The 144,179-nt window shown below is 39.4% G+C and overlaps 4 protein-coding genes and 2 long non-coding RNA genes across 20 annotated transcripts in view; 2 read left to right on the plus strand and 4 right to left on the minus strand.

Moving 5' to 3' along the window:
- Positions 1–11,574: 11,574 nt before the first annotated feature.
- FHL2 (four and a half LIM domains 2) lies at positions 11,575–49,246 on the plus strand. Of its 6 annotated transcripts, none has more exons than XM_086880336.1 (7): positions 11,777–11,807; positions 35,962–36,250; positions 36,350–36,529; positions 42,895–43,069; positions 46,650–46,819; positions 47,459–47,645; positions 48,368–49,246. In XM_086880336.1, the coding sequence occupies exons 2-7, from the start codon at positions 36,170–36,172 to the stop codon at positions 48,517–48,519; spliced, it is 945 nt and encodes a 314-aa protein (XP_086736462.1). In that variant the 5' UTR covers positions 11,777–11,807; positions 35,962–36,169; the 3' UTR covers positions 48,520–49,246. The 6 variants fall into 6 exon arrangements, with proteins under 6 accessions (XP_023773975.1, XP_086736463.1, XP_086736462.1 ...); XM_086880334.1 differs by lacking the exon at positions 11,777–11,807 and adding an exon at positions 25,197–25,371; XM_023918207.2 differs by lacking the exon at positions 35,962–36,250 and having other exon boundaries at positions 11,575–11,807.
- LOC147654036 (uncharacterized) lies at positions 14,733–22,616 on the minus strand. Of its 2 annotated transcripts, none has more exons than XR_015284291.1 (3): positions 22,357–22,616; positions 21,475–21,507; positions 14,733–17,424 (listed from the first exon to the last, which is right to left on the minus strand). It is a non-coding gene; the product is annotated as an uncharacterized LOC147654036 (long non-coding RNA). The 2 variants fall into 2 exon arrangements; XR_015284292.1 differs by having other exon boundaries at positions 21,475–21,560; positions 22,357–22,611.
- Positions 24,818–29,139, minus strand: LOC147654037 (uncharacterized). Its single transcript, XR_015284293.1, has 2 exons — positions 28,650–29,139; positions 24,818–25,914 (listed from the first exon to the last, which is right to left on the minus strand). It is a non-coding gene; the product is annotated as an uncharacterized LOC147654037 (long non-coding RNA).
- Positions 49,247–51,312: 2,066 nt separating the features above from the next.
- TSLIG2 (tRNA splicing ligase complex subunit 2) lies at positions 51,313–60,464 on the minus strand. Its single transcript, XM_023918208.2, has 4 exons — positions 59,764–60,464; positions 57,758–57,924; positions 55,054–55,426; positions 51,313–52,841 (listed from the first exon to the last, which is right to left on the minus strand). The coding sequence occupies exons 1-4, from the start codon at positions 59,902–59,904 to the stop codon at positions 52,785–52,787; spliced, it is 738 nt and encodes a 245-aa protein (XP_023773976.1). The 5' UTR covers positions 59,905–60,464; the 3' UTR covers positions 51,313–52,784.
- A 290-nt stretch (positions 60,465–60,754) lies between these two features.
- TGFBRAP1 (transforming growth factor beta receptor associated protein 1) lies at positions 60,755–100,814 on the plus strand. Of its 6 annotated transcripts, none has more exons than XM_086880340.1 (12): positions 60,755–60,980; positions 66,777–67,478; positions 74,341–74,535; positions 75,515–75,669; positions 81,295–81,377; positions 87,054–87,395; positions 88,816–88,873; positions 90,205–90,348; positions 91,290–91,436; positions 92,781–92,940; positions 94,502–94,935; positions 95,562–100,814. In XM_086880340.1, exons 2-12 carry the CDS (start codon positions 66,794–66,796, stop codon positions 95,748–95,750), a joined length of 2,592 nt encoding a protein of 863 aa, XP_086736466.1. In that variant the 5' UTR covers positions 60,755–60,980; positions 66,777–66,793; the 3' UTR covers positions 95,751–100,814. The 6 variants fall into 6 exon arrangements, with proteins under 6 accessions (XP_086736466.1, XP_086736464.1, XP_086736467.1 ...); XM_086880338.1 differs by lacking the exon at positions 60,755–60,980 and adding an exon at positions 63,929–64,068; XM_086880341.1 differs by lacking the exon at positions 60,755–60,980 and adding an exon at positions 63,990–64,064.
- A 23,933-nt stretch (positions 100,815–124,747) lies between these two features.
- Positions 124,748–144,179, minus strand: part of MRPS9 (mitochondrial ribosomal protein S9) — a 34,715-nt gene continuing 15,283 nt past the window's right edge. For all 4 annotated transcript variants that reach the window (XM_086880342.1, XM_086880343.1, XM_086880344.1 and 1 more), the window contains 9 exons: positions 143,186–143,248; positions 143,066–143,096; positions 140,739–140,818; positions 134,416–134,498; positions 131,660–131,735; positions 128,818–128,986; positions 127,312–127,420; positions 126,327–126,496; positions 124,748–124,955 (listed from right to left, as the gene is read on the minus strand). In XM_086880342.1, the coding sequence (XP_086736468.1) occupies positions 124,864–124,955; positions 126,327–126,496; positions 127,312–127,420; positions 128,818–128,986; positions 131,660–131,735; positions 134,416–134,498; positions 140,739–140,818; positions 143,066–143,096; positions 143,186–143,248 (873 nt within the window). In that variant the 3' untranslated portion in view covers positions 124,748–124,863. The remainder of the gene's footprint in view (positions 124,956–126,326; positions 126,497–127,311; positions 127,421–128,817; positions 128,987–131,659; positions 131,736–134,415; positions 134,499–140,738; positions 140,819–143,065; positions 143,097–143,185; positions 143,249–144,179) is intronic.

A 144,179-nucleotide genomic window follows, 5' to 3' on the forward strand; every position in this document is an offset into this window, starting at 1 on the left:
TAAAGGTTTGATTTGGGATAACGAGAGCTGTGATTTTTTTAGTCTGGGCCTGGTCCAAAGTCAGTCTTTATAATCTGGGTTGTGTTGAGGCTGAACTGAGCTTTGCTTTTCCATTTTTGAGAGAGCCCAAAGAGCAGCCTCCCACCGTGAAAGCCCTCTGAGCCAAGCTGCTGATGGGAAACAAGTCTCACATTTGTTTCCTTTCACATCTTTTGGTTTAGAAGCACACGGATGCATTTAACACGCACCCTAAAAATAATATCCTCAGAAAGGTTGGAAAATCAAGATTTTTACTTCTTAATGATTGCCTTTAGCAGCCTGCTTTATGATCTTGCCTTAGAACTGACAGCACACAATTGATCAGCCTTAAAAACAAGAGTTTTCACACCTTGCTACTTTTAAGATAAAATGCATTTTAATGGCTTTTCTACTAATTAGCTGCCGTAACTTCCCAATCCCTTGGTAGAGGCTCTTTTTAATGTATGCCTAAATAATCAACAAGGATTACAGTCTTTTATTCGAAGTATGTTGATAAGGGATAAGCAAACATAGTGGTGCTGCTTTCTCCCCACTAACAGCCGCCTCCAGCTGTGCCACTTCAAATATCAGATCTGCTGTGTCACCCACCTGCCTGGGCAGGAGCTGCCAGGAGGGGCTGAGGGTGGGGAGACCACTTGGTATGGCTGAAGTGGCCTGGAGGATGGAGCAGAAGTTTATTGCTACATCTGTGTCACAGAATTCTCTGCTGCTAAAGCACAGTGGAAAGCTCAGAGCAAACCACAGAGCGTAGCTCACCACCTGGGATACAGGGGATTGATAAACCTTTCTCAGAGGTGGAGAGTGTTGTGCAAATGCCACGATCTCCCTTACAGCTCTCCTCTTCCTCACAGGATAGATCTTCAGTTTCAGTGAGGTGAAAATAAACAGAATGCCAGTAAAGAAAAAAGCCATCTGAGTATGAATTAAAGGGGCCAAAGCCTCCCTAGCTTTGTCTGTAAGCATCTCTGTGATCTAGGTATTGCCAACAGTAAGCCCAGGTCTTGTGCTCTCCCTCTTACAAATGGCTTTGCTCATGCAGTATCAAGCATTGGCTGGGCTAATATCTATAGTGGTGATTGAGGAAATACACACAACCTCAGTAAGGAGTAACAAATCATCTGGAACACACCCTTGGATGCCCATTTTAAAATAAACATTTACTGCCTCAGCTCTTCAGCCATCCAGAACAGGATCAGCCTAACGCCATAGCCTCAGGATTTGTCAGCTTGGATAACACTTAACATCAGCCTATTCTTAAGCTGCAAGCTGTTTGATTATTCCTAGCTAACACAATTATCTGTGCTCATATTTTCCATGCAGTCTCAATACAACACTCAGACCTTTCAAAGCAAAAATTTAATTAAATATGGCAGTTGGGGTTATTTCAGTTCCAGGAGTACGTGAGGCAAAGATGCTGAGGACAAACACAGCACTTGTGCTTCCTGGGGGAGAGATTCTGTTCTGTGGGAATATGAAGCTTTCAGAGGACTGAATTTCATCAGCATTTGAATGCTCTAGAAATCACACTTCTTTTACGTATTTCACGTTGGACATTCCAAGATGGAATCCATCAAGATCATACATGCGAGAAGAACTGGAGATCCAGCGATTCCTCTGTGCTTAAAAGGTATTTTTACTTTGTTTAGATATCCTCTGTGAAGCCAGGAGTGCCAAGACAGCATGCAGCATGGCTCCCTTTGTGCTGACCCATGTAACTGGCAATGTGCATTTTGTGTGCATGTGTGTATTTGCCTATCAGGAATATATGCTCAGCCTCACCACAGGCTGGACCCATACCCACAGAGCTGGAGCAGCCTCACCTACATCCTAAAGGCTGTGAACTTCAGCCAACCCTAGCACCCTGAACTTGATGGAGTTCCTTGAAATGCCTTGCTGAGGCACTTTTCCAGCTTTCCAGAGATTAAGACTGTGTCCCGAGAAGACCTCCTTTACAATCCTCATTATAAACTTTCACAATGTCTCATGCAACTTGTGGAGAAGCATCTGGCTACCTCTGGCTTTGTATCTTTTCTAGAAGAACAGTCCACCCCTTTACTGAATTGTGGCTTATATGGGAATGGAATGACGGTGGGCTTGCCAGTTATACTTAAATCACTCCTACCACCAGACAGGCATGAAGATAAAGTAAGGAATGAATTTATTCAGGAATCCAAAGATCAGCATTACAATCTCCTTATTTAGAGGCAGCTATGCATAAAGCAAAGAAAACTTTCAGCTGCAGACAGATTATTCTGTTATCTGTTTTATTCTGATGAAATGCTCTCAGCATGCTTACATACCTTTCAGCTTGAAACTTGTCTTTAAGCAAGACCTGGTCCACAGCATGTATTTCATTGAGGGGATGTTTATTAAGGGGTATGCATGTCCTTGCACACCTCTTTTCTCCCCTGGGCTATTTCAATTCCTCATCACACCACTCCCACTCATGCCATTGCCTGAGTTGGGAAGCGTTGGTGCCTGCTGGATAGGTGGGCTCTTCTGCCCAGGCAAAATATCTTGGTGCTTGCCTTAATGCATGCTGACTGTGAAGGAAAGGTTCTCCTGAAAGGCAGAGCAAGATTCAGGCCTCCTTGTATTAATTTTCATATAGTGAAAAAATCAGCTACTGTATATGAATAAGCTGAAAATCATAGTAGATATAAACAGTGATAATACATGTAGTTAATTAGATCTTGGCTGTATTGAGACAAGAATTAATGGCAATCAAATTATTTCAGGGTAAAAATATCATAAACACTCTTGGCATGAACTATGCCTATGCAATACCCCAAGATGGCATCCTCTTCCTTCAAAGGTGTTTCTGGGAAACATTAAAACCAAGAGTAATTTATCAAATTCTATACTCTATTAACACAATTTTATTTTTCATCTGTTCCAAAATCCAGGATTCACATTAGCCAATGGATCAAGTAGTCCCTGTATTTAATTTTCATATGAGACAGTGGTGAAAATCCTCACTTGCAAAGTTTCAAAACTGGTCACTGAAGGCAAAAGTTTTTCACTCCTTCTTTAAGGTCTGTAGATACCCTTGCAATGGTCACATGAACAGTAGGAATAATCTTGGGTTGCTTGACATTAATGTGATTACACCTCTGTGAAAAATGGTTTTGACTTAGAAAATAGCTTGTTTTTAGACAAGCAATGCTGGCTGGACAGTGTTAAACAGAATGGTTGTCCTCAATAAGTATTCTGGCATTCATATCTACAGAGCTACTAAGGAAAAAATTGGGCAATTTCAGCTGCTGACATGTTTGAAAAGCAGCAGAACTTCTGTAATCACATTGAGAGATGATGCAAGTAATTTTTCATCATGGCAGCAAAGGTCCCACTTGTGAAAACTTCTCAATTCAGTCCTTTAACACAAGAAAGGGTACTTGGAGAGCTTTGTTTCTGGGCCTTTCCCTATCACACTTTCTACTCCTTCTCCTCTTTCTCTTTGTCCTCCTTCTCCTCCTCCTCATCATCAATATGATCATCAATATCTGTCAATAGTCAATATCTGTTTTTCTTAAAATTTGATTTCCAGAAGGCAAAATTGTCTCCACAGCCCATCCTGACACAAAAGATCAAGACCAGAGCAGGATCAGAATCAGAGAGTCCACAGGTCTGAGATCCAATCTTGCTTTAGGATTTGTTGAAATGATATGCAGAACTGAATGCTCTAAATGCATTTCAGCATACAAGGCAGAGATAACTTCTCTTTCTTTCTGCTTGTTCATCTCCCTTAGCTCTAGATCCTTTAATGCCAGGAGATCTTTCTTTTAATATTTCTTTAGATTTGGCAACTATTGAATCTGTTCAGGCCCAAGATCAATTTCAAACTACAGGTGATGCCCATGGCTCATGCAAAGACTCAGAAAAACACCTTCTCAATACACTCTAGCAAAAGAGCAGATTCTTCCTAAAAGACAGAAAGAAGCATTGCTGTTTGCTCAGCAGGAGCCAAGTCTAGTATGATCACAGATGAAAGAGAGCTGTGAACCTCTCGTCTCCATCTCGGCAGGGTGCTGTCCAGAATGTTTAATATTTGTGCCCAAAAATTCAGTGGCAGATTTGTTTACAGAAGAGTTTTCCAAGAGGTGTTTGGGTTGCGCTCAGCAGCTGCCCTTATTGCTGTTGCTGGGCATACCTGGCGTGTCTGGGTGATTTATTGATTTCAACTGCTCTCTGCAGCCCTCCTGCTTGAGAGACAGGGGCTGCTCCAGCACGGCAAGGAGCCATGAAACAACAGCTGCAACAGATGGCCACAGCTCCTGCCCTGCTTTGGCACACCCGGCCAAAACCGGGACTGAGGCACACGCTTGTGCGGGGCTGGACAGGTGAGGAACACCACAAGGACGTTTGGCGATGGCAAACGAAGAGAAAAAAAGTGCTGTAGGGAAATAAAGTTAAATGGGGAGGTGAGGGGAATGAGGGGAAGGTGAGAAACGGCAGATGTTTTGTTTTAACATCTGTTAATCCTTGAGGGTAAAGAAGTGGTGGCAAGGACGCTAAGGAGGCAGGAATTCAGAGGATTACCTTGCAGGTTTCCTGGTTTGAGTGGAGAGGGGAGGTTGGAAGACCACACTGCTGACACTGCAGATGTCTGGGGCAGAAAGGAAGCAGGGGAGACATGTGGTGTGCCAGTTATAACAAGTAAGAGGAAAAGAGGTGGTGGAACAGGGAATAAAATGCATAGAAAATTATGGTAATGCTAAAGTGTCTAGAATTACGTTGCGTGATGGTTTTATGAGGTATGCATACAGGTAGCATTAGAAAAAGGTCAGCAAATTCGTAGACAGGATATGTGCAAAAACAGAATGCAGATTTTGCATGATAAAGACTCTAATTTCACTGTCCTTCAGTCACCAAATGTAAATTCATCTTTTCATTGCATAAAAAAGACACTGTGGGGTTTTTTTCCAACAATTTGAAAATCAGAAAATTATTTGTGCATTTTGATCAATGTATAAAAATGTACCTAGTCTTGGCTGAGAAGGCCTATATAGCAGAGACATGTCATGTCTTTGCTCAGCATGCTTTGGTTTTGATTTCTGCGCTCCAACAACTTAATAGCTGAACATGTCTGTCAAATCTTTCAAATTAATGTATGTCCATAGAGCTGATAATCAGTCTTTGAATTGTTTTTGAAAAATCTGAGCAGCCCCAATGATGTCAGAAATAGCTATTGTTTAACTGAGGTGTCATAAAGAGCTGTCCTCCTGGTATAAGTCATGTTCTCCATTAAACTTAACCATGAAATTAATGGCAGTTTTAGTATATGCAATTTTTTCAATCCACCAGTGAAATCACTATGAGCTCTCACAAAAGGCATCACTGAAACAGATGAAGTATTTATTCAATCATCTTCAGGGTTTCTATGTTATGGAGGAGAAAATTAGTGACCCAATGTAAGGAGAAAAGAAGCACTTGAAGTTTACTGTAGTCATGTAGAGGATCTGGGTAAGGGGCAGTGGCAGGTGGCAGGTTGGACATTAATCTGAGCACTTGCATCCAGACTAATCTAGGCTCTACAGTGAAATTCTTCTCATTGTGCTAAATAGCCTAAGAGGTACACAGTAGCCATAGAGTGCACTTCTTTCAGCAAAGCTCTAGCAAAGATTGAGTTACCTGTTGATTATGTCTCCAGGGGAAGGATATATTCTGTAATAACAACAGCTGCTCTTTATAAACACAACTTTCTAATATCACTGGGCTTGTTTCAAATCGCACATGATGGTCTTCAGCAGGCTAACCTGAGCCACCAGGCTTGCATTAGGGCAATATCAAAAAGGGGGATTACTGCCCTACTCCACAATGTTCAGGCACAATACAAGGCTTAAACAGTTTTTTTGCAAGATTTTAGATCTATCACCAGTTCTATTTGCATTATCCTAGTTTTTATTTGCATGCTGCTTTGGGAAGTACCTTTGAAGGTACTAGAATATCCTACAATTTTACATCTGAAGGCCTACTTTATATAGCCTAAGAACAGCTTCTTTGCAATGTGGTAATGGATGCAGACAGGGTGATTTTGAGGTGCTGAAGCACTCTATTCAAGACCCTATACCCCTAGTTCAGATGTGAGTCAGATGTGGGGAAAGAGCTAGCACAGCTAGTCTTGGGACATTTTGTTGGGAAATGGGCTCCTGACAGAAAGATTCTTTTACTGGCTGTGGAGGTGTGGAAAACTCTAAGTCCACTGAGGGCTGGGTTTTATCATCTCAGTATATTTTTCAAATCTTGTTTTTGAGCAATGATCTCTCTCATAGTTTCCCCTACAAGTGTGAACCTGAGCCCTTGGGAGCTTTGTTTGATTTTTTTTCAAAGTGCTTGGCACTTGTACCATCTCTCTCCGTCACTGGGACTTGCATTTACTTGCCAGGTTGGATAACATGGATGTGAGTGTCATATCCAAGGTCACACCATGAATTAATGTCAGAACTGGGATTATGATTACTTATTGTGGGCAGGCTGGTGATTACACCTATGCTTAAGGCAATCTACAGTTTCTGTTACAAAAATCTGCTTTTGTGTTTGTACATGCCAAAATAAAACTGCTTAGTCTAAAATTCCTGATCCATACAAGCAGCCTCATACTTGGAGGCAGGCGAAGCAGACTGGGCTCTTGATTTCTTCATTTTGCTGGCGGCAGCTCCTGACTCCTGCTGCTGGGGTCACAGCACTGTACTTCTCTGAGATAAGAGTTACCTCAGGAGAAAATTCCTCTCTTCTAAAAGGAGTCCTGAAACAATTTTTTGCATGTGTATTCATACTCACTGGTGGAGTTAGGTAGAGTGGGGTAAAGGCATTAGCTCAAACAGGCAGGTAAGTGGGAAAACAGGGCACCAAAATTCAGTGTTACTGGAGTTGCTTATCTCATCTGCTTTGAACTCAGGCAACTACTTAGATCCTTTTGTCACTATAAACCACAAAAGATTTTATTGTTGTTAAGTGAAGCCTGCTTAGCTTTGTAAGGACTTATTTTGGTGGATTATGAGGCTGGATTTAGTTTGGGACTGAAGAAACCTTAGCATGATCCAAAAACAACAGCTAAAGTATACTGAACGACTATTTCAGCCAAAATGGGAAAGGACAGAGATGGGGCCATGAAACAGCTGTTAAGAGCAGTGGCCTTTTATGATCTGTGATATTTGCTGGGCAGATAGGTGGAAGACTGAAGAATAAATGATTTCTGCTTTTCCAATTTTGTTTGTACTCTGAAAATATATCCAGATCTCCCTCAAGGCTCAAGAGTGGTGAAATTCTCTCCTCACTCAGGGCATTTGTCAGTGCTGTCATCAGGTCTGCAGAGTGAACCCTGAGGCATAGGGCTATTAAGTAGGCACAGAAAGGCAGCCTGGGGACTGGATTCATCTCCCTCAGTGTGAGTGGGACACGAGATAGAAAGGGGAGAAATGGAAAATCTCCTTAGGCTTTCCTTGCAAAGCTTGGTTTTAGAGGTTTTGGAGAGTTCTGACAACCACCAGGCCCAAGGGGTACAAGCTGCAGAGACTGGGCATGGGACAGAACAAACACCTCAAGTGTTTGGGATGAGAAGCAGCAGAAAATTCATGGAAAGAAAAGAAAAAGAAATGCTTCAAGGTCATTAAATATAATTTGCTTCTGTCTCAGTGTTCCCAACCCAAAACCTGTGGGAATTTGGACAACTGTCCTGGGATATATATATTCACAAGCACAAACTGCTGCCTAGAGGCAAGAAAATAGGCTAGGTTAACCTACATCTCGTCCAACAGAGCTATTTTTGTGGCACACTACTCAAAGCAAGGGCATCTTGTGCTGAGTGAGGCACAGTTCACATAAATTCAGTGATCAGAAGTTAGCTGATGACAAAATTTATGTGAAGGAAAGTCTGGTGTGAGCCATCTTCTGTCAGCAGGAGGAGATGGGCCCCCATAGAAAGCACACAGATAACTGGCTTACATCAGATGCCAAAACCTGTGAGAGGTGAACTGCTGATGAGAGCATGCATGGAAAACATGCAGGTCACAGGGCTCTGAGTGTTCCAACCTGCTCTCAAGCCTGAGCATATCTTTGCAGCAATGACATCTTCTTGGAGCTTTAGCACAAGACACAGGGCAGGAGGGGAAATCAGGCAGAGATGAGGCCCTTGGAAATCACCGTGCTTTGCTGCTTCATACGAAAGCACCTACATCTCACCTGTGCTCCGTAGTCTGGGCACAACGGTGTCAGTGAGGACAGCTGCCCACCAGCAGGGAGGTGGGGTTGGGATCCTCCAGGTACTCCCCCAGGTGTGGCAGGGGCTGGGTGCAGAGTTTTATGTGCAGGTGTCTAATTTGGAAGGCACTGGTGTGACCTGTGGCTGTGAAGGGCTAGAAGAAGCTGACAGGCTGATGTCTTGCTAACACAGCCGAATCCCCTGTTCATAACAGCGAGTGCTAATCCTGTCTTTTTCACTGTGAGGACCTGAGTGTGAAGCGTTTGCAAAATATTGACTACCAACATAATCCCCACAGGTGCCCTCTTCCCCTCTGGCTCTGCTGCTAAGTTTCTGGCAGTCAATATCATATGTACAGAACCCATGCCTAAATCCCCCAAATTAGATTAAAGGCTCAACAACATCATAACACAGTTTTAATCGCTGTGCTGCCTACCATGAACACAAATGTTTGAACAGCAAGGGCAGATTCCCATGAATATCTGTTAGTAGAGCTCTTCTTCTTTCTTTTACACTACCAGTGCAAGCTGGTTAGATTTTGGTTTGTTAAAACTATCCTGAACATTTAAGTTCTCTTTGGATGCCCATACTCTGGCATCTTCTGTGACTTGTAGAGAATGGCAAGGTAAATCCTGATTGTGAGGGATTAGTGGTTAAACCTCTAACCTCACTGAAGTGGAAGGCTAATGGCACCTTGGTATGGTTTCCAGGGGAGCTGTGCTTTACTACTTGCAGCATTTCATTTCTAAAGCACATTTGGACTCAATGATCTTAAAGATCTTTTCCGGACTAAATGATTGTGTGATTGTAAAGCAGCCCTTCTTGTACATATACATCCTGTTGCCTTGGAGTAGGGAACTGGTTGAAATTCTTGATTTGCTTCCTGCCTGTGCCTCAGTCATGGAAGCAGCAGGGCTATAGCCCCATGGAAACGGCAAGGGGGACTGTGCCAAGCAATGCCATCACTGCTGTGGGATAGAGAGCCTCAGCCTCCGTCCCTTTTCATAAAGCCTAAATTCCAATACCACTGTATAGTTGAGAAACCTGGAGAAGTCTCTGCTTCCAACAATATCCACAGGAATACCTCTCCTCTACTGCTAGCCTGCCACCCTTCTGTACCTTGGAAGTGCTGGTCCCTAGGTGTGGGGGCATTCTCCTGCCTTTCTCAAGGAAGTGGCTCAGCTGTTACCTGCTGCCAGGAGCACAGGATCAAGGCCTGACATGTTGCTGATGATTTAGCTTTCTGGCAACATCCTTTTTCAATAAGTACTTTCCCTGGTGAGAGTCCTCGAGAGTAAAAGCAACACCCAAAATGAAACTGGGACAGTTGAACTAGCAGGACAATGTGGGGTAACCAGTTTTAGAGAACATTGACTCTCATCAGAGACAAAAGCAGTAAAGTTTGCATTAGCAGATCTGTAATCCACCTTCTCTCATTTTTAGATTAAGTATTCTGGAAGGCAACATTTGCCCCAAGCTGGTGCCTGGTTGCTGGACATGTACACCAAATCCAAAAATGTTCTGCAGTTGGGCTGACACCTGGGGATTAAAGATGTCATTAGTGCCCAGAACATCCTGGACTGGGGCAGGGGACAACCATCATTTATCCAGGTCGTTTCTACAACATCAGCCGGACCTTTGAATCATGCAAACAAAAAAATTGGCTAACATAAAAAGGTTGAGGCTTTCCAGAGCTGTCCAAACATATGTCTTAACTACCCCACTTTTGCTGCTTAAACAGCTTTTCATAACTGTTTATTGTTCTGGGAAATGTTCTGGAAAAGGTTGTTTACATGGTGGCTAAAGAAATATGAGGCAAAAGGCCACTAGATCTAGGAAGAACAATACTTTCTCGAGCAATCTGCGGGATATTTCTCTTATCTCCCTAACCAAAGTCTCTAGGCTATGCTCCTCATCCATGGTGCTTGGAAGCTAGGCATTTCTGCAGGGATAAAAGGAGATGTGTGAAAGTCATTTTCTGCCAGAGGCTTGACTCAGGTTGTCTAATCATTTTGCTTGGCAGAGGCTGGGGACATGCTGTTGCGAGCTTTTTGGTGGTAGGATGGATGCCTCAGATGCTAGCTTCTCATTGGTTTGGAGTTAAAACCATAAAACCTGACTGGGCTCCACATCAAGCCATAAATCAATTTGTCATGCCAAAAAGCCTGGCACACAGTTTGTGTTAGTATCCAGCCTCTGCAGCTTGACCTGCACTTGCTGTCCAAACTGCTCAGAGACAAGCTGGGAGGTGACACTCTCTCCTAAGGACTACTGCTCAACTAGAGCTCTGAAGAAGAGAGAGAGAAGGGAGAGATGAAGGGCATGAAGTATTTTTCAGGATCATGGAAGTAATAAAAAAATCAGCAAAGGGGTTTAATCCCTTGTCAAGTACTGCTGATTCAGCCAGGGGGAGGAACAACCGGCAACCTCAGTTCAACAGCACAGTACTTCTTCAGATGAGTATGTTGCTGTGGAGAGTCATTTGCCTGCACACGGAGTCTGCCTGATGTTATTCCTTCACACCCCCTCCCCCCATCTTATAGAGAGGTTTTCCTTTTCCTCCCCTTAAAATAGTTCATCTTTGTACCAAGGACCATGCCTCTGCTGCAGCTTTCTCTGCAGAAGTACATTGAAATGCAGAGATGGACCCAATATTGGCAAGGAGGTAGGCAGGTTGTAACCCCATCTCTACACTGAGCCTTGTTTGGACAGGTTCTCCTCCCCAGCCAGCAAGACTATTCCTATGGGATCTACTAGAAGAGGTTTTTTTCCACTTCAAACATCTTGGTTTATTTTAATGTACAAGTGTCCCCTTCACCCAGCATCACACTTACCTTGCAGCACGAAGGATACAACAAGTCCTGAGCAGAAAGTTCACCCCTGAGTCCTATTGCCAGCACAGACTTTGTGCTAATCTCTAAAGCTAATCTCAGGCTAATCTCTAAAGCTGCTGTTTTTTGTAGTGAGGTGGCACTACAGCTTCCTGCATGAGGAGGTGCAGGGCAAAAACAAGGCAGGACACAAGACACAAACTACTCTGCAACAGGGCTGCACACCTGGCATGGACAGATGGACAGGTTAAGGAGTGTTGGAGTTTGTTACATCCACAGAGCAGTCAGCACTTCTTAAGGTGTTTCTGTCAATCCCAAAGGACAAATAATCTGATTGATAAATTGGAGTTGCTCATATCTCAGACAAAATATTGAGCCCTGAAATATCGTCATCTCCTTGGGGTGCCTTGCCCCTGAAGTGCCCCTGAAGGCACTCCCAAATGCAGCAAAGCGATGGGCTGGCACTACTCAAGAGCACAAAACCCTTTCCATCGGGGCCCTCATGCAGCTCTAGCTGTGATACCTTAAAAGGCTGGTTAGCACAGAGATGCTGCAGTCCTTATCTCCTGCCCATGGCTGCTGCTTTGGAGATATTATATTTATAGCTCCCCCGAAGCACAGATGCCCAACTGTCTAATTATGAAACATATAGTTTGGGCAGTGCAATAGAGGCGAGTCTGTCCTGTCCTCTCTCGTTCACAGACTCATGAGCAGAGGCAGCACTGAGCTGCAGCAAGGTAAGATAGTGTCTTGTTTTAGTTTTCACTGTCTTTTGAACCCTTTTCTCTTTTCCACCTGCCATTTGCCATCAAGACAAATCAACTTCTCAAGGGGAGTGCTTCTTTCTCAGGGCAAGAGTGCACTTTAAGATGTTTATTCTTCTCTTGCTACCAGAGCACACAGAGAGTCTCTCTTTGTATTCCCAGTCTGTTGTTAGGAACCAGGTGCTAACTAACAGCTGCTCTTTTGTTTCTTTACTAAGAATACACTGTCATGTTTTCGTGTTCTCAAGGAACACAACCATATCTAACTATAGACACTTCCTTGAATAACGAACTGAATTACTTAAGGCAGAAAGCTTTTAATTAGTTTTTGGAGGTTTTTTCCCCTCTATCAGCATTTTCTTCTTTATGTTGAATGTTTGGAAAATGAATAGATAGTGGGGGGGAAAAAAAGGTGGACAGACAGAAGGAGTATTTACTTTTCTCCTCTTTCAGACCATTTTCTAGTGGCCGTGAAAGAAAAAAAGGAAAATTACAGGTGATGCTTGCTGATCTCGTGTTTTAAACAATTATTTGTTATGGATTACAGCAGTTGAGGGAAAAAGGAAAAGAAAGCAAAGCACTGAATCATAACTGTGTTTCAAAGCAGGAATTCATCAAAACTAGCCAGTAAAATAGCATTAGCAATAACTGCCAAATGCCAATTATCAGGATATTATTACATTAAATTACTTTTAACCTCATCTCATGAGAGCATTAATTTTAAAATAAAACAAATAAAAGAACACCTTGTAGGGAAAATAATATTATTTGTGCATGTGCTTACATTTGTTTGGATGCATTTAGAGATACATTTTTATTATAAATATTCTTATAACCAAAGGCTTTGAAATTCAAGGATCACAAAACATGACACAAAGGTAAGAAATATTTATTTACTTTTAGTCTAAAAGCTAAAGCTATCACACATTGCACTAGAGTTTGTTTACTATTCCATTATTCAAGAACTTAAATGAAAGAAGGGTTTTTTCAGATGCTGAGTTCTTCATGGGCTTTGACAGGATCTCAGGTCCCTGGTACTCTGAGGAGCAGGACTCCTTAGACCTGACGCAAAGCCAGTGCTTATAGGATAGGAACAGCCCACTTCAAAGTGCTTTGGATGGAGGCCAGATCCTATGTGAGGATTTCAAAGGCAGGAGGCCAGATGATTACTTGGTCTGAAGCTGCTGGAGATGCAGGGACTGGAGATGAGAGGTAGGTGTTTACATGTGCACTTGGTGCAGCACTTTGGTCCGGTCCCAGGGCTGTGTCTTGGGCTCTGACATGGCAACACATGCCTGGCAGCGCTCCTACAGGAGATGCAGCCCTGGGGCTGTGCCCAGGCCATTACACACTCATGGTCTCTGAAATCAAGTGAACACATCCAAAACCCGTCCTAGGGGGATTTGCTCTTAGACCATGCCCAGAGGGGAGAGCCTTACACGTCAGGTCAACAGACCAGCATAGGTGACTGAATCTCAGTGCCTGGGAGCATCCTGCTGTCCTATCTGATTTATGAGTAAAGACATGGCCTCTGAGGTTGCCCCCAGGTATCCAACCTCATCTGTGACAGGCACTCACTACCGTGGTTGATGACCTCAGGTAATATGTCATGTCTGGTTTAGCTTTCCTGGGTTATGCTGGTGTGGGCTGTGACAGTCAGTGTAGATAGTGCTGAGAAAACATGCTTAGGGACAAGTTTGCTCCACCTTTCATGTCAAGAACAGCACATAACTGGAAGAATAAAGTAATGTAAAAGACCACATTATCTACACATACATTTATCTTGTCTTGGGGCTTACTGTCCCCACGTGGATGCTTTGGAAGGCTTAACATCTCCAGACACTGCAGCCAGCACCTCCACACATCTCGCTCCTCTCCAGCCGTAGCTGTCTTGCCACTACACCATGGTCTGCTCAGATCTGCACAGAGCTCCAATCTTCTGCTCCCCAGCACTGGTGAGATGAGTTTCCTGTTACCTGGAGCCCAAAGGTAGCGTGTCCTACCAGAGAATGCACTGTTTTAGAGGGACACCAGTGGGACATGGCAGCTGCCTTCACCCGTCACAAGATCTTGCTATTAATCTAAGCTGATGTGCCTCCACAGTAAATTGTGCAATAAAGAAATCATGTACAAAACCAGAATTTTTTAATAGCCTCACTTCTCACACACTAAGAATTTTCTAATGTCCTCAAATTCTTTGTCTATTTTCCAAGCCTCTGGCTAAAACAATAAAAATGAGAAAATTGTGCTGGTTGGGCACTTAGTGTTAAAATATTGCAGCCACTGGTGTATTGACAGTGTTCCCTTTTAAAAACGAGAAGCAGAAGCAGCATTCCAATCATGTAGAACAAAGCATTAGCTTTTTAAAAAACCTCTGTTGGCCAAAAGTCTTTAGCTGGAACAAAATGCAGGAACATACATAGTAATGCTGTGATTTTTCACGGGATTTGAATTTAAAAGTGAAGTTAAACAAAAAGACCCAAAGCCTGTTTCCAAAGTGAAACCATTCTAAAGGCAATCTCCAACAATAATGCTTTGTTCTTACCTATGATTTAAAAATATGATTAGTGGATGAATAACTTTAGTTTTTCCCTTGAAAAAAGGAAGCCATCAGAACAAGGCAGACCTTTGACTGCAGCTGGCAAGAGGCTGTGAAGGGGAAGCCTCATTCAAACACTTCTTTAACACAGAAAATGTAAAAGGCTATTTTACAAGGAAGAAAACCAGAGAAGGAAGTGGATGTGAATACTGACTTGGGGTGAAATCCTGGTCCCATAGATATCAATAGGAGTTCTCTCAGATGCATCCACAGATTATTTTAACAAAACTCAGATCACTTTCTTTTTCTTCTAATTTTAATAGTGCCATACTTGTGTAGATTTGTACCACAAAAGTGCATTTGCATATTTTTTCTTACCTTTTTCCTTCTTTGTGGCTATGTGCTGTCTAACCAAACCACAGACACTCTGACACAGTTGTTTTTCAGTGAGATGAATTATTACTGACTGCAATATTTTATCTTTGGCTTTATATCACAGTGAGTATAGTTCTACACTGATAAATCTCAGGCTGTTTCAACAATGTTGAAATGCTGATCAGCTTTGAGAAGCATAGGTCATATTGCACTGAGTCCTAGCTTTTCTGAAAGCAGCTGGAGCAATTTTGCCTGGTTTTGCTCACTTGCCTCTGACAAATATGGAAGGAGAACTACCATAGACATTGCAAAGGGATTTATCCACTTCATAAAAGTCAAAATGTTTCTGCTGCAGGTTGATTAACTGGTTACTTTTACCAAGTAAAAGTGCTTTTACACTCTTACCAAGAATTAGTAAAACTGAAAGGAGACTAGAAGGAAAAATATTTTCCCTCAATTTCACTTCATATTTTCATACTTTCAGTAATATTTTTTTATTAAGCCATTTGTACAGGGTGTCTTTTGTAATATTCTTTCCTTTTCCTGCAGTGTCTGTGGAACTCCCATATCACAACAAATTAGAGTAGAGCTCTCCTTTAAAAAGGAAAATAAACACTTTGTCATGAGAAGAAAATAAGTGGGGACAGAAGCTGTCTCACACACCTCATAAACAAAGCTAGTGGGCTTTCAGATGAGCATATTCCCTGTCAAACTGAACAGATTTTCACCAGTCTTCCTAGAAATTTGCATGCTTTCTGTAGAAGGGAAGCATTGACAGCATTGACTAGTGCTTCTTTTTGGTAGTCTGTGGCTTGGGAAGCAAAGCCCAACATGCCTTGAGATTACCATATGAAAACAGAAATACCTGCAAGGCGCAGATGCCATCACACAGAAGCCCATTATCCTGTTATTTATACCATTTTTCCAATGCTTGGTATTCAAATTCCCTATGCATGGTTTCCATTGCAACACATCTCCCAGCCTCCAGCTCTGGGTGTGGAAGGCAGCAGGACACTCAGGGGCCTAGAATACTAATTATAATACAAAGAGAGAGAGACAGCATGGCACTTTTGGTACAAAACAATAATAGAGAGGAAGTTCTCAGGAACTCTGTTTTACTTTTCAACACCACCACATAAGCCCCAGTGAGGAATTTGTGTGAGCACAGGTCAAACATGTTACGTGTTACATGCTCGCATTACCTGCCTTTCACTGTCGAGTATTTCTTCTCTCAACATCCTTTTAGGGGAGAAAAATAGCACTTTTTCCTAATTCAGAAAAAAGAAGTAAGGGTCCTTTAAGGACCAGATCTGAGGCCAGCCATGCCTCCTTTCTGCCTTTTTACCCTGTGTTTACTAATATAAATATAGGGCGGATCTGCAGCTTACTAAAGGAAATAGCAAAGAGTGCTGGCTCCAGAGCATGCTCATGGAGAAAGCTGGCAGGAGAAGCAGTGTGGGCATGGCTGTGAAAGTGCTATAAGCACTCAGGTAGAGCAGTCTGCCTTCCTCACAAGTCTTCCTCTGCTGTCTCCTGCAATGAAGTTCCCATTGCCTACCAGTGCTGTGTCTGCTGCCAGACAAGCCAGTCCCTTCCCCACATTTTTTTCTGGATATCCAAGTGTTAGAAACTCTTTCTTGCAAGTGAGGAGTCTGGGTTCATGGAAATCCTTCTGGATATAAGGAAGAGTCAGCATCATTGTGGAGAGGGTCTTCAGGGGCAGACAGATGGGCAGTGCTCAGTCATGTAAGGCATTTACATTGTAGCAACCCAGCCAGGACTCACTGGTCTTCATGGTTAGACATTAGGGATAAGCAAAAGGACTAGCACTGCTCCATAATGTGAGTTCTGACTCCCCTCTAATGATTCACAGAAATTACTTATCTTCCAGCAAGAGACACTTTATCTTCAAGACAATCCATTGTTACAAGTATTTCCTTCGTTTTACTCACAACATTTGAATTTCATTCACATTAAGACAGCAACTCCACTAGACAGCCATGTGAATATAAACTTGGCAGGCACAAACACAACCCATATGCCTATCAGGCTGAGAATGGATGGTATATTTTTTCAGCTCTATGTGAAGCGGTAGACACGAAATTCACATCAGAAACCAAATGATTACTTTAATCCTATTATTTAAAGGGCCTGAGCACTTATAGGGTTCAAAGTAAGCACAGGCCTAAGAGGATCAACAGCAAGGACTCTACTTCAAAGTGCACATTCTAAGCTCATGCACTCAATCATAATATATGTCTGAGCCTACATCTCAGACCCTCTCAGTTTATCTGTAGTATATACAAACAGTAGCTGGGAAGAAAAATAATTGTTGCCATACAGAAGGATCTTTTTTCAAAGCAGGATGTCCCAAATCATGGCCAGACTGGAGAGAGTGACTGTTTCTACTTACATCAAAATATTGTGAGTCTGAAGTAATTTGGGAAGTGATTTGTAACTGTATGCTTCGTTTGAATATTAGGCAAGTTGAAGGGTTTGGGGAATGATAGGTCCAACAGATAACCAGTCCTTGAAGTCCTTGATGGTTGGAACAGAAGAGGCTAAATGATCTGGGTTTTTTTGCTTCTGTGTTCATTGTGGGGAGCTTGGAGAGCTTCCTGCAGCAGAATGCTTCCTCATGGGTATCGTCAGAGGATCTCTTTCAAGCTGAAGTGTCTGTCAAAGAGGTATGGAGCAAAAAAACAAAATGAATAGGAAGAAAATGTCAGAATTAGATGGTGTTCATACAACAGATTTAAAGGGACTGAGGATGAATTAGCTGAAATATTAGTCCATGGCCTCTTATTTAAAACAGACTTAGAACTGAACACCTGAATGTATCCAATACAGCATCAGCTTTTTTAAATGCTTCCAAGAGAAAGCAGGAGAAATAGAGCCTGGTAATACTGAGAAATTTAGTAGAAATCACCACACAGGGTAGAGAAGATGGGTGAATATGATACACTGGGAGAAATTCAATATAGCTTGGTAAGGAGAAATCATGCTCTACAGATCCCTCAGGTTCTTATAAGATAAACAGCATGGAGATACAGGAGGTCTTTGGTTGACAGCATCTGCCTATTTGTCCTTTTCCATGTATTCACTAAGGGCCCTCACACAAAACCTTAAAAACACAGTGACAGGATAAGAAGGAAGATATTTGCATGTATCACATAAAATCAATTGAAAGATAGACAGGTTTTACAGCTAAGAGATTGATAGGAGATTATTAGTGGAAATTCTTCTAAGACTGAAGAACCAGATGAGAGAAAAGGATCTTAGGCAACAGGATGAGTGGGCACTACAGTAGCCTCTCAAACTGAATGTAGATGTGCATAAAACAGTGAATGGGGTGGGGGGGAAACTTAACTTTAGCTATAAAGTAATGGTTTTGACGTGTCTAGCTGGATGTGAAATTTAGAGGTTGCATAGGTTTACAAAAAAACCCCAAAACAACAGAACACAAGCAGCCAAAATGCAAACTGAATGCTAAAGTTTTGGCTACATCACCTGAAAAACTAAACTGCCATATTGAAAAAGTTTGAGGAGGAATGATAAAACACGAGAAGTAGCATTTGTGCAGACTGAACAGGTAGACTAAGATTCCCTGGCCTAGGAGAGATGTCTGAGGGGAGATATGATAAAGATTGAGAAAGACAGCATAGAATATGTAGCATATGAATAAAGATCATTTTTTCATGAAATCTCCAAAGGTAAGACCTAGGAGGCCTCAGATGAAACTGGTAGGTAATATGTTCAAAATTAACACAAGGAAGATGGTTCTTCAGCAACACAGAGTAGAGCTACCTGTTACTGGAAACTGAATTTCCTTTCAGGCAACCAGGAGGGAACTGCAAGTTCGTGAAAGTGATATTCAGTATGGATACTGCCTCCAGGTTGAGATATCCCCAAGCCAAAAGTTGTTGGAGGCTGGCAGAGTATGAAGAGATATCATTACATTCTCTTCTCCCTATCTTCCCAAGACATTTCCCAAGAGCAGCATAACAAATTGGAGGAACCCAGTTTTCAGTGACTCTCTTACTGCTATGGTGTGATCCAAATAACTAACTACAAATGACAAATTCTGCCTGACACTTCATCCTTTACAGGCACAAATGTTAGACTGAAAACTTCCTTCCTTCCTTCCTTCCGTCCTTCCTTCCTTCCTTCCTTCCTTCCTTCCTTCCTTCCTTCCTTCCTTCCTTCCTTCCTTCCTTCCTTCCTTCCTGCCTTCCTTCCTGCCTTCCTTCCTGCCTTCCTTCCTGCCTTCCTGCCTGCCTTCCTTCCTGCCTTCCTTCCTGCCTGCCTGCCTGCCTGCCTTCCTGCCTTCCTGCCTTCCTGCCTTCCTGCCTTCCTTCCTGCCTTCCTGCCTTCCTTCCTGCCTTCCTGCCTTCCTTCCTTCCTGCCTTCCTTCCTGCCTTCCTTCCTGCCTTCCTGCCTGCCTTCCTGCCTGCCTTCCTGCCTGCCTTCCACACTTCCACACTTCCACACTTCCACACTTCCTTCCTGTCCTAATCTTAACCCTTAAAGGCAAGTTAGACAAAGATCTGCCAGGAATGACTTTGACATTGCCACTCCTGCCTTGGAAATTAGTTAAGTTCTTAACATGTCTGCCAACTGCTCAGTTTTTCAAGCCTGTCTTTACTCAGAAGTTCCTGAGGCCTCTGGATGTCTGATAAAGTGAAATGGTAGTTTCAGATGTTGTTATTTATCTCCAGAGGGTGATAACAGCTATCAGGACTGCAGGCAGAAAAAGTGCTAAGGGGAGCAGAAGCAGGTAATACACACAGGAGTAAGGTTTTGGAGAAGAAGCCATGAACAGTGGGTCAGTGGGAGGGGGAAAGACTATGGAAAGGGGATTTTGCCTAAAAATGCTGAAGTGTGCTGCTGGGAACACCACAGGGAATGGGAGCTATATTTTACATAATAGCAAGTCTCTGGGGCTGTTGGAAACACAGAGTGATTCGTTTCTTGGAACAATCACAATGTGTTTGTTTCATGCATCTGGAACAGGGAATGATAAATCATGATTATACCAAAATTAATGAATCCTAAATTAAGGGGTAGTATTTACCAGCTCAGAAGACCAGCAATTACTGCAACCTCTGTCGTAATTTGACATCCCAGATTCCATCTGCAGGGGTAGGAAACCCAAAAGGTTCTTCACATCTGTCATATTCAGGCCCCACATGGCAGTCAAGTTGAACCCAGAGGAAAGAAGCAAGAGCTCCTCTGCATAGGTCCTTGCACTATTATCATTCAGCCATATGAAGATCCCCCACATGTTGTTGGGGGTTGTCTTTCTATCCCAAAACACTTCCAAAAACATGCCACCAAGATCTCTGCCCTTGGTTACAGATGAGCAAACTATGGAGCTGAGGGGTTTAGCAAACAATTAGAAGCCAAAGAAATGTGAAGATGGCAAAGACTAAAATGTTTCACTCTAGTTTCCTTAAAATGAAAGGCACCACCTGTTCCTTAGTGAGGGGAAAGAATGAGAAATAATGCTAGGGAAAGTAGATGAAAATACTGTATACTGTAAGAATTGTTGTCTTCCACTCTCTTTGTTGTAAATCTTCATTATTTCTTCACGCAGTTCACAGCCTGGTGAGGGCTGTTCAGGATGGCTGCCCCACCTGGTTAACTGCTAACTGCTTGGGGAGTTGTTTGATGGGCTGCCTCTATCCTGCAATGGCCTCTATAGCTTTTTTTTTAATCCATGAGGTCCTGGGATAGATTTTCTGACAATACTGTTTGTCCAGTGAAGGACTTGTCAGTCCTGTAACACAGTGCCTCATCTTTCCAAGCTTTTGGAAACTCATCTGTCAACAAGAGGGATTTTCCTTGGCAGATACCATTCCTTTAAGCCCTGGGTTGATGCTTGAAGCTTCCTCTGGTGTTCTATCTTCTTCTTCGTCAAGCACCACTACACCTCTCCTCTGTGATCAAATTTTGTTCCTCTGCACATCAGTGATAAAAGCTGTTTATCTACTCAGCTGGGAGAGAGGAAAGCAGCAGAAAAAGGGACACAGCTGTCCTTCTGCCTGGGTCATCCACTGCAAGCCCTCTCTTACATCTCAATTGTCCACAGAAAGAGGGGTATGGGAGCAATTACACAGAAAGTGACAGGCCACATCCTGACAGGTGTCTCACTGCCATATCCACTTTGGGACATCTCTTTCAGGAGATAGATTTCTCTGAATGAAACTGGGGCTAAATGGATCGAAAGTCCTTACTTAAAAAAATTAATGAAATCTTTGTCCAAGCTGGCCATAATGGTCTACAATGCTTTCATCTCTATCCCAGACCATGCTATCATAGAGACACACATGTATTTGAGTCTCAATGATCTCTATTATCACATAGCATCATGTTATCCTTCTAAAGATAACTTTTCCTGTGGAAAACTGAAGTTCTTTGATGCTACTGAACCATGGCATCTTTCTCTAAATTCCTGAAGAAATTGTTTAGCACTGCATGTGAAAACTATTTAAACATATTAAGAAAGTAAACATGGAAGTATTTTTTTTTTTTACAGATTAGGTTGGAGTTTCTAAATGACTAATGTTTCCACATTGATTTAGGCTAAACATCAATAATAGAAGTCTTGCATGATCCCAAAGCAGACAGACTTTCTCTATCTGCCTTGGCTGGGGTGGTTTCAATGGATTGTCCAAAGATGTCTGTAATTCCCTCATCAGAATCTGCAAAACTGATATTTCTTACCTGATGTGTCTTTCTACTTGAGGTTCAAGTCTCCTAGGAGGTGAAAGGAAGATCAGAATATTGCAAAAAGCCTTGTGACTTGGAAACTGAATTGGGAAAGAAAATGCATGCTGAAAATATCTTTTTATCCTTTGTAAATTCCTCATAATCTTGGGGAAAATACTTATCTGTGAGCATTTTATAAGAATGAAATTTCAGGGAGATTTCATATTGCCTAGCTGTTATTTTAGGTTTAATGAACTAAAATGCAACATCTGCACTAGTCTGCACTCCTTCCTAAGTAGTAGTGCCAAAAATAGCAGCTCTCCTAAATGCACCCCCTCATATTCAATTGAAGCTTGTGTTACACAGACTCAAGCATCAAAAAGGGAATTAGTTGAATTCTGATAAAGTAACTTAACAGTTTCCATGATAAATTGGCAGAGTAAGGAATCAGCCAGTAGCTTAGCCATTTTCAAACCTAAAAGTGTATTATTTTACCCTCCCCTCCTCTCAGAGACATTCTATTTCTCTGTGTCTCAAACTGGGGGAAATAAAAATATTCCACTTCCAGCTGTCTCTTTCCACTACTTTTCTTTGTTCATTATTTTCAGCCAGAAAAGGAGATAAGTGCTGAAATTACAGTTATTCTAACATCAGTCCAGTAGCTGAAGTGAGACTTATGAGGGCTTAGTAAAATCATTGAGAAGTCCTGCTATGAAAATGGTACTATTCCCATCTTTTTTCCTCATATGGGAGGCACAGCATTCTACACATAAAATTAACCCGTTAAACACACAGACCACTGAAGAACAAGCAATATATGCTGTGTAAATGCCATATACATGAGGAAAAGATAATTATAAACCATAGGATGTTTATAAATCACTTTATGGTACTTGCATTTCCACTCTTGATTTAGGCCCCCTGTTGGAAGCATTGCCTCCGTTTTCATTGCATTCACTCCTCTGAAGCCTTGAAGATGCCTGATCTCTGCTGGGCTCTTTAGAGAACCAATGAAGTAAAAATGAAATAAAAAATACCTATACTGAGAAAGAAGAACTGGGTTACATAATAAATTTGTTAGTGAAAGGTCCTCTGCCCTTTCCTCCCCATCCCTCTGAAAATTAATGGCATTTGTGGCTCTCCCACCCACCCACACCTGTTGGATTTAATTCTGGTGGGAAAGGGGCTGGGAAGGGCTGCCAATCACTGATGAATATTTACTTGCCAGATAAATGTGGGGTGAATGGTCCTGAAGGAGGGTAAGAGGTCTGGCACTCCCTATACCTTCCCTAGAAGTGTTTGATGGAATGCATGCACCTCATTATGGGATGAGGGAAGGTGTGCCTGGTAACCTTCCACATCCCTTTCACAGCTCCAAATAGTCTTGAGGAGGCTGCTGAGGGCCAAGTCCCATAGTGAGCTCACAAATCAGTGGGTTTTAAATTGGCAGAGCTTCTTCTGCCTCCAAGGAGTCAGAGGTGATAAATTTGGCAAAAATTACCTTATCTGACTTAGTCAACCCAGACCTGCAACAAATAAACTAAATCATTTCAGCTGGAGTCAGTATATATTTAAACATATAATTGTGGAAAACACTTGCCTTGTATGACAAGGATCATCAAAAAATCTCTGACAGACTTTCTGCAGTAGCTGTCAATGGACAAATGGGAAAATAAAAATATCAGGAATATTGAAAAATATTTTGATGTTTTTCTGACACATTCAGAATAGTTTGTTTAGAAAAGTTTGGAATCAAATAGCCCAATTCTAATCATCTTCAAGACCTTTCTCCTTTTCAATGTACACTACTAAATTAGAGCTGAGGTAAGAACAGTAACTAAGGTGAAAATAAATAATTATTGTTGCCACTGTGCAATAGTTTAATCTAAAAGAGAGAAACTATTCCTCCTAATACATTCATACTCTAGCTAGCCCTTGGTAAATTTCCTAGCAACTTACATGTGAGTTTGGCTGTCCTGAGCTTTATATTTACAGACAGTGAAGCTAATGAACAGAAAGATGAAATGTTCTGTCCAAGGGCATCCAGGAAGTCATTGATGGGACTGGAAACCCAGCAAGTATAGCTCTCCCAAGATAAAGGTGCAGATCCAAGGTAGTTCATGGGTTTAATGAAATTTTTTCACTCTCTGGTTTAATTCATTTTACAGTGCCACTGCAAATTCAAGGGAAGAATCAGGGACTCCCCATGTGGCTGGGGAGTGCAGCAGCTTTGATTTTAATAAGATTTAATTGCCATGGCATTCTTAATCCTGTATGTCTATTGTCAGTCCTCCAGGGCATGATGCCTGTGTTTTGAGAACTCAACAGCAAAGGCTGGATCAACTGACAAACAGGCCATTGCTGGTCACCAAAATAACTCACATCTGTAAATGAAAGTTGGTTTCTTATAAAAGAACCAGGAATGGTCCCTCCCCACCATTTTATTCTGTGCTTTTCTAGATTTGGAGTAACACTGAGACCAACCAACACATTTTACCCCCATTTCAAATCTGGCTGTATTTGGGTGGATAAGAGGACAGAAAGTACAGGGCAGGGTACTGGCATAAGTTCATCTTGCAGGAGAAACCCTTACCTAGCCCATGTGCACATTTACACCACTGCTGAGGCACACACCAGAACCCAGTATCCAAAACTGGACTACCTGGCATCTTCTGGATGCAAAACAACAGCAAGACTCTCTTGGGATAATGGGCTTTACATATTTATCCTCTGGTATCCCTTGAGGTTGGAAGCGTTCATATTTAAGCACCTCCCTTTGGCAAGCACCAGTCATTACTGAAGAATTACCCTGAATTGCCTTCCCAGCCTAGCCCTCAAGCTGCAGAGAGCAGACATCTCCCATGTGCTTCTCATCCAAATTCTCCCTCTGGGAGGTTTCCCAGGACCCTCACTGTTTTGATTAGCAGAATGTGTTTCTGCTAGAATGGTTGATAAATGAAATTGGATTTTGTAGCAGGAAAAGTAGTTCCTGATTATAGCAGGATTAATAGTTCCCTCTCTTCTTACCATGTGCACACTGGCAAGGCTCTTGACTGGGTACTGAGCATGTGCTGAGACAAGCTGTTCCTTTGGCTTTCTCTTACAAAGAGATGGTTGGTTTTGGTTTCATTGATTTCCCCTGCTTTTGTTCGTTTTCCTCCTGGTTATGGGGAAGCTTGGTAAGAAAGAAGGGTGGAGAGAAACTTGACTGGGGTCTGAATGCTCATAAAGAAACGCCTGCACACTTGGTCCTTGTAAAAATGTGCACCTCTCCACAAAGGAGAGAGACAGGTTGTTTCACTCTTCTTTGGTAAGACACTCAGCAGGCAAAACGACCAAAGCAAATAAAGCCTCATACCAATTTTAACCAAGGACTTTATTCTCTCAGCCAGGTGAAAAGCCTTACAAATATTTGGTCTTGAGCTGCTGTAAAACCTCTCCTTCTGTAAAGAGCGAGCTCTCAGATTTAGCAAAGCCGTGTTATTAATGAGCATCATGGCTTTAGAGAAACAAAGGCTGGAGAAGGGGAGAGGGAGCCTTATTTTAGGAAGGGGGCCAAGAAAGACAAGATGTTTAGCAGGGGGAAGTATCGACACCCTTGCAATAGAGAAAGTGTCGAATGCCAGCTGCAGAGCTCCTCAAAGAACGAGAGTCTCCGATGCTTTTGTGTCCTTATATGGTAAAATGATAGCGAGGGGTTTCACTGGGCTGGGGAAGGCAGCAGCCTCTTTCCACACAGCGCTGACTGCAGAGCTGCGATCGGCAGAGCCGCTCTGGGCAGGCGGCAGAGAGCCCGGCTGGCGGCACAGCTCTGCGCTGCAGGCAGGCCAGCGGGCTCCTGGCACACCTCTTAGTGGATGTGACCCCCTGTCCCCGCTCCAGGAGGTGGCATTAACTGCCCGCTGCTGCTCTGTAAGTAAATATCCCTTTTTCCCCTTCCCTCCCGCTACCCACAGAACATATCTTTGGAGGTGTCGCTTTAAACAAAGGGTGCGGAGAGGAGGAGAGGGCTGCTTAATATCCCAGTGGGTTTTGGGGGAAGGATGCAGAGGAGAGAGATTGCCGGTCCCCCTTTCTCCTGAGTGCGCGGGGAGGGGTGTGAAGAGGACAAAAAGACAAATTCCTTATCGCAGCAATTACTGCTGCGTGTCCGTCAGTAAAGTGACACATCAGCGAGCTGATGAGGAGCTGGGTCTTTTCATGTGTAACTATTTTTAATGACTGCATTGTGCTGAGTGTGTAATCCCCCGGGGAGGTGATAAAAAGTACAGGATGGGGTCTTAGATTCCTTACACCTCCGTGCAGTCCTGCTACCGAGCTCAACAAAGGAGCATTTTTGTACTGTAGCAAGAGCAGATACACATGAAACAAAGGTAGCCTCTCCTTTTTGCTGGCAGTGTGGACAGATTGTGTATGGGAAAAACGGGGAGCCATCAGCATCTGCTTCTTCTTTTTCTGTGGAGAGAATAAATTAGAATACAAATCCCAATTAATAGCGCTGCATTCCTTCTTTTTGTGCTTTTCTCTGTGTGCGTGTGTGTGCAGCTACAATAACCCAGTCCTTACTGTATGCTAACGTGGATTTCCCTGCGTACATAATAAAGGAAATACTTTCATTGTCTGCATTGACAGCTGTTCCAAACTTTTTACTCTCCCCAAGGGATGTGGCTTTTATTTAGTTGACCAAATACCTGCATATTCCAGCTTTGCTGTGTAGAGACACACACAGCTTTGCTGAGTACACGAGACAATAAATGTGATAGAAATATATGTACCAGCAAGTCAGTCAGTCTGTGATTGCCACTCCCCTGACTCCAATCTAGAGGTACATTAACAAAGATTGCTAATTGACATTGAGATTACCAGGGTCAGTAACCGTAACATTTATTGATGGTTATGAGTATTTATACATTGTCTTGAATAGGAATTGTTCTAAAAGGGACCAATATAAGGCTGTGTTATTAGATACACAAATGAACACAAATGTGAAAGAATACTACAATTAAGGTTGTCTCTGTGTTTCTGCTGTGAACCCTATTTTTATCAGTTCATAAATTTATGGGACTCCCAGCTTTCTGGCCAAAATCTTCTGTGCCTTTTATCAGCCAGATGGTAAACTTTGAACATGATTGCTTCAGGCATTTGGATATGGAAGGCAAAAAAAAAAAAGGTTGGTATTTGTTTCTTTTACAAAAATTTATGTCTGTTTTGTGCACCTGTAGACGTAACTGGGAAAGGATGGATTCTAAAGGTTGCTTTTTCAATAGAACCTGACCAATTCTTGGTCACATAGGGAGAAATTTTTTTTAAAAGGATACGCTGTATTGAAAACTCAGCTCCTGACATACCATAGTATTAATATCTAAATCTGACCTGAGTACCAATAAAACTGTCTTTTACCCTAGCCATAGGCTAAAATGATCTCTGGCTTGTGAACCAACATGTGGTTGGGGTGAGTAGGGCAGCTGAAAAGACATAAAATGCTGTTGTTGAGGATTCAACTTTGTAAAAGTTACCTGGTGTTCCCACCTGGCATCTCCATCTAACTAGCACACCTGACACTAGGGGGTGGACCAGTTATGGTGGTCTTTTGAAAAAGCCCAAGATGGCTAAAGTGCTGAGATAAAATATAATTATTTTTGGTTCTCACCATTTTGTCAAATTTGCTCCCACAGAAATCAGCGGTGGTTGACAAATCAGAAAGCACCAAATAGACACTTCCAGGTGGTTTGGATTTACAGGATAATATTACTAATTTTTTGTGAAATCACTTTCATCTCACAGGAGTGGCTATATTGTGTCAGATATTGTTTGTCTATGTGAAGCTTGTACCGTGTAGAGCATGTAATGGTGATTCCCAACTGAAGAACTCAGGTACAAATAATGATCTATTTCCCACTTCTTAGAGAAGTCTAGGGATAGCACTTCCCTGAAATCACATATTTCCTGTCCATGCAGACATCAGCTCTCCCAGATGGCACACCTTGCATTAGAAAAGAGATCAGACAATTCCTTTGATCACATGCAACACAGTCCGCCAGCATTCCATCACGCTTTGAAAGTCAGAAGCCCAAAAAACCCACAACCCCAGAACACTGGTAACAAAATACAACTTCTATAATTGTAAGGGTTAATGACAGTTTCTGCTACACTGGAAATTCAAACATTCATCCCAAAAGAAAGGGATGAGGAGGGCTGCAAAGACCTATATTCAGGAGAGACCTCTGGCTCAGTTCTCCAGAGCATTGAGCTCTGAGTCTCAGAGCCAAGCAATGTGTTACCTGCTGATGTCCTCACCTCCCTGCCTTGCCTCATCCCACAGGGGCCAGGATAATCACAGTTAAGGGAAGGTCAGATGAGTGTTAACACCTTTGGCCACAAGCAATGCCTGTTGCTGCTGGCCAGCATGCTCACAGTCTTTCAAGGTCCCCACAGACCAGGAACATTCAGGTCTAAGTCTCATTCATATTTCTCTGATGGGTTAATCTGTCCTGAGCATCCCTGGACACTCTGAATGGTGTAGTGTTGTAGGCAATCATCTTTCCTCACTTGGATACTGCTTCAGAGAGTGGGGGAATCTCATAATTTGCATTTTTAGACTGATTAATTCTAATGGTGTAGTTTTAATATTTCATTTACATATGCACAGTTATTTGTGATGCAGATTCACCCCACGTGAGAGTGTGAAATGGCAGGGTAATGACAGGTTTCATGAAAATAAATCTTGGATACATTGACAGCCACTGAAGCATTAACATTTCAACAATATTAATTAGCTATATATAGACAGAGTTTGATTATAAACCACTAGAGCCTTCTCCTAAGGATGAACATGAAAATACTTATGCCAGGTGAAAAAGTTAGTTTTGTTCCTTTTCACGTACCCTTCTATATTATATTGGATTATATCAACTAGGATGCTGAATTGTTACTGTACATATAATAATATGCCATAAGAGGAATGCAGGTGAGCATAACACTGACATAAGCATATTCACTTCTCCCTTCTACAGGAAATTTTTGAATTTAAAGTTTCAAATATAACAACCATTGCAGAGAAAGGTCTAAGGTATCACACTGATGGTGTTAGTTCTAGACCCTCAGCAAGCATGAGGGCTCAAAACCCACCACTGTTTCTTCACTTCATCTTGCATAATAAAATCAGTAAATTGTGTAAAGTAATGACATACCTGTAAGCATTTACATAGATATATTTTGTCATTGCTCTGAAGCACCTTGAGATTTAGAGCAGAAATGTCTCCAGAGACCAGGATATTGCCTTTGATGAATTCCACCTCTCCGTACTATGCCATGCAGCTCTCCATGGTGGATTCAACATCTTCCTTCTTCAGTTGGAAATAATCTTGCCCACAAAAAGATTGCCTGTGTCTATGTCACCAGGCTTTCTATGTCTTTGTACCTTCTTCTGTACCTCTCACGCACCATGGGTACTTTGGCTTAAACTCAGCAGATGTCCTCTCTGCTCTCTTGTGCCAGTCTCCAGCCACAAACCTCCCCAAAACTGGGTCTAACTGGTTTCACCCAGGTGCAATCCATCTGGTTTGCTAAGATGTACCCAGCTGAACAGGTGCCCCCAAGGTTTAGGCAGCCTCCTTTGCCAAGTTTTGGAAGGCCAGGGGCATGGCAGCTGAGCAGGGAAGTTTGGATACCTCACAGCCCAGAGGCATCCCCTGCCACAGCAGTTTTATACAGCAGCTGTAAGATGTGCATTAACTGATCCCCCAAACCAGGCGTGCCAATTATCTTGGACACAAGGGGGCTTTGTGGTCTTACCTCAGTAAGCAGAACCAGAGCTGTGATGCTAGAGGCCAGAACAAATAACAAAGCATTCTTCTTCCACAGAATCATCCCGACTTTCCTTCTATCCTTTCTTTAAAGAAAGAAACACAGGCTATTTGGGACACTGTTCTGGTTTTGTGCCCTGGGTAGTAGTATGAAAGATTTCAAAAATACAGAAAAATTTGGAAACATGACACCATGGTAGCACATGGCATTTCTGTGTATTTTTATCTTAAAGACTAATTTCTCTGAGATTAGCAGTGTTCCTGTCAATAAGAGAAAGCAATCCTTTTCTGGGAAAAGAAACCTTTGTTGGAGTTTAATGTCTGCAGACATTTAGCTTAAACACTACTTTTGCAGGATAGTGCCAGAAATAATAACAAGGTTTATTAGTCTTATACTATTTTTCTCCTCTATCACTTTTTGTTATCTGCTTAAATGCTCTTATTAGAAATATAAACTTTCATGCTTATGCAGGATCAAGTACTTGACCTTTCATTTGAGCAAGATTTTTGCTTATTTTGCAAGAGAAAGTAGGAGGACAGCAATTTCAAAAGGCTTTAAAATAGAAAATAAAAGCAAGCCTTTCCACTTGAACTGTGCTCCTCTTTGCTGTGGCAGATTTAAGTCATGGTTCATGTTTTTTAAATACCCTTCTTTTGCAACTGAAATAAATGCAGGAATATGGGTAAGACCATAGACCCTCCAGTAATTTCAGTATCAGCTGGAGAAAACCGTAGAGGAAACCCTGTGGGGTACACTTTCAAAGTGTCATTGCTCAGTTTTTCTGTGGCATTTGCAGATATTACCACTGGTTCTTGCTCTACCTCTGCTGGAGTGGCTCTAGACTGGAGCAGAGCTTTATTGACTGCCAAACACAATAAACCACACAGAAACCACAAGTGGAGTGTTCCTTCTCCACTGCTGTAACTGGGATTACTTTGGCCAGATGCACGAGGAACCTTGCCACACAAGAAACATTTTCTATTTCATTTTTTTATTATTTATGTTCTTCTAAGGAGTACAGTCTTAACGAGCAAGCTATCCACTTTCCAGGTCATGATAGGCTGACTGTGCAATCCAGACAGAAACCAGGTATGCTTTGATTATCTGCATATGTTAATGCAGTCTGTTGGGTCAGAAAATTGCTCTAAAGAGATTTAAAAGAAACTGTAAAAAAGAGATCAGAATGTTATACCATACGCAAAATAAGTCAGCCATTTCCAAGGAAGGTGAGTCCTTGGAAAAATCCAAATGTAATTTTGAAGAATATTATAAGGTAATTTTGTTAAAAATAAAATGCTTTTTCTTAGCTTTTAAAATTTACCATCTAAAGGCATGACTGGGATATTTTACTTGGGGTCAATTTTTTATTTAATTTTTTATTATTATTATTATTACTGTTATTTTCAAATATTAAACCAAATTTTCCTGGCATTTGATGAAGAGCTTTTCTGACATCTGTAAATATCTACTCTGAGCCTAAGAAACAGTAATTAACACTTTTGTAACTAAGTACTTTTTATATCCCAACCTTGATGTGGACACTGGTAAAGCACTGGGTTTGTTAACAGGGCTGTTCTGGGAGAGAGATGATATATCATAAGGGTCTTGTTATCTTGAAGACAGGGTGCCAAATTCTTTTTGTTGTGCTTACTTCAGGATTGCAAGAGAAAAAGTCTTCCGCTTTCTTCTCAGCTTAAAAATTTAAAAGACAAGGAGTGCAGCCACATCTGCCTAAACATCCCTGTCTCATTTACAAGCTAAGCATAAACCCCAGACCACTTGTCCCTCGTAGCCTGGTTAGTCTTTTCATTGGCCATTTTTAGTGTAAGGCAGCAAATGTCCTTCTGTGGCCCATGGAGGGAGAACTGCCTTTTGTGCATCAGCTGGCTTGGCTCCCCCTGGGCAGGAGCTGCTGCTGAAGGGTCACAGCTCCGAGCAACTCAAAGCATCAACACTCGTCCTATGGCCAGCAGCACCTACAAGTACTCAGGTTCCCTTTGCTCCATTGTGACAATGTTTGTGGCACTCAGTGAAGAGGGTAAGATACATCTGGAAAGCCAAACAAAGAGGGCTACCAGCCCTTAATGTGTTTTCATAAATCCAAACACACAGGAGTGCTTTGGGTGTCCGTGGTGTACATCTACCACCGGCTAATTTTCTCACAATGGGGTTCAGGTGAATTCTGACCATACATAACTTTCCCCCACCCCCCCTACCTCTCATCAGTATTACAAGAAAATAGTTATTTCTTATTTTTTTAGGGTAAATTTAAAAGAAATTAAATTAGGTTTCCCTCTTTTCCCCTCGCATGACCTTATGGTCTGCTTTGGAAAGATGCTTACATCTTCCAAGAGTGTTTTCCTGTTGCTGCAACAAGATGATAGATAATGAATGTGGTAAGAGCAGCTAAGTTACAGGAAAAAAAATCACCTTTTGCCACAAAGGCCAGCATAGTTTGAACTGTCAGTTTATGGTTGTAAATAAATCTTTTCATTTTAGCCATTGCAGCATTAACATAAATTGTTTCCAAATGCTCTAGACAGGCATGGCTCACGTCACTGGAGTTGCCAGACACAAATCTTCCTTCCTCAGGGGAAGAGAAATAAACAGATAGAAAATTCTCCATGTGTACTCTCCTTCTGGAAAAACAGTCAGGTGGGAGAAGTGTCTGTACATGTTGAAGGAAGAGTTTTTGTTTGCTGTGCAGGTGGACACCACAACACCCCAACCCAGGGGCACAAGTAGAGAGAGCCCTGGCACTACCCACCTAATTAAGTCAACAGCAAGTCCCACTTTGGCATCTACAGGGGCTTAATTCTGTGTCTCCAGATGCTGTTACAACAGGAGATCAGAACTTCACTGAATAAACTAAACAACTCCTACATGTTTTAGATAGTTTCCCTTGACCTCTTTCTTGTGCGTGTGTGTCTGCACCTCTCAGTGCTCAACACCCCCTAAGAAGAGTTGAAGAGATGGACACAACAGCATTAACTAGGTTTACAGACATAGCTGAAGAAGCAGGCAAAGTCTGCTTTTTCAGTAGTCAATAGTGTCATGGGATGGGGGAACACTGGATAATTTCTTAATGACATGATGAGCACTAATGCAGTAATATAACAAATTTAGGAATTTCTGTCAGTAAAATGAGACTGAGCCAATGGGGAAAGAAGAGGAAAGAGGCATAGATTTTGAGTCAGTCTACTAACTTTTTGGTAATTTTTCTGCCAGTTCTTACTTCCTGTGAGACACAGTGTGGGTAGTACTAACATTTGGCATAAGCTGTAGCTTCTCTGTTGAGCATGCGACAGAAAGCTCTTTTCCTTTTGGAGATGTACTTGTTATGTCTGATGCTGTAGGAGGGAGACTGAATGGCAGAAAAAAATCAGTTTCTCTGTCATGATTATGTTAAGAGCAATCTGAAAAAGCCTAAGTATAGAATGACTAAAGTGATAAAATCTAAAGCACCTTTACCACAAAGAGCTATAATAATGATGAGCCTCTGCCCTGCAACGCTTTATAGTCAACAAGTATCAAACACAAGAGAAAGAAATAGATCAATGGCAAGGAGGTTGAATTGCAATTTGTGTCCATCCACAGCTGTGCAAGTCTCCTGTTTTGTCTTTTTTCCCTTAAAGTTCAAAACAGTGCATAAAGCCTCCACTAAGCTAAACATGAGGGGATTTTATATAACAGGAATTAATGGACTGGCAATGTAGAGGACCATGTGTTCCAAGTGACAGGCAAAAATATTGCTCAGGTATTGAAATATAACAGTGAAATGATTTGTTTGAAATTCCTTCTAGTATTAGTAGATAGGACCCATTATTACCTCACATTTAAATCTCTCTGGAGCAGAAAAAGCCCTGTACAATATGCTCAAAATACCACATAATAGATCATGAGATTCAGTCCAAGGTATGGATTTAAACAACCTGGACATTTTGTGATGCTTCACCCTTACTTCCAGCTTACCAAATGAAACCACATGAACCTGAATTCCTAACTTTAAGAGATATCCAAAACTGGTCCCAGATCCAATAAGAGATTCATATAACTAAAGCCAAAATGCAGGTTTTTTTCTTAAGGTTTCCCAGATCTCTAAAGTTGTTCCTCAGACCTCATCTAGAGCTGCCCCTGCAGTGTCTTCATAGAGCAGAGTTCATCCCTAAATCTGCTTGGGATATAGAAATGAGGACTACCTCTCTGCTCAGGGTGAGGGGAACAATCCCCTGGTGCAATCTTAGAGCACATTTAACAAAACAAGATCTCTTTCAGGATAGGAGGGCAGCCCAGGTATTTTTTGAAATAGTGGCAGCAACAATTAAATAATTGCTGAATTATTTTGAATTGTTATATTATTGCATTATTATATAAATTAATAAATACATGTGTTACATAATGCTTGCCTCTGCTGCTGTGAAATGCACCCAGAAGACAATACAGTACTCAAGAGGGAAAGTCCTGTGACCAAGAGACAGGAATGTCCACCTCTAAGGGAGCAGTCCTTCTTCCAGTCCCAATGCATTTCTATATTTTACATTCGGCAGCTTTGGATGAAATGGTATAAACCTGTAGAGGAATCACACTCTATAGTTTTTGCTTTTACACATGATGACTGCAGAGAAATTTTTCACTCTTCACTATCACACATCTACATTTAAATCAGGGCTAGAAGTAGTTCTGAAGAAGGGTGACAAACTTATCCCAAGTTCATAAGTGGTTTCTGTTCATATTTTAACTTAGCAGTAATGTACATTAAATGGACAACAAAATCCAATAATTTAGAAAAAAAATGCCTAATATAGCTGGTAAAAAGTACAGATTTCTGTCCTAAATACAGACTACTTGAACAAAAGCTACCACTCCACTCAGACTTAGTCATGTGTCTACACATATATAACTCAGTGTACATTGGTCTGACTCCATTCATTTTGCTGAGATTACTCCAGAAGGAAACTAAATCCTGACTAGTCCTTTGCCAGGAAAGTCCAAATCTGTTATGTAGTTTAGGGTGCAAACAGGCTCAAAACAGAGAGGATAATCCATGATAATTTTTTAAATGTTCTGGTAAAGACTGCAGGTGTACTTCAAGAGAAGACTAATTTGCTGGAAGAAATTGTTAAGGAAATCTCCCTTTGTAGTGTCCCTGTTCTCCTGCCTTATGCTCCCTTTGCTGTTGGAAATGGGCTGGAGAGGAGCTCTGGGTAGTCATTGCACTGCTCTCTCCAGCACAGCCTCTTACTTTCTGTCTTCTTATCAGTCCTATGATCCTCTCTACTCCTTAAGGACAAAGAGCACCCTGCATACTCCCAGTTCTCCTCTGGGATAAGAGAGATAATTAGTTCCTAGACCATCTTTAAGCCAAATCAGTTGCACTGCTAGTCCTGGGTTATCATAAGCACAGATGACCAGCTGCCAGGATTTGTGCTTCCTCCAAGCATATTTTGGCGTTTGTTAATTTGTCTCTTCTTAGTAGTTACTTGGAATTCATAAGTCTTTCCAGCAGTTGAGACATCACTTACCTACTTCACACATGTAAAAGCACTCACCCCTCAGTCTGTGCTACAAAATTCAGCAGTGGATTGACCATTAATAAAAAAAGCAAAAAAAAAAAAAAAAAAAAAAAGCAAAAAAAAAAGCTTTTGAGTTATCAAAATAAAGTGTGTCCATTCAGACAGCCCTAAAACCTTAATCACATTCCAGCTAGACAGAATGAAAGATAATAATAAAAACTGAAAGCCTGGAGGAGAACTCAGGATCTCAGAACACCCTATGGGTGGCTCCCACTGCCAGAGGGAGAGGAAAAACTCCAGAAATCAGCAACCTGCGCCAAGAACAGTAAGCAAGTAACATTTTGTTTAAAACTGAGAGCTGAAGTTTGCAAAAGGACTGCAGCTGCTGTAAATGTCACTTGTGCATGAAAGACAGAGGTAGCCACTTAAGCTATCAGTACTCAAAACATTTGAGGATTTATAGATCAGATGTGGCTGAAAGAGGAGATGCAGCCTGGCAGGCAGTGAAGATCATGCAGTCCAGGTGGCACATACTTTCTGCTTGGGAAATTCCCTTTCCTAAACAGGCAGCTATGCCCTACTCCAGCTGTAACCTCCAAACAGATTTCAGATGCAATACATTCTACAAGCCTCAGGTTAAGAAAGAGGGTGATGACTGTAATGAAACCTAAAGTAAATTGTCCCAGGCAATAATAAATATTCATCAATTTTTTGTTGAATAAAGGCATTTGTGTCATCTTTGCTTGTGTGTGTATCCAGAAAATGATAGAGATATAACAAAACCTGAGGAGCAAACATCAATTGTCCCTAATTCAGACAAGCTCAAACATCTCATACAGTTTCTTCTGCTTACTTTTCCCTTCCATAATCATTGTTTGACATTTGTCTGAGCCAGGAAACCTGGAAGTCAGCCCCCATTTGTGTCCCAAAATACTACAGATGTTGGATAACTCCTTCAGTTGCACCAGCGGAGAATTAGATAGACAGTCACTGACCCAACACTTCCCATGCCCATAGTCCCATACAAGAGCAGAGATGTGGGGTTGGTGTCTGCCTGTGGAGGAATGACTGCCAGACAATGGCTTACTTAGAATGCAGAGAAAGGTGTATAACTGTGGTGCCTGATAGGATGTGCTTGACTAAAATCTACTAGCAACATAAACTTTTCTTTTGCCTTATGCAGGAGATGTTGCTTCTGAAGATCAGCTGGATCACCCTCTTAATGGGCTTTACTCCCTCCATCCCTTAGAGAAACACCTTCTTGTTGCAGACCTATAGGTCAAATTCCATTTACAAATCCCAAGACGATTCTTCAGACTCAGGGTTTACTCCTCCCTCTCATCTCTAATACTAGGTCTTGTCAAAGATGGATCACCAGATGGCTAATTTAGATGGGCTTCACTGCAAAATTTATAGCCCAGTTTCTTCTTATTTTGCTCCTTTATTTGACTGAAAGATGGATTAAAACTGAGGTACAATGTGATAAACATTGAGAATTGACAAACCTTTCCTGGGGGATCAGGTCAAGCGTAGCTCAGTCTGACGTGTGCCTGTTCCTGTCTTTGTGGCAGGACAGCTGGGCTCCAGACACCAACATGACTGAACGCTTTGATTGCCACTACTGCAAAGAGTCTCTGTTTGGTAAGAAGTACATCCTGAAGGAGGACAGCCCCTACTGTGTGAAATGTTATGAAAATCTTTATTCCAACACCTGTGAGGAATGCAAAAAACCTATTGGCGCTGACTGTAAGGTAAGTCAGATTTGTGTCTTGTTACAGAAATCTCGACAGAGCAACGTGGATACAGAGCTCTGAGATCTGGAAGGATCCAGCCTAAGAGCTACACAGGGGTTTCCTTTGTTGGGAGAACATGTTCTCTGGACCTCTGTATCTGTTTTGTATTGTTTCACTTGTCAAACCCTTCTTTACCTGGTATGGTAATAGAAATGCTCTCCTGTAAAGCACTGAGTGATCTGATGCTCTGATGTAAGAAATTCTCTTTAATTCATTGGCAGAGCCTTTCCTCAGGGCCAGATGGGATCTGAAAGGGTGACAGAAGCTGGTTGTGCCTAACTTTTGGGTCAGAGGGAGCTAAGCCACCGCTGGCTCTGCAGTGACCACACTTCTGTGGTCATCAAGAGACACTCAAGCCAAGGTGCTAACTTGGAGGTCACAGAAATCTAGCTAGTGCTGACCCGAGCAATAAATCAAATGGAGTTAGAAAAACTAGAATTTTGATTACAGAATGATAATAGTGGAGTCTAATTAAAGAATGGGATGGACAGAACAGAGGCCTTGCTTGCTTGAGTTATGCACTGCTACAACACATAGAAACACCTGCCTGGTAAAGATTAGTTGTGACCACCTGTGTTTCTTTTAAATTAATTAAAACCACTGGAGCTCATGCCAGTTTCAACCTGTCTGAATGGGGACAGAGGAGCCATCCAGTGAAGTGTTTGTTATACAGCTACCAACAGGTTTCATCCTCTTGCATAAAATTGACCTGTTCAAAGCTGGGCAAGATTTTCACTGACAGAGTGAGGTTGCAGTAGAACTGCAATTTGCATTGCATGGTCACAAGATTCTTCACTGACCCAAGGATATCTGATTTTTGATTTCCCACTGCTGATCTGTACTTCTAGAAAGACAAACTAATTCCCATTAGTGATACTATCACTCAATCACTACTTCAGAAATATGAAAATATATGCTTACTCAGATTGGAAAAAATAAATGTCTCATACCTTCCAAAATGATCTACAGCACCCTATTGGCAAATCAGTAGGAAAGTCCCTTTCAGAAGCCTTAAAAAGGTAAATACGTTTCACAACCAAGACAGGGAACTGGCAATAATCTGTAAGAAGGTATAAAATTACCAGCTTTCCTACAGCTCATAAATATTCAGGTTAGAGATGAGATACAGCTGGCCTGGCCTGACCTGAAAAAGCAAAATATTCCTGCCTCATTCCAGAATTTGCTTTTGTTTTAAGGACTCTTTCTAATCCCCCGAGAAGATATTTCCATGTGCTGATAGTCAAGAATTTAAAAACTTGGACCAGCTTCAGCAAATCTCGGTCAAAGTATTCAGGAATTAATCGGGCTGAACTTTTCAACCCAGTTTTATGTATTTAGGGAGTGTGTGGGTGTTATCCGATATACTGCTTTGCTTTACTTTTAAGTGGAACACACTCTAATATCAGATAGGAAAAAAAGAAGAAAAAGCCCCAACTCTCTGCAATCTAAGAATATTTTATCTATGTAAAGAACCAAAACTATATGTGGAAAACACAACTAAGAGACAGTAAATAAAGATTTCTTAAAGAACTATAAATTGTGCCAAAACCAAACGTGTCCTTTTTTGTTTCTGTGCTGTTTGTGCCTGTCCAAGCTAAATGCTGTAGCTTTGGAAGCTGTAGAACACTTTGAAGCAAATTCTGACAGATGGATAAAAGTTGAAAGTTAAATTCCTGTAAGTTTACTGGAAAAATCCCATGTTTGAGTAGAAAAAGAGATCCTATGAATGTTCTCACTGAGAAGAAAACTAGAGTAGTTTTTCAATGACTGTAACAGACACTATAGAACACATTTGAGAGAGCCCTTACAAGTGCCTCAGCCACAAGATAAGTTTCAGATGAAGTGTGTGCACTGTATGACTGAGAATAATTCAGCCATGAAACAGTCACCAAAAAACCAGGCCTCTCCCCATCAAACTGTATGAATACGTAGGTATATAAATACATAAGAAATACATGCACACACACATATATGTATGCATTTTTACATAAATCTTTTTACAAATTGCATTTACTTTTTCACCTGAACAAAGAAAAGAAATTGTACTATGTTTGGGAATGAAACCAGTGTGTTTACTGCATGCACAAAGTGGACTCAAATGTGTTTGTTTGCTCAACATAACCTAAAAATGTAAAATTTGGAATAAAAAACCATATGGAGTGACAGTGTGATGAGAAAAGGCCACATCCAGGCCTTTGCATCTGGCAGTGGCATCCACACTTACATCCACATTACAACCTGGAAAGTCCCTTCTTGGCCACCATTATCTACACAGAGAAAAGCTGCACTCAGAAGCAGATGCTCTTAATTTCCTTCTTCCCCACCCTCCCAATTACAATCAAACCTCCTGTAGCTGACAGGGTGACAGCAAAGTGAAACCACAGGTACTGAGGACACCTGTAACACTCGAATTCTGACAGCACTGCATTCTGAGAGGGTGGCACTGATGCTGGATTTTCACATTGTGTTTTAGCTATAGCACAGAGAGCCTGCAAGATAGCAATGCTGTAGAGAAATTTACCTTGAATTCAAGTCAGGGGAGAATTTTCTTCACTATCTTTCTAGTTTTTTAGGTAGTTTATGGGTAACTGTGAACATAACTGAGTAATAGCTAATTTGTTCTTTACTTTAAAAGAACAAGTCTTTCCCCACCAAAAAATTCCCTGAATGACACCTTGGGGCATAGGCCATTTCATTAACTGTCTACAGTTCTATCTGATGCTTATGAAACTTTCACAGACAAAAACTTCATATACTGAGTGGTAGGAGGCACCAGCAGGCAGTATGAAAACATGATGCCATTTCTCTCACACCTATTACACATTATCAATATACAACAAGATTTAGGAGAAATTTACTGTTTCTAGAAAAAATTGGTATTTTATTGGCTAAGTCCCTGGTGAATGCTCACCATACCTACAGTTTCATACTTATTTCTGGAAATCCTTACATCTTGTACCCATTTGTTTAATCACTGAAGGGTTACTTTTAATCCTGTGTTTAATGCAGTCCACAAGTTTGCCTTGGCAGGCAGAAGGCAGTGAAAACTGTCTCTGTGAAATGTGAAAATTAAATTATGAGTGGATTGTGAGATACAGCTACTGTGTCAGCACGCAGGCCAAAAATGGCTCAAAAGGGTCATTCTAACACATAAACTAAACAAAAAAAAAAAAAAATAAAACCTCCAGTAATGAGGATCAGGAAAGGAAAAATATAATTATTTTACTCATTTTTAGTATTTAAACCCTGCCCCAACATGCAACACTTTTTTTTGGCTCATTACTGAATCTCAGGCTAGTTGTTGTAAAGTGAAATGGTAAAAGAAGTGGATACCTTAATATCTTCTCATACATGTAAGGGGCTGACTACAGCACAATATCACTTATTTCTACTTTTTCTCAACATACTTTTATAGGTATGTGCCAGCCTAACATACTTAAGTGTTTTGCTACAGGGTATGTGCAGCTAAAATCGGCACGGCATCTAGTTGGAGTAGCCCATTTCCTACATACAACCTTCTGAAAAGACCATCGTGGCAGGCAAAAAAGCCATGAACAACATATACAGTTACTGTTCTGGTAATAAGCTCTCTAATCTCCTTTTTCCTACTGGGTGCCCATTGAAACCCCATTGAAGAGACATGGTAGTGCATAATGGCTTCAGTTTGCTTAGACTTCAAAAGCCTGAGGAGAAGACAATATAAATGCAGGGTATGAGGAGCCCAAGTTTAACCCAGGTAACTGGTAACCCCAGTCTAAGGGGTCTTCTGGGTTTTTTTAAAGACACTCTTTTCTAAGTCACATGCAGTCCTGCCCTAGAGGCCAAATAAACCATGCTGGAGCAAAACAATACAGAACTGTGGAGAAGCTGTAAAACTTGTTCTTGCCAATGTTAACAGTTATCTTGTTGAAGTTTCCTTTGTGGGTGTCATAATGAAAATAAGTGAAAATATAACAGGAATTAGTTGTATATCACTTGTACCTTCTGCTGGGATGAATTTATTTGGGTCACAATCAGCTAGCACAAACTAGAACTCACATGCCTGATTTTCTTTCAGCTTAACAGAGGAGCAGCCTGACATTAAGAAAGCTTTAACTCAGTTTTTGCACATGCTTTTCCAGTGTAGAACTTGCTCCAGATCAATATATCTGCAGCTTATAGACAAGCTAAAGTCTCCAGTAATACTTACAACATGCTGAAATAGACCAAACCTCCTTTTTAGTGACATAAGAGGCATAAATGGTTTTGTCAGTACCTTGGACTTTCTTGCTTTCTGATGTGACAGATTCAGAGAGAGAAAGCAATATCCATTTCATCAGTCTAATATTCTACTGACAAAGACAAACATCTAGGACTCTCTCTACATTCAATGACAATAGTTATAGTAATCCAGAGTAACTAAAGATTATTCAATCCACTTTTTATCTTGGGTACTTTTTGTTGTAGCTTTGCTTCATGACTTCATCATGATGAAATACCTGCTGTTGTCACCTACCCAGCTAATGCCTATAAAATCTTGCCATCATCACTGATTCAGGGATCAAATCTTTCATCATTGACACCTAGTCTTTGTCTTCATTACTCCTCTTCTAAAAGACATGCACTTTCTTCAGGGTATAATTTCAGTGGTAAAATAAGAATACATCAGCACATGAATTTTGAATATTAGAAAATAGCTTGCTGAAAATTGCAAAACTAGGAAATGACAGCTAGTGAGGAAAAATAATTGAATACATCATGCTGCAAGAGAAAGAAAATCAGATCTGTTGCTCTACTTCCTAAAAGGCAAATTTCAGTTCTTTTTGAAAGCAGTGTATATTGTGTTTTTTCTGCTGAAAATATAATATGAGACCAGATTTAGGCTATTTGACCTCACCTAAAGAGAGGTCTTCCTAAAGGGAAGAAAAAAACCATAAGTAACTTTCAAAGAAAATTGGTTTGAATTTGAAATCTCAGAGATGAAAGACACATTGGGTATCAATTGTTATTCACAATGATTCAAAAGATTTAGGTGAGTACCACAGATGTCCAAACAGAAATGCTTAATTGCATGGTCAAATTCTGACAGAATTTGAAAGAAGTTTAACAAGCTACCACATATCAGCTGAGCTGAATGAAACTATTTCAGTGTTTCCTGCTAGCTGTTTATGAGAACAAGGCTCCCAAAGACACAATATTGTTTTAGGTTAAGCTAAATCTGTGGTATCTTTTGTTTGTTCTGGGCTGAGATTGCACATTTGAAGTTACCTGTGACTGCTCTGACTGACGTTGTACAGTTTATGCCAGATCAGGTACAAACCCTTTGTGATGCTTCACACAAGTGAAAAATTGGAATTCATTATTCTACCACTCACTCTTTTCCTTCAGTTAACCCAATTAGTTTAGTGCCTGCAATAAATACATAGTAGATCTTGAGCTAGAACCTGAGAACTTATTTTGGCTGATTTTTTACACTCCCTATTCATGACAATTGTGGCCTTTCACACTCCCAACCTAAACCAGAGCCTCTGTATTTTGGGGTAGACACTGTTTCTTGTAATCATCCAAGCTCTATTTTGTTTGAAGTCCAAAGACATAGTTCAAGTGTTACACAAACAGGCCACCTTAATTTAAATGCTAAAAAGCACAATCCACCCTTTTAGTTTCCAATTTTGAGAAGGACTGTTTCTTTTAAATAATAAAAGGAACCACTGTGAAGAATATTTTAAATACTAACACACCCACACTAATCCCTTGGCCAGAACTCTGGATCACTGGATGCAGGTACAATGTGATCTCGTACCTTTCAGTACAATCCACATCTGAAATATAGGTAAAGCAAAACACAAGAGTCAGTAAAAATTTATTGTAGTGAAAAAAACCCAAAGAGATCAGCCTCATTCCACCCTTGGTGCAAATCTGTCAAAAAAATACCAGAATGCAATTGGGAAAAAATATTTCTGTTCAGGAGTAAATATGAAATGAACTAGAAATCAACAATAGTTAAGGCAAGTAGGGGAAGTCTATCATTCCTATCAGGCTAGCAAGTTTTAATCTAATTCAAAAGCGGGGCTTTATTCTCAAAGGAAATACCTAAGTGAAATTAGCTGTTCCTCTGTCACATACAGAAAGGGTTACCTTGAACTGAAAAAGGGTTGATAGTTGTCATGAGCTGCTCTTGGTTATTACAGCAAAATAAGTTCACCTTCACCAGAACATTTTGTGTTCTTCAAATTAGCCCCAGCTCCTGGCTGGAGTTCAGATTTGGATGTGTTTGCATTATCTGAGCTTCCAGTTGTGCGAGCTATTCATTCCACTTACTCTCTGGTTTTGGATTTCCACAGGATCTGTCTTACAAGGACCGCCACTGGCATGAAACCTGCTTCCAGTGCTTCCAGTGCAAGAATTCATTGGTGGACAAACCTTTTGCTGCAAAAGAGGAACATCTACTTTGCACTGACTGTTACTCCAATGAATACTCTTCCAAATGTAATGAGTGCAAGAAGACTATTATGCCAGGTTAGGATGCTCATTTCTGTGGACTAAATATCAACCCCAAACTCATCAACATTTGTGAGAAATGTTTCTCCTTGACTGTTTCTACTAAGTCATGCTGAACTGTGTAAAAAATTGGTGAGGGTGCATTTTAGGCCATTTCCATGACCAGAACATGTCATGTTCAAAATGGCTCATGGAAGAACTTTCATTCACATGAAACTTTTTGTCTAATTATTTTAAATTTAGTTTCTCTCAAACAGATGAAATATTGGTCAAAGTGCCTCTGAGGTCTTTCTTGAGAACAAAGATAAGAAACAGGAAAGAGCTATTTTCTTTCTCACCATGAAACATGAGGTTACAGTAATAGATTGATAAAACCTGGTCTTCTCACATCAATACTATAGTATTCTGTGATGATTTGAGGGCTTTAAAGTTGAAGTGCTATCACTGCAGAAATAAAATGTTAAATGGCAGTTTGAAGAATCCTTGTACACACTCTGTAATGATTAGTAGTTACTTTGTCAGCTTGTTCTGACATTGGTCATCTCAGATAAAAGGCGAAAACAACAATATTTTGCTCCTGAGGTGTAAAAATTAAGGCTTGATGATGAAATAAGAAAACAATATTTAAAAACAGATGACCCTATCTATCTATGACTGGGTTTAGGCATCTCCTACTATTCCATATGCACCCATTTTGCTGACACAGCAATAAAAACTGACATGCTTGGGAATAGCCAGTGCTAGTTTTAAAGCTGGAACTACATGACACAGAAAGTCCACTCACATCTCAGAAAGCCAGCTGTATCCTGGACTGCATCCAAAGCAGTGTGGGCAGCAGGTCAAAGGAGGTGGTTCTGCCCCTTAACTTTGCTCTTGAGAGATCCCACCTGGAGTGCTGCATTCAGCTCTGGGGACCCCAGCACAAGAATAACATGGAACTGTTGGAGGAGGGCTACAAAGAGGGCTGGAGCACTTCACTTACAAAGACAAGTCAAGAGAGTTAGGATTGTTCAGCCAGGAGAAGAGAAGGCTCTGGGGAAACCCAATTGCAGCCTTTCAGTACTGAAAGGGGACCTTTAACAAAGATGGGGACAAACTTTTCAGCGGGGCCTGTTGCAATAGAACAAAGTGTAACAGTTTTAAAGTAAAAGAGGGTTGACTTAGATTACATATAAGGAATAAGTTTTCTATAATGAGGGGGTAAGGTAAAACACTGGAACAGGTTTCCCAGAGAGGTGGTGGATTCCCCATGCCTGGAAAAATTCAAGGTCAGTTTGGATGGGCTTCTGAGCAACCTCATCAAGTGGAAGATGCCCCTGTTTACTGTGAGGGCTTGGACTAGATGATCTTTAAAGGTTCTTTTCAACCAAAACTATTCTACAAGTCTATGATTCTATAATTTTATGTGCATATATATTCTTAGAACTGTTCATTGGATTCATCGCCATTGTCAGTGATTTACTGAAAGGATCTCTTTTGCCTGTGGCAGCTATACATTGATCTATAGTAATGGAGGCTGGATTCAGTGACACAGAATCCCTTCTTCCCTTATAACCCAAAAGAGAAGAAATTAATTTTTGTAAGCTTTACAACTACCCACTGGTCTCTAGCTGCTTACCCAAGAGAGCAGAGATGCCAGCACATTGGAAGAGCAGTACACTCAGCATGGTTTTCCTATTCAGCACACCGTGGTAGTACAGGAGCTACAGCAGAGGAGTATGGTCACCAGTGGAAGCACAATTCATTTTGAAAGAACCAGCAAGTGGTTGGATACCCTTTATGGAGACTGTTAATGCTAAACTTGACCTTTGCTTTGAGCCACTAAACGTAAAACGTTGATTTAATGAAGCTTTATCATGATGTGCCCATATAGGTGATTACAAGCTTGGTCTTTCAGTCCTTCTGCAAACTCAACTCATGCTGGCTTCAGTCTAGTGGCTAACAAAACAGGGCTCTCCCTGCTTTGACAGTGACAACAGCATCCCAAAGAGCAGAGCTGAAAATGTGAAAATAAAATTCTAGACTATTAAAAAAATTATCCACATCTCATTTTTCCAGAATATTATTATTTCAAGGACTGATTTGTTTTCTCCTTGACATGATGTAGGAAGTTACCAGCACAGAGAAGGCAAAATTTGTAGAATGGAACAGATTCAAGTATTCAAGAATGTAAGCACCAGAAAGAAAGATAATTAATACTTCACTTACTAATGATTCAAGTCAATTAAAAACAAAAAATAAACCACCAAATAAATCCTGAAGTATGCCTCTCAGCAGAATTTAATGAGATCATAAAAGAAGACAAACATGCAACTAGTAAACAAAGATGAACTGCTTGAGAAAGGGAAGAATGGTGAAGCTTCACCCTGCAGAAATAGGGTGGGCAGAATTGGCATCAAAGGCATTAGTGTGGTTCTTCATCATTAGCCAACTCGATCAGCTTGTCAGTCTTCCAAGTATTTGACTTCATGTTTGCTGTTACAGGCTCCAAGACTGATGCAGAACTGTAGGAACAACATTTGTTTGTTTATCCTTCTGGCCAGTATCAAGTATTCTGACTCAAACTGGTACATAGTATGGTAGATAGGAAACCATACCTTGTGCAAAGAAATTTATCCATATAATAGTTCATCTCCAATTTCCTGGAATGGCTCAGAGTCCACCTGCCATACCATGGACTGAGTCTACAAAGAACACTCTCTGAACCCTAGAACTTTGTTCTAGAGGAGTGCATTTATTTCCTAACAACCATACCACTTTTCTGCTTTTCAATAAAGGATTGTTTAAATTCCACATTTCAACCATATTTTCAATTCAGCTGAAAACAGAGAGAAAGCTTCTTTCTTACTGAAAGGTTGAAAATCATTTAGGATGGTGTTGCTGAGCTGGAAACCATTGCAATGCAATGTTCTCAATGAGAACAAGAGAAAAAGCCCCTGAGCAGGTAGGAAATAATCCATTGTCTCAAGATAGTGACTATATTTTATTGAAAAGGAGGAAAGATGTTTGCCAAGAATGGAATGCCCCATCTCTGACAGTGTTCAAAGCCAGGTTGGATCAGGCTCTGAGAATCTGGTCTCATGAAAGGTGTCCCTGTCTATGGAAGGGACTTTAAAACTAGATGATCTTTAAGGTGTCTTCCAGCCCAGTTTATTCCTTGAGTCTGTACTTAACCAGGTACCTTGCTGCTATTTGAAAAAGAAACAAAATTGTTGTGGAATGAATGAGGTTAATCTTTAATGAGGAATGGCCTTACCTCCACTCAGCACTAACAGCAGCTTACACTGGTTTCTGTCCCATTCACTTAAATCTTCCTGTGCATTGGAATTCATTATTTGCCACAAAAAACCACAAAAAAGCTGTTTTAGGCTATAGCTATTTGCAATAAACATTTCTCTTCTCTGCAGGAGAAGAACCACTTGCTCTCCAAAAACCTAAAATGGTACCAAATGTCATGCAAAGCTGGTAGGAACATGAAATAACCTCTAGCTCATAGCTGCAATTCTTCTTGACTGGCAGTCAGCTGCCCAGCAATCAAGAGTTATGAACTGAATCTATCTCACCCAGAAGTTCAGCTGATGCTCTGGTCTCATTACAGGTACTCGGAAGATGGAATACAAGGGCAACAGCTGGCACGAGACCTGCTTTATCTGCTACCGCTGCCAGCAGCCTATTGGGACAAAAAGCTTCATCCCTAAGGACAATCAAAACTTTTGTGTACCCTGCTATGAAAAGCAGTTTGCCATGCAATGCGTCCACTGCAAGAAGGTAGAGCTCTTATTTGCTTACGGGAAACCTAAGGGATTGAAGTCCATCCCATTTTATATCCAAGTAGGCAGAATATCTCATTTTGGTATGCCTAAAAAGATTAAGTCTTAACTGGTTTTAAGAGATGATATAATTTCAGTTCCAGTTGTAAGAGAAAACTCACTGACATAGTCTGGAGAAGCAGAAAGTAAATACTTCATCTGAGATACAAAATAAACTAGTGTTTCCCAAAGAAAGTAACAGGGAAGTTGAAGCACATCAGGTAATTCCTTCACCATGAAGAAAGGAACAGGTGAAGGAACAGCAATGAGACAAACTCTAGTATGTGCATACAAAAAGCAACATACAAAGAGTAGCTTGAAGAACAGAGTACAATTGAGAGTGAGATTTTACAATATGTGCAGAATAAAATACTTTAAGCATGGGGCTTCTTTTTATAAATAAGGAAATTACAATAAACCACTTACATTATTTTCTCAAGGTCAACTCCAAGCAAAATTATAATCTTGCTGTTGCTAAGCCTTCTTCTCCTCCTCCTCCCACCCACTAAAATCTCATCACCCTTCCTCTTTACCAAATCAAAATACAAACCTGCCTCTCTTAAGAAAACACTTTTTTGTCTTTTTTCTCCTGAAACAGGCTATCACCACAGGAGGTGTGACCTACCGGGAGCAGCCATGGCATAAGGAGTGCTTTGTGTGTACTGCATGCAAGAAGCAGTTGTCTGGACAGCGCTTTACCTCCAGGGATGAGTTTGCATACTGCTTGAGCTGCTTCTGCAACCTCTACTCCAAAAAGTGTGCTGGATGCACAAACCCAATCAGTGGTAGGTCTCTCATGGCTGGTACCTTTGCATTTTGTGGAAGTTTTATGTATTGAGTTGCTACTAAAGGCAAAACTAAACAAAAAGTCTGAACTATTACAAGAGATGCCCAACTAAACTTTTTCATGGAACTCCAGCTACTCCAGCTACTCCAGCTCCTCATTTTTGAGGTTATGCAAAAGACAATTACTACTAAGAGGCATTTCAATATACCTGATGATGACTGCCATAGCCTCAAACTCTGGAATGCTTTTTTACTAAACTGCTTCTTTTCCTGAGGAATTCATCCTTCAGAGCTTTGAATCAAGTCATGACACATGACAGACTTATTTTTAAATTATCTAAATGCACCTCTAAAAAACATAAATTATGCTCAGGCACCATAATGCATTCTGCAAAAAACTACCAGAATTCTGTTCAGAGGCAGGTGCTTTGCTTTTCTTCTGCTGTGTGTTGCAGGGCCATCCCTTGGAAGTTCATTTCTGCCATTATCACCAGGGATAAGAGCCTTGCTCATTAACTTTGCTGAAAGCAACAGAAGTATTTGAGGAAGAAAATCTTAGTCACTACAGATTAAGGGTGGCAAAATTAGCACTGCAACAAACAGATTTGTCACAATGGCATTTTGTCACTGCTGTATGTCTGATATCCATGTCAGTCTGCATGACCTGATGGCTGACCTGCTATTCTTTTCTTGTAACAGAACAATTTTGTTTTTCGAACAGGACTTGGAGGAACCAAGTACATCTCTTTTGAAGAACGGCAGTGGCATAATGATTGCTTTAACTGTAAGAAGTGCTCCCTTTCACTGGTGGGTCGTGGCTTCCTCACAGAAAGGGATGACATCCTTTGCCCTGAATGTGGAAAGGATATTTAAAGCTCAAACTAAGAGGTGAGGAAGAAGGGAGGAAAGCCGTGCTCGCAATATATAGTCTGAAACACATGGATGTTCAGTTAGTTTTGCCACTCTGTGTCTCACTGTATATTAACATTTCTTAACATTTTTCTTTATACTCTCCAAACCTGGAGGGAAAACAACTTGAAAATCTCTAATAGCAGTGTCGATATTTAAGATTTCTACCAGTAGCAAAAACTAATGCAAAATTCATGATGTAAAACTATTTGGCTGTTTTTGACATAACATACTATTTTTAAGGTTTTTGGTTTTATTTTTCCTAACAAATATTCCCGTTACAAGCAAGTAATACAGTTCAAGGATTACAATGGCCACACACAATACATTCATAGGTGGATATTCAGGGTGAAGCCTTCAGCCCGCTGAAATCAATGGAAAAGGCCATTCAAAAGGCCTTTCATAAGGCTGGTGTAACCCCAGTGTTCTTGAGCTATGTGACTAGTGTGTGCTGTCAAGTCTGTAGAAAGACTGCAAAAGTAGAGTGTGTTTCAATGTACATGGATTTGTGACATGCCACAAAGAGATAATGATGAAACAGTGGGAGTGCTTCATGACAGATACACATTTTATTGCATGTCTAGCTGATCATTGTGTGAAGTACAAGTTCTGATTGACAGTGTCAGTATCACAGTTAGTTTACATTACACTGCACTTTGTATTTTTCAAAATAAAATTATTTAAAACAAAACTTCAATTGTGGCTTAATTGTATTTACATAATATTTACAAAAATGTTTTCACATTCTGAAGAAACACAATGCATACAAACACAACCCTTTTTGCATCCAATTTTGTGGGGTGTGAAGTTCAGACAATTCTCAGAAGAGCCCTGCTGTACAACATAATCTTTTACTAATTGAAGTCAGCGGGAAAACTATCAGCAAAAATGAACAAGTGTGTGAAAACACACACTGAACTGACTGCAGCTGATAAAAATGTGTTCATAGGGTCTAAACTCAAGCCCAAAATATTTTTCTTCTCAGCAAGTAAGGAGGTCAAGACAACTCAAAAGGCAGCTATCTATCTTCCTGAAAGTCAGAAGTTCAACTTCTAGTAGGGCATGCTTTAATTTTGTTCTCTATTGGGATACATAATACCTTTTATTGTAGCATAATTTCTGCTACATGTTTGCCACAGCAGCAACTGTCAGCAACAGCATGCTGGCAGGACAGTAACATCAAAAGGAAACAATACAAAGGAAGAGAAACCTTTTCCCAACTGCAAGAAATATGGCCATTTTACGCAATGTACAATCCCAGTACACCTTCCAGATGGAATTCTTTTGTGTTCAGGAGGAAAGAAATATGTCACACCTCCAACAGGAATCTTCAGATGTGAAATTAAGATTTAGGAATATACTTACTGTGTGCTACTGGGCAAGGAAAGTTTTCTCCTAGCTTCTGCCACCACTCTTGAGTTTGTCTCTTTGTACCAAGTGCAAAGCACTCACAAGTCATTCCCCTTTCATTAATTCAACAATTGAAATAGATGTATCAGATCAGATTTAGTTTATTGCACACCGTGAAGAACTTGGCTGGATGACATTTTTGAAGTGCACACTGTGCTAATCAGAATTCAATGAATGACTAAATTCCATCCCTTGGTGATTTCATTCTATGATGAAAGCTGTAACAAATAGCCACAAAAATCCCTCTTTATCCACACCTCCAAAAGGAGGGCAAAGCCCTCTCTCCTCAGGGGTCTGCCAATCCCCCAGCACATTGCTGCTCTGCTCTAGTATTTTGCTGAGAGAAGAAAGATTCCTTTGAGCTAAAGGGGTAGTGCCCCTGTACTTGGCACTGATGAGAAGCCACATCTTGAGTCATGTGCTCAGTTTGAGGTGCCTCACTAAAATCAGGACAGAGGTGCTGGAGAGCATCCAAAGAACAGCAATGGAGCTGGTGAAGTGGCTGAAGCTGGGAGTTGCTTAGCCTGGAGAAAAGAAGGCTGAGGTGTACAACTGCCTGAAAGGAGATCATAGCAATGTGGGGCTTGGCCTCTTTCTCTCAGGCAGCTTGTGATAAGACAAGGGGAAACAGCCTCAGATTTTGATAAGGGAAGTTCAGGTCAGGTATTAGGAAAATTTTCTTGATTGGATGTGGTAAAACAGGCTCCCAGGGAATGGTGGAGTCACCCACCATCTTTGGAAGTATTCAAAAAACACACAGACCTGGCACTTTGTGATACAACTTAATGTGCATGTGGAATTCAGTTGAAGGTTGGACTTGATGATCTTGGAAGTATTTACCAACCCCGATGATTCTAAGGCAGTAGGAGCAGCACAGCTTGTACCTTGCCTCCAAGTGGTACAGCAGATGGCAAAATGGCCCCAGCTTTGGGGGAAGGTAGGTGAAACATGACAAGGCTGGAAAGCATCCCAGCCTTTCCTCCTGGAAACAGGACTGCTACCATGCAAGAGCAGCATCATGCTATTATTCCAGTGCAATTCTGTATATCCCTCCTTGACACATACCAACACACACATGCTCCCATCAACTGGAACTACAAAAAATACATCCCTGACTCTAGACCACTGACAAGAAGCCAGCCAAAACCAAAATTACCATCAAACTGTTGCACAAATGCAACAGTTTGCAATGCAGAAAACAGCATTTCACATGATACTAACTGCTGCTACAGCTGCAAAGCAGCTGCTGACCATTTTACCCTCTAAGTGCTGATCACTTCAAGCCCACTGAAATATAACTGTATAAAATGAACAGCTTAATTACCTCACAAAAACAAGGCAGCACTGTTTTGTTTGCTTTTAATTTATTTAAATAGGATAAGGCTACTTAAAAGACAAGTCTTTACATACAAAATGTACATTACATTAAAGTACATTTGCTGTACTCAAGTACAAAAACTGCACAAGTGTTTAGTAAAAGGGAAGGAGCACACCATTTCAAAACACACATTTTTACCATTTTACAGCATTCGAGAAGTGCCTTTTACATCATAACAGTGAATGGAGAACTTCTGTAAAGTAAAGAACTAAGCTAGTTTTTGGTTTCAATATAAACCAGTGTTAAAAATGTAAACAAGTTTTCAGATCACTACCGAGCTTCTTTTACTGGGTTAACTAAATGGATTAAGAAGCTGATTCTTTTTTTGTTTAACCAAGTCTGGGAGCATTGTTATTATTCCTATTTACCATCCATATCTAAAACTGATCTAAACTGGCTTCACTCTGAGCCAATGAGTTTTAATAAAAATGTTTCCATCAACTTAATTTGATTTTTGCCCTGTGAGGCACTACCAATAATCCAGATGAAACACCAAATTTCACAGAAAATCAAAATCCATCTTAAATTATCAAACAAAGGGAAAACAGGTTTGTGGGTTTTCTTCTGGAGTGCAATTACATGTGTCAATCTCTCAAGGTACTTCTGTCTTCCTATTTACGTCCCTCTCCAACTGTCTGTAAGCTGACAAAACACTGGTCTGCATTCCACTGGTTTTCCCCATATTTTATAAGCATGATTGTAACCAGGAAAACAATCAAATTTGCTACATTGGCAGATTTTTACACTTATGCATGTATAAAATATGCCTGTGTACTTAAGAGAACATGGCACTAATCCATTCACTACTTCCTCTCGAAGTTTCATGTCTAACAGTCTAGTCACAAATTTCCATCTGTGCATTCCTTGTTTCATATATCAAGAGAAACTTCAATTTGAAGTAATGCTGTTAAAATAGTTCATCTCTTATTACCAACCTAACTTGCACTGCAAATTCTACACTCCTGTGCAACAAAGAGGAAAAAAAATTATCAGTAGAATGGCCAGTTTTCTCACCTAAATTAATTACCCTTTTAAAGCCAAGAAGGCTCTAGAGATCACTCTAAATTTCAATAGCTATTTTAACTATTTAACCAGATGTGGAATAAAACTGAATCTTAGTGAAACAACGTGTGAATCACAGTGACATGGAGGAGATGAACTATAACAATCTTGAAAACTAAGAGTGGGGGGGTTTAGTATAGTGTAATATCATTACCTTTTAAAGAAGTAATTAACTACTTTCAAGAGTGGATACTTTTAAGGTGACTGGTGATAGTGATTCCAGCTTTACAACAGGGAGCTGTTAAACTTATTAAAACTTCACAGCAATCTGAATCTCTGTAAGTTTGTAAATCTTAAAACCATTTTATTTAAACTGTTTAAATATGACCTATCTGAAAATATGGAAGCAATATTTATGTTTCAAGCACCATTAGCTACTTCATGGCCATGTAACATGTTGGATTTTCTTCTTTGCTTCTGAAGGCTTTAGGTCATTCTGGAATACAAGAAAATATATAATTATTCTTAGAGCTATTGTGCAAATAGAAGTCAATCATTAATCTACGTATTTCAATCTGGTATTATTACAGTATTCAGCAACAGGCTACTACAACAGCTTTCTATTGCCATCTTGTGGAGAAAGCTAAATATCACAGAACTTCTCTGGTGAAAATAGAGCCTATGTATTTAACTACCTGCAAATCATACATGGTTTGGTGTTTTGGTTTTCAGCAACCTACAATTAAATATTCTTAAACATTCAAAAATTTCTTTCAGTTATGCAGCTTAGAAACGGGCACATATTGGAGTTTCAAAATATACTTCTGAAGTTATTTCAGGTTGTCTTCTTAAAATACTTGTTGAAGTATATGTTGAAATGGAACTGTGTAAGGAAAAATCCTCAAATACACAACTAGGAAACCAATTTGCTTTTATCAAATAGTAAAAACATTAAAAAAAAGAAAAAGAAAATTTGGTCTTCCTTTGTAATGACTTGGATAAAAAGAAGAGAAATAATTGCCAAAGCCTCAGATGAATTCATCTTTCAAGTCCCTCTCCCCAAAGAAACCTGCAAAAATCAAGAAATCCCAAAGCAAAGCATGGCAGATGAAGTGGTGAAATAATTCCCTTTCACCATCTAAAACAATAATTAAAAAAATCTGAGAAATTACAGCTCTAACAGTTCACATAAACAGAGTAAAGACAGGTTTTCAAGGACATACTGCAACACACTACTTCGAGGAGCACAATCTAGAGATCTCTCTTCTCTTTTAAAAGACTTTCAGTGTTCATTTACTTACAGGAATCCTGTGGACTACAACCACTGAAAGGTTTAAGGGAATTAGACCCAAAGATAACAGGGATAGTTCTGTGCTATTCATTATAGTTTTCTTTAAAGTCAAGGAACAATGACTTGCTTGGAGCCACAACTGTCTTTACTGTCACTACACTAAAAATAGATCAGGTTTACAGCATCTGCCAAGTACACTGATTCTTCCTGACAGCAGCACTTACTATTCAATAGCACATCCTTTAATTTCAGATGGTAGACTAACATCCATAGAACACACCTGCCTAACTTCACATGTCTGACCAGCATCAACCAAGGCATGACTGAACTCACAGGTATTAACTGGAACAACCTAAACTGTTGCTAATGTAGAAAGTCAAATGTCAAAGGCCATAGTTTCTGAGTGTCAGTCATACAGTGGTGCTTCAAAATGTCATCATTTTGCCTACAGAACATTGAAATTAAATACAAAGAAGTTGTGAGGTATATACTAAACAAGTTTCAAAAGCTCTGTAGGTTCAGATCTGACCAATACTTCGAAGAGTTTTAAATACAGAAAGAAGTTAGTAATACTGGTAGTAGGAAGGACACCTCTCAAGCATAAATTCCATTCAGAGCCTCAGCCATGATTCTTTTAAAAGATGTTAAAGCCATCTTTCACAACAGCCATGTATTTTGGTACTCGTGTTTAACAGAAGTCTGATGGAATGTACCAATCCACACAGCAGAATATTATCTGCATTCTTTCCTTAAAGGAAATAATACATTAATATTTTATTTATTAATATTAATAATTTTATTAATTAATATTAATATTAATGTTTTATTGCATTTCATGAGGCAATATTGAGAAAACAAAGTTCAGTGTCATGTCTTGCGAAAATTCTAATCAATGTAACTGTACACTGTATATCTAAAGCTCCCCCTGCAGTTCAACTGAGAACAGATATTCCTATTTCTTCCTTTGAAGCCCACATTTATTCCAAATATTCCCGTATTCGAGTGGAAATGTGAAAACTCCTTCATTTGTATCATGTAGGAATACAACACAAGTGTTAAGACCTATCCCTATATTGTGGCATGTTTTTAAGAGATGGCCCATTGCTCCTTGCTCACTGACAAGCCCTGTAATCACACCATTGTCAAATCTAACCACTATTCTTTGTCTCCATCTGGCAGCTACACCCAGTGCCACTACCTACACAGAAGCCTCTTATTGACAAGAATAAATTTCTTTCATTCTGATATTTCCCAAATTAGCCACATTTTTATCTGTTTCTAAACACTCAACTATTACTCCAAAATAAAATCATCCCAAAAACTCTTGCAAAGCTCTAACTTTGGCTCCTGTAAATCTCATTTAAAAACAAAAAACCAAAAAAAATAAGCTGCAAAACAAGATACTGCACAAACATACCGGCAAATCAGATTCCTCTTTTGGAACAGACCTCTTTAACTTCACCACAGTAGCTCCTGCTATTGGAGATAAAGGGTAAACCTTCAGACCAGTTAACACACCGCTGTCAGTCTTTGAAATATTGTTCTGGTGAGCCTCATTATTCCTTATGCCCAGTTTAGCATCCTCTGACAAACTGGAAGCTGAAATGTATGTTGAGGCATTTGAAGGAACTGATAATCTTCTAACTGTGTTGGTGGTGCTTCCAGCTGGAGGAGGCTTCAGGCGATCGGCAGCTCCATTCTCTGTCTTCTTCACCTTTATGCTTGTACTTGTTGAATTGCCATCAAATACAATTAATGGCCGTTTCCTTAAACCTTCCACTGTTGTAACACTGAAAACACAAATCATAAAATTCACAGAAACATAGGTTAGGTGATCAAAAAATAGTGTATCCATGACATGAGTAGCAAAAATTAATTTTATCCTACTTAAAGTAAATATATATCACAAAATATTAATATTAAACTCTGAGATGCTACAAACTTAAATAAAAATAAATATATTTATATACACTTACATATACATAAATAAAAAGCAGTAAAAGTCACTTCCAAAATATAAAGGCGCAGGGGGCTGTGTGAGGACCAGTGTTCCTCAGCAAGAAGAGTTGTGTGAGGAACTATCTAAGCAGACAATTACAGTTGTACAACCAAAGGCACTAAGCTTCTATCACTGTAGCTGTTCTGGAGATAACTACAGAGATAATAAGTGTTAAGTATTTCAAGTTATGAGTACTTAAGAAAGGATGTCCTGCCTTACCTGCAGGAACAGCATCTCATATTCTGATAAGTCTAAATTTTGCTATTTCCACTCTTAGTCAAAATCAAAATGTTAAGGTAAGTCCAAAAGATTGTTAGCCAAGGAATGAAAAACATTACACAAAAATCCCACACCTTTTTAAAATAAGATTTCTTTGAACAGGAACCCTATGTAGATTTAGTGACATTTTTTTAATATTTTGTGTCTTTAAGCCTATGTGTAGTCAGAGCAGGCCAGTTCAGTCACCACTAGTTAATGAAAAGGAATACTAACAAGCTAGTATCAAAACAGTATTATCAGAAAACATCTTGACTGAGAAGAAATAAAGTACAAAGTTAATATAATTCACACTATATGAATTCAGTTTTAAAAGTGCAATGCTCAATAATGACAAAGTATTTGGAAAGTTCACATTTAACAAATGTAAAACCCAAACCACCATTAAGAGATATAATATTCCTGTTTAAAAACTTCAGTTTGCAGTTTTGATAAAAAGCTCTTTTGCACCTATTTCAGCACACGAACAGTTTCCTACCCAAACACCAACCTCACAGTTCCATCCTCAAGCCTACAGATGTAAACAAACTGAGGTACTATAACCTCTTAAGCACATGGAAAATAAGCCTGACAAAAGATAGTTCAGTGCTGTAGCCACAGCTACAATTTAAGAAAAAAAAACCACTAAAAAAACACCTAAAAAAACCCCAAATCACTTGAAGGAATTTGTTTAGCTCTTCAAAGTTAGAAACCTCAGTAAAGCTACAAAAGACTCAAGACATCAACAAGCTGTAATACTGAAAAACTACAGGAATTTCCTTTCCTTAGGATTTACTATTGAACGTATCAGAACACCACTCATGCATATCTCATGTCAAAGTCTTGGACAGGGGGAAGGTTGACTGAAGAGATTCAATAAAACAAACTTTTGAAGATGATTTTGCTTTCTGAGCAAATACAAACAGAAAGATTTTTAAAACAAGATGGAATACTTCTTTCAGATAACAAATGTTAGTTTTGAAACAGACACACAAAATTGCTGCAGCATGCATCTCTCACTCTAGATAGACTAGCTAACCCCTGTCCAGGAGCAAGAATAGTTAAATATGCTTTTAGTACTTTCCTTACATACTGCAAATAGGATTATTAATTAGTAATTATACAGTGAAACAAAAAATATTTCTGTTCTCCTCATTCTAAAGTACTTTGAAATGTACCAGTAACTCATTATCAACACACGCTGGGGGATGAAGGAACAATACCAATTCCCGGGATCAATACAGACTGGGGGTGAAGGGATTGAGAGTAGCCCTGCTGAGAAGGACTTGGGGATGCTGGTGTATGAGAGGCTGGACATGAGCCAGCAATGTGTGCTTGCAGCCCAGAAAGCCAAACATCTCCAAAGCACAGTGGCTAGCAGGTCAAGGGAAGCGATTCTGCAACCCCCACTCTGCTCTGGAAAGACCACAGCTGCAGTGCTGCATCCAGATCTGGAGCCTCTGGAGGAAGGACATGGAGCAGTTCCAGAGGAGGGTCATAAAAATGATCATGAGGAAAGGCTTGAGATAGCTGAGGCTGCTCATCCTGGAGAAGGTTCCAGGAAGACCTTACTAAGCCTCTCAGTACTTAAAGGGGATGTGTAAAAAATACAGTTCTGTGAAAAGAAGCACTATAAGTTAGATAGCATTGATAACATTTAGATGACAAAAGGAAAAAAAATTATCTTCCCCTTTTTCTATTTTTGCAGTAGTTGAATCTAACACTTCTGACACAGGGAAACTAACATGGCATTCTCTGTAAACTGTAACAATATCCAAAAGCTCTACAAGCTTCATTCACCAGGCAAAGATTTAACTAAATGCATTGCCCTAAATTGTCCAAGTCTGGCCCAATAAAGCTAAATTACCTTTTATTCTCACTTTTCAAGTCATTTTGCTGTCTTTTCTTTTCCATCATTTTCCCCCATCTACTTTTTGGCAAGTCACGCTGAGGCAGGGGAATGGCATGTTGAATGTAGAGATCAGTGAGCCCATCTTTGTCCATCTTTACATCATTTTCGACTAATATATTTTTCTGTGGGAAAAAGACTTGTTATTTTTATGACAAAATATATGTTCAACCATCTGAGTGGCATTATTTCTTATCTCAAAATCCACGGTAAACTATTGCACTAGGCCAGGGTTCCAGCAGTAAAGGGGTGGCTGGGGTGATCAGTTTGGGGAGGCCATGAATTGCTCAGTGCCAACAACAGCCTGGTCTCCTACTTTCCTACTGTCAACTTCCTTCATTTTCTGTGTGGATTACACTCAGCCTGCCCCTTCAGTGAGGCAATGGGAAACACTGGATGATTTGGTCAGTGCATAGTGGTTTGTTTTTCCACCACCTGCAAGTGCACGTCTTCACAGGTTTCCTCATGTGCCTCTTCCTGTGTGTCCTTTGGAGTCTCCTGCCACAAAGTGTCTGCTGCTCTTTTAAGTGCATTTGAGCACAGGTGCTATGAGCAACTCTGCTTCAGATTCTGGGGTGTGATCATCTGCTTTCTTCAACAGTGTGAGAGACATAGGGATCCAGCTGTGACCAGCACCGGGCAGTTATTCACCTTTGCACACACAGGTCAACCCTGCAGCCCCTCTCTACCCAAAACACTGCACATTTTCCCATGGAAAACAGCAGCCAAAAAAGGGAAAAGTTATGATAGACATAATGGTGATTACTGATGTTTTCATGCAATCTTAAACACACTTTCCTGAATCCAACTACAATACCAGAGCTCTTTTTCACACTTCTAGAAAACAGACAACTAGAATGTAATGCAGGTGAAACTTCGAGATGTAGAGCTGTGCTTTCTTCCACAGTTCCCAGAGAATAATGGAGGTAAGCTTCATGCCAACATGAGGAAGAACTTCCTTAGGTTAAGGATGGCAGAACAATGGAACAAGCTGCCCAGGGAGGTAATGGAGTCTCCCTCTCTGGAGACATTCAAAACCTATGTGGATGTGTTCCTGCTCTTGTTGACCCTCCCTCGGCAGGGGAGTTGGACAAGATAATCTCCAGAGGTCCCTTCCAACCCTAACTATTCTGTGATCCCAGGAACCATCAGTTAGAACACCCGTTTTCATTCTAATCGTGTATCACGCTGCAAACATTTCTTGGTACCTCATGCCAAATTTATGGAATGAGAAAAAAACTCCACGAACATCCTATAAATCAAGGTCACCAAGAGCAGGTCAAGCCTCTGCCACTATCAATTCTGGCAACATTTCATGACTTCTGATGTTGGCCTGAAACCTGTACATATAGACCACAAAGTCATATGAAAATTCTTTGATCTTATACAAAACCCTGAAACTTTGACTTCTATTGTTTCATGCACCTGGAATTTTCAGCCAAGGCAGTAACTAGCATTCCAAACAACATCAACTGAAGCTTTGTATGGTCCTAAAATGTTTATAACTCACAGTCAAACTCAATTATTTTTCAATTATCAATGCTTACACATTAAAGCATTAGCCTGACTGATTACATAGGCTGCATTTCTTTAACTTCCAGAATCACACAATTATTAGTGTTGGAAGGGACCTCTGGAGATGAACTAGTCCAACCGACCTACCAAGGCAGGGATACACTGCGTATGGACATGGCAACTTTAACAGTGCAAAGCTCATCCTTCCACGGCCAGTTTTACTGTATGCAGACGCTGCCCCGATTTGGGCAAACTGCTGTTTAACAGCCTCGGTGTTCAAACACAGCCCCTTTGCAAACACGGAGACAGCTCCCGCGTCAGAGCCTCCTCTCTGCGAGTTCGTGGTGTCCAGAGCACCGGCTTGGTGCCTGCTCTTCCCTGAGCGCCGTGGCTCTCCTCGCCCCGCCTGAGGGGCCGCCGCTCCGCCCGGCCCGGCTCCCCGGACGCACCTGCCCCAGGGTGAGCCGCAGGAATTCCTCCGAGAGCAGCTCCGGGTGCAGCAGCAGCAACTCCGACTCCGAGCGTCCAGATCCCCGCTCCTCCTCCCCACAGCCGCCGCCGCCCGATCGGGCTTTCCCCTGCGCCGCCATCTTCTTTCCCCGGCGGCCCCTTCCCGGACTCCCAGAATCCAGCGCGCGGAGGGAAACGCGTTCCCAGAGGAGCCGCGCGCCGCGGTGGCGTCACAGGCTGGAGCGGGACGGCCGGGACAGCCGGGACAGCGGGGACCGGGACAGCGGGGACAGCGGGGCCGGGACAGCGGGGCCGGGACAGCCGGGACAGCGGGGACCGGGACAGCGGGGACAGGACAGCGGGGACAGCGGGGCCGGGACAGCCGGGACAGCGGGGACCGGGACAGCCGGGACAGCGGGGCCGGGACAGCCGGGACAGCCGGGACAGCGGGGACAGCGGGGCCTGGACAGCGGGGACAGCGGGGCCGGGACAGCCGGGACAGCGGGGCCTGGACAGCGGGGACAGCGGGGCCGGGACAGCCGGGACAGCGGGGACCGGGACAGCGGGGCCTGGACAGCCGGGACAGCGGGGCCGGGACAGCCGGGACAGCGGGGCCTGGACAGCCGGGACAGTGGGGACAGCGGGGCCGGGACAGCGGGGACCGGGACAGCGGGGCCTGGACAGCGGGGACAGCGGGGCCTGGACAGCGGGGACAGCGGGGACAGCGGGGCCTGGACAGCGGGGACAGCGGGGCCTGGACAGCCGGGACAATGGGGACAGCGGGGCCGGGACAGCGGGGACAGCGGGGCCGGGACAGCGGGGCCGGGGCAGCGGGGCCGGGGCAGCGGGGATGCGCCCTGCCGGGGCGGCGCCGCTCCGCGGAGCAGGCGGGTCAGGGAAAACGCACAGAATGCCACCGAATCACAGAATATTCTGAATCAGCAAGGATCATCGAAGTCCAGCTCCTGACCCTACACAGGACTGTCCCAAGTATTACACCCCACGTCTGATAGCGTTTTCCAAATGCTTCTTGAACTCAGTGCTGTGACCACTTTGCTGGGCAGCTTGTTCCAGTGCCCAGCCACCCTCTGGGTGAAGAACCTTTGTTTTCCTTGTCCAACTTAAACCTCCCCTGACTTCAGGCCATTCCCATGGTTTCTGATCACCAGAAAGATCAGTGTCTGCCCCTCATGAGGAACCTGTAGATTGTGATAAGGTGAGAGACTTAAAAAGCTCAGTCTCCTCCAGGCTGAACAGACAAAATAACTTCGGCTACTACTCATACGGTTTCTACTCAAGGCCCTTCACCTTCATGGCCCTGCTTTGGATGCTTTCCAATAGTTTATGTCTTTTTTGTATTGTGACACCGAGAACTCAAGGTGGGGCTGTCCCAGCTCAGAGCAGAGCAGGACAATCCCCTCCCTTGCCCAGCTGGCCATGCTGTGCCTGATGCCCCCAGGACAGCGTTGGCCCTCCTGGCTGCCAGGGCACTGCTGGCTCTGTTCAATTTGCCATTGACCTCTGGGTCCCTTTCCATGGCACTGCTGTCCAGCCTCTTGTTCCCCAGTCTCCATACATCCAGGGTTGGCCCATGCCAGGTGCAGAATCCAGCACTCGCCCCTGTTAAAATTCATACAGCTGGTGATTACACAGCTCTCTAACTTGTCTGGGTTTCTCTGTAAGGCTTCTCTGCCCTTGAGCGAGTTAGGTTTTGCTGGTAAGGTGAAGTCATGGCCCAGCTGATAGCATGGGACCTGGAGAACATCTATTTTACTGTCTTCTGTCAGCATACAAGAGGACGAACGCTTTGTGCTGCTGCATGCCAGAACTTTGCTTCAGAATTAAACACGATCTCCGCCCTGCCCATAGTTGCGACACGCACTGGTTGATAGGCAACAACAAAAGTTGCTTTATAATTCCAAAGTACTATAGCTTCCTGCCCATTGAAGTTTGTTACCCACTTACACATTTAAAAGCAGAACAGGGAATTACAAGTAGTTACATGAGTAAATAACCATGTACTTGTTACAATATAAAATTACAAGGTAATTTGAAGTACTTGATGCATTTTACAGAATTGCCAGGCACAGGCAACAATGTAACACAACAAAAGTACATCCACGTGGAAGGAGTTGCAGATACGTGATTATGTATGTCACATTATAGCTGCATATATGCAGCACTTCAAAAGGCATAAATTCAAGTTTAAGTGTAAAGTCACATTTAAGTGTACAAGTAAGTAGTAACATTATATCACAAGGCTTCCTCAAAAGTATCTTCTGGCAGTATATACAATTTGTTTCTTTGTGCTTTTCTCTCTTCAGTGGACCTGCGTCCAGGGGAAGCAAGGGCTGGGTGCCAGGGCTGGCCAAAGCACCAACTTCATAGTTCTGTGCCCAGCAGGCACACAGCTATAGACTAGTTCTATTTTAATTTTCTCATCCATTTCTCACTTCAGCCAATTATGTCAGAAAATCAACTGAACTCAAGTAATCTTGTAAATGAATATAGCTTCTAGGGTGAATGTTCAGCCTGTATTTTGGTGCTTATTTCAATTAATTAAATTACTTTATTGTAAATTACACAGATCATCTCCCTCTTCCTAAAGTACCTTGTAAGTTCTGCCTGACAGAAATATATCCTTGCTAACCAAATTATTTGTGCACTGTGATTTTCTTATGTTACTATTTACTTTGTAGGCATTTGTACCCAAAATTATAGTTCCTCTTTGATTAACCAAAGCATGTCCTCTCACAGTAAAGTTTTGAAAGGGATGAAATGTCAACAGTCTGGTAAAAATGTAATGTTTCTTTTCCAACTTCTGCAAAAATAATAGAATTTTATTGAGTTATATTTCTTCCATGGATTTGTTGAATGATCCTATTGCATTTTGTACTAGAGATATTTTAGAGATATTGTTAATGCAATAGGGTGATTTTAAATAAATGATAACCAGGTACCATTTTCCATAATTTTTCTTTTTAAGATTTTACAGTTAGAAAAAGAATGCTTTGAATCAGTTCTGATACATTCCTCTTTACTTTGTTCATTAGCTGTATATGTTGTCCCAAAATATAGCTTCTTTCACCCAGTGTGCAAGAGGCCAATCCACACAGAGAATTGACATATTTGAATTATTTACAGTTCTGTGCAGAAAGACGTGATGGGTGGCAAATACACAAAGCCAGCACAAAGACCATCAAAATTTACCTTTTACAAATTTTAGCAAACAAAGACACTAATGTTCATTGGCTACAAGTTACATAGTTCTTTCATTAATTAGTCTTCTACTGGTGAATGATTCCCTCACTTCTCATGCTAATTAGCCCACACGCTCAGTCTTTCTCTTCTCTTGAGCCTGTGGGGCTCTTGGGTCGGTGGTCGTGAGTCAGTGATCACAGCTCTCTCTCTGCCAGAATTACCTTTTACCCAGTCGGAGCTGATTTCAGCGGAGTGGTTGAGCAGGCTTTGTTAGTTTCTTCCTTATCTTGGGAATTCTGCAAATATTTTTGTGGCCAATAAAGTCTTCATTCTTTGTGTCCACTATCAGTAGCACACCCTTCTCGCCAAGCTTTGTTAACCTCCTCCTAGGTCGCTGAGGCATGTCAAGCTCTAAACTTTAACACGGCAATTCTACCAACAAGTAATGTGTCTTTTTAACATATAATAGTTGAGAGTTTTATATATATATATATATATATATATATATATATACACATAATAGTAATAGTATAAGTCTCTTTTAATATATGAGACTTATACAGTATGTAAAATACTGTATACAAATAACATTACTGTAAGTCTCATATAATAGATATGAGACATACTATTATTAAATCAAATTTGACTGAGGGCACTTTCTGGGAATCTGAAGAAGGCATCTCTCATATATGTACCTGTGTGTATATATACATATCCCAAGGCTTTGGACTCTCTTAAGTATCTATTTTATATAAGTAAGTAAGTTAGTAAGTAAATAAATAATTTACTACTCCTATAGATTAAAAATAGCTGTATTAGTCTCTTCTCCCGGCTGCAGAGTTGTAGAGCTCCCCGAGGCGCGCCCGGGCTGTTTTCCCGGCCGGAGCTTTGGTTTTCCCGCACGTGACCGGACACCGCCTCCCGCCGCTGCCGGGCCCGGTGACGCGCGCTGGGGGCGGGGCCGACGCCGCACCGGAAGCGGCGCGTTCCCCCCCCGCCCGCCGCCGGCGGATCCCAGCGCGCCCCGAGGCGGCCCCGGCCGCCGCCACCACCGCACCGCGAGGCCTCGGAGCGGCGGGCCCGGCTCCGCCGTGCGCCGGCAGGTGCTGGGGGAGGGCGGCGGGAGAGGCCCCGTGTCCGGCCGGGCGGAGGCGGGCGCACCGGGGCCGGTCGGTGGCGGGCCTGGCTGCGCGCGGTGTGTGTGAGGGGACGGGCGGCGCATCCCTGTCCTCCCGGGGGCTCGGGAGAATTGTATCCACGGGTTGGCTAGAGCAGCCCGCCAGGGTGTGGGAGTGCGTGCAGGTGAGGGAGCGGTGCGGAGGTGAGGGAGGCGGGGTGTTGCTCTCCAGGGCAGGGAGAGCACAGTGTAAGGCAAGGTTATTGCTTAACTGGAGCGGGGGAGAGCTGCTTCCCACTTCTTGCAGGAAATGAGTGCGTGCGGGGTTATTACTGCGCTTAGCAATCAGTGTCTAGTAGACTGATCATTTTCTTGACCATTGTTTTATTTTTCTTTGACAGCAAAACATCCCCATTATCTTGTTTTTCTGACTTCTGAACATCTAAATGTAGTATAAAAAAATACTATCTGTAACTATGGGGTGGCCTATTCCACTTCAAAGGAACAGAATATTCTGCAGAACCTGTTCATTTACAGTGCTCACTGGCCCCTAAGGTTTCATAAATGAGAACAAGATAAATGCTAAAGAAGTTATGTCCAGGTCATGAGTGTTGACATTATTTATTCCCAAAAGCTTTTTCTCACACCTTTTTTTTTTTTTTTCTAGAAAGAATGCTTTATTTTCTTTGCTACCAGACTTATGTAGTACTATGGATTATTTTCTTTTTTATCTTCCTATTCAGGAGTCATGTATCTATTAAGATTTCTTTCCTACTTTTAATTTTCATCAGCTTTGGTTTAGGAAATTATTTTTGACTTTTAAACACATCTTGGTCAGGAGCAAAATTCTGTGTTTCTCTCAGTGGCACGTATTAACATTTTTACTTTGGGCTACAGGAACATTAAATAAGTCCTTGGCAAATTCAGGTATGAAAGCTGCCTGAGCTCTGCACATGGTAGCAGGCTACACACAGGCTGTTAATAACTGTTGGGGTTGTTTTTGCAGTCATCCTTTGGACAGCCCTCTCTAACTTAAAATGCTGTGTTACTTTTGATCATGTTGGAGGATAAGGTGGCTGTGTTGCCAGACTTGCATTATCATTTTACCCTTGGTTATTTCTTTAGTGCTTCCTGGGTTTGTTTGTTTGCTTTATTCAAGGTCATAACACTAATTTGCACTCCCGGTGAGGATGGAAGTTGAAAATGTCATGAAAACCCAAACTAAAATCTTTTTCTGAAAAAGAACCCTAAAAAACCGAACTCTGAAGTCTTTGTCACTAACACTTACTACTGTATTTGGTAATATGGTTTGCTTCTAGCTATAATCCTAGTTTTATATAATTTTATTTAATGACTACCTGCAAGTTGTGTAACTTATCTTTTCCGACTCAGTTATAGAATTTTTGACCATAGTTTTTAGTGTTCTCTTGCAAAAAATAAAGGGTTTTGTTAGATGTAATAATTGGAAATGAAATTTATTTTGACTGTATTTAGTTTCAGTTTTGTTTACAGGAGCATTTTGATGATGCTGGTTTCTTCGTTGGTCCACAGAGATTTCATTTGATGTTTTGTATCACCACTGTACATGTGGACTAGAAGTAATTGTGTATGTTTGAGGTGTTTAGTGTTGTGTCTTCCTCTGCCTTGGCTAAGTGACCATTACAGACCAGTCATAAAAAATTAAAAGGTGATCAAACAGGGTCAGCAGTTTCTCATCTGCTCTTCTTTGGAGTGTTGAGCACAATAGTCTGCTGCTTTTTTATAAAAATAACACAAGCCTGGAGTATAATATAATTGCATGGACTGTTTTTAAAACAGCATTAACGCTATTATCTGCTTCATAAAATCTGTCCCTTGACGGCACTTGATTGGAGAAGGATAGGTATAGTTTGTAGAATAAATATTAGAAGTGCTGGTTAGCACTTAAAGATAGACTTTTTGAATTATTGTGGTAGTGGGGAACAGAAACACTGAATTTCTGTGACACTGCATCTTGAGTTTAATGAATGCTTTAAGGGCCATGCGCTCTGCATATGTTTAAAAAATACCCAAACCAATCTAGAGACCCAAACCAACAACTTTTATTATGAGTTGGATGATACCTTGTCTAAGTTATTATTTAACTGGCATAGAAAGTATGTATTCCTGATTGCTGGATACTAAGGAATGTATAATACATGTTAAAATGGAATATACCTGTGATATTTTGTGAAAAAACTAGGTATTAGTAGGCCTAGAGTGGAGCGTAAAGCAACATGACGTTAACTAGTAGCACTAGATGCCTTGTGGCCTCTCAGGAGGAGACCTGAAGCTTCTCTGTTTTCATGTACAGGTGATAGAAACCTGTGCATGACAGGGCTTATAAGTAACTAAGCACTGGCAGTAACTTCTTGTCATACCAGTGGCTGAGAGAGCCAATAACATGCTGGTTACTTGTGGAGAAAGCATCACTTCAGTATAGGTGTGTTCTGTCGTCAGTCTGTTTCAGAATAGGTTAGAAGTGGAAGCATACAATTTGATTAATTTCTGTGGTTATTAATGTGCTTGCTCTGGCTTGTGTAGTCAGGTTGGAAGTAGAGTATAGACTTAAAAAATGCAGTAGTTAAATTTTTGTATCAGTGAATGTTAAATTGCTATCTGATATTTGATTCCATGTGCAGAGGTAAATGGTAGTGTTTTTTTCTCTCTAATTAGATCGCCCAGAAGACACAATGAGCGTCAAAGCTTTCAAGCTCGTTTCTGCTGTTGAGCGGGAGATGTTAATGGGAGACAAAAATTACATCAACATAGAGTGCATTGAGTGTTGTGGGAAGAACCTCTATATTGGAACCAATGACTGCTTTATCTATCACTTTCTCTTGGATGAAAAGGTATCAACAGCTGGAAAAATAACTTTTGCTGCCACCAAGCAACTACACAAATACCTGGGTTTGAAGAAGCCTGTGAGCGAGTTGAAAGCAGCCTCTGCCCTCACCAGACTGCTTGTGCTTTGTGACAACACGATAACACTAGTGAACATGATCAACTTGGAACCTGTCCCCACTGGTGCTAGGATCAAAGGAGCTGTGACATTCACACTGAATGAAAACCCTGTGAGTGGGGATCCTTTCTGCGTTGAAGTTTGCATTATCTCAGTCAAGCGTCGGACCATTCAAATGTTCATGGTGTTTGAAGACAGAGTCCAGATAGTGAAGGAAGTGTTTACTCCAGAACAACCCTGTGCTGTGGCTGTAGATGGTTACTACTTATGCCTTGCCCTTACTACACAGTATATAATTTTGAATTATAATACTGGCGTCTCCCAGGACCTATTTCCTTATTGCAGTGATGAAAAACGGCCAATTGTGAAAAGAATAGGCAGACAAGAGTTTCTGTTGGCTGGCCCTGGAGGCCTAGGTGAGACTAAGGATTTTAATTTTTTGCAATTTTTTTTACTTCTCTTCATTTCTCTAAATTTTTGAAGCAAACCTTTACTAATTAAGTGTTATACATAATAATGATGCTTTCCTTCACAGGTCTATATTGGAATGCTGAGATAAAAAGGAGAATGGTAAATTTTTGATACTTAGTACTATTATAACTCTATAATACTATTATAACTATAAAAAAATACACCAAGTGTTTTTTTAATGCACAAGATTTAATGATTATTTTTATTCTAATCATGTGTTTTATTTTAATCAAAGCTTCATTTCATTGTATCTTGAAGCCCTTAGCAAAAAAATTGTTGGATACAAAGTGAAATTTCAGAGATTGACAGTCTGTAGTGACTAGATGGGGTGGCTTTGTGGAGCCCCACATTGCTACAAAATTATTCAATTAGTGTAGATAAACTAATTTTTTCCTCTGTTGCTATTCAGAGGAGCTCATACGAAGTCCATTTTATAGATTCTAACAGATTCACAAGAAGGTATGTTGTACTACAGTGTTAGTAAGAAATTTTACTGGAAGTAAGTTGCATCCTAGCTCTATAATAGTAAACACTGTCCTAGCTGTAGGGATTATCAGATACTGCCCAGTTTTTATGCTTCCATTTTCTTAATATATTTAGTATTTTTCATCTCTGTGTTACAGAAAATGCTTGTTTAAGTATTGCAAAGTTAGATCATGTGAAATCATGCTCTTGTCTAAGAAATGACTGTAAGGAATACTGTAATCTGTCTAAATCAACAATATGCTGTGAGGTCGGTATATGCTCGGTAGTCTCAAGCTTTTTTTGGAAAAGCTGCAATATCCCAGAGCTGACAGACCACAGGCAGAGTGCATTCATGCTGTTTGCCATATGACTCTCCTTTCAGGAGACACGGTTTATGTATTTTCCCTGAAACATTAGGAATAGCTTGGCACACAGCTATTTAGGTTCTTAATTTGGGTTTTCACTTTTTAATATAAATTCCAAAGAAAATCAAATGTGCAGTGTAAATTCCAAAGAAAATCAATTGCTCATATTGAAGTTTTGCTTTGTGACCAGAATGCAAGATGTACATCAACTCACCAGCTTTCCTCTAAAGAAGCAGACTCTTAGTAGAATTTCAGTTTAAGTGAGTTAAAGATGTTCCAAGATGAACTTGGGTTTTTTTTCAGATACAGAGCTTTTCTAAGTCATTTTTGCTGGCCACTTCCTATTAAAGCACTAAGTTGTTTTAAATACGGACATGTATTTGTATATTAACAATTTTAGTAGTGCTAGGGAAGTCAAAATTTGTGAATTAGCTGATTTTCTGAGAAGCTTCCATTCTTACTTTAATTTTTTTAATTTTTTTAGGCGTGTCAAACCAGATCCCATTCAAGTAATTTCTCTTTTCTTTTTTTTTTTTCTTTAATAATGTAATTTCAAAAGCATAATTGTATCTAGTTAGGAATCACAATTTTATTTAGTCTGACTTTTGCTTTTGTCAGGTGTACTGTAAGAGAGTTACATGAAAAAAAAGTTACTTATAAAGTGCAACACGCCTGTGTAAGTAGAATGTCCTGGGGTTAAAATGTCACGTACGGGAGATCTTAAGCAAGTGCATGTAAACTTGCTATAAACCACTTTTTTCCTCATGATACAGGCAAAGTCTTGCTTGTCTTCTCAGAGACCTTTTAGAGTATTTGCTATCAATTGTATAGTTTTTCCTTGCATAATTAAACTCTTTTTAGCTTCTATTCTCTATCCTCTCTCCATTGATGTTTTTATTAAGTATTATCCATCTTGCTGGTCTTCCTTGGTAGAATTCCTAGTGTTAACATTTGTCTCTTTGAAGTTATGAAGATGGTTGGGCACCTTTATAGTAGATAAGTAGATAAGTGTTGTGTATCTTGGTATCTCAGGTGGGCCTCTGCTGTGGAATGCATGGACTTGAAAAGGCTTGATGTAAATTTTCAGGTCTAATTTTGATTTGCTTTCACATGTCTCATTGATCTGGGCATGCTGATTTGGCACTCAGTAGAGCATCTATGCTAAGCTCAGCCTCATTTGCAGAGGTGGAGATATTCTGCATTAATGTATTTGGCTTTAGAGTATTTGAAGTGATATTCATTTATATTAATTTTCTTTTGAGTTGACTGGAACTTAGATTGTCAAAAAGCAAGTGCTCAAAATAATGATAAAGTAAAACATTTCTGAGTTAACTGTGTATATAACCTTTTTCTTTATCTGAACACTGGATTTTAAACTGATTGTTAGAATTGTTCATACCAGATCTTCAGCCATTTGATACTTTGTTGTATTTACTTGCAGTTAGTATTTAGCTTGTTCTTTCAAAAGGAGGAGGAACTTCATTTTTGGTGCTTCTTTGTTCTATCCAGTAATTAGTTAATTTATTATTCAAAAGTCAATTATTTCTGATATGCATGAAACTGCTTACCAAAATTCAGTTTTTGAGTTTGTGAAGATCTGATTGCGTATTTTTAATCAGATTTCCTGCTTTACAGAGGCTTTAAGTGTTTAAAATTACAACCATCACTTCTTGATATTGGCACAGGATATGCTTCCCAGCTCCAGCTGGAGCAACTGCCCCAAATGGTCTGAGATGTTGACTCAAACTGAGCTCCCAGTGGAGGGTGCAGCTCCTCACACCTTGAGCTGAACAAAATGCCTCCTGCCTCTTGCTGTGACTTGACCAAGTAAAAATGTTGTCCTTGCCCGTAGGAGATGTGTGCTTGGTTGAGGATTTCTGTTGCCAAGTAAACTAGATGCAGTAGGAGGAGGTCAGCAGAGTATGTGGCACCAGAGATGGCAAAAAGGAAATGGAATCTTCTCCTGGACCCAGACATGAGCCTTCAACCTCCAGCTGTACAGAGGGGAAGGACAGGTTGAGTCTTTGCTCTTCTGTGATGGCAGGCACTGGAAACTTGTGACTTCTCATAACTGGAAGAATTCTACTTCTTTGCTTGCTGATCTACATCTATGTAATATGCTCAGTGCTTATAGTAGCAGATAAAAAGCAGCAAGTTCTGTCCAACAAATCATCTGTGCTTGTACAATGCAGTAGCACCAGGAGGAATTGACAAGTAATGGTAATGGGAGACTCCCTCATATTGGAGATGGGGGTTTTCTCATCAATCCTGCTGGTGAGGAAGAACTTAAGTAGAAGTACCCGGGTTGTGCAGATCACCAACTGATTGCAGAGCTTGTGGTGATGGGTTTTGTCTTTTAGGACTATGGATCCCTATTTAAGGAAGAAATGGGATCCACCAGATCAAGTGAGGCAAAACCATTTTTGCCAACTTGACTGAGCAACATGGTGAGTTGGATTTAGATTAGGCATGGTGGTGGTAAGCTGTGTTGGCAAGCAAATCAGGTCAAGTTGGTTTGATAAGAGACGCCATAAGCAGCAAACAGAGCTGAAGAGATTCTGCTTCAGGCATATGCAGAGAAATAAGTCTTTATAAAGCATCATGGTAGTGGAAGCTCTCTCTAGTTTTTCTGGGAAATCAGCACAGCTGTGTGTTAACAGCTAAGATGGAGGTTACCCTTTACATGGAAGCAGTAGGAAGATGGCTGGAGTGCCTTGGAACAAGAAGGAGGCAGATGGGAGTTTATGGATTTGGGTTAGAGAGCAAACTAACATGGGTAAGCAAACCCATTGTGGTGAGTGCCTGGAACAGACCACTTCATCAGGAAAAAGATGTAGGTAAGGCCTTTAGGGAACAGGAAGAACTTTACATTTGCTGGCCCTGTTTTTTAGGGTACACTTGTACCACAGTACCTTCTAAAGGGGCGGCACAGCAGGAGAGAAGCCAGGAGTTTTCCAGAGTGCACTGATGGTGACTGAGGAGATGATGGAGTGTGCTGCTCTGTTGAACATTAGAGTGTTATCAACATGGTTCTCCTACTGAATCCAAAACACCAGTTGCTAAGAAGAAAATGAACTTTTTCCAAAACCAGGGCAGAGGTCAATGTCCTCTGGCATTGACTCTGCTGAACACCATGAAGGGCAACAAAAAGAGCTTGTACAAGCATATCAGCAGCACCGGAAGGCTAGTGGAAGCCCACTGTTAAATGGGGTGGAGAACCTGATGCCAAAGGGCATGGAAAAGGCTAAGGTGCTTAATGCCTTCTTTATGTCAGTCTGCTGGTATGACCTTCTTTAAGGAATCTTCAGCCCTTAGGAACAGTGGGAAAACCCGTGCTCAGCAAAGAAGGATCGTGTTATGGAACATTTAAATAAACTGGACAGACAAATCCATGGGACCTGATGGGATGTTCTCATGAATACTTGAAGGTGATGGTCAATGTCATTGTGAGGCCAATTTATTATCTTTGAAAGGTTATGATGATCAAAGGATCTTCCTCAGGACTGGAAGAAAACAAATGTTTTCACTCCTACCTTAGGTGATCCAGAGAAAGGAACCTGGGAAGTGCAGCTGGCCATACCCTGATCCTCAGGAAGGTGATCTGAGAAAATCCTGGAAGCTGTTTCCAAATATACAAAGGGGGAGAATGTGATTTGAAGTAATCCATGTGGATTTAAAAAGGCGAAATTGCCTGACCAGACTGTCTTGTGTGATTAGGTGCCAGCTTGGCGAATGAGGGGAGAGCTGTGAAGCTCAGCAAGGCTTTGATGCTCTCTGCCATGAAATCCTTTGTAGACAAACAGATGAAGAATGAGCTGGAGAAACAGTTGAGGTGGATTGAAAGCTTGGCTGCTTGCAGTGCAACTGGAAGCAAGTCACTAGTCTTGTACCCCAAGGGGCCAATGCGAGGTCAATACCAACATGATTTTAATAACATGGACGGTAGGGAAGGGCACACCTTCGACAAGTTTGCAGATGATACAAAGTATTTCTGTATGTCATGGTATTTCTGAAAACACCAAACCTGTAAAAAGAAAGTGGTGCTTTGTTTTAATAACTTGTAATCCTTGGGTAGTCTATGCAATTTTTAATATGGAATTGATTGCCAATCTTATCTCAAGTTTCATCAGATGCATTCCTGTACTATAAAAAGGCTGTGGTTTCTGTTTGTAGTTCTGTTTATTGTTATCCTTAGGTGAGAGCTGGATGAAGACAGAAAATGTATCATTCTGCCACAGAAGCTCTAGCTATTGAAGGCAGAGGGATGTAGAGAGAAATTGACTTGAATGCATACCTTCTCACTTCCATAAAGGATTTTTTTGATTACCTGAAAAAGAGCTTTTTCATTTAAAAAAAATACGGGGTTTATAATTATTTGTGTTGGAACTTCACAGAAATAGAAAAGCCTAAGAATTAGTCTTTTGAATATAATATGCCCTAAGTTTACTACTAGTTAGTATGTATTTAGTACAGGTTTTCTCCCACATTTTGAAGTGAGATTATATCATGGAATAACAAGTGAAAAGCCTTTAAAACTGGACAGTACATGCCTGACATAAAATTTTACTTCTGAGTCATAATATCAAGATCTATAGAGTGAATATGGAATTATATATTATGACTCAAATCATATTTTCTGTAAGGTGCTCTGGTTGAAAAGCTGATCATTGTAGTGAAAAAGAGCCCTTAGTTGAGGGGAGAGGGCTGATAATTTGAAAGCTTCTGTAAGGGATCCAATATCTTGGTCTCTACACTGTAGTTCTGTAAAAGTCTACAATCTTCTGTTTTCACTGTTTTCCCGTTTTCTGTTTTTTTTGGTTTTTTTTTAAATTCCAAGGAGGTCCTTGTACCCAGCTCGCCTTGCCTCATTATCCTCTGTTTGGAAGAGATTTTGTAAATTGAATAACATAATCTTTTAATCTCTTCAGTTCTTTAGAGCTCAGACTTATTCTGCCAGCTGTCAAGTGGCTCACTGCTGCCAAAGATCAATTTTCATGGGCATGTCTTTTAATGGCATGAGAATACCATCAAGGGGTATGAATTCACATTTAGAATAGAAGTTTACACTGTGCTAGTAAATCTTTATGGAAATAGGCCTGAAAATTGAGACTAAAATTTCTCTTCAATTAATATCTCAGAATTGGGAAATATCAAGTAGCATGAATAGAACCAGTGGCATGTAGTCTTAAATCAATTTAAAAGTCTATTAAGCTAGGAGAAGAATGGAGGACAGACTAGACATGAGGAAAGATAATGACAAATAAACACTCTGCAAATTAAGTGAAACTTTAATTTGGTTATTCTGAAGACAGCATAGGAGTTATCACTGGGATAATAGAAAGTCTTTGCTCTGTGCTGCTTTATAACAGCCTCTGCATTTTTTCAAATGATTTAAAACACAGATGCTTCGCAGGAAGTGACTCACCCCAAGGAACTGGGCCCTTGTTCTCTGAAACTGTTGGCTGTAGCAAAAGTGAAAAAGTATAAGTAAACAATTATGTCTACTAAAATGCTCTTTAGACGTTGGACACTACAAGAAGAAACACATCTGCATTGCCAGATAAGTCAGGTGGTGCAGGTCTGCAACTCCTACTAAGGCAAGATTGTTTGAAGGTTGGGTCTCAGTAAGTGGTACTGTTCTGAAATGAATTTAAACTACATGGCATAATTCCTTTAAGAAACCTCTTAAACTTACTAAACTTGAATTTCTTGCTAGCTTGTTTCAGTATTCATCTCTTCTCAGTTTTTGGCATTGTCTGTTCCTGTGCTGAAGGAAAATGAAAAAATAAAAACTGAACTGAATTAACCGACGTATCTCTTGAGTCCAGGGAGGTGTGATATGTTGTCATCATGCTGCCTCATACTGCGCCTGCTCTGAGATTTTCCATTGCTGTACCTTGGTACCCATGCTTTGTGCAGTGAAAACAACAGTCTTCAACTAGCATGAGCCTCAGGCTTTGTTTTTCCCTTTTTGTAGGCATGTTTGCTACTGTAGATGGGATTTCACAGCGGGCCCCAGTGCACTGGTCAGAGAATGTGATTGGGGCAGCTTTGTGCTTTCCTTACGTGGTTGCTCTGGATGATGAGTTCATTACGGTGCACAGCATGCTGGACCAGCAGCAAAAGCAAACCCTGCCTTTTAAAGAAGGTCACATTCTACAGGACTTTGAAGGTATTAAAAAGGACACTTTGTCACATCCGTAATTCTGGAACAACCATTGCAGTCACTTGGGTTTGTTTTTTAAACAAAGTATCTAACAATTATGTTGACTGTTTTGTTGAAACTTTTATTATTGTAAATGATGTCCTGGTTAGATTCCTTGCAGACTTCAGTAATTTGAAATTCCAGACTTCTAACAAAATGTATGCTCATTAAATGTGCTGTAATTGTCAAGTTAATTGTTGGGTAGGAGTCTATGGAGCTAGAGCTTTTTCTTGTAACTTGATTTTTTTTTTTTCAAAGGAGCAATGTTAATTTAATGCTGCAGCTCAGTAATTGTGACCTACAGGTATTTGTCCATTGACTATCCTGACAAAATTCTTACATATTAGAAAGGAATACAAAAGAAAAATATTTTTTTTAATATCTGTGTAAGAGATTTAAAATGTGATCTTTCACATAAATTGTTAAACAAAAAGATGCAAAAATTTCTATTGATCTATTCTTTAATTGAGAACTCCTAAGTGTGGACTATACTATGGTACTACTTTTTTTTTCCCAGACAAGTTACAAACTGTAGCACTGTGAACTGTATATTACTTTCTAGATTTGATGTCTGGCTTAACATTTTCAAATATAAGTCTGGAGAAATACCTGTTGGTTAAAAGTTCCTACTCTCTCAAATCTGGACAATAATTTCAGTGAACTTACCAGCTTAGTTCATCATGAGTGATTCTAGCCAATTTCTCTTACTTGGAGTGGAACAAAATCTGCTGTAACTAAATAAATTTACCATATCTGTGTATTTCTGAGGCAGAATTCATAGGTAAACTGTACTATTGAGTAAATGTGATAGCAGCAAAGGTCACTTTTGCAACTTTAACACTTTTTAGGTTCTTGTATCTTAAATTGTGTATTTTAAAGCTTATTTCTGAAATTGCTTTTTTTCTGTAGAGGCTGTAAATTGAATATATCTGTTTGTTCTGTCCAGGAAAGGTGATTGTTGCTACTAACAAGGGTGTGTATATCTTGGTGCCACTACCTTTGGAAAAACAGATTCAGGATCTTCTAGCTAGCCACAGAGTGGAAGAAGCCCTTGTTCTAGCAAAAGGAGCTCGAAGGAATATTCCAAAAGAGAAATTTCAGGTCTGTCCTTCCTTTAATTTTCATGAAAATATACATTTCACAGTGAGGTCATGTGTTCCATTAGTAAAGTGGTTGGAGAAGGTGGGGAGGAATTTACCTTGTAGAGAAGTTGTAATACCTTTTATGATTTCAGCCTGAGGAAAATAGGTATTCTGCTAAATTTTGTTTTGTACTTGAAGAAGCTGTGACATTGGCAGGGTTGAAAGCTGTTGTTTTTCTGGGGTTTTGTTGAATTTTTTCAAGTGTGGACCTTGAGAGAATTGAAAACAGAGAAAAACCAGAAACCTAGTGGCAGAAGATGCAATGGATACTTCCTTGGTACTAGATTCAGTTACCATTTGCTATTGCTTTTTAAAAATGTATATTTATTTTAAATTAGAATTTTGAAATTTTACTTTTTTTGTCAAAAATTCTCACTGTATCCCAAACTCCACAGTAGCACTTAATTTCAAAGTTAAATGATGAAATCTTAAGAAAATGCATCTTACTGCCAAGCTCTTACAAGTAGTGCTTGTACTGCTGTGTAACTTAGATTTAAAGCTTTTTGTGTGGTGAAGAATCTTTTTGATTTCTGTGTTGACAAAAATTTGTACTCATTCCCTTCTACCTCTGATTTATATTGCCATACATATTCTACTGTATTTGCTCCTATCTAGGGACTTATAAAAAGCTGCATGACATGTCTACTCATGTAGTAGGTGAATGAATATTTGTCTTAGTTTCTTTCTTACTGTAAAAGCAAAACTTGATCTATAACCTGAAGAAAATCTGTGGTTTTCCTTTTTTTAATATACTTTGGAGCATTTTGTTGCCATTAAAATAGTTCTGGTTTTTTGTTTTTTTTTTCTGGTGTTATTTTTGGTTTGTTTAGAAAGATGTAAAGTTTGAAACATGACTGGAAGTTACAGGATTACAATGGTTCAAAATGATCTGACTATTAGGATCTTTTTTTTTTTTTTTAATTTAAATTTCAAGAAGATAATAATTCCTTTTCATTTCAGTTTTGGTCAAGGCCCTTGAAGGCAATCATTAACTAAAACTTGTATCAGCTTTCATTTTGATCCTTAACTCCTCTCTTAAATAAGCAGCTGGGAGACTGCTGGAATTAAGAAGCTTGTTGAGAAAAGTGTTCCCATCCTTTTGTGAAGGTCCAGCTACCTGAAAGTACTTGAAGCTGAAAAGTATTCAGGCAAATAAAGAGTTCAGTTTCCAGGATGTTTTGCTATCTTCACTTCCTACTTTTCCCTTCCAAATCTGTTTAAATAAGCAAACAAAAATCTCACTGTGAGGACAAGATGCACAATCTAATCAATGTCTTCTATGTGTGATGACTTATAATTTTCCAATTATTTCTTTATACAGTTTATGTAAGTTTAGTGTGAGAGATGACTGTCTGTATTTTGCCACAGGATGAACTACAATTGATTATGTAGAATCTCATTTCTCCTCAGTTTTCTTGCATCTAGAATTTTTCAGCCTTTAAAAGATATTACTTTCTTTCCATAAATATCTTAAGTGCACAGGGTTGGTCTTCCTGAAATTAGTTTCCTAGAATATTGTCAGTTCTTTCTAACTTATTGTGCTTTTAAGGGTGTTCAGTTACTTCAACTCTATGCTACAGCTGAAAACCAGAAAACATAGTACTTGCAAGCAGAATATCCTGTTCTGTTTCTGGGGTGTATTTGCAAACTGATATTAACCAATTATCAAATTCTTGAATTGATGGAGTTTCCCACTGACTCCTATTAAAATGACTCAGCTTGGCTTAGTTGTTGAGGCATTACTGCAGTTTTTCAGAGCTTGTCTGTAGCTGGAAATGTCACATGTTGACTCTGATACCTGGTGTTGTCATTACAGGTTTGTTGCAGGCACATCAGGATTTCTTTACCGTAGTCTTGTGTAATAGAAGTCTGATGGACCTCAACCAGATTGAATGCCTTACATATGTTTTTGCAACATTTCTTTGACATCCTTTAACTGATCACACAGTCACTCATTTCTAACTCCTTTCTGAGAGCTATCCTCAGATAATACATATCTATTAAAAAGTTGGTATTTTCTAATAGGTATCTTCTGGTATCTACTTTGCAAGCATTTCTGAATTCTGAGCAGCTGAATTTTGCCATTTTACAAGCAGTAGGATGGAGTGCATAGGGTTGACATTAAGGCACTTGATCCAGCCACTAAAATCTATCGATACATAACAGTGATTATTATTGTCTGGTTCATGAAGTATAGTGTTCCCTTTGCCAGATGATGCTTTAGCTCTGCAGTTGGCAATGGCTGATGCCATCTTAAGTGTCACTTGAGCTCAGGGCACTGCAGGGCAGATCTTGAGGACATGGGGTTTTTTCCCCCTACTGTTCAATACTCTGTCATTGCATGCATACATGGGTGCATGCTCTCCCTCTGTATTACCAGCATAAATATATATGTATTTATGCTGGTAATGCAGAATGATAGTGGAACAGCAACAATGAATTACTGTACTCTCAGAATTATTTGTACAGTCAATATTTAGTTACTGAAAAGTAGCAGGTCATGCCTTAGGAGCTATAACTTGTTATTTAACTTGTGGTCCCTGCAGACTGCAAATTTAGCTCTGCCATAATAGATGAAAATTTCTTTGTCTTTGAGCATCAGGAATTCCTGCTAGGTAAAAAACTCTAAGTAAAAGTGTTCCAAGGAGATGACTCTGACAGATGTAATTTTTGATGGAAGAATACAAAGGCCTTTCTACCATGCTACCATGAAATGACTGAATACTACTTATTAATTTTTCAGGACAGCTGACGTTTGCAGAAATCATGGTTGATGGTAGTGAAGACCTTGGTTAGATTGACAGACATCTTGCATAGGTATCTTTTTTTTTTTTTTTTCTTCCTAATTCTTTTTAGTTTCAAAAAACATATTAACTGCACCCAAATCTGATCGAAAGACAAAAAGACAAAGTGGCTTTCTAGAAAAATTCCTTTGGACAATGTAGTTGGTATTTCTGACCATTTTAGAAAGGATTTCTTTAGCATTTGAGAGAATTAAGACTTCACTACAGCAATCACAGCTTCAACAGTCATCTTTTTCCTATTGCTTTTTCAGATGTGAATTAATACAAAACTGATGCCATGTTTTTATAACTACTGTTTTTTTTATGTGAGTTCAATCAACAGTGCAGAATTTGCCTAAAGAATTACAAGTCCTACTGTGGTTCTTGAGAAATTATAAAGGACTTCAATAACGTGTTGAATTTTGACTGGGTGTAGCTGAGTACCTTTTTAAAAGAAGCCTGCTCCAGATCTGACAAGCAGATCTGGAAGAACTGAAGATTTTTTTTCTGTCATAAACAGAATTTAACTCTGTGTGTTTGACATGTAGGTCTAGTCCATTCTTAAAAATCTGTGAGAAAGGGAATATTGAATTTTCCATTATCTGCTCTGTTTTGTTCCATAATCTTTACCTTAGGACATCTTAATATCTAGTGTTTATATTGTCAGCTAAAAATCTACCTGGGTACCGTCTATCTCATCATTGCATCTTAAAAAAGTTCAGAAAGTGTCTTTCTGTAGATATATACAATTTTTTCTTGCATGGCTTTAAGGGAATTGAAGATAGATCAACATTTAAATGAAAGTGAATACCACTTTATCAGTTCAAATTTTAAACTGGTTCCTTCAGCCTATAGTTACACTATCAATGAGCTCTTTATCACTTTTTGTTAAAAAGATGCTGTACAGACTAAGCTCTGCAATTAAAGCACTGCTTTTAGTGAGATTAATTCAAACTTTATTACTATATCATAATTGATTAAATATGTAAATTTTAGTGATCACTCTATTGCAAAAATTGAAAATAGGCTTTGCAGGGGAAAACCCCAGTTTATGTACTTTTGATACTAGTCAGCAGGGTGAGAAGTCTTTCCCTGGAAAGTCAGGCTGGATTTTAACGTTTTTCTGGTGCCATGAGATGCAAATATTTGCAGAATTAAATCATTCAGCAGTGTCCTTAGGAAGGTGACCAGGTAGGTATTCATTGGTTCACAGATTACTATGTATTGATGTAATAACACTGTCAGAAATCAAAAATATTTTGGCTATTTTGTGAGTCAATCCCCTAAAGAAATTATACTTCATAACTCTAATTAAATTCTCTTTTAGCTTTAGTTAGCTCTATTTTTAATCATTGCGCTTGAATGTAAAGCGTTAGTTAATATAAAGGTGTCATGAGGTATTGTTTGTTTAATTTGATATTGTTAAATTTGTCTGAAAAACTGTGCCTGATAACATTTCTCTCTGTCTCTCCCTTTTCTCCTATACTCTGGAGAGGCAAGAAAAGGCCCACAACCTTACAAAGCATTTTAGAGACTTGTTAACAACAGAGATGAAGTATTTCCATTAGACAAACCATTCGTAAAGCATGTACAGACTAAATAGACTGAAGCCAAGCTTTTCTTTTGGTAAATCCATAACCTTTTAATCAAGGTGAAAAACCATCAGTCAGAGTATTAATCCACTGTATTTGAGGCCTGGTGCTCTTCAGCAATTCCTTCCTTGAATACATTCCTATTGTATTATAGTTACTCTGGGTATTTTTGTTGAAAGTGTTTTTTTTTTTAAGTCTGATATTAGTAACAGCCTTCATGTACAGTGTGAAACATTAGAAAGCTGTGTATTCATGAGCAAATTGAAGAAAAAACTGAGGACATGTGAAGGTAGCTGGGTGTATTTGCCAAAATACCAGTGTTGACATGAATGGGAATGCTCTGCAGAGCACAGTATAGGTTCCTTGCTTTAAGTACTACTTCTCTTTTGCTGTTGGAAATATTCTGAGCACAGTGATTTCATCTTGTAATTGTTAGTTGGTTGACCATTCAGATTTAATAACTACCTATCATTTACAGTAGTTTTTGTGTTCTCTTTCTACTGAGCTTCATTTAGACATTTTCTTTCTAGGTGTGACCTTAACATTAAAGCTTGATAACAAAGAGCTTTCCATATCATGGTTTACTTGGTTTTTAACCATATTACAATATTATTGGATAGGTTGGAAGAATTTTTTATTTAAAAAAAAACCAAAAGACCTACAACAAAAAACTGGCAAAAGGTCAAAAATATGGCCATCAGCTGGGTGGGGATGAGACTATGAGAATTGTCAGCAATTTTGTATCAGAGAGATGAAACAGGAAGGAAGTGGCTGTGTGTGGTCAAGTGGGACCATCTTTATTTTTTGTGCTTACTGAATCATGGGGAACTTCAAAGATAACCATTGACTTTTATGTTTGCAAATAAGAAATCAAGAAAAAACTTAAGTCAGTGTGATGTCAAATAAGTCATTATTTGAACAAGCAAACTTAAACTTGCTCTTTGTTGACTTTGCTTTTAGTAAGTACTTTTGAGCAGTGTTGTGTTCACACACTTGTGGAAGAAACTGAGCCTGGGCAGTAGATTCAATATATTCAGGTACATAATTTAAAATGTAGAAGATTAAGGTTTATTTTGCTTTTGACTTGTCAGGTGTGGCTGAAGATCATTTGTTTGGTGATTTACAGCAGGTAGCTATTGCACTGGTAACTAGCACTACATAAATACAAATATAATAAACCTTTTTTTCCCCCCTCCTTCTTTTTTATAGGTAATGTACAAACGAATCCTGCAGCAAGCAGGTTTTATACAGTTTGCACAGCTTCAGTTCCTTGAAGCAAAAGAGCTCTTCAGGTAATTGTGTGACAAGAAATTTAATAATTTACCTTCTTTAAGGAGTTAGTGTTCTTGGTTTGAAAAACTTAGTTGCTTGAATGTTTTATATGTAGATGTGAGTTCACTGTAGTAAAATGGTTTTGTTGGGGTTAAGAAGAGTGTAACATTGAAACAACTTTATAGCTGAAGAGTTAATGCAACTGATTTTTTGGGGGGATGGTTACATATAGTAGCATTAAGAATTTGAGTGTTGTATGTATGGAGATTTTTCTACTTTTTGCCCATGAAGGTCAAGGCTTTATCACTGAGTCTGTGCTGTGATTTACAGCATGAACATTGCTTTGTAATTTTTTTTTAATACTTTTAACAAAAGGTATAATTTAAATATGTTACAATTTAAGCATTATTGACATAGTTGTACTAATTTTTATGAGGATGATGATAGTGCATTTACTTTAGCACTTGTTCTGCTAGACCTCTTCCAGAAGACAAATTTGTTCTTGAAGTCTGTACTAACCTTGCCGTTTTAGCCATTTCAGCAGTCACTTTTTTATAAATTGACCTTGATATTCTACTTTCATTCAGAAAATGCTGCTTGTTATCTTTGTTCTACGTGATAATTTCATTTCTCCTAGCCATGCCTCATTCCGTGATGCAGCACTGTCTGTAGTTAGTGGAACGCATGCTGACCACATAAAATAACTCTCCTTGTTATCTGCTGAAATTCAGTTTTAACTGCTTTAAATCTGTTTAGAGTCTATGGAATAGGATTAAGGTTAGACACTTTCAGTATTTTGTAAGTGTGTTTACAGTGTAAGAAAGAAGTTGTCCTTGGATTTATGGAAACGCATTGAGGAAGGTAAAGCTTTGAGGAATGTTGCTATTGGTGAGGGACTTGGCCATTTTGCCTCCTGCTCACCAGTATAATGGGAGGCACTGGGCTTAGATGAGCAGTGTACACTGAGTGAAGATGAGGGAATGACAGGAAAGGCCTGAACAGCATTTAATAACAGTTTGTTCTGGCCACAACCACTTTGTGTATCACCTGGTAATTGTCATCAGTGAGCAACTTGCAGTCTTTCTCCACCCTTACAATCTTTCAGACGCTTGTGTATCTGACCCTTGGGTTGTGTATCTGAAGCAGAAGTACAAGTGGTGCATAGTTAAGAATATTTTAAGAGCAGTGAAAAGAGGGAAATGTATCCTGTGAGTGGTTCTACCACCTTGTGGAAGGAGTCAAGATTGCTTATGCATCCTCCATCCAACTATCAGTCCATCTGACAAATAAGCTTTAATGAATAGGATTGTGAGAGCTCTTCTATTGAAACAAACATGCTTCATGAGAAAGTGTGCTGTCCAACCACAAATTTTGCAGCTGAGTCAGCAGCCCAGGGTGTTCGTTTCCTCTAAAAGCTGCAACTCCAAAGCAGAGCAACAGTTCTGCTGATGAATGAATTGCTGATGTCTGCTCAGGGAAGAAAGCCAGAATAAGTTTATGTGCTTTTCTTCTGTCCAGTCACACATAAGCTAAGCAGAGTGTTTTGGTGACTCTGAAAAAAACTTCTGGTAGTCAGGTGTTCCTTGATTTTCATCCCTGGTGGGCACACTGATTTAGAATAACAGCTGGGTGTGCCCCAATACAGTCTCAATCAATCTTGTTCATTTTAAACTTACTGATGCTCACAGGCAAAATGGGAAAGATAGTGGCAGTCTGTGAAAACACTTCCTCCCATCCCGGTGCAGGTTTTCAGTCTTGTCTTAGAAATCACTTCAGTTTTAATGTCAAAGGGAAACTTGGTACCCATCTGAGAAAAGAGGGATTTAAGCAGTGAAACAGGGTAGCAGCAGTACCTCAGAGATCTTGGTGTGATATATGGGCCTGCTTCTGGCTAAATATGAAGTGAGATTGTCTCACTACTTGGAAATATCTGACAGTTACAGCTTAGCAGGAGGAATTATATTGGATTAAAAGTCTTAATTTTCTTGTATTGTTACCCTTCTTGCATAACCTTGTCAAGAAACAGTTATATCTTATGTTTAAATTCGTAGTTCTAAAAGACTGGAACTTTTAAGAGAAGTAATTTGCCATGTTCCTTGTGGTTAATTCTGATGCTTCTGAATACTGAAGAAGTTTGACAAAAAGGAAGAATGTGGTAGCTTTATTGAAACTCAGATAGTTCAACAAAAGGAGGATAATTTTCTTCAGCTAGAACCATTAATCTTAAAACTGAGTGAGAAGCAACAGTAGGGCTTCTTTGGTCTGACAAATGCTGTTGTAAGCAATAACAGAATTGTGATTGTATTATGCAGTTGTGATTTATAGTTGTGCTATTTCATGTTGCTGTCATTAGAGTTATACCAAACAGTGCTTTTTAGGAGGTCATTTGCTGAATTTTCCATGCCTTACTGAGATGTTTGGCAGCTGTCATAGGAAAACCAGTTCTCTTCAGTGTTTACTGGTTAGATATTGCTTGCCTTCTGACCCGCTGGATGCTTGGATTTTTCTAAACTTTGCTCTTTTTAACAAATAAAAATGTTAACTCTTTACATAGTATTTTTCACCTTGGAAAACCTATAGAGAGAATTTAGGTATAATTTTCTCCTACACTGAAAAGGTTTAAAAAATTGCTGGTACTTGTACCTGGAGAAATGAAAAGCAGCGGTGATATAGGATTTGCATCTTGAATGTGATTCAAGAATATAAGCTTCCAGTACAGCCAATGGGATTTAGGCAAAACAGCTAACACTATAGGCTTCTTTGGCATCTCTGATATCTGTAGATATGAGGATCTGAATACCTAAGTTTCCTGAAGACTTGTAGATTCTTCCTGTTGCATTGTTTATATATATGAAGCCCAAAGAGAATTAACGCAGAATTGCTCAAAGGGAAGTTGCCTCACAGCACTCATGTCTCAAGAGTTTATTTTCTGCTGTGTGTTAAGTTTCTATCTGTATTTTGCTGAGCCTGAGATGCTAGAAGCTGAAGGCTCCAGACATGTTTTTCAAAAGAGACGAGTTCCTTTGTGGCTACTCTAAAAGGGTTTTGTCCAGATGTGATGGAAAGATCCAGAAGACATCCACAAATCCCAAGAGCCATAAGCCTTGAGCTGAATGTTAGCCATTTGTGCAGGTGGGGTCACTGTTTAGTATTTGGTATTTTTCTGAAGAAGGTCATGGAGGATGTGGTACTTTTAAGGAGGCTGTTTGATTACTGCTTACCACTGTTGTGGGGAGAACAAAACTGTACAGTTTAGCTTGAGAGAGCCACAGGTGATTCACAGCCTAGGCTTTGGGCTAGCCAAAGCTGAAAGTGGATTCTCCTTTTGGAAACAGATCATCATTGAGGCCAGAATCTGTGAAGTCAGACGTAAGGTAGCTAGGTACTTCCTCATGTAGGAAAACTTTGATGGTAAGATTAAAGGACTCAGAAGCTACTGTAGAAGTTGGAAAACATTTTAAAACTTATTAAAAGTGGCATATTAAATATAGCATTTCTTTAACTTCATCCATTTCAATGGTCATAGTCTCCAACTCAAGCTTAGGGCCATCTCCAAATACTTGACAGCATAGCTAGAACGGGAATTGATGTTTATATTTCAATTTCTCCAGATTTATTCAAACTTATTGTTTCTGCACAAATTTTGAGCAGCCTGTGGATATTAGTCAAATTATGGGTTGGCTTTAGTTCTGAAATAAATCAGGGAAGATTCATTTGGATTGGAGGGAAAATACTCTTCAAATAGGGTTAATTTTCTAGTGTAATGCATCTCATATAATATATTTCATCTGGTGGTCCTCAGAACTTGAAATTTCAGAGTAGTTGCAATAGTTAAAACTGCAGTTAGGTTACTGTAATAAGTTCATACTGAAAACTCAAATATTCTTGGAACCATCAGGTCATGCCACTGACAAGAACTTGCTACTTCTTGGTTTTTCTGTCTCTTATCATAATGTAGATCTAAGAATTTCAAAGCCAAATCCCAAAAGAGGGATTGAAAGAAACTTCAGCTGCAGAAATCTGTGAAGTAGACCTGAATGCTTTACCCTCAGTTAGAGGTGGGTCTTTCTAGTGTGGAGGTGGGTTTTAGGCTGTAGGAGATCCCTGCATGAATTGGGAAAATCTGCTGTTCAAGCCTCTCCTCATGGGAAGGCTTCCCATTTTTGTCTGTTGTAGTTCTTCTCTATTGTCTGTGTTGCTGTTTCTGTGCTTTGCAGTCACTAGGTTCTGGAAGAGAGGATGCTGCTTTTAAATTTGGTGTTGTTGCTGTCTTCCAGAATTTCTTTCTCCTGGTGTAGATTTTTGTAGCCAGAGGACTTGTATTAACTTGAAAGAGAAGTTCTAAAATAGGGATTCTAGTTTAAAAGTTTAAAAATATTTAAAAGTTGCAAATGGGGATTGTCATGGTTCCTACTAGTTCACATTTCCTGGGTGGTTTTGGAATTGTGTCTCTGGCAAGAAGTGAACGATGCTGGGCATGTCTGTAGTGAAAGGATGAGCCTGTTTATGATGATCTTTCACACTTTATTGCCTGTAGAAATCTGCTGCTTTTCTACTTCTGTGTTATCATTTGCTTATTTTAGGAATTCATTCCAATTAAGTTGTGAAGAGAAAGTCTTTGAGTTTGCTGATCACCTGCTAGATAAGGATTATTTAAAAAAAGTTCTTTTGCAATGAAATAACTAAGCAGGTTTCTTCTAGAGGACTGTCAAGTTTATTTTGATATTTTTTTTCCAGCAACAATATTTCCTGCACTGCAGGAATATTCATTTTTAAACGTGAATTCTGAATAAAAACTTTGATAGTGAAATAAAATATCTTTATGTCTTGCTGTTCTTCTAAAGCAAGGTCTGGAAATAGGGTTCACTCTACCTGTGAAAATTAGAGATTGTTCGGAAAAAAAAAAAATTCTTCTCTCACAATATGAATTCTTAAAAAACTTTAGGAATTTCACTCTAGGCTGAAAGAAAAATGTTTTGTGTGCCATATCTATGTTACAACTTGCTGCTGAACAAAAGTATAGCATGTCCTCACACCTGAAGTGGAAAAGCCACTCCAGAGGAGCCTCCATGGAGGCCACCCAAGGCCTGTACCTGTACAACAGACTTACTGGTAAAATCAGTATCTGTGGTTTGCTTACAGAACCTCTGTAAGAAGAGAGCCAGATGAGGAATCTTGTGCTTCTTAGGGTTGGGGAGAATATTTTCATCATGCAAACAGGTTCTGAAAGCTTTAGTTTTGTACAGGAAGTTGCTGTTTTCTCCAGAATTACACGGACACAGTCTTTGTGGCTTGCCTAAAAGGCTTCACTTTTGCCATTTTTTAAAGTTTTTGTTTGTTTGTTTATTTTTGTTTTATTTTCTTCCATCAGAAGGCTAGCTCCCATAATGTATGGATAAAGTCTAGAGCAGTCCTGGAACTGCTGTAGGGCAGTTCAGCTGATTTTTGTGTATGCCAGAGAATATCTGTGGAAGGTCAAAAGCAAAAGACTGGCTAGTCTCTAAAGTCTCAGAGCTTTCAAAGTCTAGAGGAGGAAGAATGATAAAAATATAGCAAAAAACTATTCCAGTAACTGACTACATATTAGTGTGGTGACTCTAAGCATATGTGAGCACACTTTTTTTTTTTTTTTTTTTTGTGCCTATGTATACTTTTTCTTTCTTTTTGCTTCATCTAGTTTGACACTGTAATTGCAGAAGCGGCCAGCTTGATGTCCGGGAGCTGATCTCTCTGTACCCCTTCCTGTTGCCTACTTCCTCTTCATTTATCCGGTCTCATCCCCCTCTGCACGAGTACGCGGACCTGAACCAGCTGACCCAAGGGGACCAGGAGAAAATGACAAAATGCAAACGATTCCTCATGAGTTACTTGAATGAAGTCCGTAGCACTGAGGTTGCAAATGGCTACAAGGAGGATATCGACACAGCTTTACTCAAACTGTATGCAGAGGCAAATCATGAAAGCCTGCTGGATCTCCTAGTTTCAGAGAACTTCTGTCTTTTAACAGATAGTGCTGCCTGGCTGGAAAAACACGAAAAGTAAGTGGATGTTTTTTATTATTGCACCTTCTAGACCATAGAGAAAATTGCCTTAGATGCTCTTAGCTTCTAGAACAATGTGTTTGAGTACTTTTAGTTCCTGTGCTTACACTTGTCCAGAAGACATCTCAGTATGAATTAACATTGTTAGCATTTAAAAATGTAGCATTTTAAAAATTTAAAAATGAGAAGCTATTACTTGACAGTCTTAAGGTAAAGGAAATGCATTCTGTCTTATCCTGGTAAATGCAGAATTCTCCATGAAAGTTTCTGTATCCAACACAAAAGTAAAGAACTGGTACAAGTTTGGGAGAAAAAAGTGGATTGTTTGCCCTTGTGATAATGGGAGAGTGGAATGGCTGCAGTAGCTGTACACAGTCAGAATGAAAAGATGCCTTAAAGCCTGCACTACCTTAGGTAAATGCAATTAACCAGTTAGTGGCTTTAAAATTGTAGTTGCTTATTCAGGGAAAGAGCTCTTCTGAATTGCAAGCTTTCTGTGTTCCACTGATTGACCAAAGACTGATTGACTTAAGATGACTGCAAATTACTTCAAACCAGAAATGCCAGCAGGCAGAGAATTGACTCTCATTAAGCGGGAGACATGAGATAGTAAATGTGTAAAATATAAACTCCAGCCTTAGGTAGTATTTCTGTTTTGGTTTTCATTTTCTTTAGCTTTAAACTGTCTGGTGCAGTAGTAGCAACTATAGTGGTGAGGAAGAGTCTTCAATTGTGGTTATATTTGGGGTGATTTCATTTATTTCAGGTGTTCTGTTAAGACCTTTTGTTAAGCGTGATTTGCATAGCATACTGTTGCAAGTGTGAATTGAATGAATGTTAGACCGTTGTTCTGTGAGGACAGCCACTACAGAACTTGGCTGATTTTTTTCTCAGAGTACACAAAAACCACTCTGTAGTTGCACTGTACAAAGCTCTTCTTTGCCTGACCTGACTCCATGCCACAGGAAAGAAAAAAGTCTCCAATAGTAAAACAGAGTTTTAAATAAACGCAAAATAAAATATGATTTAATGACAGCTGATGAAGTATTGGAGGAATAGTTATTTGGGGGCATGTTATGTCTGTACATAGGATTGAAAGAATGGCATGGGAAACATCTCTAATTGGGCACATACTTTGTGTAAGTTGGATCTAGTATCTGCAAATTGTCCTGGGGACAGCAGTGATGGAGACACTTCTAAGGCAGAACTTCACTCCTCTGATTCATAAAAACAGCCTACAGAGACTTCCAAGTCTCTGTACATGTACATGTACATGTACATGTACATGTACATGTACATAGGCATGGCCATGTACATGTCATTGTAAGCTGTTATTTGTTCTCTGTGCTAATCAGTCAATTATGAAATTAGTGGAAAAGTTCTAGCAATTTTAATATTATTTTCTCTGTCTTTACAGGTATTTTGCACTTGGTCTCCTGTATCACTACAATGGTCAAGATGCTGCAGCAGTTCAGGTTAGAATAAATCTTTTAGTGTCATCTGTAAACTATTCCAAAATACTCTTTTAGCTCTGAGATAAAAATCTAAGGTCTTAATTTATCTGTTTGAAAAGTTGTGATGTGTGTGTGTGTATGTATGTGTGTGTGTGTATGAGAAACTTGAAACTTATGCTAAGACTTCCTGGAATAAATTAGTATACTAGATGTGAAAAGTCTGTAGAGCTTACTGAAGCTGACAGCTATTTAGATGCTTGTATGAGATTTTTCTAAAGCAAAATGGTACCTACCAGAACATGCTTATACTCCTCAAAGATGGACAAAAGTGTTAAAATAATCAAGGAATCACTTTAAAAGCTATTTATGGGACTCAAGGAGCATGCCCTGTGCTGATTGATCAGTATACACACTGTAAAAGAGCATTGTAATCTCATGGCAGATGCTGACAGCAACTGAGAGTTTATTTCCTTTCCTGGTGGTGATGAGTGAACACATTCTGCAAGACCTGTGGGTTTCAGATGGGTTAGTAATCCCTTTGGGGACCTTCCATCTGATGTCACTAATACTAGGAGTGGTCTGTACACTGTAGAATAAAATATTCTTTTCTTTCTGTCTGCAAAACTTCATCTAGAGAAATCAGAATGCTCTTGATATGTCTCAGATCATATCCAGTATCTTTAAGTCTGCCTTATTTCGTGTCTTTTTGAACACATTAATCACAGTAACCTAGTCAGATGCATTCAGATCAGTTATATAAATTGTAATAATGGTCTGAGAAGAAAACAGGTAAGGGCAACAAAACACATTTGTCATTTGCGAGAAATCTTGGAAGAATTTTGGTGCTGCAAAAAACAAGGTTTATTGCTAAACTGGTTTGCTAGTTGTGGCACATCTTAATTCCAATTATAATGCATATAAAAATAATATCGCATGGTACTTGTAGTTCTTCAGTCAAAATGAAAGAAAAGCAGAAAACCAGTTTTTCTTCTAAATTGCTTGTATAATTTGCTTTTAATTTTGCACACACAGAACACATGAAAAGTATACCATACATTGGAGAAAAGGATTTTTGATAAAAGCTTTCTCTGTGATTAGTGTACCTCCTTTAGGCACTCTGAGAATGAGAGCCCACATGATATGGGGTCTGAATTGGGTGAATAGGGCAGCTGCAAGAAAAGGGTGTGATGGCAAAAGTGAGCAACCAAAGATGTTCCTTGCAATTGGTGTTCCTGTCAACTCTTTCTAATTCCTCAAGACTTGTACTAAGTCTTCTAGTAACTCTCATAAATTTTGAGCTGGAAGAGCTAGTACACATTTTAAGCACTTTAATCTGTGTGTTTTTATTACAGTTATGGGTGAAAATAGTTGATGGAGACATTCAAGATTCTACACGTTCAGATCTCTATGAGTACATAGTTGACTTCCTTACGTTCTGCTCAGACCAAGACCTAGTGTGGAAGTACTCTGAATGGATTTTACAAAAAAATGAAGAGGTTTGTGATTGATACACTTTTCACAGAACATCAGTTGTGATGCAGTAGTGTTTGGGTTTTCCTTAATGTTGATTTTTCTTGATAGGTGATTGGACCTTTTGCAGAATACTTAATGCCAGTTAAACAGTGATAAGCTTAAGAAAACTTGCAGGTTTCTCAATTCATCCAAGTCCCTCTATTAGCAAGTGCTAGTGATAATTGCCTCTTTTTATTCTGAAAACAAAGTTCAGGGCATGAAAAATACAGCATGTCTTTTTTCTTCATATTGAGTAAGATAATTTTCAAATCTTAAAATAAATAAAACCTCTGGCAGGTTAACTGTTGCTGCTGCTTCTTATTTTAAAGTGGGGGGTATCTGTGTACAGCAGTACATGGAACAAATAACCTCCATTCAAGACAAAATTTAATCGCTACAAGAATTAACTTAATCTGCCAAAATTAAAAAAAATGACTTGTGATGCTATATCAGACAGTCTGTGCTGTTGGAACTTGTCACTGCCTGATTTATATTAATTTAAGCATAGCTATTTTGTGCAGTAGTAGATTTCTAAGCTTTTGGTTTGGTAATTGCAAAAGTCTTTTGCTTTGTCAATATCATCACATGTGAAAGGGCTTAGAACATTCTGGCCTCTAATTCTAGCTTTCCTGTTGCAAAGGCTGAAGCCTCTTGTTCTGTTGTACAAATCCGTTCAATATTTTTTGTGGAAGTTATGCCCAGACCAAGGTTTATTGGCTGGACAAGGTACAGACTACAAATTGAGGTAGTGTAGATAAGAGTGAGATCATGATAAGCACAGAGTAGTGTAATCCTGTGGTGTTGAGCAGGGTTTTGTGTTTATCTTCCTGAATAATGTACCAACAATAGTGCTGTTCCTTTTTAATTTAAAATATTTATTTAAGTGGTTGCCATTGAGTTCCTAAATGCAATTAACTCTTTCTAGGTTGGTGTACAGATTTTCACTAAAAGGCCTTTGGAAGAACAGGAGAAAAACAACATTAATCCAGATGATATCATCAGTTGCCTTAACAAATATCCTAAAGCACGCATCAAATATCTAGAACATCTAGTACTGGAAAGAAAAATACAGGTGAGTTCTGTGAGAATGCTAAAAGTATGCATAGGATTCAGGATACAGATTATGATCAACAAGCCTGAAAATGGTCAGTGTCTGGAAGAAACAAGCATAATTTGAAGTCTTTCAAATGTACTCAGAGTACATTTGAGTACACTCAGAGAGATAGGAGTATTTTTAAGACTAAAATGAAAGATGAGGAGTGTACACCTTCATTATTTTGAATTTTTCAGTGCTTGTGTTAGCAATTGTTAAGACAATTGCTTATGTCCTCTCAGACTTAGTAGGGTTTTTTTTACATCTGGTCATTGCATACTTTTCTGTTTCATTGATGAGGCTCAAACCTTCTTCTGGTTAGATCATAGAAAATCATCAACAACAAGTTGAGCAACTGATGATCCTATTGCACTGTGGCAGCAATATATTAAAATTGCTGGTTCAGTGTTTTACAAGTAAGAATGTTTAATTCTGTCCTTCTGGAGAAATTTGAACAATTAACAATCCCATTAAACCATGCACCACTCACTAGAATTCCAAACCACTCTTGATGTTGAATGCCCCAAAGATGCATTCACAAGTCCTAAGTGACAGTGTATTATACTTTTTGGAGTTTTAGCTCAATAAAAAAGCAGCCAAATGTTGTATTTGGTTATGAGACATTTTAAGCATAGGACAAGTCCTTTAACCTGGAAGTAAAGCAAGGAAATGAGCACTGAAAGAACTCTGGAGAACTGATGGTCAGTGCACTAATTCACATTCTTCAAATGCACACCCAGTGGTTTCCCCTTAATGGTGTTGCAGGTGCTACACTTTGCTGAGTACACTTGTCTCTGGTGTCATGGATATTTCCAAACAAACTTTTTGAGTTAAACAAAGTGCCTTGTAGAATATTAGTGAAAATATTTGACAATAAAATCTACCTGCTAGTGAAGGCTGGGTTATAAATCAATTTGACTTTTAAAAATTACCAGATTATTGTGAATGATTTAGTGAGAATGTTTAAAACAGACAGATCATCAGCTTGTTTTAATGAATATTGGATAATAGATAACAAAAAAAAACACTGTGCCATCAGAGTACTTTTTTACCTCTGGTGGCTTTGTCAAATTTTACTGCAGAAATAGAAAAGGTCAAAGAACGTACCTGAATATGAGAAATCTTGTATTTATAATGTTACAATTTTTGAGGCTGTTCTGAAATAAGTTATCTATCTGTATGGACAAAAAACTTTATGATTAATTCAAATTAAATAAATTAAAACACATTTCTATGTGATTAAGTAAACATTCATCACTGTTATCGCTGGGGACAAGAGATCGTCTTTGTAAACTGAGCTAACTTTGTTCTATTCATCTGTAGAAAGAAAAGTACCATACTCATCTAGCTGTCTTGTACTTGGAGGCAATACTTCAGCTAAAATCTGTGACCACAGATAATTGTACAGAAACAACTGAACTACTGTTGAAACTGCGCAGTCTGCTTCAGAAATCCGATCTTTATAGAATTCGCTTTATTTTAGGTAGGTTGCATGTTGTCTGTTATAAATGCTGTATGTGATTTCCAGCTGGACACAAAACAATACTCCTTTCAAGGACAGAAAACTACAAGATCTAAAGTTTCTGTGTTTGATAAGCTGTATTTCTAACAGGCACAGGTTAATTTAGAAAGCATATGTGTTGGTGTTGTCTTTGGTCTCCATAGCTCCAATGGTACATTTGCCACTGTGCTAGAGACAAAATACCTTCAAAATAGTCACCTTCTTTTTAATGATGAGCATGGAACTTTTGCATGACATAGCATGACATGACAACCTTTTGCAAATGAAAGACCTACAACTTTATTTTCTCAGCAGCCTGCTCCTAGTGAGCAGAAGTGAAACTTGGAGGAATCTAATTACCAAGGAGTTGTTTGTTACCCACAACCCTGAAACTCATTCTGGGCTTCATGTTAAATAATAATATGAGCACCTTTTAAAGTGAAAAGTGCAATGTACATGTTATTGTTGGTATATGGCAACAGTTGAGTGAAATGTTTTTTTTGTCAATGCTTATAATGGTTAATTTTTAATGTTTCATCCACTGGAATGCAAACATAAAGTGCAATTTAAGCAAGCCAAGTCTTTAAATTTTCTCTGGTATGGAGGATTATGGCTGAAGAATGATGGAATAGTGGATGAAAGGGAAGTGACTTGTTATTGAACTGAATGATGTGAAATGATTTTTTGAAAATCAGTGGAAAAAAAATCTAGTGTATGGGGAAATAAAAATTGCTGAGTAGCAACTAAAATAATTTACCAAAGTTTAATGTTTCCTTGCCTTTTCAGGCAGCAAAATGTTATATGATAGATAATGTGCAAGTAGAGCACAATCATTGAAACTCTTGTTCTTTTTCATCTTTTTGTCAGTTTTTAAACAAATCTTTCAGGGCAAGAGTTACCAAATGGATTATTCTCTTGAAATCCATGTGCTGCAAAATAAAGGATTTCTTACATGACAATTCTTATGTTACATGAAAGTGAGATCAATGCAAGCTAGTGTGTTCCTCCCTGATAACCAAAACATTTTGGTGAGAAAAACATTGTATTTCCATGCATTTACATAGGCCCATGCCAAATCTTTATCACCTTTATAGTAATTAGATTATTTTCTACTTTATTTTGAAATGCCAGATGAATACCTGCCTATTGCTGACACTTAAACTTTAAACTGGATTAAGGGTTTGTAGTTCCTTTCCTTAAAGGGAAGTACTATTTGATTTTTATTGTCTTTTATGGAGTTTATTCTGTGACCTCCTATAATGGGAGAAGCAGAGGTTAAAAATATTGCAGCTTCATCTTACAGTTTATTTTACATGGTAGCAGTGTCTGCTGGAATTTAAAAGGTGTTAGTGACAGTAGTTTATCACTTACTATTTAGTAATTTCTTTGTCCCATATTTTGTGGTGTTATTGTGTTAGAGATGTGTTTCCATACATCTGAGCATTCCCGTGCTTCCAAGCATCTGCCTTCTCTATAATTCACTGGGAGAGGGAGCCGTTTTCACCTCCACTGAGCAAATACTGCCTTGTTTCTCTTTTAACAGACAAAATCCAGGGCACAGACCTTCATATGGAAAGTGCAATTTTATATGGAAAACTAGAAGAGCATGAGAAGGCTTTGCATATCCTTGTCCATGAGCTGAAAGACTTCCATGCTGCTGAAGAATACTGTATGTGGAACTCTGAGAACAGAGACATGCAGTACAGGCGGAGGCTTTTCCATATGCTGCTGTCAGTGTATTTAACTGCAGGCACTTCGGATTGTGCGCTTGTCATGGCTGCTGTGGATCTCCTGAATAACCATGCTATGGAATTTGATGCAGGTCTAGTTTTGCAGGTGGTGCCTGACAGCTGGTCAGTGCAGCTCCTTTCCCCATTCCTGGCTGGAGCAGTGAGACAAAGCATTCACACAAAAAGAATGACTCAGGTGGCACTTGGGTTAGCACAAGCTGAAAACTTAATCTACAAGCACGAGAAGGTAGGTTACTGGGGTGCTTTTAAATAAAAGCACTTTGAAGCTTTACAGTTGAGTCCTTTGATATGCAGTAATCCAGAAAAAAAAGTTTGAAGAATTAGCACAAAAGCTGTCTTCATGTCCTTGGCATTTTTTAGGGTTTTATTTTGCTATGACTACTAGATTCAAAATTAATTGAATGTTTTCTCTGTAAAACAAAAGGGAAAGTAGGGGCCTTGAAATAGGAATAACCTTGGTAGCTTCTGGGCTGAATATGGAATGAATCTGGGATTTGCAGATTAACAGAGTTCTTGCAGAAACTTTAACAAGTGTGAGTTAGCATTTCTTTCACTAGGAGGGAGTGTCAGAATTTCCAATTCAATTTTTTTACAGTGTCACCTGTCAAAATTTGCTTAAAAAAATTATCCAGCACTTAGTATTAGTAGAAACTTGTTAGTAGATTTTGTTAATGGTAAATTCAGTTGTGAAGATTTCTTCTATTCCTATCTAGGGTAGTGTTGCTTAGAGTTCACAGGAGATTCTTAAAATTGTTTTTGTTTTATCCATGTGGTACAGTTGCAATTATGCTTCATCATTTCCTTCCCTTTCTTGTTAGATTCACATTTGGAATTTTTTCCCCCTCTCTTTAGGTTAAACAAAAAGGAGCCCCGATTCTTCTTTCAGACAAAAAGGTGTGTCAGGTGTGCCAAAATCCTTTCTGCGAGCCTGTGTTTGTGAGATACCCAAATGGGAGTATGGCCCACACGCACTGTGCTGCAAACAGACATCTCAATTCCAATGTGACTCATCACTCTCCCAGCTCCAGCAATCAGACTTGAAATATTCCCACAGTTCCCATGACTTATACCCCATTGAAAGTGGGCTGGAAAGAAAAAAGTGCAGCTACTTTAAGTAGAAATCAAGATGGACAGCTAGTTTTTGGGTTAATGGGAAGATTTCCAGTAAATATGAAATACTGCTACTTATCTTTTTGATTTCTAATGAATGTAGATAGAAAATTCACTACCAGACATGGAGAGGTGCAAATACAGGCTCTTCTGTGAATAGAAATAAACACCTAAGAGAAAAGGAGCCTTTTCTTCACAGTGAGGATGAATGTTACAGATTGAAGGCAAACAGTTATTTTAGGAATTGTCACTTTGCACTGACTGTGGTGTTGATAAATTTGTGGAGGGGAAGATGGCATCTATTGGAGTTGGAAGTCTTGAAGAGTGATGGGACAAGATTGGCATCGTGCAGCTGACTATGAAGACAGAGATGTGCATCGATTATAGTGCTTGCTGCAGCATGTCTTCTTTTGGGCGGGATTATCTTCCCCAGGATCACATTATCAACTTCAGTTTCTTTACTCTACAAAATGTTGGCTTTTTGATGCACTTTTTAGTACCTCCCTCCATTCCACCTGCTATATGGAATTTAAATGTAAGCACTGCTCTGTTAGGTTTCTGCTCCTGCAGTTACTGTAATGTACTGAGTGGAAACCAATAGCCTCAATCACACAGGTGAGCTTGGAAGAAAAAAAGAAGAAACATTGTCTGGTTAGACTAGTCACTTTTATATGGGGGAAGAGGCCCTGGCTTTAATATTGATTTATTTATTAATATGCAAATATGCTGTACATACAGTTGAATAAATTGATCTAATCATTCTAGCATTTATTTGGAGGACTAAAATGTAGCTGATACATAAGTGTACAGATTGTGTGCTAAGTGTTTGCTATAACATAACTTAGGCAGGTTGGAACTCCACAAAAATAGGTTTTAGTGCTTATGGATGACTTGGTGCAATCAAAACCACAGAGAGAAAGCATAAAATTGTAAGAAATCTACAAAAATGCACTACAGGAGTACTGGGTTTTTTATATTCTACTAAATATTTGGTAAACTAAAATTTTTCAAATAAATAACACAAACCCCTTACTTAACTGGCCTCATATGTATTCACATTGCCGTTTAACCGTTTTGAAGCAGTTGATTTAAAAGATGCAGTTTCCCCCAAGAGAAGTTAAAAAAATGACAACTTTAAATAAAAGTTAAGTACTGCAACGTGAAAGTATTTCTTTTAATTCTCTAAACCTCTAAAAAGTACCAGGGTTACTGACCACCCTGCAGTTGAATTGGTTGACTGGTCCCTGTTTCAGAATTCCAAATCAGTAGAGGCTTTCAGCAAAATGGAGTGTCTGCTTGGTCCTTTCTAGAATCACAGAATAAGCTGAGTTGGAAGGGATGTATCAGGATCATTGAGTCCAGGTCCTGGCCCCACACAGGACACCCTAGAGCCACACCATGTGCTGCAGAGTGTTGTCCACATGCAACCTCCTTGTACAGAAAGGCTGGCTTCTATGTACGGTGCTGCCTCCAAAAAGGGCCAGCCAGATCTCATCCAGGGGGAGAAGAGATCCATCTCTTCTCACAGAAACTTTTGGGGTGAAAGGGAACTTAAAGATCATCTATTCCAAGCCACCTCCCACTGGAACAGGTTCTTCAAAGCCTCATCCAACCTGGCCTTGAACACTTCCAAGGATAGGCTGTACACATCTTTTCCCTGAGCAACCCGTGCCTGTGCTTCACCCTCACAGTAAAGAATTTCTTCCTGATATTTGATCTAAACATGTCCTCCTTCAGCTTAAGGCTGTTCCCTTTTGCGCTATCACTACATGCATCTGTACAAAGTCAGCTCTTCAGCTCCCTTGCTCATTCCCTTCAGTTTCTGGAAGGTGCTGTAAGGTCTTCCAAGAGCCTTCTCTCCAGGCTGAACAGCCCCAGCTCTCTCAGCCTGTCTTCATAGGAGAGGTGCTCCAGCCCTGTCATCGCTGAGGCCTTGCTCTTGACTCGTTCCAACAGTTCAACATCTTTCTTGTATTGTGGGTCCCAGAGCTGTACTTGAGGTGTAGAGTACTTTGCTTTAAAGCAAAAGACCTTTGAATCTTTCTCCTTCCTGATTTTGAAATTTGGAAACTATAAATGTTGTGTTGAATTTAATTTATTTTTGAAAGCCCAAGTAAGGAATTTTGTAGTGCTTTATATGAAGACATGTAAGCCACATTTAGTGAGAGGTGCTTCAAAAGAAGTCAGATGTGGGCATTTCTGACTCAATTCTGGCATGAGTGATTGTGCTGTGGCACTGATATAAGCAGATTCTCTATTGATATTCTCTATTGAATCAGATACTCTCTTGTAGTCATGGGTTTTGAACACAGTATGTACAACTGACAGTAATGGTGTAGGAATATTTGTAGTCCCCTGTCCTCAAAATACTTGCTGATAAGAGTGGAAGTGATTTTTACAAAAACCCTATAAACCTTTTGTGTACACTAGCATGCATTTCTTAAGAAATACTTTCTTTTGCTGCCAGCATCCTAAATATGCTCTTTTTATCTATTTAGTAAGGAGGTACTAAAACAAAAACCCCTCTCCATGATTTAGAGTAATTCTAGCCACTTAGTAGTGATGAACTACTGCTGCAGTGGAATAAAGATCATATAATTCCAGACCTCAGGAAAGTTCTCATGAAGTTGCATGAAAAAGTATGTCTATAAAAGATTAAACAATTCTTTATTAATAGTATCTTTTTGCAGGTATGTACTTTGGCTAAAATGCAGCAAAACCAATAACTGTACATACAGAACAAATACAGAAATCAGGATAATACAAGCTAGCATTTTTGCAATCAAAAGTGTGATTAATATTTAAGCTGGGGGCATCTAGGTCTTTAAAGCCCAGTCCCCCCAAAATGTAGACTGGAAAATTTGATATTGGATTCATATTTGTTAAGTTTTATGCCAGAACTCATTTGAATCAATTAATATGGAAATCCCACAGTAACCAAAGGAATAAGCAGAGAAGTGTGAGGCTGAGGCAGAGCAAGAGCTCAGCATGGAGGTGGCAGGTGGACGATGCTCTTCCTGTGTGTCCAGCACACGAGCAACTGGGATAATTCTCAACCAGAGATGTCAGAGTGGTGTGTGTGTTCTGGGCTTTGTCACCAGGAAATTTACAGAAGGTCTGCACTCAAATTTCCTTAGGTGGGACAACTGAGCGCTCCTTGGGTAAGAGAGCTTCATTCTGGGGAGCCTGAGTTTGTTCCTTCTTTTGTTTTGGCACTCTCAGTTTGATGATTCTTGGTTTATGTACCTGAAATCCTGGGCCAGCACTGCTACTGTGGTAAGTTATGGCTGCAGCAGCATGGAGAGAGGGAACAGGGAAAGAACCAGATTTGGGTATTAATTGATGACTGCATATGTGAAGGAGGAGAGGCAGGAAAGAGGAATATTTCTCTGACTGTTCTTCTAGTTCAGAAATTAAATGTTTTTTGGGAGTTAAAGCTTGATGTGATCTTTTTATCTCCAGTTAGGGAATGTGGTGTCTAAGACCTGCCCTTGGAGAGTGGAGATTCTGCCAGAATATTTATCCTTAATTTAGCTGTTGCTAAATAATTTGAAATTCATCTCTCTCACTTTTTCCAATGAGTCTCCTCCAACTTTGTATGTGTGAAAACTAAAACAGTAGTACAGATTTTTTTTTTTTAAATGTGACACTCTGTGATTCAGGACATAATAAATGAGATTAGTCTCTCACACTGATGCCTCTGCAGATATCAAGACATGTTTTTCTAACATGTAACCTCCAGTTACTGAAATATCACAGCTCTGTTTTTTAGCCATCCACTGCTACAGATGATGGTACATACAAAAAGCACTTGTTAAACTTTCTTCTGCACTTTCATATCTCCATGCTTCCTCATGTAAAAATTACCTATAATGTGTATGTCATCATATTCAGTTTTTCTCTCTTTAAGTCAGTAAGAGGGAAAATTAAAAAAAAAAAAAATTGCTCAGAATCTCACACTGTTCAAAACAAGATTTGGCTGTATATTTATAAGAATTCAGTTACATCTTCATTTCTTTTGTATAATTGTCACATTGAGATCAGTATTCTTGTAATATTGTCAAAGCCAGGAGAAAATAAGCATTTGGGGTTTGTTACACAGAGCACACCACAGATTCCTATGAACTGACTTGTTCAGGCAGCCCATACTGAGGTGGCTCAGGTGTGCACAGGAGTCCAGGTTACAGTGGGAACTTCTCTCTTTACTCCCCTTGCTCCCAATCTCCAGAAACTTTCCAGCCTTTGTTGCCTGATTAATGTCACTCTTCTAGCACTTAACTGACATGGCTACAAATCTTGAGAGGTCTTGGGGACTCCTGAGCAGATCTGTCTTCAGTAAAATGTCACTTTATTACCCAGCCACATGAAGCCCTACTAACGTGAGCTGTGGAAAGGTGGTTGTGGGGAGGGAGTGTGTGTATGTTTTCTGAGAACTTTATTACATGTTTAAACACACAAGCATTATCCTGACTGCTGAGTCTTTATAAAAACATCTGTTCTTCGCAGGACTCCTGTCCTGAACATTAAAAATATTTTGGTTTATGCAGTTCTATCAAGAGTAATTTTTTATTTTATAACTCCTCCTGGTTTGCTGCAATCTCTATTCAGCATGGCTCTAAGTGTTTTATTAACATCCTGCTGTTCGTAACAGGCAGCAACTAATACATTTTCATTGTGAGCTCTCTTCCTATTGCCTATATTAGCTAATTAATTTTTCTCTTGCTGTAGAACACTTTGGGGCTTATGCCTTGTGAACACTGGTAATTAAATGTGCTGCTACTTTTTAAGGGAAAAGAAGAAAAGTTAATAACATTCTGTAATGTACGATTGATTTCAAAATTGAAGTTCCCCTGCAGTAAATTTGTTCAGATGGAAGTTTGTACTGTTAAGGCTTTTGGACTTAGTGGTTATATTGGTGAACATACATAGCAGTATGTGGAATGTACAAATGTATAAATATGTTGATTTTTAATAAAATAAAATCTTTTAATTATATTTGTCATGGATTCATAGATACATAAACTCTGGAATGTGATCATCCAAGTGAAGGGAAAAGATTAGCTATGGATAAATGGAGGATTTATCAGGGTGACTGACAGAGGGGTCAGGTCCCTCTCATGTGGAAGTGAGGCTGGTGCTTACATACTCTGCAGAAGGCAGCGGTGTTGATGTTCCTCATCTTCCTCCTCCTCAGTCCTAATGGCCCTGGCTTCAAGGCCAAAGCACCAGCTGCTCCCCAGTTCCAGCAAGAGGGGCCAGAGCCACCACAGTGGCACAGTGCACTGGCTGTGCTGCAGGCACCTGGATGCTGAGATCAGGTTGTGTGCACAGCTTAACTGGGATCCAGAGGGGCAAAAATCCAACAGTCAGAGCTTCAGGGAAAGGCTCTTGTTTTGAAGTTCATGTCTGTGGATCACTTGACAAGTTTTCTACAGCCCTATCAGGTAAAGTTTATTCCTTTGACTGAAGTGAAGGCTATGGGAACATTGATGGGTGCTCAGGATGCTCCTCCAGAGGGTGTTTGGGATGCAAATGTTGAGTGCAGCATGATGCTGGAAGGAATGAAGCACGATGCTGGAAGCATGATTTTATTAGCTAGCAGGAAATACACCCTGGGGAGCCCTGGTTTGCATTTCCCCATCCATCCATCCATCCATCCATCCATCCATCCATCCATCCATCCATCCATGGAAAGGTAACGCAGAAAGCATGAAGTCCCAAATCCAGCTGTGACTCCAGCACAGTGGGATTTCATCTAGTTTTGCCTCTAGACAGTGGTTAGAAAATGGTCCATGCTAATCATCCAGATGGCAGCTCCTTCCAAGACAAATAATCAATAGAGTATAGCTGAGTTTAGGCAGAAATGAGTCCCAGAGGTCCAGTTCATTGCAACAGCTGTAGCTGCAGGACAGCATAGGGGTCAGAGAGGCCAGGGCTGCCAGAAGAAAGCTGATGGCTGAACACATGGCAGGTTTTCAGTAGATAACAAGGCTGATTACAGTGCCTAAAAATCCAATAGCAGTCATGAACATCATTACCAATGCCTATAATTGCCAATAACCCCCTGAAGATATTGTCCTGTAACCACCTTGTGAACATGGTATTTGCATTGAGTGGGACCTGACCATCTCAATGCATGTTAAATCCTGGAACAATCTAGACTGGCTGGGTTCTTTGGAGATGGTGCTGTCCAAGCCCAACTTGATGCAGGGTCACCCTGACAATTACTTGTCTTGTTTTAAACCAGGGTTGGCAAGCTTGAAACCAGATTGGCGAGGGTCCAAGTGTCTTCTTGGCATGTCTTTGCCAGAGGCATGTATTGTTTAAACATCCAAAATGCTCTCTCTTAAAGAAAGGTAGAAGGCTAAAAGGTACATTTGTCCTGAATAAATGGTTTAGTTTGTTTTCTTTTTTTTTTTTTGGGGGGGGGGGGAGGGAATTTCTTTGTGTTTTTTGTTTGTTTGTTTGGGGTTTTGTTGTTGTTTATTTTGGTTTTAGTTTTGGGGTTTTTTTCAAATATTACAGTAAGACTAAATAAGCAAGGAATTTCTAAAAATCAGCAAGTTACTGGTGACAGCTTCAAGATTATGTACTTTGTGCCTCTCTAACCTACAGAAGTATATTCAAATAAAAAGCAAGTTCTTTATATCTGTTTGAAAGTCACAGACAGCATGCAAAGATGTTTCAATCCCTTTAGTCCCTCTAACATACAAGGTTACTCTGCAGTGTCATGGCAGAGAGCTCCCAGTGTGACAGAAGTAGGGGTTTTTCTACTTGAATCACAAGCAGTTGAAGATGGGGAGGGAGGAGTACAGGATGGATTTGTATCTGCTTTTTTAAAAGATGTCATTCACTGGGGATTTGTATTTGCAAAGGGAAAGAAGGTTTTCATTTCTGTCCATTTTTGATCCAACTTTAGGTTTTAAGTTGTCATAGCTCATTTCAAAGCGTCTCTGTGGCCTTTTGTGACACGCTGATTTGTCAAGCAGAAGTTTTAGTGTTCCTGCTTCAAAACCTTCCTGAAATCTCTTGTTCTGGATAGCAGCCACTCAGTACATCCCCTCCAGATACTCCAGTCAGTGTGACAGGAGTACTTCTCCTCGCAGTTGCTCATTCTGTAATGTGAATGGCCATACAACTGTGCTGGTGTCATGGTTTAACCCCCCACCAGCAGCCAAGCCCCACACAGCCCTGTGTAAGCCCTGTTCAGCAATAACAAAAACATCTCTATATCATCAACCCTGTGTGCAGCACAAATCCAAAACACAGCCCCATACCAGCCACTGTGAAGAAAATCAACTCCATCCCATCCAAAACCAGCACAGATGGTCAAAACTAAAAACCACAAACCAAAGAAATCTCAATCCCAGAGGAGGGAGGAGTCTCTTGTTAAGCTGCTGTTAATTATCAATGCCTCAATACCCTGCGCTTTTGGTTTTCCCATCTGCCTGATATCAAATCACAAGAGTGTGTAGTGTTTCATACAAATAATCACTTGTGCTGATAATTTTCCTCCCTGTGGAAAAGGGGAAGATTTTCTTGATTGAAGCCATGCCATGACAAGATTTGAAGGCAGCCAAAAAGAAGACCTGACAGGGCTTTTTTCCAGAGCAAGTGCCCTTAAAAGCACCAAGAGGGCTCTGAATCCAAAAGCCAGGCCTCATGAAATCATGGCCTAGAACAATTTTAAAATGGAAAAAGCTCAGGAGTTGAGTAGGGAGAAAGTTTTAGAGGTTTGCAAGCAAATTCCCTGCTTTGTGTCTTATCAAGTCAGACTCTGACTTTGTTCAAAGCAGAACAAACTTGAATGACTTTCTAAATTGCAGTTTCCTCCACCCAGTCCCTTCTCACTGCCTTAGGAATGAGCCACACTCCTCCAGCTCTCAGGGGCTGACAGGCTGCTCTGTCCCCAGGCTTCTGTTGGTCCCTGGCTGCCTTCTCTTGCCCACACCTTGTTCTTCCATGTCTTTCTGGCTGAGTGTGACTTTTGGGGCAGTGCAGGCTGTGCCCTGCCTGGGGCATTCCCTCTGCCTGGCTTTGATGACTTTTCCTCTCCAGTCTTGCATCAACTTCATACAGGTCGATATTAGGATTTAGTAAAGTGCCTGAAGATAAAAACGAGGTAAAACTAAACAGGGATTCCTGACCTTATTAAACAAAGTTGCATTAATTTTTTTCATACACCCACTACTTTAATGAAGTCTCTATGGTGAAACGTTGTTTTTAATGATTCTACTAAGGAAGCAATCTAACACATCGACGTACTGTTTTAATATCAGAAAGAGTCTGAAGGCACTTCAGCAGTAAGCAGTCCTGTCACATTCTGTCCAGCTCTGCAGAGATCTGAGGAAGCCAGGGAGACAGCCTTGCTGCCTGTGGACTTGCATCATTCAATAAATAGCAAGTATCTCTGGTGGGGGTAAGCTGTGGGATGTGGAGGAAAAGATGAGCCCTATCCATATTTATTCATCATGTCTTATCTAGATACTTGAGTGCTGCATAACCCAGCACCTAAGTGTTGTGTGCTACCTGCAGCATCAGGTCAGCCCCATCCCAGAAAACTCATAAAATGCCTTGTTCAGGTAGACTCAGAAATGAAAATCATAAAAAAATCTTGCAGCTTTGATATGCTTATTTTATGCATCATTACCTGCTGTAGTTTTACACAACTGTCCTCCTGCTGTCAGAGCACTGGGAATGCTCTGACATACAAAGGGGTTTTTTTTCTGTTCTTTGTAACATTTAAGGGAAAGAAAACTGTACCCAGTGTGGAAAATGACCTCATTTCTCCTTGAATACTGTCATGCCTTCCCTGTGAAGTGACAGGGGTGGTTCTAAAACTGTGCTCTCACTGACTGTACTTTCCAGTAGGTGACAGAACCACAATGTAAAGAAGGCAGGCAGCACCAGCACAAGTGTGAGTCCTCACCAGTATGACCAGTCCTTGCCAGTATAACCAGTCCTCTCCAGCATAACTTTGCTCCCTGCAGATGCCGGGTGTTGTGGAGGGAGTGAAGAAGCTCCAGCACCGTGGTGGGCACAAAAGTCAGAGGCAAACATGCCATGGGCTCAGCTGCACAGCAAAACCTGCTGGTCCCAAGATGGTCCTTTACTCATCCTTTTCTGATGGAGGATTTCTTTGGGCCAGGCCCAGCAGCAGGTGGGAGGCTGAGCACTCAATAGGAGACATGTAAAGTACTTACACTGTGCTTTCTAAAGTGCAGTGACAAAGAGAAGCATCAAAGATGGGTACCAACCTTAGCACCACACACCCTACAGCAGAACAATTACAATATTATAAAGAAAAGAAAGATTGATTTACAGCATTCAGCTGACTTGGTGATGTCCCAGACAACTGCTCTTGCACTTGAGCTGTTTCCTCCATCAAATTACCCAGTATGGCCTCAGGAGCAACATGGTCACCAAAGAAATCCACATAATAAAAAAGTCTGGCAGCTTTATCTTTCATGGCATAAGGAGTCAAGTTGCAGGCAGAGGCAAAGTTTACTCAAGTCATGCTTGTCACTCTATGTGGATTCTTACCAGAAAATTTTAAAACCTGAATATGTGCCCCAAAAGATGAGTACATTTTTCCTCTCATGTAACCATGAGAATAAATTTTCAGCTTTAGCTGGAAAAGAGCTCTAACACCGTGGAGTTATGTTATCAAGAAGCCCCTCTTCTTCCTCCCTGCTCCTTGCCCTAGTCACCTTTGGGACATTTCTATTCCATTTGCTGTCTCCCATTAAGGTATTTTAAAGTGTGTGTTCTATTTCCATTCCTGCAGAGCCAACACATAAAACTGATTAATTCAGCCTTTCTGAAATTATGCACACTGCATCAATATAGTGTTCCACCCCTTAAATAGTGTTTAAATAAAAGGTCACACTACATTCTCCTATCAGTAGTACTTTAGAAACTATGAAAAAACCTCATGCCCACAGAAAATGTCAGAGGTCTTGTCCAAGTGCCCTGGGCTTACAAGCCTGAGTTTAAAAACAAACTTGTACCTGAACAGCTGTCAGGGTTTTAAGTAGCTACATTTATTATTTAAGGTTCAGCACAATTCAGGTTGTTTTTTACAGAGAGAATACAGAACAACCACAACAGAGCAAGAGAAAGGAAAGAAAAGGCAGGGGAAAAATAAGACTCCCTCAGTGCCCACTCTGCCTTTAGGTAGCCCTGTGACCTTCAGGGCTGCAGGCACCCACATATGCCATCAGGGCTTTGAGAATGGTGGTCCAAAGAGCCAAGTGAAATCTCTCCCCTCTTTGTCTCCTCTCTTCCCCTTGTCATCCCAGCTGCAAGTCTTGAGCTACACTCTCAAACACAGTGGTCCTCTTGTCACTCTGACCTCTCTGTGCTGGTGGCTGGGAAGGGACAGGGACTCTACCTGACTCATGACATTTTTGTGTACAACCATAGCATCACTATCTCAGTGATACGGCAAAGTTATACCAAGCAGATTCCCTAGAAAGGTTACTTATTTACAACTTTAAAATATATACAAAAAGGACAATAAAGAGCCTACTTAATGATCATGAAACTGATTTAATGCCATTTAATTACTGCACCTGTACTAAAAGGCAGAAGGAAAAATATAATTAAACTCCAGAATTAGAAAGAAGGGGAAAAACAGTCTAATAATAGCTACTTCACCAATAAACATAAAGGTTATAAGTGGAATCCCCAGAATTTCAAAGTCAAAATATATTTGTAAAAGTGAAAAGGTTAGAGGCAGAAAAATAATAATCAGGCAGCAAAAGGTAAATAATCCATTAATCCCGCCCATCTGTTGCAGCGGCTGAGCGAGCAGGATGCGGGTCGGGCTGCGGAGCAGCAGCAGCACCAGCCCTGCCCCGGGAGGCACCGGGAGGCGAGCGGGAGAGAACACAGTCATTAGAGACAGGCTCTAGAAACGGCTCCCGGGGGAAATGCTGTGCTCACAGGGCAGAAGCACATGGGAAGAGGCAAAACTCAGCGGGCTGCGGCTGGACAGGTGCCTGTGGAAGATCGCGAGGGATGCAATGGAGAAAGGTGTAGGCAGAGGAGGGTTAGCCAGCCTTTAACCACGGACGTGACAGCTTCACTCTGCCACTCACCTTCTCCAGCTTCCTTCTTGCAAAAACAATTTCGGGTCACTGACATGATGAAAAAGAAGGGTGTTGTCTTTTCACTGAGGTTAGCAGAGTGCTGCATTTCCTTTGGTGACCCCTGACACCTTGTGCAGTGAAGAAGCTCCCCCACACCTCACTTCCCACATCTGGGAACAGCTGCTGCCCTGGTACCCACATTACTGCATCCCTGAGTGGTGACCTCCAGGTTCTGTGTCTGTTGAGGCACTCTGTTAAAATGTGAGGTGCCTGGAAATGAGCCAGGTTATCTTATTCTGCTCTGAAGCAGAGGAGGTGTGTGTTCTAACGTGGTGTCTCTCCTGAAGAGGTCCTGAGGAACATTTGTTCCCTGGGCATTTGAGTAACTCCGTGTCTTGGCCCAAGGTGTGGAACTGCTGCAATGCTCATTTTGATTTGTGCTCAGGTGCTTTCCCTGGCAGCCCAACCAACTGTGAAGCACCCTGCTCTGAGGAGGTTTGCAGATCATGTGTTTCACTTTTGGGTGTCAGAAGGGATGAAATGCCACCACAAGCAGAGATCTACTGATGCAGTAAGGCAGGAAAAAATGTTACCAAAAAGATAAAGGATGATACTGAACAAGGAGTGAAATCAGGTCATTCCTGCTAGATCTTGCCCACTAGGTCTTAGAGAATGATGCCTTTGGATGAATTAGAGCACATTTACAAAAATACTTCCTCGTGCCTATTTTTGGTCCAAACTCACAGTAAGAAGGCTGATCCTTTCATAGAATTGCAATGCTGAGATGCACAGAGAATGTGGTTTAGCAAAGCTTACTTACATGGAAAAGCAATGTGAATTTACAGTGCTTTGATAACCATCATGGAGATTTTTCTCTGAGGGAAATAAACATCTGGACTTGGGAAGCGAAGGTCTTTGGCACAAGAGCACACTTTGGCAAGTGTTTTTTTCCTGCAGAAAATAGTTCCTTCAAGCACTCTAAGCAATGCAGAATAAAATACTTTTTACATCAAAATTCTCTGGACTCTTCAAACATGAAAAATATGAAGATGATTTTCATGCTAGTTATTGGGCTGAAAATATGCACAGGGAGCCATTGAGAACCATTTGAAGAAACATTCTGAGCTTACAGTATAAACTAAACAAAGAGGAAATGGGTTTGTTTCTTGAGGAAGAAGGAATTTAGTAGTTGTCCTGTAATTCTAACTGCAGAGACTTGCTCCAGAAGAACCACTCCATTGCAAGAACACACAGCAGGCTCCTCAAAGGCCCACAGAAGTAAACTTAAATTTTTAAATATTTCTTTAAAAAGCTTTTTAAAAGTTACTTTAAAGTCCAAGCTTTTTGGTGTTCAGACTAAGAAGCCTGCAAGAGTGTCAAAATAATTGCTAATGGCTGATTTAGATCCCACTACTAGCACACAGACATATTTGTTCTCAGTCTAGCTCCTGGATATTCTCCTTATCAATGCTAAAGGCAGATGATTGAATTGAAAGCTGAAGAGAAGCTTCATTTTTATCTTGCAAATTAAAAAACAATATGTAACCAGGAGGTAACTCAATTTATCTACATTTCACCTCCAGTTGCAAGCAAGTCTTAATTAACCAGCCATCTTAATTCAGATGGCATTAGAAAAATTATTCAGAAAAAAATCGTTTAGATGATTTAGAACAAAGAATCTTGTCTAATTCAAGGAGCTGATGTAGAAACTCTAATAAATGAACTAATAAAAAAAAATATCATGCCCACTACCTTGAAAGTAAGATTTTTTTTAATTCTGTATTAGCATTGCTGCACTAAGCTGGTGCTCCATTCCAGAGAGGTGGAGCCATTGGAGATTATCATTAATTAATAATTTAAAAATATTTTAAATTGAAGATTCAGAAAAAAACCCCAAACCATAATCTATTCAAAATACAGCTGGATCATACAGACCTGTGAAGGAGCTATGCTAAAAATGTCATTATTAGAAAGCCAAAGGTGGAACCTTTGGTGCTCCACTTTGCTGTAGGGTGGCAAAGTTGCTACAGTGACCATGGTGAAAAAGGGTTGATAAACTGCAAGAACTGTGGTTTTCCTGCAAGGTTCAGATGACAGCTTCACACACTGCTCTGTAGGACTGAGTGCACTTGATGTGCATGTGTGTTCCCTTTCTCACACAAATTAATAGAAAAATATATGCTGAACCAATTTAAGAGGAATCTGCTCTTCACTGAAAAATTCATTCAAATAACGGAAAGTTCAACATAAGCAAAGTAACATGGAGAAATATTTTTTTCCATTTTCACGATCACATGCCATAAAGAGTACATATGAGTAATATCAGCATAGCAGAAACTTGTTTCCATGGTGCTTTACAAGTATCAAACCACTGCAATTTCATATTTAACAGTAATTCCTAAGCCTACTCCTCTACCTGTGAAAGCACAGCAAGTCTCTTCTTGTAGCTCTGGCAATGTCTTCTGGATCCATTAACTTTTCCCACTTTTCTACCACTTCTCCCCAAGTCCTTTGCCTCTGATGCAAATAATTCCCAGTGGAAGATGCCCTATGATCAAACCTGGCTTTTAATCCCTGAATAAGGGCCCATGCAAATGAGATGCTCAGCTAAATAAATCCAACCACTAAAATAATGTCGTGGAAACAGACCCCCATAACCTGCCTTTGCTTTTACCCACCACTTGTCAGACATGATCACAACAATAGCAAATTAACTTTAGGGAAAAAAAAACCCTGACAGGGCAAAGATACTTGGGCAATATTCAAATGAACCACTTAACCTTTTGGAACTAAAAGCTTCCTGCAATAATGACACATTAGTCATTAACTCAATATGTGCTTTGTTAAATATTAGACAAGAGCTCACATTCAATTTAGCTCTCACATGTACTCAGTGACAAAGAGCCATCTGTGTCGGCTACAATCTCCAGGATGGGAAGTGAGCTGTGAATGGCACTCCAGCCTAGTCAAACTCTGGTGTACTGGGGAAAAGTACGCAGCAGCCAGTATAGCAGGGGGAAAAGTGATCCAAAAGGAGAATAATCCTCTTCATCAGGCTATTCACCCTCCTCAGTGCCACCAATCCTGCGCAAGCACAAAGGAGAACTGAAATAAAGGAGCTGCATTTAACTCCTGGGCAAGCAAAGAAAAAGCTCTGCCCAAAGCAGGGCATTGCCCGTGATGCCCCCAGGGCTTCACCAACAGGCTGCATCACCTCATGCCTTAAACTGGCAGCTGCCATTCACCAGGTCACTGGGTGGCACAAGCATCATACCACAGACAGTGCTTGCATGCGCCCCTGATTTCCACTGAAGCTGGGAAAAAAAGGGGAAGAGAAGGATGACTTTGAAATTGTTTTCCCAGTTAAGTATGTGTACAAAAAGGCTGCATGAATGGGACCTATATATAAAGTGTTTTAGCTCCTCCCCAAGTAAAGGAAAAAAGGAAGAGTAGTTTTACTGTCTGTCAAAAATTAATTCTTATCTTCTTGAGTTCAGTACAGAAAATTGCTGAGTACCCCCTTTACCAACCAGTTCTCACTTCCTTAGCCCTTCCTGGCTCCCCAGTCACCTTGACTGACAGTCAAGGTTGGCAGATAAAGTCAGCTGGGCTCCATATCTTCTTCTATGCTTGATATCAGGTAAAACACATCCTGACAGACCTCTGCTGGTCACCTGATACTAGCCCAAAGCACACTAGTAGGTCCTCAAACAAAAGCCCCTCAAAATAGCTAGGTCTGAATTTTATTTACTGTATGATAAAAAAAAATTCAAGATGAGCTTCTGGGCTATAAAACACCCCATTTCTTTGTTTTAAACATATGTAGTTATTATTATTATTATTATTATTATTATTATTATTATTATTATTATTATTATTATTATTATTATTACTTGTGTTAAAAATATTAGTTTTCTGTCATCACATGTGTTTCAGCTGCATGAATTTTTCTTCTTGTTCCACAAGAACTCATGAAGTGTTTTAGACAGCTCCTGACCAAGACACAGTACAAGTGTTATCTTGTTTAGCTTTAATGATATTGCTCTGGGCAAGGTCAGATATTTCATATTGTTCTGTCAAGGAAAGAAAACATATAAGCAATAAGATCTGAAAGGTTTCAGGCCTCCTGGGAATCCTCCCTGTAAAGTTCACTACAGCAGAGTCTCAACAGGAACAGCGACAAAAATATGTAGCAAGAGAAACAAGGTTCTACAGCATAAATTTATATTTTCAATTATTTCTACAACTTTAGAGTCAGAGAAATGTTTTTACTATTTCTACTGATCCCTCTATAGAAGGCTTCTCAAAATAGCACTTGAAAATTCAGAGGATTCTTCAACTTTACAAGTTCCTGATTTGTGACATGTATCCAAACAAAGCAGTTCTTCCTTAAACAACTCAGTTAAGCGTCTGGAAGCGAACTAAGTTCACTTAGTTAGATTTACAACTAAATCCCTGTACTGTGAACCATGATTTCTGTGTATTTAGGGTTTCTGAGTGAGTTAGTTGCTCCCATCTTTCCAAGCAGAGAAACAAGCTCTACTGAATCTTGGGAACTACAGAAGCTTTGCAGTTACAAGCCATGGAAGTTTTCAGCTGGTTTCTTGTCCTCCTGCTGGAAGATGTCAGACAGAAACATGCACAATAAAAACACTTGAAAACCAGCAAGAGATCTACTACAATTTGTCCTGTACTTGTTACTACAAAGATTTTTTTCTCAACTACTTCTCTATAGTATCTTGCCAGACACAGTGAAGAACTGAGAATACATTGAATGCCAAAACATAAAGCTGAGTTCTTGTCACAGTACATTATGATATGATGATAGTGCTTTTTCTGAATTGTTCCATTAGAAAAGCTATTCTAAGGGGAAAAAAATCAGTGGTTAGCAGTCAAAATATTAGGAAGAATTCTTAGTAAATGACGCCTTTAAAAGTCTACTAGAATAGCTATGGAGATAGCACACATATGGAATGAAAAAAACACAAAACTAAGCAGTACCTGGTTTGACTGAAAAATTCAATCTATATTAGTACTGTATAGGTGAACAGGAAAAGATACATTTTTTAGAAATATTTGTGGATTTGGACAATAATATACAGGGCTAAAGGTAACTAATAAAATGAATCTGTAACTGAGGATACATGCTTATGCTGAGAAATACAAGCATGCCCCAGCCTGATAACGAGAAGCTGTGGAAACATCAATCCAACTTCAGTCACAGCCATTGCATAGTCTGGAAACAGGACCTGAGACAAACGTTTTACTATAGGTTACCAATGAGCACAATGAATTTTAAAAACTCAGACCACCTGATGCCCATGAGGGGTTATTTGGGTTATGGTGACTGGTTTTACAGATGCACAAGTCCATTCCCTGTTACCATAGCACCTGGCATTGAATTCAGAATCACAAATATTCAATCTCAGTAGCCAAGAAAAATCAGATTCCAACAGATTTCCCTACTACCTGCAATTAAACAGCTCTCCTTTCTGGAGAAAGAAAAGCAAAGCTGTACTGTCAGAGCCAGCACAAGATGGTTCTTGCATGGAGAGGTACTGCAGGGTCGCATGCCAGGGAATCTACAGACACCATCTCTCTGTGTCATTAATGCATTGCAAGCTTTCATGGGGGCACTGCCAGCCTCAAGGTTAAGGTCTGGTCAGGAGCTTCAAGGGTGTGAAACAGTGAGACTTGGAAACTGAACATAGAGCTATCAGGGCAGAGCACTGTCCCACTGCTGTGGGACGTTGCTGGTCAGACATTGTGGCTGGTACCCTTCCATCGACCTTCTTCATTCAGGGTATTTCAAGGGAGGGGAATGAATCAGAATTCTGGCTATAATTTAGTGTCTGGATATTTTCTCCATTTAGCAAACCACCACCCCGTGTATGTGTGCATTGATTATGGTATAAATGTTACTACCTCTAATCTATGCTTAAGTCATGGTTACATTTGTAGTGAACCATATTGAATTGCTTTGTAAATGTTAAAGTACTGGATGATTAAGTGCTGCTCACTCCTTTTGCAACCTTGTCTTTGCAGCCATCTTCTTGGCACTCTTACTTCCTTTGCATTCCTCGCTTCCATGTAAATCGTTCCAAATTGCTTCTATCTAACTTTACCTTCCTATGGATGCTTTAATGTGTCTAGTAAACAACAGAGTGAACCCTGCCATCAAACTCTGTAAGTCATATTTTCACAAATTCACATTAAGCCCTGCCTTTGCCAACACCTTTGACAGTGTTTCTTTAAGTGGCCAAATCACTCATTCATGACAAAAATTCACGACTGCAGTAAGCTCAAACAGGCCCAGAGGAGGATTCCAGCTTTGCAATGAGTTTGTGGCTCATTTCTGAGCTGCTCAGAGGTGGTAACCAGCACCAGCAGCTCCAATCTGGACATGCCTCCCTTCCCTGCACTGAAACCTGGAAACCTGGCCAGGACCATTCCCAGGGAGCACTGCTGGCCAGCTCCAGGGCCCTAGGGCTTGGTGGGAGACTCCCACAAGAGTCCACTGGAGAAAAGTAAGCTTGTCTATGTACAAAACTACATATAGCTGCTAGGTACATCTGGAAAGGATTTTCATCTACCTTGGGACATTCTTGCTAGTCCTCAAAACTTAAAAAAGTGGGTTTCAACTTTGGCTTGAATATGCAATATGTATTTTGTCAATGAATGTACAACACATATATATGATTTTTAAATTTGCTTTTATATATATACATGCATATGCACATATATGTAATCACAGAATTGTCATTAATGACTGACTCTTACAAAGAAGCAAACTAGGCATTGCATGGATATCTCATATAATTGTAACAAAGTTTTTCCAGATTTGGGGAGGGAGAAAAGGGGGAGAGGAGAGGGAAGGAAGAGAGAAACTGCATGTGAACATTTTTGTTTGGGGGGATTGAAGGCATTTAAGGGACCTTTACAAAAATCACATTTAAGAGACCTCTCGTTCATCTTGCAAATAGTACAAGAGCTTGCAGGAAATGATAATTATCTCCTACTACCACTTGCTGGTACACTATAAAATATTCTTTTAAAATATCTAATGCGTTGAGGTGTGTCAAGTAGCTTTTTCACCACATGATGTGTGATAAACAGGATATCTCTCGTAATCAGAAATCTAAAGCACGCTGGATGTAAAGTTTAAAAGAGCAGTGTTTTTCCTTAAATGAATGTAATCAATGTGCTTATTAGTTTGCTGCGGCAGAAGGAGGGAGTGGGTGGGTGTTTCAGAGTTGGCACATGTCTATTTGGCAACAGTGAATAGCCTGAGTGTTTATAAAGAGAGCTCTGTGGAATCCCTAGATTCTGCAGATTTTCTTACCAATTTTGTCTCAGATAATTAAGGATTTTAAATAATAAAAGAAAAAGTTAAAGAGGAAGTATGAGCTCCAGCTGGATCAAATAAAAAATAATAAAAAAGAAAGAAGGGTGTTTAAATTCTCAATATTGCCTTAAAACTAAAAATCAGCACTAAGGCACAATTTGGCTCTTAAAAGTAACTATGGAAAACTGGCACCTGCTTCCTCAACAGATCTCCTCCCTGGGTATATCCAGAGATATATCTTCTTAAACTAGTGATTTAAAAAAGTTTCTACAGCTGCTGGACCTGCAAGACACAACCCATAAATGGGACAGGACTGAGCTAGAGATATTCTGGTCCATACCTGGCCTAACTTCATCACTTCACTGACACTGCAAGCAACAACCCCAATGTCTTGAGATCCCACCCTCTCCTGCAAGTAAGGATGAAATGTTACAGCAACCCTAAAATGAAAAAGCATATGTAAGTATGCAGAAATGCAGCTGAGTTGCTCTCTGGTCATGCCTGGGAGTAACTGTGGCAGACCTCCAGCTGGACAAAGCTTCTCTTTCATGCCTGACCAGCAGGACAGCTGAGGCTGAGGCATGGCATCACCCGTGGGAGGAAACTTCCCGCTGCAACAAAGTGGCCACGGTGCTAGTGCCTCTTTCATGCACACAAGAGCCAGCTCCGGCACCAGTGCTGACATCAAGGGGGAATGGAAGACACAGAGAAAAGATATAATTCAGTTTTGAGGAAAGATACACTGCCACCCCAAGCAGTGGTCACTCATGGTGTCTCCAGCACTGTTAATGGCAGCAGAAACAAAAGGTCTGACCTGGCCTCCTGCCCCACCTTTCCTCTTTTCTGTAGCTCAGCCTCTCATCCTAGAAACACAATTCTCTTTCATCTACAGTTATAAAAAGCCAGAGGCCAATTTTGAGCACCAGGTGAAAGCTGTGTAGCCATATAAAGTACAGTAAGTCCCAGAAGTCAGTTGAACTGAGCCCTTGGGGGTCTTGTGGCAGACTTGGAGCAGGCCAGGTGGTAGTGAGTGCTGCTCTTCTCAGCAGCACCTCTGGTGCCATCAGACACAAGCTCAGGACACAGCATGAGGGCTGCAGCAGAAGCTGCAGGCTGCCTGAGAGCAGCCATGAGGATGGACAGACAGGGCCAGGGTGACTGACATCAGCATGTTCCATATCTGGATTCTCTTCTGAAAGCTTGGACACCATAATGAGCTGAATAGATCTCCTGTGCCATTACCTCTGTTCAGGTATTGCCAGATGCCTGCAGCTCATGGTCAGGCAGTAAGGAATTTTTCCACAGTCACATACAAGCTCTGGAAAGGAGCAGGAGCTGAACTATGTGCTTGCCCAGCACCATAACAGCTTTCTAACTGCAACTTTATTCTGAATTGCTCCAGTCCTCATAGCTAAGTCATAACCATAGCACAGTTATCAAATTAGCTCAAGGAATTATTTACTTATTTAAATCAGAAGGAATTACGTATCTTCCCTAGCTCTAATAGATGTAAGTGTATAATACCCGGATGCAAGTGTGTGTTCAGGTATACATGCATGTAGTACACTGATCAAATATTACTTTATTATTAGGTGTTAACATCTGGTTGACCACAATCTGCTTCTGGCTTCTGCTCTGACTAAAAGAGATCAATACTCTTGGGCCATGTATTATTTTAGGACCTATATTAAACTAAAACCTAAATCACATCAGCAGCAATTCAAAACAGGGCAACATCTGTATATTGTAAAGATGTTATATCTCATTTTGTCCAGTCAGTGACTAAATTAATTAGATTATATTCAATAAAACAAAATTTATTTCTTAAAATGTGTACCTACTAGGTGCACTTTGCCCTTTTTTTCTTTTTAAAATTTACTATTCAAAAGTTACACTGAGCCACTAAGCCATACAACACCAAGGCTATGTGTAATCTTAATTCAGACATCACAGGTCTCTGCCAGACCCCCACTAGGGAGGGTCCTTCTCTCATGAAGGCGGGTCATTCTCAAACCACTGACATCTTCCTCCTTTCCCCCAGAAAGAAAGATCATGTGTTTTTATACCCTCTCCAAGAGCCATGTTCATGCACTGATATCAGACCCGATGTCCAATGCCAGTTTAAAGTAATCTTTGCTTAAAAGCCACTGCACTGAGGCATCCCTGCCTTAGAGGCATCTTTCCCACCTGGGGAAACACTCTCAGGGATCCAGCAAGGGACCCCAAAAGGCACAGCAAGGCTTGCAGCTCTCTCAAGGTGTTCAGCACTCAATGCCGTATCGAAATGGGCGGTCACAGCTTCGGAGACTTTGCCTGACTTCATAGCCTCACCAGACTTTTCTGATCAACAGCTACAGAGCACGGGGGAGCCTCTTGACTAAAGACATTTCTGTCTGATGGGATGCAGAGGGAGAATGGACAAATCCCCACCTCATTCCCTCTCCAGTGAACTGGAAAATCTGAAGGAGTGCAGCCCATAAACCACACTGTGCCACAGTTCACCAGAGAGATCTTAAATCCTTAAGAATGTAAGGATCTGATATAAAGCTTTCCACTGACTTCAGACCATGTCCTGAGTGTGGCACACAGTGGGACAGTATCCTTAGGCAAGTCCACAGCAATGCTCATCTGGAAGAGTCAGGCTGAGGCAGGAGGTATTGCTCATCCTGAGCTTTGGGGTACATCCAAAGCCCCATCCTGCATCCTTTCTCAGCACACATAGCATCTGGATTGAACATTTAAAATCGTATCCTTCAAAGCACTTTCCCAACTATTCAGCTTTGGCAGTGACCGTTTTGTCATGAGATTTTGATTACCCCTACCATTTTCATGACCATCTATTATAAATAATGGCCATGCACAGAACTGTGTAGGTGAAGCACATTAATTTTGATACTGCTTTGTGATGGGGGCATGCAAAGCTGCTTCTTTGGAAAGGTCCCTCCTCCCCTCCTATTTTGATTTTTCTGCTTCTATGCTTGATGACTAGCAATAAAAATGGGTAAACAGAGATCCAAGGGAAATGAAACTACATCTGCAGAACATTCAGAGCCAAAATACACAAGGTGGATAATTTGCATGCTGTATGTAAAAAGTAGTTATGCAGCTTTCTTCCTACTCTTTATATCTCCATAAAACATAATAATAGATTTCTAATTATACATCCAAATAATAGGCAAGCTGCAAGATGCAGGGAGAAAATTAGAAAGGGGGAAAGAAACTAACCAAAGGTACAGATGTAACGAGGGTAGTGACATTTCTATAAAGATGCTTTAATGGTTGTTGAGTAGTCATTTTGAAACAGAAATTTTTTAAGTGTCCTAATAGGAGTTTTCATTTTCAAACAATTTGCTGTGCAGTTAAGTGATGTCAGACTACAAGCTGCAATCTACGACAATGACCAAAGAAAAGCTGTTTTCACACCCATCACAATATATAATTGATTCTGAAATTGGCTTTCTACAAAAGAAACCAATCAGATTTATGCCAAATTCAGGCAGTGGATGAAGTCTTGACTTTTGATGTTAAACATCTGATAAACTTTATGCTAACATAACACGCTATATTAAATGGTAAGTTCCTTAACATAAAAATAAGCTCACAGTGGATCATGAAACACAGCCAGTGTACCCTTTTTACTGGCAAATAAAATCAGCTGCATTGCTGTATGGAAAGGGCACATCCTCTGCCCACACACAGTGTGAGAGTTCCAGCCAGCAGTTCCTCCTTCCTACAGCGAAACCCTTCCCAGACATTGTCCTGCCAACCTCAGAGCAGCCCAGCTGCCAGGTTGGGGAGATCTGGAACCCCATCCTCCAGGGATGAAGAGTGATACCCCAAATAGTTAAAACATTAGACACCATCACTCTATCAGTGAGTGCCAACTTCCATACTGAACAGCAATTCACCACCTGAGGTGGCTCTTCTCCTGAGGTGCCTCATTTCCTAGGGCTTCCCCAGGCTTCAGCAGCTGGCAGGGTTGGCCTGGAGCTCTAAGTTCAGTTGCCCCTGATTCTCTACAGCTGCTCTCAGCTGTTCTGCCTCCTGCCCTGTTTTTGTTCCATACTTTGGAGTATCTTCTGTTTTGCACATTCCTGGTCTGAGGCATGAGTCTTTCAGAGGGTAATGTGTATGCTTTGCAAACTCAGCCCATCAATATCAGCTCCATCAGCACACCTGGTGCAAGCAGCTATCCCTGATGAATTAAGGCAGAGATCACACAGAAATCTGGCTGTTAGAGAAACAAAGAAGCAAATGTTTTTCTAATGAAATTTTCTAAATATCGTTTTCTTTCTCATTTTGCCTTAGTCAAATAAAATCATAAGGGATCTTCACAACTTGAGTACAAATGAGTCTTTCAGCTTTGGAAGCATGACTTAGAGAAGAAAATAATCTGCCTGTTTGCTTAACCTCTGAAATGATACAGAATCCAGAGCTAATACAGGAGGAGGAATTAGAATAGGTCTCAAAGTGACTTTCTTACAGGGAAGGAAGCTCTTTGAGGGAAGCTGAATGTTAAACCTGTGTCAGCTCTCAGAAGCAGAAGCAGCAGCAGAAGCAATAGCTACCAGAGATATCTCAGATGAAAGATGCAGGACGGACCCTTGTGGCATTGGCTCAAAAACATCCAAGAGATGCCAGCATGCATGTCAAGGTCTCACCAAAGAACATGCTTTTTAATTCCTAAGAACTTAACTGCAGCTCAGTGAGGCGAAAAGCAAATTCCTCCCTGCCTTGTAGGTGACGTAATCCATGGACAAACTTTTACTAAATAACAGATCCTAGATCTCTATTACTTGAGCAGGGGCAGCCCTTGCTTCAGCATTGCTGGGGTCCCTCCCCACCAGAACAGTACAGCCTCAGTGAGAGCTTTTTGAGCCTCACTTCCCTCTCACAGCAAGTCCAGACAGCAAACACACCAACAGCGTGCCTGAACTGCAACACACCCTACAGCAGCTGCCTGGGGCTTCCCTCAGCTGTCCCCAAAGTTTATTACTGAGATGGGGGTGTCCAGCTCGGGTTGAGCATGACAGGTGACACATAGCAGAAATGTGTAAGATCCTGACAGCCCAGCTGTCCTATGATTATATTTATTATTTGACCAAGAAGGATATTGTGCAACCACGTGCTTGCGCTCTCCTTTTGCAATGAAGTTGAAGGAAGCAGATGTTTTGTCTCACAGATGTTTTGTGTCACGCAGCACTGTCAGTATTCATATCACTGCCTTCTCAGGCATTGTTGTTCCTACCTAAGAGCACTCAGTGAGGATTTTGCTGGCTCACCTCACACTTACAGAGATGGGCATGCCATGCTCAGAGCAAGTGTGAAAAGAATTTTATAAGACAGAGACACAAGGTCCTTTACAAAGCAAGGACCTCTTCTTTCTCTGTTACACTGTCTGTAGCAACAGTCTTACCATTTTATTGTTGACAATGGATAATCTACATCCATTCTTGCTTTGTAAAATATTTTCCTCTAGAACCTCAGTTGATGTTATATGACCACAAGTTTAAACAAACAAAAATATCCTATTGAAATCTCCAGTACAAAAGCATTGGAGCTGCCACTGCCCATATGCAATCTAGTACCCAAAGAATTAGGTATATATGGCCAAAGTTTTAGTGGTACCACCAATCTAAATCCTGCAGGGCTGCTCTGGGGCTTGAAATAAGGACTGTACCAAGACATGCTGTATTTTTTTAATATTTTCTGACCTGGTACTGTTAGTGCAATCAATTTTTTCTTAGCATTATGTTAGTTACAACAGTTACTAAGTCCAAGTGTTACCAGGCCAGCAGGGAAGTATCAGGACCAGTTCTGGAACCAAGGAGAGTTTGCTTTTGTTGACATCAAAGGCAAATCAGCACTTTAGATTTAATCATCCTATATCTCCTGCTAATTATTTCTCAGTCTGAAATTGCTTCTGTAATGTACTAGTCTGCTCAGGACATGTGACAAGCACACACTACTCTGCTTGTGCTGTTTATTATGTCAGTATCATCAGCATCTGAATGTGACATTTATTGAAATGATGAAGATACAGTCAGGACACACCTTGAATGCCTCAAAGATTCAGCGTGTTGAAATACACTGTGCTGTGAGTGGAGCACTCAAGGTTTTCTTCCTTCCTTCAAACTGAGCAAGTCCCCAGCAGAGCAGCAGAGTATCCATCACAGCTGATGTGGCTGGTAACTAGGAGAGAAATGACAGGTGGACTGGAATTGCCCACCGGAAAGACTTCAACATTTCGATATTTAATACTGAAAACTAACAGTGAAGGTGATTTCTGACACAGTGGCTGAGGGCAGATGCTAAGCACCGTGAAATCTAAACCCATTACTGCCCATTTGTTTGCTTGCTTTGTTCTGCTCCCACACCGTTTATGTGGGCAGGTACACAGGCTCTGATTTATGTTTACTTGTTTGTCTGGACATTTAATAAGATACTACAACCTATATCCACTGTGTGCTAGCATAGCATAAAATAAAATTGCTTCCAATTCCAGCCCATTAAATTTTATCCGTATAAAACAGAATACTGAGAAAATTAATTTCAATATTTACAAGAATTTTATGAAACTGTACAGACAAAACCCAGTTTCAGTAACAAATCTCCCTCCCCTTAGCCAAAACTGATTTCTGGAATTTTGTTTAAATAACTGTATTTATTATATTTATTATTATGTCTAAATTCACATATGTATAGATTTTGGTAGGAGATTTTTAAGGGTAGGTTTAGGTTGGACATAAGGCAAAAATTCTTCACAATGAGAGTGGTAAGATAGTGGAACAGGTTGCTCCAAAAAGCTATGGCTGCCCATCCCTGGAACTGTTCAAGGCTGGGTTGGATGGGATTTGAGGCATTTGGTCTAGTGGAAGGCATCCCTGCCCATGGCCGGGAGAGTGCAAACTAGATGATCTTTGAAGGTCTCCTCAACCCAAACCATTCCGTGATTTTTCATGACTGGCACAATGTTATAGTACCATTTCCAAGATTTGAAGAGCAGCTGGTACTTCTTAGCATAATTAATTTGAAGGTATTACTTCCACACTAAAATTAGATTGCTGAAAATAAGTATTAACTGACACTTATTATTTCTCACTAAAACCTTTTCTCTTGTCACGAAGAAATAAAAGCAGCTTTGGAAAGCCAATTCGATGACACCCCTTTGAAACCCAACCCATTTATTCTCATATTAACCTGTGGCTCCCGGAGCAGTGTTGACGAGGCAGACTCCTCATTCCTTTCTTTCCCCAGTACCCGCATCCCCCGCCCGGCTGTGCATTCTGTTGCGAACTGCGCCACCTCGTGGCGGCGCGCCAGCATCGACCGCAGCGGGGCACCCCCGCCTCTCCCCGCCGAGCCGGGGAACGGGACAAGGACCAGAGAGCGGGGCTATCAACATCTGCCATCTGTCTCACCGGCACTTCGGCTGTCTTAAAGAAAAAACAGCAGCTTGCTGGACAGGAACGAAAACAAACAAACAAACAAAAAACCCAGCCTGAATGAATCACAACATACATTGCCAAAAAAGCATGGAGGGTTTTTTCCTTTTTGCCCACATTCAAAAAATATTTTAATGTCCGGTGTATAAGCACAGGATACAAAGTCATGAAATCTTGTTGGTGATATAAGTTGGCCCATAATGCAAGTGTTCAAAACGTAGAGCTAAGAAGCCTGGCTTGAACACAGAAGCCAGGTGTTCAGGGCTGCTCCTCTCAATAGCTTTGGAAATGCAATGAAGTAAGAGGAGTGGGAAGTTAAAATCGATTATTCAAACTGATGAACTGATTCTACTGCTGTGCTGCTGTCACAAACAATTAACAACCTCGACAAATTTCCTTATTTGGTTCTCCCACATGACAATTGTTCTGATCTCTGCAAAAAGGAGTGAAAAATGGTAGTTTCACCTTTTCATCAGCTTTAATACTACAGATATTATAGTCTTTCTTAATACAACTGTTTAACTTCCTAACTCCTAAATGCTGACACATATTGCAGATAATTGATAGAAGCTTCATACAAGTGAAAAATGAAAAAAAACAAATAAACAAAGAAACAAACAGTACAATTCTGGGTTGGTTTTGTTTTTCTCTTTTAAAAATGTTTTTCTCTTTTGTCTCACTTCCAGATTTAGTTGGAAGCCTGAGCTATTAAGCACGTGACCTAGCTGCATAGTACTAACTAGTATTCCTAGTGACTTTACTAAGAAGTTGTGGTAAATTCTGAAACTTTATCTCATTTCCTTTGCTCAGTTAAAACATCAAAGGCCATGACCATAATTTTTTGGAAGGTAAAACACTAATAATTCCTTTAAAACATGATAAAAGACTGCATGTTTTAAGTGCTAACTGGCTGTTGCACTTGTAGCTTCTTGCTTAGTAATGAGGCAAGTAATGTGGCCAAACAGATCAATTCTCATTTGAGAAGACCTTGAGATTAAAATTCTTCACCTACCACCTTCAAGACCACGTGATTATGTTCACTTCATTACATAAGCATAGCAAAAGGATCTTTAGGTACTTGTCCCAGCATGGATGAATGTTTTTATTACAAATCACAACTTCTACTCATACATGACATAGTTATTTTGCTACACACAAGCAATTCAGATTTAAATTAAAAGAAATGCTAGTTAAGCCTTTCTGTATTTGCCTTAGTGTAGAATCTCTCATGTAAAACCCCCATTTGTTTTTCAAAGGGACAGGTGAAAGGTAAAGCCTCAGCTCTTAAATTCAATTTAACCAGTCACAGAATCTTCTGCATTGGAAGAGATCTCTAAATTCAGAGTCTGACCATTTACCCAGCGGTATCAAGTCCACCATTAAACCATGTCCCCAAGCGCCATCTACATCTCTTATAAATACCTTCAGAGATGGAGACTCCACCACGTCCCTGGACAGCCTGATCCAGTGCTAGATAATCCTTTAAGTGATCAGAGTTCTCCTAATAGCCAATCTAAACCTCCCCTGGCACAACTTTAGGCGGTTTCCTCTGACTCTTATCACTTGTTACTTCGGAAAAGAGGCCAACACCCAACTTACTACAACATCCTTTCAGGTAATTTTAGCCTCATGTATTCTGACTGAGATGAACTACCTTTTCCATGAGCAATCCTGTCCAAGTTTGCAGAGTATTCTCATGGAACAAACGTTAAAAAAAAGCACAGGCTTTGGAGAGAGGAATCACAAATGTGTATGCAAGGATGCACACCCAGTTTCTGACCTTCTCTGTTTTGCTCAGCTGATGAGGTCTATTTGTTTGTTGCTTCCCTGAATGCTGCTTGGGAAAATAATGACCTGTACACATCACTTAATATATATTATAATATATAAGCAACATAATAGTTGCTTATCACCTGTAGTGAACTGCTGGCACCTTTTGTGACCTCTGAGGTATAGCTTTTGCTATGATCTACAGCAAGTAAGAAGCAGAGCAGGTACTCCAGCACTTGAAAAAGCCTGCAGAAAGAATTCCAGGTACAGAAGTGCTCTAAATTAAAAGAAAGCTGGAAAGTATCCTGTTGTTAAAACTACTGAGCTTTATTTTTCTGCTTTTCCTGGTGAGATAAACTTTATCTTTGTTTTTGCTGTAGCCCACTTCCTACAGGACAGATGAAAGATATGCTTTTCCTTGAAAGTATTTGACCTCTGTCCCAGGAAGGAAGTTGGCAATAAACCAAAACCTTAAGCTTTTGGGTGAGCACTGTAACCACTAATCTATTTTGGAAGGCTACAATTATAGACAGGAGGTGGGCAGCACTGTCATCACCTCCTGCTTCTGATTTTAAAACAGAAAAGTTATGACTGTATTTGGCAAAGAGTCCAATGCTATCTTTGTGCATTAGCCATATTCGGAACACGCCTCCTTGAACAGGGCCCTTGAGATTTAAGGGGTGGAGAAGAGTGTTCTGAAAGACAACTTCAGCTTAATCCCTCCAGCTCTTTCTGCATTTGGGGGAAGAACAGAAAAACTGACTCCTCCAGAGTATGATTCAGAGAACCTAAATTTAGGTACTTGCTCTGAATCACTCACTACTTAACCTGGGGAAGCATCCTGGAGACAACTCATTCCACAGGCAAAGGTTATCCTCTGTGACAGTTCCTCTCTCAACATCCCCTCAATTGTCAGTACTATTCTCACTGGCTTCTCAACTCCACCACAGTTTAGGTAGGAAGTTGTTGCTTATCCTCAGATACCTGCAAGGCAGAAAGGGAGGCACACTGAAGATGGCCAGATACCTGGTTAGGAGCTGCCTAATTTCAAAATTTAAACTGCAAAATCATTAAACAAATAGACCGATTTTTAAAAGTTATAATCCACCAGAAGTTTCATAAATTGTTATTGATTTCATTGGACTTAAGATGCAAAGTTGGCACTTGGGTGATTATTTTAGATTTAGATTTCCATCAAATTACACCATGATTTTCCACAATTTTAAATAAATTTAGAGTTGTTTGCTGCTTTTTCAACAGAAGACATAATAATTATAAAGGGGAAAAAAAAAGTCTTTATTACTAAATATATTCATACAGCAGTTTTAAATCACAGAACAGTATGTTTTGAAGTTTTGGTAGCACTTTGTCACTCTTTAAATACTCAAGACTTATCGCTTTTTCCAGGTGAATTTCCGTCTGGGTCCCTCTTGACCAGGTTTTTTTCGTTCCTTCACACGTGGGTCAACTGTTAGTAATCCAGCTACAAAACACAGAAAAGCACCCATTTACTTATTCCTACTAGTTAATATTACAGTATGCTACCTGTGAGCAAATAACTTTCACTAACAGTATGATTTGTATCATCTAGAGGGCAAAAGGTTCAGAACCACAAAACACTGAAAGGAACCTCATCAGATCCTCTAACATTTTAACTTCTCTTTAGTAACTTAACTTCATTCATGTTTTCCTTTACACTCCATTAAAAAGCCACCCATTGCTTTTTATCTATCCATATTGCTTAAACCCTTAAAGCAGTGGTCTCCACCCTTTTTTGATCATGCAGTCCTAACAGTATTTTTGAGCACGTACACCCAAATACATGTATTTATTCACTTATGAATATGGCACATTTGTACTGAATCCCAAGGGATCAGTTGCACATACCCCATTCTGAAGACCGCTGCCTTGTGGTATATTTATATATAAGTACAAATATATTTATATATACAAATATACTTAAAAGTATATTTGGCAATGTCCCAAACATGTTCAGAATTATGCTGATCTCAGTAAAGATGCCAAACTCAACACAATTCTATTTGCAAGGGTTTTCCTAGCAACTCGTACTTGCCAGTGCTGAAAAGGTACAATCAAAGAAACTTGTTGCAAAGCATGAAGACAGCTTTGGTTTCATGGCTGGCAATAGAGTGAAAAAAAATCACAGCTGTTCTGCCACTAATACAGACAGGTATTCTTGCTCCTAATCCAGAGAGAGCATGGTTAAAAGCTCACCGTTCATAATTCTGCATTTGCTGAAGCAGCATGGACATCTCATCACTGAGAAGCATCAAATCCTGCAGTTATCTAAATACATTCTATCTTACCCTAGGTAACTTGTAAACACAAAATAATGTAAGAGAGGAAGTAGCTCCCTCGGTTTGCCTAGTTGCATGCAGTACGTTTATGCTCATCACTCTCTCTTCAAAGCCAACCCTCCAGCGTTTATGTTGGAGAAGAAAACTTTTTAAAACATGAACAAGATGCAACCAGCCAAGTAAAACAAACCACAATCTCAGTACCTTACAGCTCACTAATGTCTGATCCAGATTTATTTAGCAGTGAATACACATTCATGTTCTGTGATTCTATGTTGAGGCAATATAAGCTGGTTAATAGACCTAAAAGAGGTCATGAACAGATGGAAAAACGCTTGAGAAGTCATCCAAAATGTACACAAAGGATGCTAGGAAACAAGGGAAAACAGTCTATAAATAAATGCAGATCCCTTTCATACAATATACAAGGTTTCACTGGGATTATTTACTCAAATCTGATCCTTAATGATCCTTGTATTAATTCTGCTAATTACCAGAAACACATTAAGAAACATTGAAATAATTTCAATTCCTACCTTGCCTCATGAATTCCACCTCCTTTTCTGTCACAAAACTCCTTAAGGCTTTTGCAGAGGCTAAACGTATTGCTCCAGCCTGTGCAGATCTTCCTCCACCAGAGACTGTGCAAACCATATCATGTTTTCCAATTCTGCCAAGAAACTGGAAAGGGAACAACAACTGTTCCCTAAGGAAAAAAAAAATTGAAAAAAAAATAAAGAATTGAAAAGATTCATGTGCATAAAGTTCCATGCTATGCACATTTCTTATCATTGTATATACAAAAACACAGTTAACTGTTGGGCAGAGATCCAGAAAGGCATTCATATCTCATTCAAATCAATAGGAAATTAGCAGCTAGGAGCATATTCCAACTGCCAATGGTAAGTACTTTAAGTTCAGTTTTATAACTACTTTTTTTATTCCACTACTTCTCTAAGGAAGCCAAAACCCATCAGTTCTGGATATTAAAACTGAGCAAGCTTTCCCTCTATTTTTGAGCTTAAAAATCATAATATAAAATAAAAATAAAAATCACATTAGGAATAGAAACTTTATATCAGCCTAATGAGAAATCTTCTCTATATCAGACTGTGCACATCCTCCAAAATCTGAAGCTTTAAATGAAAAGCCTCACTTTGCATGTTACTGTATACCAGAGTAATTAAACATGCATGCACTTTGCAAAACACTTAAAGATAATGTTTATTATTTACCTTTAAAATAAATTTCAAGCCCTTTCTAAGGGGACTAAAATTTGAATTATTAAAACAATCCATGCTCTTGGTTTTTGCATCCCTTCAGAAAAGGTGAGGCAAGGAGCACAGAGGAAGACTTGCCTATCAGTAAACTCCTGAAAATTAGGAGGAAATGCAGTTTTATAAAACAGATAATTACACAGAGATAAGAACATAGAATCAACACAGCACTGACATGTATGGTGTTACTTTTGCTGGAATAATTTAAGTACAGTAAAAAAACAGCATTTCATAGTGCTCTCACCTGTCCTGCAGCACTGGGAAGTAATGTAAAATGTCTATTCCATTTACTGTAATTTTTCCAGTCCCGTTGTCATAAATTACTGCAGTAGCTCTTGCAGTTTTTCTTTTACCTTAAAGGATTAAACCAAATATTTTATGAAGCTTCAATATTCTACAGAACTTCAAGTGTCCAAGTAATTAAACAAATCTCAACACACTCATACTGCCAGCTGTTTGGTTTTACAGGTTGAGGTAAAAAAAAAAAAATGCAAACCAAGAGCAAGTATCTTTCAATATATTTTAATCAGTGTCTGTTAAGTGGGGGAGAAGTGTGTGTTGGGAAACCAATCTCCTTCAGCACAAAGGAAGCAATCATTCTGATAAAGAAATTATGAAACAAATAAGACATTCTTCTTCATTTTGCGGTTGATGAGGCACAAACAAGACTGGTTTTGAACTTATTAAACCTGGTGGCTTTTCTTAAATCACACAGGTTGCACGATCATTAAACTTCGTTAACTACTGTTCTGAAGATACTACTGAAAACCAGTGCAAATTAAATCATGGTTTGGTGCTCTCACATCTCTTTGTTGTCATGTAATCTTGAACACAACCCAGGTAAAGCAGAGCTCTCTAGCCACTTTGCCCCTCAAATTCCCTGTGACCTTTGTTCTCATCTGCTGCCTGCTGCAACAACTGGAAGACTCCTCTTAAATGTACAGCATAAAGTGTGCGTGCATGTTTTGTCCAGAAAGTCATCAGCCCTTCCTATACAAGCTGTTGCCGCATTATTTTTCCTATGCAATCATTCATATCCTATACTATATTGTTTTCCAGCTGTGTCTCTCCAGTGAAAACGTAACAGCCTGTGTTTAGAAGATACAGAGACCTTCACAGCTTTTCTCTTAACATCCCCTCCATCTCAGTATGAATGATCCATATCCCATTATCCATCTCTGTCCCATAATATTTAGAAATTTCGTCTTCTCATTTTCCTAGGCTGTTTGTAAATATCGAGATGCCTTGCTATTCCTTACTATTTATTCTTTGAATCTTCAAAGTTCCCCTTTGCTGAACTTCCTACAAAAATAATGTAGTATTAAATTAGTGGTCTAAGCATGATGTTTTTATACTAAGCAACAACAGTGTTATATCCATGGAATTGTTCATATGTGTTTGTGCTCCTGCAGTCCTCCACTCTTTATGTTCAGCAGTCACTCTGGCCAAAAATGAAAGTCCTTTTGTATCCTACAACCTGTAACGCAATGGGGTCTCTAACAGAGCTATCACTGTATAGAAATACATACCTAAAACAAATGATAGGAATCTGGGCCAAAAACTTGTACTTTCTGACCAGTCCATGTCTTGGTGGTCAATAACATGACTAACAGCTATACATGTTGTATACATATACATGAGCATATAAAATGAAGTAGTGACACCTTCAGCTGTGTTGTACATACTATAAAGAAAGCAGTGTGAAGAGGAACAAAGTCTGCATTGTTACCAATCAACTTGAAGTTATTACCTTCCCCGGTGCTGAAGGCCACTCCTCGCTCATCATACTGCAAGGGCTCAATAACCACCTTCTGCAGCTGCACAGGAACTTCCTTGGAAAACTTCTGTATATACTTCTCCTCGATGTCAGCACATGGCAATGCTACCAATTTTTGTAAGAGTTGAATAAACCTTGTGTACTGTAAGACAACATGACTTCATTAAAATATGCAAGTGTAATTGCATTTGCGAAAACTTTCTATTTTTATTTAATGGATCTTTCCTACTTCACTTTTATTGATGATTTCTGACAAGATGACACTTTTGCACCTACATGCTGATTTAAGAACAGCATGCAGTTGCATCATTTGCTGTGTGACTAAAGACATCTAGTTCTTTCTTCAGAAAACACTAAAACTTTACTCCAAAGCATAACCAACCCCTTTTTAATAGAGGATTATTGTATTAGAATGAAGTACATCTCACTTTAAAAAAACTAACACTGGGGGGATGTCTTAATTATTTTATTATTGTTTTATTAAAATAGGAAAAGGGAAAGATTTTCACCTGCTTTTTAGTAAGTCAGCATATTCACTGATTTGGAAATAATTTTATTTCACTGAACTTAATCTCATAAATGATTATATTTCATAACATATACAAAAAACGCCTATCTTTGGCTGTTCAAGCTGAGTTACTTTAATGTTTATGATTTCCTTTAAAACTGAACAATCAAGGTATTTAAAAATTCAAGAGATACTTGACTTAAAGGGCAACCTCTTGAAATAAATTATCCTTCGCTACTGTGTGGTTCTCCTTCCCCCTTATACCTCCCTCCAAAGTTCTTCAACATGTGATTAAAGAGTACACACTAGTATGTTAACCCATTTGTGCCAAAAGCTGGGATGTCCTGTTACCAAGTGTTATTGGCAGGAACTCCAGACAGCTGTCACCAGATATAAAGGTATCATACCATCAAAAATGGATTTTTCATATAGATATGATAACCTGATTTTTGAAGTTTTTTTTTACTTACAAGTAGTAATTGCAAGTATTTGTTCTTCAGTCTGTTACCAGAGTCTTCTCTAGCACAATACTACAACTTTTCTTGTAACTTAGTAATAGTCCCTGGAACTTTGACATCATTTAAAACTACTTCCACCTAACAAACATGACACAGACTTGTGTTAAGCCTTTGAAGAGCAGAAATATGGAAATACAAAATTGTAAAAACTGCAGAGACTATACAAGTAGAAAGCTTCCAGCAGTTTTCACTTGGAGAGTGCAAAAAGAAAAAAATCAATAGCTCTGATTTTGTTTAATATGGCGTAAACACCACTGAATTTTTTGTTGCGGTGGCAAAAGGGAAGAATTTGAGCAGGTAAGACTGGCAGCTTATACTCAGACATTTCAAATATATTTAAACAATCTTTCTTATGATAGTCTGAGGCTTTGTGTTCTTACATGGGAGAGGCCAGTATGTAGAAGGGTTTGGTGTAGGTTTTTTGTTGGTTGGGGTTTTTTTAAGGTTATTGCAATGTACTTTTACAGATGTAGATAGAATGTACTAAAACCATGTAGTAAAGAACACCAAACTGTTTGGTTGTACAAGTAGACCTGGCACTTGGAGAGGAAAAATGGCCATTCCAAATGCAGGAGCTACTGAAAATACCTTAGTCTAAACGGCTTCTACTGCAAGCAAGATACAGAAAGTCTCTTGGGTATTATCAGGATGGTGAATTGACAACAACTACTTCCAACTTATTCTTATGGATTACAGTCTGCTTGAGACCTTTTTACAGCCCCCACAGACAAGGAAGCCATCACATGCCACTGTTCCAGATGACAACTGAGCAAAGGGCCTGTTTGCTGCTGTTACGCTATTTTTGTAAAGCTGTTGTTCACAGGACAGACAAGATTGAGGAACACTGCTTCTAGGTGAGAAAACACTTGGAATGTTCAGAGAAATAGAGTTAGTCTGGTACTGTCATATTCAGGCTTCCAAAAGCTGGCCAGATAGACTGAACCTACTGTTAAAAAAATTGAATGCTCTTTAGGGGACTGTAGGGAAAAGCTCTGAGTGAGAAAAAAGTGTGTGACTATTAGGATGAATAGTCTTATCCCCAGAGACAGATGTAAAGGATGACTCCAAACCTACAGAGTGATACAGTTTGCAGACACTGAGGAAACTGCAAAACTCTTCTCTCTCCCACCATATTCATACCAAGGAAAATGTAACAGGAGATATCTGTATCAAACCACAGATCTATACAGCTTTGTGTCCTGCTTCGGTTATTTGATTTTTTAGTCAATCACTAAGAAAAAGGGCTCTTTATTTCTAGCAAGCCCTCTGTGATTTTTTATCACTACCATGTCATCTCTAACATTAAATAACTTAATTCTCTGCAGGTTTACTATTGTACAAATCCATTGCATTTTCCCATGTTGAATATTTACCCCTTCTCTACAATTAGTAACAGAGGCTCTAGTCCTGTCTATTTTTCATCTGTAACTACAATAACTGACTATTTATTTCTTTAATAAATTCTTATACCCCATTTCTGACCACATAATTAGATAACAAGTGCTCTAGGCCTCACAATGTTGCCAGAAGAAAAACTTAATTATGATAGTAACAATGGAAAGTTCTTCAGAGTTCTATATTGTGCTAGATAAAAAATATCAACACAAGTCACTTCAAACAATATGAATGTGACAGTGCTGTGAACATATACAGATTTCATCAGAAGACAGAAATCTCTTTTGAAGAGAACCTGCTCCTGCATAATACCTTTCCAGTATCCAAAAACGCACCCAGAGTCCATATTTTTAAGACACAAGCTTCCTTAAGATTGGGAAGATTAATTACTTACATCATCATCTGACACTTTTTCTAACAACATTTCTTCCAATTCAATCTTAGTCAGCCATCTGCTGCCAGCCAGGTTTCTGTTTAAAATATCACATATATTCTTCCTTTAATTAACCATGCAATTAGAGTTACATCACAAAAGACCACACATACAGTCAGTCTTCGTTCAGAAATACATTTTCCATTACAAATTAATGCAGATCACATTCCTATAGTAAACATGAGAAGGCCTATGTTGATTTTAAAAGATGTGCCTTTTGAAAGGTATGGTAACTTCATGTATTAAACTAAACACATGACCATTATGAGTATCAGCTATGCATTATTCATATTATTGAAGTTTGAGATTGAATTAGAGTAATACTGTAGTAGGAAGTGATCTTCCCCCCAACTTATGACTTATTTTTAAAAGTCTGCTGCCTGGAAAAATTTGGTTTACTAGCAGCCTGGAAAAATTTGGTTTACTAGCAGCAAAGAGCAAAATCAAAGGCAGAATGTTGAAATCAAATTATTTTGCCACTGATCTTTACTTTTCTGATCAATATAAAGAACAGCACTAGCAGTAACCATAGTCGAAGTACTAATGTAGCAGTGATACCCTGTATTCTATCTACTGTGTAATCTGGAGCTGCTCTGCACAGTGACTGCACTGATGATAACAAAAGCAGAAATTTCTAAGCAAACAGCCTCAAAAAGAGATGCTAACACAAAGAAAAAACAATGTTTGAAGTAAATCTTTGAAATATATATGATACAAAGTGATGAACTGTACAGCCATAAATATACATACCAACATTATCAGGTAAATTTAAGGCAAAGATGTAACTAGTTTCTTAACTCTGGTTTTCTAGAAACAGTGTTTTCAGCAGCATTAAGGAAGCTGTGATTCAGTAAAACACTCCTTCTGAAGGTGTATTTACGGACTTCTGCTTCTCAAGCATGCATTTTAATACTATTCTGAGTCAGGACATGAGAAAGGATTATTTAGAAACAATGCACATTTTAGCAATGATTTTAAAAAGCTTCCAATCCTGACAGACTTAAGTATATACTTACATTTACATATCGTTACTTGCTACTTCCACTGAAGCTGGAAAAAATTTCTTGCATGTGAAAAGCTATAAACTTGAAGTAGTTCAGATCAGGTCCGAACCCTACAGTTAATATTACGGAATGCATTCACAATACATTATTTTCTGGGGAAAAAACCCTAACAAAACTCCATGCCTCTCAAACCAAAAAAGCAGCCCTTCCCACCAACCCTCTACCTACACTTAGGAGAGAAATTATCCTATCCAGACTAATCTCAGAGGAAGTACCATATCCAGTGTGAGAACTAAGTCCCAAAAATCCTTTAAATTCTCTGAGCTTTACAAACCTAACAGGCAAAAAACCTTTCATCTCTGACTAGCTTTAGGTCGTTTTTCACATCAGTAAATCCACTGGCTGAGCTCTGTAAGGAGTCAGGCTATTTTTCAGCAGCATGCAGCAAAAAACTAAATTCATTTGTTCTCCTGTCTGCTCAGAACCTAACACGAATCTATAATAAAACATTCTGTGGGTCACAGAATGCTATTTATATCATGAAGAAACATGAACTTCTGTTATTTAAGAAATTGAAATAATCTCAGCAAATTAATCCTTTCTCTTCCTAACGTAAATAACAAATGGCTGAAATGAAGAACAAACCAACACGATGTGCTCCTGGAACAATACATAAATGTGGCTAAAAAATACACAGCAAGAACAAAGATAAAAACAACCTGGGACTGGGAAAAAATAACTATACAGAAAAGCAGTAAATGCCTAAACCAAAACTTCGTAGTTGTAGCCATTCATTTTAAACACTTGCTTAACTCAATTTTGTAATATAAAATCTCCGCAAGAAATCTCAAAATAAAAAATCTAGACTACAGTCTAAGAGCAAGCAGCACTTAAAAGCATATCCTGACTGGATACACTTAGAAACCAACAACTGTAGCTTTCCCATAGCTTCTGGTTGACATGGGTCTTTTCTGTCCTAGTGGCTAACTAGATAAAGAACTTGCTGTGCATACCAGAAAAGTTAAACAGAAAAAAAGAGACACTAAATTCAATTACTAATAGTGGTGATAATTAAAGAAATCCACCCAAATGAGCTTTTCTAAAATTACTAGGTTTTGATGATTTCTGTTCAAAGCCATTAGAAGAAAAATAGTGAAATTAAGTATTTTGAAACTCTTAAATTTAAATATTGGTAAGTTAAAATATTCAAGAACTGTAATTAAAGACTATTAAAGAGCTCAGTCTTAGGTCTTGAGATATTTACCTCCTTTTTTCAAAATGCTTTAATGAAAGACATAATTTGAAAAATTAATACAGAATATGTTTTATATATATGTAACAGTCATGTATATGAATACACATATATTTCACACAGAAACATAGAATTTTGGATATTTTCTGTTTATTTTCAAATCACACTTCAGAACTTTTATAAAGCAAAGAATATTGAGAAAAGCAGAGCGATATTAAAGAATAAGAGAAATAGATGGGGTTTCCTTACTCTAACAATGCGAAGTGAGTGCTTCACACATATGTGGATAAACTTTTCAACATGAAATTACCATACAAATATTACACAAGGAATAGATCAAAAGCCTGAAAATGTGTTTGTGGAATAGAAGGTAGGTAGAGTGGGGAACTACCAGAGGTTCTAAGACTATGAGAGCACATCAAGAAAACAGCTATAAATATTCATTCTAATTGTAAGCTTACCTTTTTTCCTTTTGTAGAGGAAGGTCTTCAGCTATCAGTTGGTCTTGATGCTTCTGAACATTCAAAAATTTTTCATATGTTTCCTTAAATATATATGGAAAAAGTATTTAAATAGTTTTCATTTAATATTTAAATTTTTCTACTTAAAACACATGTTTTATGTGCTTTACTCTTCAGACACTTAAAATACAGAGGTCAGAAAACAAGCAGAGCTCTGACAAAAAAAAGTCATGTGCAGTTCAAAATAATTGATTTTGAATTCTGCGGCAGTATTTTTTAGCTTCTTATGTATGGTTATAAAATAAATAAATTAATTGTATACAGAAAGACAACTACATTTGTATAATAAATGCAACTCCAAAACATACTGCACAATCATTTTATCAGTGCATTCACATTTCGGTTTGACTTCCTCAAAATACTGACAAGGTTTAAGACTTACTTAATTTCATTTAGGAATTTTGTACATGTAGAAGTGTCAGATTTACTGGTGGTCTGTACCAGTCACAACTTCTTATCCTGGCATATCTACATGGACAGAAAGTTGCACATTTACCATAGTAAGAATCTCTGTTCTTTCAACTGTGCAGATGTATTTACTCTGAATTTTCAGTATTTTTAAATAGTTTTCTCAAAATTCTTAGCTCTGTTATTATTTTCAAACAATACTGTGACAGTGATTTAGCACTTCAGGAAAAAATAACAAAGGGGAAAATACTCAAAAAAATCACAGTAAAAATATTACAGAAAACCACATTTTAAATAAAGTATTTTTAGTTTTTTTTTTTTAATTTCAGAAACTAATGAAGACTAAAATATAACATCTAATACTTGTTCTAAAATATAACATCTAATACTCTTAATTACAACAGTGATCCAAATGCAAAGCTAAATAGGAGTATTTGGAGAAATAATTATAAATGATATTGAAACAACAGGACAGATGTACTACAAACAAGTACTTCTATGCCAAATAATTCACTTTCATTTATGAATGAAACAGAAAGCTTATAGTCACTTTCCTATATTGTACTAATATGAGTTTTAACAAATACTAGAGAGAAATAACAGTGTAAGAATTAGTGGGGACAAGAAACAATGGTTTGGAGGTTCTTTTATTGTATTACTTACAAAACAGTCAAGGAAGAAACATGAGACAGCTCTGTGCTGTCAGATATTAACTAATTAAATATAAGTTCTTAACATAAAACTGGGATTTGTACAGGATACAGTGAAATTTCTGCAACAGCTTAAAAATAACCCCAAAATAGAAGCCCCTTGCTTAGTTATAAACACCTACTGTTCAAGCTGATTTTTTCACTAATATAAAACACACCTGCACACACACTAAAAATATTTGTACTTAAAATGTATGAACAAAGAACAGATTGTTATCTGGGCTGCACTCAAAGCATTTAAATAGGGACAACTCACTGAAGCCTCTGACGCAGGTCACTGATGACATTTTTAATGGCACAGTGGGACAAAATATTTTAAAAATAATTCCACACTTAAAAATCTTGAAGTACAAAATCATTCCCGTTTGAGACAGCATGAAAATTCATATATTATAGTAGGAAGCCTTTCAGAAATCCTTTATTTTTCATGAGATAATTGTATCAGATAGGAACTAGGAAACATTTTCAACTTAAAAGAAGTTCATTTATCCTCAAACGCCAGCAACATTACATGGAAGAGAAGAAAACCTATTTTCAGTATTTTCAAACCTCACAAATATAACTCTAATCCTCTAAGAAAACCAGATTGGTATCACTACTGTGGGCAAGATTTATGTCACATCACTCTACTAATCTTAACAACTGATCTGACCACGAGGCTTCAAAAATTACTGCCCGTACATTAGAAGCATAGGTACAGTTTGGGTTAGTGCGCATGAGATGTGCCTGCACCAAGCTATTTTTAGGTATTAGTAATTAGACATGGAAAAGAATGAGCATGGAAGCTTTGGCTTTGGACCACAGAGGAGGGCAGAGAAGGGAAAGGAGAGCTGTCTCTCTCCTGGAGCAAGCTGGGGAGAGCTCAGCTGGAACAGTCTCAGAGATTGAATCTGATGAACTCCGTGAGTTTCTGCATTTGGAAGAAGTCAGACCAGGCACAAAGATGATATTTTGGTGTCAGATGCTCAGAAGTAGTACTGGGTTATTAGGTCTTATAAATGTGTAAGGATGTTTTTCACCTTACTGATACTTTTCACTTAACCTCTTATCTTCAAAGGCAGAGGTTGTCACCACTCTACCTGCAAAAGCAGTCTCTTGTCTGCCTCCTCACAAACACCCATCTCTCCTCCAAAACATTCAGGCATACATATTTATTTATTGGTATGGTCAGCAAAAATGCATGAACAGAGGCTCAACACAGCAACAACAGAGTTCCTTAAAAAAGGACACAGGGAGGTAATTGCAGTTGTGACCTTAAGATAGACTACAGTCAGAATTGCTTCTAAACCGCAACTCAAGTATTGTCACAGGAATACTGTGTCATATAACATGACAAGTTAAAAGAAGACTTAAGGATTTTGCCATATTTGGAAACTATTGATAAACACAGGCAAAGAAAATAAGTTATGGGTAACCATCTGCCACTTTTTAGCCTCAGAAATTGTCAGTTACAACGACAAAAAACTTTAAAACAGCCGCAACAATAAAATTTTACTGAAGACCCTCCCTAGGTCCCAAAGAACATCAACACTCCACAGCCTGTTTAAGTTCTAAGAACATGCACTTTTAAGAATTAAAATGATTTCTTTAAACTGTTCTGGTTAAATTACAGCAATCACATCTATTCAGACAAAGAACCCTTTACACGGGAGATGAAGTCAAGCAACTTGACTTGAAAATTGAAAAGTAGCATTTTAAAGTAATTCCAAGTGTAAGAGAAACGTTAAATATAATTTCCTACATATTTCCGGCAATGAAAGTGGACTGGCAATTCTTGTAACATTTTGGTCTGAAGTACTAAAAAAAAAAAAATAAATTTGATGCATGTATCTAATCTCTATACAGAGATAAAGCCAACAGACTGAAAGAACCACTCACATGTAAAGTAAAGTATGTGGATGAGCCTTTGCAAAATCAGGAATCACACGTAATGCCCAATAATTTATCTGACAAATCTTCACTCCCCAACGATTAAAGAAAGCTTCTGAAGACACACTTGCTTTTTCAAAGCTGGCAGGTGAAGATTTTACTAATCACTTGAGGATTCAATAGTCCAATTCATGACTGTACACATCTGTGTGTCTTGTAAACTCAGCTATTACACAATCAAAATAGCTGATTTTACAAGATTGACTATGTACTGAAACGCTTCCATTTCTAATAGAGAGATCAAATTTCAGATCTCTATAAGGACACTTAAAATAATAATAAATTTATTTTACTCTGCATTAAAAAAAATAGGGAAGGAATCAGCAAATGAAATCCTAAAAGAGATTTTTATGGGGAAAAAATTATATTAACATTATAGTTAAGATATGCTGCAAAACCCACATTTTACTCCAGCTGGCGCTTTACTTTGTTTTTTGTGTTTTGAGTTCAGCATACACTTTGAAGGGTTTTAAGTTTTGGAATATTTTTGAGAGTTAAAATGCTCAATTGTTAGAGCATTCACCTCAATCCACAAGCCCTGATATTCCTAAAAAACGTACAAGAAGCACAATTACATGGAATTACTATTTTCCTATATGAAAGGTATGGTATGAAGATAGCATTTTGTCTTGCTCTTCACATTACAAAAATTTCATTATTCTAAAAAACTTTTAAGTTAAATGATGATCAAATGCACTATCAAACATTTGTGAAATGGTGCTTCATGCAATAAACATTCTTTTGTGTATCAGAAGAAAAATAAATTGTCCTTTTCCCTACAGCTAAACTTTATTCAACATGCAGAAAAACAATAATGCATGTTACAAATATCTTGTATGGTTGTTCATTTCATATTGAAAACCAAACATGTATATTGGCAATTATAATACATACAAAGATAGTTTATTTTCAGTAAGTGGACAATATTGTTTATTAGCACTAACTAAACAATAATACTGTGCTCAGTTATATAACTAAAAAGTAATACAATTCAAGTTCCACTATGTATTAATTAGTGGCATATAAGTTTAAGCTAAATAATATGTGCTTATCCTGTTTATTAGATTTAATATAGCAATTTAAAAGACATCCTTAAATCGGATTGATTACTTACACTAGGCTGTATTAACATACAATTCTTTTCTGGAAAAATTAATTAGCTTTGAGACAATACAGTTTGTTAAATACACATTAGTTTAACAAGAGGTTAAAACAATGTTGGGAATTTTATGCAAATTTTGGCTTTCATTTGGCCAACTTAAAAAAAACCCTGTTAAATCTCACTTAATGGATTCACATTTATAGAAGCCTATTTAATGAAAATATTCAGAAACAGTTGAAGAACACTCAAGTATCCTATACTAATGAAAAATGCATTTGTCAAGGCCATTTGTTTGAAGGTGGTTGCCACGCTCTTAGAAACAAAATGCGCACTATACTTTCAGAGATTTCCAAGACAAGCTTGCATAGTCTGCTAGGAAGAGCTAAAAATAAACTTGTGCTCCTTGTAAAATTTGTAATTTCTTCATTATGATGGAATGCAACAAAACAACTTGCCCTTGGGTTGCTCTGTTTCAGCCAAAATAAATGCAAATGGCTTGTCAGATGACAGCTGTTTGATAAGGCTCCTCTACAAGACCTGCATGCTTTACTTTTTTCCGTGAAACTTGGGATGAAAGGCAGAAGGCAGGAAGAGAATTAATGTAGCATACAGTCTAAAGGCAATGCTACAACCGTGATTAAGTAGAAAAGTTAAAAGGCACAGATTTTCCACAGCCTTGCTGCGTGCAACCCATCCGTGTAACAAGTTGACAGGCCTAGCGCGTCAGCTCCATCATCCTCTCCGACAGCTAAAACGCAGCATTGCATCCCTTTTCAGAGAAAATTTGCGTCTGCACCATGAAGCGTTGTACATTATTTCTTAGCACTGCAGGGGGCTCAAGTCCATATGGAACCTTCACAAATATTACCACAGATCAAACCAGCGGCGTTTCGAGGCAGATTTGACATACCTATTTAAATGAACAGCAGGGGTCCTCGGGCTGCCTCGGGCTGTGCAGGAGAAAACCTCTGTGGAAAGCCTATGCTGCAGCTCCATTACTCAGCAAAGACACTCTCTACATTTATCATTCATTTCATTTCTGCCAGGGCAAGAAGCTCATTTGCCCAAGGTCAACAACAAAAAAAAAAAAAAAAAAAAAGAAAAAAAAAAAGTGGGGGTTTTTATTCTCCCAAATAAATGTACCTGACAAGAAGGGATTTTGTCCTTTGGGTACACAGAACGCAAATAAATATCAGATCATTCTAATACAAACACTATACTCAGTAAAGCTGTGTACTGAATTTTTGACCATAAAGTTTGTTTTTCTGACAACTGACTAATCACAGAACTAACTTCTTAAAACTATCTAATGAGGAAAGAAAATCTGGCAATACCCAATTAAATATTTCTGCATTATTACATTATTAATGCTTCTGTCTTCTATTAGTACACGTAAGAAACATTAATGTCTTCCCATAGACTCCTCTAAAGATGAAGATAATGCTTGTGCTACTGATGGTCACAGATATGAAAGGTCTGTTCATAACCCACGTCAAGACTCAGGGTCTAGTGGTGTTCTATTAGATACAGCTTTTTTCATAAAGGTAAAAGTTGCAGATCCTTTACTCCTGGAACCATATTAATCAGAAAAAGCCTTAAGTTTGCATGAATGGAACCATCTTAGAAAAATCAATTAAGCAGTTTAAATGCAAATTTTCTTCACACTAAATGTCAGCACAAATAACATTTCCTATAGCTTTGCCCTTCACAGAGGAAAAAAAAAAAAGAACTATTTTTTATTCTACAGTGAACTTTGCTAGAACTAACCATTTTTGTTGTATGTGCATGCTCCACTACTAATCCTTTGCTATCAACTAGATACAGCCTACAGAAAAGTGCTCAGACTATTCAAAACCAGTCCATAGCCAAAACTGTAAAATGAACCAAAAATTAAAGGAAGAACTATAACATAGTGTGTTCTCTTAAATGTGACATAAAAATGCCCATAATAATGAATGGTGTGACACAAAAACATACACTGCATGTAGCTTCAGTGGTGATATTATGGCCTACTGTGAAAACATAACTAAACTCAGGAGCTCCTGAGAGGCACCTCTAGAATAACATGCACTTGACTGGGAGCTGACATCATTTATTACAGAAGACATACTTACATGCATTAATGAATAATATGACTGCTTGCCAGTATAAAAGAGGAAGTGAAATGGTCGGCCATCTTCTCCCCACTGGATTTCTAATGAAATGCAAGATTAGACAAGAAACAATATACAATCACTAAAAAAAAAAAAAAATCCTTTGTATTTAACTGCACTTATAAACCTCTTCCATAATACTGATTGTCTTTTCAAATATCAGAGAACAAAGACATTTTACAGGTGTTCAATGTGCCTGGAAATCTGATAGTTTAGACAATCTTTTTTAAATCTCCCCCTGCAATTATAATAAAACATTTAACATAACAGTTGTAAATAACGTTTTACATAAGGAAATTGTGTACAACTCTAAAAGATTGTACAGGTGGTTTTACAAATAGAAGTATACATTTTAGAATAAAAAAAAGTAAAAAGACAACTGAAATCTACATTGAAAAGTGAAAGATGAAAGATTAAGAGCTCTGGAAAAAAACAATGCTGAAACAAAGAAGATTTTTATTAGCATAATACATATAAGCTAAATTAAGTATATGAACAATTGTCTTTTGTGACAATTTTTTGAACCATATCCAGAACTTGGGTGATTTTAGAACTCCTTTGTATTATTACATTTGGGATATTTAAATACAAATACCTATGCTATAGTTTACATAATTAGTTCAGCAAGAAAACAAATATTCCATATTAACTCAGCATATCCAGTGTGTTTTATTCATTACAAAATGTTATTTAAAGACGAATGAAATTTCAACTTCAGTGAAAAAAAAAAGGCAAACTTAAATAACATAACAAAGATCTCTTTCAAATAAAGAAAAATTACAAAAATAAAAAACTGAGAGCTTTTTTCAAATTGAACTGTAGAGAAAGTCCCAGACATTTTATCCAGTGAAGTTAATTAAAGCTATCTATAAAGTAAATGAAAAGATAAGACTCAAAAAACCTGTCTGATAAGCACAATATATATCGGATTGGAACATCAAGATACAATACAGCAGAAGTTGAATGTAAAGATGCAGAACTTAGCAGGAAAGAAAGAGCACAGGGGACTTTTACCCACACATACTACTAGTGGACTGTGTGATTTTCTATGTATGCAGTTATGAAAGCATATTTTGTTGAAAAAAACTGTTCTGGAAACTTTCCAAAGTATAAATTTAAGTTTTTGTACTTCAAAGTTATCAAAGACACAATACATAGACAAGACAAAGCTGCCTTATGAGATACTTATTGAAAGTGTTATTTTTAGATGTAAATACAAAACTACATATTTATACCAATTTGTTCTTACAGTCTTCAGGATATAGCTAGCATTTCAAATAATTCTTTAGTCCTGAAAGCATATAGAATAGTAGCTTAGTTCTTCCATAAAACAGACTTGAATTTTAAAACTACTTCATCATTAACTCTCTCCTACCCTTTTACTTTCTACTTTTTTACTTGAAAATACAGGGAAGTTAAAAAATAAGGCACAATATCATTTGAAAGCTGAAATTCCAAAATTTCAGATAGTTTAGACAGCTTTCCAAAGACATGAAGTCCCCCAAAAAACAAGTATCAATTATTCCAGCAGCAGGAAAAAGGAAGGAAAATGATAAGATTTTAATGATAATCAGAAATGTTTATGTGGGACTTGATGGCTCGGTGAAGGTAGAATTTCACACCCATGCTACTAGTTCATACCAAATACTAATCAAAAACAGACAAGAGGTTTTGACCTTATATTTTAAATGTTCTGTGTAAAATTATATATAATTGCTGGCATATCACTGACATCTGGGACTTTATATGGTGTCTTAGGAGCAAGACCAACGAGTATGGATAGACATGCAGAGTTAGGACTTTAATAGTCAAAGAACTGGTTAGGAGGGGTTCCACTCTGCCTAGTATTTAAATAAAATTAAAAATTGTAATTTCTAATCTTCAAGAGCAGCAAAGTTACAAAGAAAAATTTTAGTTTAAAATAGTATTAATGAATATTTTATGGAGTTGATAGGCAGCTCTGACAAAAAGCTACTGATTTTAACAAAAGGTTTTCCCATGACTTCAAGAGATTCCACGCATCATTCTATTTATTGCTTATTTTTAAGCAATGAAAAACATTTCTCTTAGTCAGTTAACGCAGTTTCTGAGAAGATCAGTGGTATTCCAGAATAGACTGATAATTTTTATCCTAAAACACAGGATATCAGAAATACACTTTTACTGCTTATGTCTTCGCAGTCATTAGGAACACATGGAAAAGAGCCAATCCATATCAACAAGAAGTTCTACATATGCAACAATTCTAATACTTAGAAATAATAAAATAAATATATAAGAACACTTACTTCTTTGCTCTGGAAAAACTTCACTAGGAGGCTGCAAAAAAATAAAAAGTATCACCAAAAGGAAAAAGTTACTCAAAATATCATACTGCAGTTATTCAGAAATGTAACAAGAAATCCTACCTTCATCAAGGGTCTGGCTTTTTTGTTGAATAAGCCAGAAGGAAAGAGATAGGCAATAGCTCTCTGAAAACAAGAAGAAAGATCTCATATGTGACTTTTTCCCACAAAAGCATCATCAAAACATTTCTTACATACTTTCTTATGCAAAAAATAGCGTAACTTTTGTACAGTAGGCAACCGAATCAGTAAGAAAATATCACACATATGTGATGTGCTGAAAAGAAAAGCAGATAATTTCCTCTGGAATCCTCATAAGTGCAACCTCAATTTGAAGGCTGTACTCTACTGCATCAGAATGAGTGAATTTTCTTCTGCTAAATTTAATTTTTATGGAATGCATCTATCTTAACTTACCAGAACTACTCAAGCACAAAGACCACCTTCATACACAGTGGTTTTCCAGTAAAATTTCAAGTGCTGTGACTTCCAGAGGAAATCACAACACTTACCTATTTATCTTCCTGAAAGTACTGGTGCTTGCTAACAGTGCCTATTGACAGACCAAACATAGAAATTTTATTTAAGGCAACAAGAAAAAGCCAAATTTTAAACATTTGGAATTCCACTTCACAATTTCCAGACATTGTTTCCCCAAGTCTAAAAAGCCATGTTTGTTGTGGCAGTAATAGCTACTTTACATAGCCTAAATAAGCATTTCATTCATCACTGCATTTGGAAATAACTGTGAATCACTAAAATCTTTGCTGAACATGAACTAACTGCCCAGAGAAGAAAGACTCAAGTGACATCTTTTTTTTTTCCTTAGATACCTGAAGGTTTGCTAAACCACTTTAGAAAAATATATGGCATTCATTACACACTCATTGTTTACTGTTTTCACTAAATACAAGGTACATACTTTATTTTTACTTAATATTTACCATTATTTATTTGATACATAAAACATGCATTATTTGCCTACAACAAATGAAGTATACTGATATGCCAAACCATTCTGGCTGTAATGTAAGGCAAAGCACCTTACAAAGCTAAG

This window comes from Cyanistes caeruleus, chromosome 3 (genome assembly GCF_971803275.1).
Source record: "Cyanistes caeruleus chromosome 3, bCyaCae1.hap1.1, whole genome shotgun sequence".
Lineage (NCBI taxonomy): Eukaryota > Metazoa > Chordata > Aves > Passeriformes > Paridae > Cyanistes > Cyanistes caeruleus.

Excerpts from the sequence above, each read along its gene's own strand:
- TGFBRAP1 (XM_086880340.1), top strand. The coding sequence starts at position 66,794 with ATGAGCGTCAAAGCTTTCAAGCTCGTTTCTGCTGTTGAGCGGGAGATG. Across the intron at positions 81,378-87,053 it reads GAAGCAAAAGAGCTCTTCAG|AAGCGGCCAGCTTGATGTCC; the intron begins GTAATTGTGTGA and ends CTGTAATTGCAG. Across the intron at positions 88,874-90,204 it reads AAGATGCTGCAGCAGTTCAG|TTATGGGTGAAAATAGTTGA; the intron begins GTTAGAATAAAT and ends TTTTTATTACAG.
- TSLIG2 (XM_023918208.2), bottom strand. The coding sequence starts at position 59,904 with ATGGCGGCGCAGGGGAAAGCCCGATCGGGCGGCGGCGGCTGTGGGGAG. Across the intron at positions 57,925-59,763 it reads TGCGGCTCACCCTGGGGCAG|AAAAATATATTAGTCGAAAA; the intron begins GTGCGTCCGGGG and ends TTTTTCCCACAG. Across the intron at positions 52,842-55,053 it reads AAGAGGAATCTGATTTGCCG|AATGACCTAAAGCCTTCAGA; the intron begins GTATGTTTGTGC and ends CTTGTATTCCAG.
- FHL2 (XM_023918205.2), top strand. The coding sequence starts at position 24,946 with ATGAGCATCATGGCTTTAGAGAAACAAAGGCTGGAGAAGGGGAGAGGG. Across the intron at positions 36,530-42,894 it reads CTATTGGCGCTGACTGTAAG|GATCTGTCTTACAAGGACCG; the intron begins GTAAGTCAGATT and ends GGATTTCCACAG. Across the intron at positions 47,646-48,367 it reads ATGCACAAACCCAATCAGTG|GACTTGGAGGAACCAAGTAC; the intron begins GTAGGTCTCTCA and ends TTTTTCGAACAG.